At 42.3% G+C, this 111,641-nt stretch overlaps 1 protein-coding gene across 1 annotated transcript; it reads left to right on the forward strand.

Annotated features, from left to right (window-relative positions):
* The first annotated feature begins 49,662 nt into the window (after positions 1–49,662).
* On the forward strand, positions 49,663–109,708 carry TAB3 (TGF-beta activated kinase 1 (MAP3K7) binding protein 3). The gene is made up of 8 exons (XM_088454192.1): positions 49,663–50,042; positions 76,885–77,071; positions 87,223–88,630; positions 90,196–90,356; positions 92,341–92,434; positions 102,268–102,357; positions 104,289–104,396; positions 108,094–109,708. Exons 2-8 carry the CDS (start codon positions 76,970–76,972, stop codon positions 108,231–108,233), a joined length of 2,103 nt encoding a protein of 700 aa, XP_088310318.1. The 5' UTR covers positions 49,663–50,042; positions 76,885–76,969; the 3' UTR covers positions 108,234–109,708.
* Positions 109,709–111,641: the final 1,933 nt, after the last annotated feature.

Genomic DNA, 111,641 nt, shown 5'->3' on the forward strand with positions numbered 1-111,641 from the left:
GATACTATATTTTTAGAATCTTCAAGTAAGATAGTTAGTGCTAGTTCGAATACATTGTTGCATATCCCACGGCTGTATACACAATTAGCTCCTGGTTAGGAGTTATGAGATAGTGGGTGAATAATGCAGGTTCGTGGTGAGGGAATGAGTATAACATACAGAGAACATTACATTGGTTCCCAAGTGATAAGACAATTTAAAGGATGCCCTATACACACAAGTTATACATAACACTCTTTTAAACTGTTATCTTACGCCAGCACCTGGAGCTGATTTAATATAACAGCAGAGAGTGTCATAAGGTTGATGCATACATGGGATCTGTACATTCCTAGAAGCTCACCATGAGTAAGGATATTTGTCTCAAAACTAAAACATTAAGAGTGTGCATCTAAATATACATAGTATTGTTCAGTGACTATCAATCAAGGGATTTAGGTTTGCTGTGACAACACAAATTAACACAGTGGATCTAATTTGGAATAAACTCAATTTATTTAGTGAACCATACAAGGTGAAATATATACTGGAGAACTATATAATAAAGATTAACAACGGTGGAGGACAAAAGTTTTTTTTATTCACTTGCACATAATAAAGCAGGGCTTGACAATTTTTTTCTAAAATCTAGGAGCCAGGATGAAAGTGTAGGAGCCAGACCACAGTACCCCCAAAAAATTACAGGAGTGAGTGAGGAGCACAGCTCTGTGTGTTATGCAACTGTTATACAGACTATACTAGTCCACAAAATGGTCACAGTTGAATGGATATAGTAACATGGAGGCCCCCTCACTGCTCCACCCCTCACCCTCCAGTAATAACGGAACACTTCATATAAAACAATGGTGCCAGAAAGTACAACAGACCCCCCCCCCCCCCCCCTCGTGGTCACACCACTATCCCTCTGAAGCCACTCTGCAATCCCTGGCCATGCATAGACCCTATTACCGGGGGCCATAGATAGACGACAGTAGATAGCCGGGACATACAGGAGGATCAGCGTAGACTGAAACCGACAGCATGGGTCAGAGCAGGATGGGACAGACAGGAGGAGTCAGAGCAGGCCAAGACGGACACAGGCACAGCAGTCACCGCAGATGACACTCAGCACATGCACTTCTGTTCATGAAATGAACGCCGCAATACGATAGGCACGAATCTCTGCGGGGGCTGATAAGGATCTGCTTCCTCCCTCACTGCAAAATCTGATAGCCATTGCGACCTGGCCCCTGGGATTTGTCCAGAGCTGTCTTAGCAGTGTGGGCCCTGGGCAAAGCAATGCACTGGGGCCCCTACCCACCCATTCACGGAAAAAAATATATAATTCGGGAACAGATTCCCGCTGCGATTCACTTTGGGTTATTATTATTATTATTATCCTTTATTTATATGGCGCCACAAAGGTTCCGCAGCGCCTTACACAGTACATAAATGAGCACACAAGAAAAACAGTTAATAGTAATACAAAACAATGCAGGACAAGGACAAGGTTATAAACTCAGCTGCAAAACACAAGCAGCAGGACATGAGCAACCAGGTGTTAGGTGCTGTTGTGGGGAGTTAGGAGTAAATGATACTATAAGTAGGGGGAGGAGAAACACGTGAGGATGAGGGCCCTGCTCGTGAGAGCTTACATTCTAAAGGGGAAGGGCAGACAGACAGGGACGACACAGAGGGGTAGATAGTGAAGAAGGAGCATGGAGCAGTGGGTTAGGATATGTGCTGCGGAATGTGTGTGTATTAGATGACCTGATGTTATGTAAAAATTAAGTCATTCATACATCTATCTCTATGATAGAAAATAGATTGTTTGTGTTATTTACATGAGAGATGTACAAAGTAAAGTAGAAGCACTTTAATTTGTGTGTTACATTTTAGCATCTATATACAGCCTGACAAGAAATGCAGCTATTATGGGACTGTCCCGCCATCCTAATACAGTAGTGACTACTTTAGTTCCAGCTGCTGGGTGCTATGCCATGCTCCTGTGAGTGGGTGCATCTCATGCTAGACCCACTCACAAATGGGTGCAGCCATAAATGATGTGGTCCCACAGGATGTTGCAGTACCCGGGCCCAGAATTTCTCTTGGCAGCCCTGGAGGTGACAGACAGAACGAGGAGGGAATGGGGCTTAGTAGTGGGGTAACAAGACCATGGAGGGAGGTGGTTGAGAGTGGAGGTATAGGAGAGGTGGGGGAAAGAAGCAGAGGGTTGGAAGCAGACTGATGAGAGAAAAAAAAAAGGAAGAACAGCAAGTGGAGGAAACAGGAGGGGGAAGAGAGGGATGGATAAAGTAGAGGATTATGTGGACATAGAATATGGGGGTTGTGTGAAGTAAGGGTGTTCATGCTGTGGACAAGGTAATAATTGAGATGTAAACTGGAGTGGAGGCTGTGAGATATAGAGTCAGTGTGGATTAAAGTTGTTAAATGTTCAAAAATACATGGAAAGAACAGTGCTGCTAATGTATGAGCACAGCTCCAAAAGTGATATATAAAGGAGAGGTATGTGAGTAGTGGGTGTAGGAATTAGTTTTTAAACAAATGATTAAAGTGGATAGATGTGACACAATTGGAAAAAGCAATACAAAATGAATGAGGACAAAATTACAATGTACCCGAGCTGATCCAGTCTGAAGTGTTCTGATCAACAAAGATCAATCAACAAGAGCAGCACACAGACAGGGGAGCACTTGCAGTGTCCAAGCAGTGAGTGCAGTAAGTAGTTGCCTGGATATGCATACAACAGAAGATGTTGATTTTGTTCATTCACATAAGTATGTTGCTTCTTGTTGTTCAGAAATTGTTCTGGTTTTGAGTTTCATTTCCCTCAGTTTTCCTCCAGCGTAACTCCGACTTAGTTATCAAATTGTATTTACACTTATAATCAGAACACTTGGAATCTTAACACAGACTATGGCAGCCACCGGCTATGCAGCCTGTGGGAGCAGTAATATCTAAAGTTACAAACATGTGTCTCTGTGCTCACTGATTGGGACTCCACCCCGAAAGCTCTAACACTAAATTGGGATGCAATAAAGTCTAAGATAAACAATTTGTGAGAAGGGGGGAGGCCAACAAAGATTCACAATACATTCCTAACTTCCTTTAGATAAATTGCTCTTAGTATAGCAGTAGTTGTAATTTACCCAGTATAAATTTTCAAAACTGTGCTGAGGCAATCACTAAAACAGCATCTGATGGGAGCAGTAGTTGTAATTTACCTGTGGAATGCAGAGAAGTCACATCAGTCTTTGCATGGTGCGCATATGACAAATAAGATCTGCAGCGTAACTCCGACTTAGTTATCAAATTGTATTTACACTTATAATCAGAACACTTGGAATCTTAACACAGACTATGGCAGCCACCGGCTATGCAGCCTGTGGGAGCAGTAATATCTAAAGTTACAAACATGTGTCTCTGTGCTCACTGATTGGGACTCCACCCCGAAAGCTCTAACACTAAATTGGGATGCAATAAAGTCTAAGATAAACAATTTGTGAGAAGGGGGGAGGCCAACAAAGATTCACAATACATTCCTAACTTCCTTTAGATAAATTGCTCTTAGTATAGCAGTAGTTGTAATTTACCCAGTATAAATTTTCAAAACTGTGCTGAGGCAATCACTAAAACAGCATCTGATGGGAGCAGTAGTTGTAATTTACCTGTGGAATGCAGAGAAGAAGTCACATCAGTCTTTGCATGGTGCGCATATGACAAATAAGATCTGCAGCGTAACTCCGACTTAGTTATCAAATTGTATTTACACTTATAATCAGAACACTTGGAATCTTAACACAGACTATGGCAGCCACCGGCTATGCAGCCTGTGGGAGCAGTAATATCTAAAGTTACAAACATGTGTCTCTGTGCTCACTGATTGGGACTCCACCCCGAAAGCTCTAACACTAAATTGGGATGCAATAAAGTCTAAGATAAACAATTTGTGAGAAGGGGGGAGGCCAACAAAGATTCACAATACATTCCTAACTTCCTTTAGATAAATTGCTCTTAGTATAGCAGTAGTTGTAATTTACCCAGTATAAATTTTCAAAACTGTGCTGAGGCAATCACTAAAACAGCATCTGATGGGAGCAGTAGTTGTAATTTACCTGTGGAATGCAGAGAAGAAGTCACATCAGTCTTTGCATGGTGCGCATATGACAAATAAGATCTGCAGCGTAACTCCGACTTAGTTATCAAATTGTATTTACACTTATAATCAGAACACTTGGAATCTTAACACAGACTATGGCAGCCACCGGCTATGCAGCCTGTGGGAGCAGTAATATCTAAAGTTACAAACATGTGTCTCTGTGCTCACTGATTGGGACTCCACCCCGAAAGCTCTAACACTAAATTGGGATGCAATAAAGTCTAAGATAAACAATTTGTGAGAAGGGGGGAGGCCAACAAAGATTCACAATACATTCCTAACTTCCTTTAGATAAATTGCTCTTAGTATAGCAGTAGTTGTAATTTACCCAGTATAAATTTTCAAAACTGTGCTGAGGCAATCACTAAAACAGCATCTGATGGGAGCAGTAGTTGTAATTTACCTGTGGAATGCAGAGAAGAAGTCACATCAGTCTTTGCATGGTGCGCATATGACAAATAAGATCTGCAGCGTAACTCCGACTTAGTTATCAAATTGTATTTACACTTATAATCAGAACACTTGGAATCTTAACACAGACTATGGCAGCCACCGGCTATGCAGCCTGTGGGAGCAGTAATATCTAAAGTTACAAACATGTGTCTCTGTGCTCACTGATTGGGACTCCACCCCGAAAGCTCTAACACTAAATTGGGATGCAATAAAGTCTAAGATAAACAATTTGTGAGAAGGGGGGAGGCCAACAAAGATTCACAATACATTCCTAACTTCCTTTAGATAAATTGCTCTTAGTATAGCAGTAGTTGTAATTTACCCAGTATAAATTTTCAAAACTGTGCTGAGGCAATCACTAAAACAGCATCTGATGGGAGCAGTAGTTGTAATTTACCTGTGGAATGCAGAGAAGAAGTCACATCAGTCTTTGCATGGTGCGCATATGACAAATAAGATCTGCAGCGTAACTCCGACTTAGTTATCAAATTGTATTTACACTTATAATCAGAACACTTGGAATCTTAACACAGACTATGGCAGCCACCGGCTATGCAGCCTGTGGGAGCAGTAATATCTAAAGTTACAAACATGTGTCTCTGTGCTCACTGATTGGGACTCCACCCCGAAAGCTCTAACACTAAATTGGGATGCAATAAAGTCTAAGATAAACAATTTGTGAGAAGGGGGGAGGCCAACAAAGATTCACAATACATTCCTAACTTCCTTTAGATAAATTGCTCTTAGTATAGCAGTAGTTGTAATTTACCCAGTATAAATTTTCAAAACTGTGCTGAGGCAATCACTAAAACAGCATCTGATGGGAGCAGTAGTTGTAATTTACCTGTGGAATGCAGAGAAGAAGTCACATCAGTCTTTGCATGGTGCGCATATGACAAATAAGATCTGCAGCGTAACTCCGACTTAGTTATCAAATTGTATTTACACTTATAATCAGAACACTTGGAATCTTAACACAGACTATGGCAGCCACCGGCTATGCAGCCTGTGGGAGCAGTAATATCTAAAGTTACAAACATGTGTCTCTGTGCTCACTGATTGGGACTCCACCCCGAAAGCTCTAACACTAAATTGGGATGCAATAAAGTCTAAGATAAACAATTTGTGAGAAGGGGGGAGGCCAACAAAGATTCACAATACATTCCTAACTTCCTTTAGATAAATTGCTCTTAGTATAGCAGTAGTTGTAATTTACCCAGTATAAATTTTCAAAACTGTGCTGAGGCAATCACTAAAACAGCATCTGATGGGAGCAGTAGTTGTAATTTACCCAGTATAAATTTTCAAAACTGTGCTGAGGCAATCACTAAAACAGCATCTGATGGGAGCAGTAGTTGTAATTTACCCAGTATAAATTTTCAAAACTGTGCTGAGGCAATCACTAAAACAGCATCTGATGGGAGCAGTAGTTGTAATTTACCCAGTATAAATTTTCAAAACTGTGCTGAGGCAATCACTAAAACAGCATCTGATGGGAGCAGTAGTTGTAATTTACCCAGTATAAATTTTCAAAACTGTGCTGAGGCAATCACTAAAACAGCATCTGATGGGAGCAGTAGTTGTAATTTACCTGTGGAATGCAGAGAAGAAGTCACATCAGTCTTTGCATGGTGCGCATATGACAAATAAGATCTGCAGCGTAACTCCGACTTAGTTATCAAATTGTATTTACACTTATAATCAGAACACTTGGAATCTTAACACAGACTATGGCAGCCACCGGCTATGCAGCCTGTGGGAGCAGTAATATCTAAAGTTACAAACATGTGTCTCTGTGCTCACTGATTGGGACTCCACCCCGAAAGCTCTAACACTAAATTGGGATGCAATAAAGTCTAAGATAAACAATTTGTGAGAAGGGGGGAGGCCAACAAAGATTCACAATACATTCCTAACTTCCTTTAGATAAATTGCTCTTAGTATAGCAGTAGTTGTAATTTACCCAGTATAAATTTTCAAAACTGTGCTGAGGCAATCACTAAAACAGCATCTGATGGGAGCAGTAGTTGTAATTTACCCAGTATAAATTTTCAAAACTGTGCTGAGGCAATCACTAAAACAGCATCTGATGGGAGCAGTAGTTGTAATTTACCCAGTATAAATTTTCAAAACTGTGCTGAGGCAATCACTAAAACAGCATCTGATGGGAGCAGTAGTTGTAATTTACCCAGTATAAATTTTCAAAACTGTGCTGAGGCAATCACTAAAACAGCATCTGATGGGAGCAGTAGTTGTAATTTACCCAGTATAAATTTTCAAAACTGTGCTGAGGCAATCACTAAAACAGCATCTGATGGGAGCAGTAGTTGTAATTTACCCAGTATAAATTTTCAAAACTGTGCTGAGGCAATCACTAAAACAGCATCTGATGGGAGCAGTAGTTGTAATTTACCCAGTATAAATTTTCAAAACTGTGCTGAGGCAATCACTAAAACAGCATCTGATGGGAGCAGTAGTTGTAATTTACCCAGTATAAATTTTCAAAACTGTGCTGAGGCAATCACTAAAACAGCATCTGATGGGAGCAGTAGTTGTAATTTACCTGTGGAATGCAGAGAAGAAGTCACATCAGTCTTTGCATGGTGCGCATATGACAAATAAGATCTGCAGCGTAACTCCGACTTAGTTATCAAATTGTATTTACACTTATAATCAGAACACTTGGAATCTTAACACAGACTATGGCAGCCACCGGCTATGCAGCCTGTGGGAGCAGAATTGTGCCCTGTGATTCACAAATTTTTTTCTAATCACTGGATTAGTGCAGTGCACCTTCTTTTAAGAATAAAAGAAATGTTAACACTCAAACCAAAACTCCACATTGCTGCTAATATCTGTATGCAGGACAATGATGACTAAGCCAAACCAAAACAGCAAAATATATATATATATATATATATATATATATATATATATAGATAGATAGATAGATGTCAAAACCAAATATCTTTATCTTGTGCTAATGTTAATCACACAGAGCTGCACCTCTAGACAAAACCCCCTGTCAGCTAGGGTCAAATACAATATCACAATCACACTCTATTGTTTGTGAGATATATATACATAGATAGATCTATCTATCAGGACCGTCGCTAGGCTTTACTGCACCCATCGCCGTCCTCTGTGGCTGCCCCTTCCCTCTTCCACTCCCTCCCCCTGAGCTTACATTATCCAACTAGTGCCGGGAGGCAGGGTGGGCTTTTCGTGCGACCACTGGCTACAATAGCGCTCCGGGCGACGGCCCGGCTTGCCTGTGCCTGGAGCCGACACTGATATATATATATATATATATATATTATATACAAAAAAGATACAGGTAATATGAAAGGCGGCACTTACAGCACTTGTTTGATGCGACCGACCCCTATTAGACACACATCATGTGGTTATCAACGTTTCAGTTTAATAACTGGATAACAGGTATCCTGATGAAATTTATTAAACTGAAACGTTGATAACTGCATGATGTGTGTCCAGGATGTGTCCCATGAGTCTGAATGTACCACCTGTATAACAATTTCTAAACCTACAGATCCAGATTGTGAAGGGATTCTCAACTATCACTAAGGCATTCTCATTTATCACTGGAGTTATACAATTTTAAATAGTAAAGTGGGTTTGATTTCACACCACCCCATTATGGGAACCCCACCCATAAGTATGGCTGGCTATATACTCATGATGACTATGACTATTAGGACATTTTTTATAATGTAATGTATGTTACATTACATTATCAAAATTGTCCTAGTCATGACTCATGACAGGTTCAAAGTAAGCTGGTAGGTGGTTGCATTCCCATCCCCCTCCCCCATCATTCCATGCATATTAAGAGGAGTCTCCTGACCTGACACCTGAGTACTGATTCCTGAGAGGAAGCTGAGACCAGACCCCCGTATAAGTATACATGGCAAAGCAGTTATTTTTACCTAGTATGCAGCAGCGGCTAATATAAAAACAGAACCTGCCAGCAGAACCGGCCCTAACCAATTTGGTGCCCTAGGCAAGAATTTGGCTGGTGCCCCCTAGCAGATAATCCCACCACCAAGCTTAGTGTTTATACACGGATGCCAAAAATAACACTGTTGGTTTATGACCTATTTTTTATTGTGTTAAACTCACAAAATATACAACTACAGTATAAATATAAAGAAACCAAACTGCAATATAAATACTACTGACCCTGGCCTCGTTTAGCACCCCTAATCCAGCACAACATCCCTCATCCAGCACAGCATTCCCCCACCCTCCAACATGATTGCTTCCACCAGGTAGAAAATGCTTTGCTCCTGGACTTCTCACCGAATGTAAAGCTGGCCACACATCTAAAGATTATCTGTCCAACCAGCCAACTAGTTGATTGGTTGGAATGAAAATCTGGTAACGTATGGGAGTAAATGAGAATCAGCAATTTGCTCCTAAATGCCAGAAAACAGATGAAAATGTCGTCAGACAAGTTTGAACAAATTGTTTGGATCAAACATTTAACAAACAATAGTTTTTGTCCATTTTCCGGCATTTGGGAGCAAATTGCTGATTCTCATTTGCTGTCATACCTTACCAGACTTTCATTCCAACCAATCAACTAGTTGGCCAGCTTCAGATTGCAGTCACCTGTGTTGAACTAGGAAATAGATAAGACAGGTGTTTCACCACAGGTGTTTGCAATCATAAATTAGGGGGGAAGTCCAGCAGCAGAGCATTTTGGACCTGGTGGAAGAGGTCATGTTGGAGAGTCTGCATTCCTAGCCTCATCCAACTCCCTTATCCAGCACAGTACTTTACTGAAGACTCTTAAGAGTCAGGGTCAGGCAGCCGCCCCTGCTTGTTTATCTAGTCCCTGGACTTAATGGACGGAGGTGGAGCAGTAATGTGTGACCCACGAGCTCCGCAAAAGCCCATGGGAAGAGCGGCTACAGCTGGGCATGCATGGCAATGCTCCCCCGCCCATTTTACTTGTAGACATACTCAGGATGGATTAGCCCAAAGAGAAGTGAGCAGAAATCAATGTAGAACTTCTTACCATAACTACTCTTAATGTGCGCAGCGCAATGCACGTAATTGATTGGCCAATGTATCTGCTGCCCGTTGGGCAGTGGGTACCTGCGATATGTTGGTGAATGCCGACCATAGGGCTGGTGCAAGTGTCTGTGGTGACATCTGGAGACACCCCGGTGATGTTACTGTGTGCAGAGACGCTGATAGTGGGCATCTCAGTTACTAGCACAGCCAGGCACAGGCTACTGCACCAAGGGAAGGGCTGATTCTAGCATTTGCATATACTCACAGCTGCGACTCCGGCAACAAACACGAGTGGAGACGCAGCTGCTTCCATCTCTGAATCAGGCCCTAAGTAGCATATTATACCAAATATCTTAACCTGGAAGTCCTTGATTATGAAGGTATCAATGCCTAGATACACTATACACACATAAATCTGCTTTAAAGTACATAAACAGATTTTATTTTTATTTTTTTTACCATAATCTTTATCTTTTTAAATGGTCCTCCATCAGCTCAATCTGCTATTCCCCTTTCTCAGTCTTTGTGGGGTTTAAATGTAAAATGGCCTATGCGGGAATCAGTATGAGTTACCGACTAATCTCGACGCTGGAAGACCGGCACTCGAAGATCCAGACAGGCTAAGTAGTTTTACTATTTCTAACTTCCCCCCTAACCCTCCTTTAGGGGTGCCTTACCCTAACCTCCCCCCCCTACTGCCTAACACTAAACTCCCCCGTAAGTGCCTAAACCTAACCCCCCCTCCCCGCTCCCTAAACCTAACCCTCCCGGGGGTTGCCTGACCTTAACCTCCCCCTGGGGGTGCCTAACCCTAATTCCCCCCCAGGAGCCCCTACCCTAACCCTCCCCCCCCGCGGCTGTCCGCAACCGCCGCCCAGCTTTCCTTGGTTCAGTACGTTTAGACCAATTTTGACTGATCAAAATTATACCAATGTACAGTGTACACACTACCGAATAGTAAATTGTGTAGTTCTAAGCAATCCTTTTGATTCCAGATTGACTCATCTCCATAGGGGTCTCCATAGGGGACTGCTAATTAAGTAGCAGATATCGGCCGAGGAGTGTGCACACACTGCATTTTGTGAATGATACCAAAACGATGTTAATGACATAGTGTGTGCAGTACACGCTATATCAGGAGCCAATCCTAAGGATTTTGGACTGACCCAATATCTGTCAGGTTGGCCCAAAAATGTTATACAGGTTGAGTCTCCCATATCCAAAATGCTTGGGACCAGGGGTATTTTGGATATCGGAATATTCCGTATTTTGGAATATTTGCATAAAATAATGAAATATCTTGGGAATGGGACCTCAATACACACACAGAATGCATTTATGTGTTATATACACCTCATACACACAGCCTGAAGGTCATTTTATACTATATTTTTAATAATTTTGTGCATCAAAAAAGTTTGTGTACATACATGAAATTCATTTATGTTTCATATACACCTTGTACACACAGCCTGAAGGTTATTTATACTATATTTTTAATAATTTGTGCTTTAAACAATAGTTTGTGTACATTGAGCCATTAGAAAGCAAAGGTTTCACTTTCTCAGTCATGCTAAAAATATTCCGTATTTCGGAATATTTGGATATGGGAGACTCAACCTGTACTGTGAACCTAGCCATCCAATTGTTTACATTTTTTTTATAGCAAAATATGCATTCACTATTATGTTTGAATGAAATAAACCCTGACAAATACAGCAGCTATAGTTTTCCTTCTTGTGTATAAAAATGCATTCTAGCTAAAATATGCTCATAAAATCATACACTGTGTGCACAATAATAAAAATACTTGATTTATAAATAATTGAAGTGGAAATATTAGTAATTTAATCTAAACCCAAATTAGCCAGTTAATCTGGAGCACACTGTTTCATACATCACAAAGTTCCTTGAATGTCATTCTGTTACTACAGTTTCATAGATGCTTATATTTTAAAGTTGTCAAGATTGAATTTAATATTCACAAAATATATTCTTTTTATTTATACTGGAGCTTTGTGTAAGTATACATGATGAAAGTTTCCGTTTTAGCAAAAGGACAAATCTACATTTACATTTGTATATTTCATTGAAATTCTGCCTCATTAAGATGCCTTTGAAAGTTGAAATAGTTTGTTTGACATGCAAAAATTATTGAATTGCTGAAATAAAAAAAAAACGCTTTTCAAGTTAGAAGAAAAATAGCCCAATAAACATTTCAAAAGCCAAATGAAGATTTAAGTCTTTTCCTAAAAAAAAAATATTCAGCAAAAAAAAGGACCTATTTCAAACACATTCATTCAGGATGTTATTGTTAAACTGAGCACATATAATGGCTTTTAAAAATGTACAAAACAAGCTATTAACATATGTAAAATAAAGTGTGTTGGGAGCAAAGCACAAAAATAGTAAGTGGCATATATATCACAATCTGCATCTCAGATGCGGATGGGATATGATAAATTCGCAATGCGATATTTGAATACATCACAAAGATGTATCAAATATCGCATACAGGGGCATCTCAGTTTACAGCACTGAGCAGCTGACTGGCAGTCACAGAGCAGGAGCCCAGCAACCAGCTGACTAGAGTCACAGAGGAGCTCAACAGACCACCAATCATATCTCCCCGATTGCCACATCCAAAGCTGTTTCATTGCCTCCTCCATAGCTCTCTCATTGCCAGTTTCCTCCATAGTTCACTATACCCCAGCTCACACTGCTCACCTCGTGGCTTACACTGCTCCTCTCGAACTGCTCCTCTGCCACCTCACACTACTCACCACAGACTGCTCCCTTTGTGCATCACAATGCTCACCTTGTGCCTTCCTGTCACGATCCGGTACAAGGAATTCCTCTGTGGAGGATAGGGAGCCAGGGAGTCTATATGACTAGGAAACAGCTAGAGGAGTGACAGTACTAGTGTCCTCAATAAAGATCAAACCCAGGTGTTGGCTAGACCTAACCAGAGGTGTAGAGTCTAACCCACTCGGTGGTCTTCACCAGTGACTCCTCCTATTGGGATTTGGGTTTCGCCGCACCAAGTGAGCAGGTCCCGGCCCTCTGGATAGGTACCTGGGAGTGACGAGGAGACTAGGAAATTACACTAATACAATGAGTGGAATGATGCACTGGTATGCTCTATGAAACATTGCAGGTGACTCAGAGGCAGGATACACCAGGAAGTGACACAGGAGATCCAGGCACAGATTACTTTAGTTGATGAGAAATGGAAGGTCAGATACTGGATCCTTTGGGTAACTCTGAAGATTTGGATGCACACTCCCACTTACCTCAAAAGCAGCAGAGTATAATTAGGCCTTTTTCTGGCTGGCCTGGGATCTGCAGCAGCTTCTCCACTTTCTTTGATGATAGCAGCACAGCAACCCTCCTGTTCCCCTGACCACCCAGCCTCTGGACAGTATGGATTTATTTTCATGGGCCTGGAGCAGCAGCCAGTGCCAGCGAGAGTGGACATTGGGGGTAGTGGGCAATCCAAGAGGTGTGGCCACAGCCACTGCAAAAAACCCACTATGTGTGACACTGCAAAGCATGCTGTAATAGGGTGGGTGCCACATGCTGCAAGGAGGGCCATTTGTTCCCTTTGGCAGCGCTGCGCAAATGCCTCAGCAACTGACTCAGGGCCTGATTCTGACCCGGACGCAAGTGGCCGTTCGCTTGACCGCCGTACGAGTGGAAACATTTAAATTTAAGCGCTCGCTTGTATGTTCGCTCGTAGCTAACCTTCCGCCCCATATTCTCCCAACCCCTCCTCTAGCTAGCGCGCGTTCAAAATAGCGAGCGTCCGTCTCCTCTTTGGTTGCATTGAGCGCTTGCACAAGTCAATTCCGGAAGTGGCCCTGTCATTTTTCGATTGCCTGCTATTTCATTCTGCAAACATACTTGAATCGATTAATGGCAATCACTATATTAATTACCTTAATTGTTATTCACATGTTAGCAATCCTGGTTTTTTTTTTCAATGTCAATAAACTTTATTCTTGTTATTGTGTGTCATTTCTTCCGCAGAATACGTACGGTTTGACCAAGGGGATGGTTTTTCGAAATTAATAGTTTGTTAGAATGCTGCTATTGTTTTGCGTTTTATTTTTATAGGCAGATTTTAATACTTTCATTTTGATATTTAAATTAGCTTACGCATGTCACTGCATCAAGCCTATCATAACTCACATTATATTTGTGAGGGTGTAGGTCACATGACTCATACAATAACCAATAAAATTGTTCCTTTTAATTTACAAAGTACATTAGCCAATCAAATTTTTTCTAGGACCTTTATTAAAACTGTTTTGTTTAAAAAAAAATCATTGCCATCATGAGAGCCGCCGCTTTTTGTCGCCCTGAGCTACTGTTCCTCACGGAGGTGATGGACCAGAGAATTACTGAACATCCGCACCCCATCACCAACCTCCGCAAGCGGCTGGCCTACGTGGAGGTGCGCCGCCGCCTGCGTTCCCTCGGCTATCGCCGAGATATCGGGCAGCTGGAACGCAGGTGGTCGGATCTGAGGCGCAGATCCCCACGCCTGCTGGACCATTTGCGTCTCCAGATAGTGCAAAGTAAGTGTTTCTGTGTATGTTTTTTTTGTTTTGTTTTTTTATTCTCATACCTGCGTGTGCATGTTTACAGTATAGCCCTGTTTGTTTATTTTTCGACATACTTGCGTGTGCATGTTTACAGTATAGCCCTGTTTGTTTATTTTGGACATACTTGCGTGTACATGTTTACAGTATAGCCCTGTTTGTTTATTTTGGGACATACTTGCGTGTGCATGTTTACAGTATAGCCCTGTTTGTTTATTTTGGACATACTTGCATGTACATGTTTACAGTATAGCCCTGTTTGTTTATTTTGGACATACTTGCGTGTACATGTTTACAGTATAGCCCTGTTTGTTTATTTTTCGACATACTTGCGTGTGCATGTTTACAGTAGGGGTGAGCGATTTCTAAAATCCGAACCCCCCCGAGCCCCCCCGATCCGAGTCCGATCCGAGTCAGGCTCGACTTTTCCCGCCTGACTCGGATCTGAAATCGAGGCAAAACGTCATCATCCCGCCTTCCGAGTCTCGCGGGTTTTGGATCCTATATAAGGTACCCGCGTCGGCGCCATTTTCTCACTCGGCTGTGGACAGTGAAGAGGGAGGGTGGGAGTTAGGGCTGTGTAGTGTAGTGTAGTGTAGTGTAGTGCTGCTGTTGTCCACTACTTCAAAGTCCATAGGGGCTGGCTGTGTTGTGCTGTGCTGCTGTTGTTAATAGGGGCTGTGTCCACTACTTCAAAGTCCATAGGGGCTGGCTGGACTGTGTTGTGCAGTCAGTTCTCCATAGGGGCTGTGTCCACTCCAAAGTCCTGTGCAGTGTCCCAGTCCTAAAGGAGAGCTGTAGTGTTGTCCAGGGGGTGCTCTGTCCATCAGGGGCGCTCCCCCCAAGTGCTAAAAAAATAATATATTTTCTGTGTTTGTGAATTGTGTGCGCAGTAGCCGCACGTGCATCAACAAAGTAGTGCCAAGCGTGCGCCTGTGTCATAAGTAAAGGGCCGGCTGGCTTGACCGTTAAAGGGTGCTGTAACCCCCGAAAGTACACTCCAGTCCAAACCAAAAAAAAATTATTTTCTGTGTTTGTGAATTGTGTGCGCAGTAGCCGCACGTGCATCAACAAAGTAGTACCAAGCGTGCGCCTGTGTCATAAGTAAAGGGCCGGCTGGCTTGACCGTTAAGGGTGCTGTAACCCCCGAAAGTACACTCCAGTCCAAACCAAAAAAAAAATAATTTTCTGTGTTTGTGAATTGTGTGCGCAGTAGCCGCACGTGCATCAACAAAGTAGTGCCAAGCGTGCGCCTGTGTCATAAGTAAAGGGCCGGCTGGCTTGACCGTTAAGGGTGCTGTAACCCCCGAAAGTACACTCCAGTCCAAACCAAAAAAAAAATTATTTTCTGTGTTTGTGAATTGTGTGCGCAGTAGCCGCACGTGCATCAACAAAGTAGTGCCAAGCATGCACCTGTGTCATAAGTAAAGGGCCGGCTGGCTTGACCGTTAAGGGTGCTGTAACCCCCGAAAGTACACTCCAGTCCAAACCAAAAAAAAAATTATTTTCTGTGTTTGTGAATTGTGTGCGCAGTAGCCGCACGTGCATCAACAAAGTAGTGCCAAGCGTGCGCCTGTGTCATAAGTAAAGGGCCGGCTGGCTTGACCGTTAAGGGTGCTGTAACCCCCGAAAGTACACTCCAGTCCAAACCAAAAAAAAAATTATTTTCTGTGTTTGTGAATTGTGTGCGCAGTAGCCGCACGTGCATCAACAAAGTAGTGCCAAGCGTGCACCTGTGTCATAAGTAAAGGGCCGGCTGGCTTGACCGTTAAGGGTGCTGTAACCCCCGAAAGTACACTCCAGTCCAAACCAAAAAAAAAATTATTTTCTGTGTTTGTGAATTGTGTGCGCAGTAGCCGCACGTGCATCAACAAAGTAGTGCCAAGCGTGCACCTGTGTCATAAGTAAAGGGCCGGCTGGCTTGACCGTTAAGGGTGCTGTAACCCCCGAAAGTACACTCCAGTCCAAACCAAAAAAAAAATTATTTTCTGTGTTTGTGAATTGTGTGCGCAGTAGCCGCACGTGCATCAACAAAGTAGAGCCAAGCGTGCGCCTGTGTCATAAGTAAAGGGCCGGATGGCTTGACCGTTAAAGGGTGCTGTAACCCCCGAAAGTACACTCCAGTCCAAACCAAAAAAAAAATTATTTTCTGTGTTTGTGAATTGTGTGCGCAGTAGCCGCACGTGCATCAACAAAGTAGTGCCAAGCGTGCGCCTGTGTCATAAGTAAAGGGCCGGCTGGCTTGACCGTTAAGGGTGCTGTAACCCCCGAAAGTACACTCCAGTCCAAACCAAAAAAAAATTATTTTCTGTGTTTGTGAATTGTGTGCGCAGTAGCCGCACGTGCATCAACAAAGTAGTGCCAAGCGTGCGCCTGTGTCATAAGTAAAGGGCCGGCTGGCTTGACCGTTAAAGGGTGCTGTAACGCCCAAAGTACACTCCAGTCCAAACCAAAAAAAATATTATTTTCTGTGTTTGTGAATTGTGTGCGCAGTAGCCGCACGTGCATCAACAAAGTAGTGCCAAGCGTGCGCCTGTGTCATAAGTAAAGGGCCGGCTGGCTTGACCGTTAAAGGGTGCTGTAACCCCCGAAAGTACACTCCAGTCCAAACCAAAAAAAAATTATTTTCTGTGTTTGTGAATTGTGTGCGCAGTAGCCGCACGTGCATCAACAAAGTAGTGCCAAGCGTGCGCCTGTGTCATAAGTAAAGGGCCGGCTGGCTTGACCATTAAAGGGTGCTGTAACCCCGAAAGTACACTCCAGTCCAAACCAAAAAAAAATTATTTTCTGTGTTTGTGAATTGTGTGCGCAGTAGCCGCACGTGCATCAACAAAGTAGTGCCAAGCGTGCGCCTGTGTCATAAGTAAAGGGCCGGCTGACTTGACCGTTAAAGGGTGCTGTAACCCCCAAAGTACACTCCAGTCCAAACCAAAAAAAATATTATTTTCTGTGTTTGTGAATTGTGTGCGCAGTAGCCGCACGTGCATCAACAAAGTAGTGCCAAGCGTGCGCCTGTGTCATAAGTAAAGGGCCGGCTGGCTTGACCGTTAAAGGGTGCTGTAACCCCCAAAGTACACTCCAGTCCAAACCAAAAAAAATATTATTTTCTGTGTTTGTGGATTGTGTGCGCAGTAGCCGCACGTGCATCAACAAAGTAGTGCCAAGCGTGCGCCTGTGTCATAAGTAAAGGGCCGGCTGGCTTGACCGTTAAAGGGTGCTGTTACCCCCGAAAGTACACTCCAGTCCAAACCAAAAAAAAATTATTTTCTGTGTTTGTGAATTGTGTGCGCAGTAGCCGCACGTGCATCAACAAAGTAGTGCCAAGCGTGCGCCTGTGTCATAAGTAAAGGGCCGGCTGGCTTGACCGTTAAAGGGTGCTGTAACCCCCGAAAGTACACTCCAGTCCAAACCAAAAAAAAATTATTTTCTGTGTTTGTGAATTGTGTGCGCAGTAGCCGCACGTGCATCAACAAAGTAGTGCCAAGCGTGCGCCTGTGTCATAAGTAAAGGGCCGGCTGGCTTGACCGTTAAAGGGTGCTGTAACCCCCGAAAGTACACTCCAGTCCAAACCAAAAAAAAATTATTTTCTGTGTTTGTGAATTGTGTGCGCAGTAGCCGCACGTGCATCAACAAAGTAGTGCCAAGCGTGCGCCTGTGTCATAAGTAAAGGGCCGGCTGGCTTGACCATTAAAGGGTGCTGTAACCCCCGAAAGTACACTCCAGTCCAAACCAAAAAAAAATTATTTTCTGTGTTTGTGAATTGTGTGCGCAGTAGCCGCACGTGCATCAACAAAGTAGTGCCAAGAGTGCGCCTGTGTCATAAGTAAAGGGCCGGCTGGCTTGACCGTTAAAGGGTGCTGTAACCCACAAAGTACACTCCAGTCCAAACCAAAAAAAAAATTATTTTCTGTGTTTAGCCGCACGTATATATAAAATCGATATAACATAAATGGAGGACCAAACTTTCTCCGATAAAAATAAAATAGAGAAAGATCAAGAACCACTTCCTCCTAGTGCTGAAGCTGCTGCCACTAGTCATGACATAGACGATAACATGCCATCAACGTCGTCTGCCAAGGCCGATGCCCAATGTCATAGTAGAGGGCACATACAATCCCAAATGGCAAAGTTCAGGAAAATGACCTTGAAAAAGACATTTAAATCAGCTGAAGAGAAACGTAAACTTGCCAATATGCCATTTACGACACGGAGTGGCAAGGAACGGCTAAGGTCGATCCCTAGTATGTTCATGACTAGTGGTTCAGCTTCACATGACGATGGAAGCCCTCCTCCCACTAAAAAAATCAAAAGAGTTAAGCTGGCAAAAGCACAGCGAAGAACTGTGCTTTCTAAGAAGATATCACAAATCCCCAAGGAGAGTCCAAGTGTGGTGGTGGTTGCGATGCCTGACCTTCCCAGCACTGGACGTGAAGAGGTGGCTCTTTCCACCATTTGCACGCCCCCTGCAAGTGCTGAAAGGAGCACCCACAGTCCACTTGCTGATATGCAAATTGAAGATGTCACTGTTGAAGTACAACAGGATGAGGATACTGGTGTAGCTGGCGCTGAGGAGGAAGTTGGCGAGGAGGATTCTGATGGTGATGTGGTTTGTTTAAATCAGGCTCCGGGGGAGACAGTTGTTGTCCGTGGGATGAAAAAGCCCATCACGGTCATGCCTGGGCAGAAGACCAAACATTCCACCTCTTTGGTCTGGCAATATTTCTATCCAAATCCGGACAACAACTGTCTTGCCATATGTACCATATGTAAAGGTGAAATAAGTAGGGGTAGGGACGTCAACCACCTAGGAACATCCTCCCTTATACGGCACCTGCAGCGCGTTCATAAAAAGTTACTGTCAAGTTCAGAAACTTTGGCTAAGACCGTAAGCAGTCCAGGGACACCTAAATCCCGTTGTCCTGTTGTATCCAAGCGCCTGCAAACCACACCGTCAACTCCCTCCTCGTCAATTTCCTCCTTAGTCAGGATCGGAAGTAGTCCTGCAGGCCATGTCACTGGCATGACTGACTCTCCTATCCGGGATTCCTCTGGAGGATCCTGCATTGCTACGCCTACTGCTGCCGCTGCTGCTGTTGCTGCTGCTGGGAGTCGTTCATCATCCCAGAGAGGAAGTAGGAACACCACTACTTTTACTAAACAATTGACCCTCCAACAGTCCTTAGCGAGGAGGATGAAGTACGACAGCAGTCATCCTGAAGCAAAACGTATAACTGAGGCCTTGACTGCTATGTTGGTGTTAGACGTGCGTCCGGTATCCGCCATTAGTGCAGTGGGATTTAGACAATTGATGGAGGTAGTGTGTCCCCGGTTCCAAATCCCGTCTAGATTCCACTTCACTAGGCAGGCGATACCGAGACTGTACAGAAACGTCAGAAAAAGTGTCCTCAGTGTCCTGAAAAATGCCGTTGTACACAATGTCCACTTAACCACGGACATGTGGACAAGTGGAACAGGGCAGACTAAGGACTATATGACTGTGACAGCCCACTGGGTAGATGTATCACCTTACGCAGCAACAGCAGCAGCATCACCAGTAGCAGCATCTCAGAAACGCCAGCTCGTTACAAGGCAGGCTACGCTGTGTATCACCGGTTTCAGTAAGAGGCACACCGCCGACAACCTCTTAGAGAAACTGAGGGAAATCATCGCCCAGTGGCTTACCCCACTTAGACTCTCCTGGGGATTTGTGATATCTGACAACGCCACCAATATTGTGCGGGCATTACATCTGGGCAAATTCCAGCACGTCCCATGTTTTGCTCACACAATAAACTTGGTGGTGCAGAATTTTCTGAAAAGCGACAGGGGCGTGTAGGAGACGCTTTGGGTGGCCCGAAAAATTTCTGGCCACTTTCGCCATTCAGCGACTGCGTGCCGAAGACTGGAGCGCCAGCAAACACTCTTGAACCTGCCCCGCCATCACCTGAAGCAAGAGGTTGTGACGCGGTGGAACTCAACCCTCTATATGCTTCAGAGGATGGAGGAGCAGCAAAAGGCCATACAAGCCTATACATCCACCTATGACATAGGCAAAGGAGGGGGTATGCACCTGACTCAAGCGCAGTGGAGAATGATTTCCGTGTTGTGCAAGGTTCTCCAGCCCTTCGAACTTGCCACACGTGAAGTCAGTTCAGACACAGCCAGCTTGAGTCAGGTCATTCCCCTCATCAGGCTTTTGCAGAAGCAGCTGGAGAAAGTGAAGGAGGAGCTAAGACGGAGCGATTCCGCTCGGCATGTGGGACTTGTGGATGAAGCCCTTCATTCGCTTTGCCAGGATTCCAGGGTGGTCAATCTGTTGAAATCAGACCACTACATTTTGGCCACCGTGCTTGATCCTAGGTTTAAAGCCTATGTGGTGTCTCTCTTTCCGGCCGACACAAGCCTGCAGAGGTGCAAAGACCTGCTGGTGAACACACTGTCAGCTGAAGCGGAACGTGACACGTCAACGGCTCCTTCTTCATTTTCTCCCGCAACTGGGGCTGCCAGGAAAAAACTTAGGTATCCTAAGCAACCCGCTGGCGGTGATGCAGGGCAGGCAGGACCAAGTTTGGACATCTGGTCCGGACTGAAGGACCTGGCAACAATTTCTGACATGTCTACTGTCACTGCATATGATACTGTCACCATTGACAGAATGGTGGAGGATTACATCGGTGACAGCATCCAAGTAGGCATGTCAGACAGTCCATACCTGTACTGGCAGGAAAAAGAGGCAATTTGGAGGCCCCTGTACAAGCTGGCTCTATTTTACCTGAGTTGCCCCCCCTCCAGTGTGTACTCCGAAAGAGTGTTTAGTGCAGCCGGGAACCTTGTCAGCGAAAGGCGTAGGAGGTTGCTTCCACAGAATGTGGAGAAGATGATGTTCATCAAAATGAATTATCAGCTCTTCCAGGCAGACCAGCCTCCAGAAGGTACAGAGGGACCTGTGGTGGTGGATTCAAGTGGGGACGAGTTAATACTTTGTGAGGATGAGGATGTACACACTGAAGAGGGTGAGGAATCGGTGGATGAGGAGGATGAGGATGACATCTTGCCTCCGTAGAGCCAGTTTGTGCAGGGACACATTAATTGCCAGCTTGTTTTGTGGGGGCCCAAACGAACCAATCATTTCAGCCACAGTTGTGTGGCAGACCCTGGCGCTGAAATGATTGATTTGTTAAAGTGTGCATGTCCTGTTTATACAACATAAGGGTGGGTGGGAGGGCCCAAGGACAATTCCATCTTGCACTTCTTTTTTTTCTTTGCATTATGTACAGTTTGGGGCCTAGTTTTTCTAACTGCCATCCTGTCTGCCACTGCAGTGTCACTCCTAGATGGGTCACGTGTTTGTGCCGCCCACTCGTGTCGCTTAGCATAGTCATCCAGCTACCTCGGTGCAACCTTTTGGACATGAAAACACTATTGTGAGGTGTGAGGTGTTCAGAATAGACTGGAAATGAGTGGAAATTAAGGTTATTGAGGTTAATAATAGCATAGGAGCAGAGAAACCAACAAATTCTGTGATTTTAGCTGTTTTTATGCTTTTTAAAAAAAAAATACAGATCCAAAACACAAAACCCAGAACCCAAAACACGGAAGGGTGGTTTTGGCAAAACCAATCCAGATCCAAAACACGAAGAAAGATCCAGATCCAAAACCAAAACACAAATCACGAAAAGTGGCCGGTGCACACCCCTAGTTTACAGTATAGCCCTGTTTGTTTATTTTGGACATACTTGCGTGTACATGTTTACAGTATAGCCCTGTTTGTTTATTTTGGACATACCTGCGTGTGCATGTTTACAGTATAGCCCTGTTTGTTTATTTTGGACATACCTGCGTGTGTATGTTTACAGTATAGCCCTGTTTGTTTATTTTGGACATACCTGCGTGTGCATGTTTACAGTATAGCCCTGTTTGTTTATTTTGGACATACCTGCATGTGCATGTTTACAGTATAGCCCTGTTTTAAAAAAAAAATTTGATACAATCAAAATACTAAAAGGCAATTTGTAATTACAAATGTTTTTCTCCATCATTTAGGGGCAGAGCGGAGACTCACACGTCGCAGACGTGTGTTTCGTCCCCTATCCCCCACTCCCACCCAAACATCCTCTGCCCACTCTTCCCCAAATTCCCCCTCCACCCCAGACCTTGCCGCCCATCAGTCCCCTCCCTCTCCTCACATTAACATCCCTCCAACTTCCCCCTCCACTCAAACCCCCCCTCTCTCTTATCCTCACCCTCCACTTCATCCCACATGACCCCTCCTCCTTCCCTGAGCCACTGGCCCACCTCTGATGAGGAGGAATTCGGGCCTCCAAGCCGAGTCAGCAATGTGGCCGGTATGTTTACATTTTAAATTATGGTTTTTTTGTTATATTTGTTTTATTTTGGTTGATGTTGCCTTTTTGCCTGTGCAGTTCAAAATAGTAAAGTAGTTCCAATGTTTTTTAAATATATCTTTGTGAAACAATGTCAAGAATGTTTTCCCCTTACACATATGACACATGTCCAAACACTCACACTTTAGTCTTTCTTGTTTACGCTACCAACAAATGTCGTAGTTTGGCTTAGTTTTTATTTTTTTTATCTTTTAAGGATTTTTTTTCTTCTTTTTGGGCCCTTATTTGTTTTAAATCTTATCTTTTTGCATTCCTTTTGTTTTGTACATGTTTTGGTAACTGATGTATTTTTTTGGTATAATCTGAATTTTTGGTTGGTTGTTAAAATCTAAATGAAGGCGTCATTTTAGTAATCCGCACTTTTTTTAACCCACAGAAGACCAGAGGCGTAACGAGGCAATTTCTGCCAGATTACTGGATATACGGGGCCATATAATTGCCATGCTGGTGGCATTGGACCATCTTTTGGCGATCCTGCGCCACTAATTTTGTTATATGACAAAAAAAAAATACCCTAAAAATAAAGTTTATTTTGATTTATTTAAGTCTCATTCCTTGTCTGTAAATCTTAGATTGTTGAACCTTACATAAGTCTACTATTTGTCCCTGAGTTTTTAAGTAATGTACATTTGTTTGTAGAAAGCTCAAGTAAGTATGTAAGCTTGCACATTAAACACATAACAATACCAATAGGTTTGTAGAATTAACCTAAAAAATAGAATAATTTTTTTGGGGGGTAATGTAAAAATTACAGCTACCTGCTTAGGCCTAGAATGGAAAACATACTGATTCACCATAATACCTTTGGTAATGTAAAAATTACAGCTACCTGCTTAGGCCTAGAATGGAAAACATACTGATTCACCATAATACCTTTGGTGTTTGTTTTGAGCAACAAAGCAGGGTACTAAAGTTTACAAATTAAGAAATTACAGTATTAGGCATTAAGCAACTTTGCATTTTTTGAAACAGGTTACACTTTGTTGTAATTTACGATGGAAATGGTTTGGTAACATTAAAAAAAAATGTAATGCACACAAATAATAAACACCAAGTGAATTGACACAATAAATTCAAACATTGAAAACACACACAAAAGTCCAAACAACACCAAACCCCTCCCCCAAAAAAATCAGGAACTGTTTGAAGAAGTAGCATGCCAACATGAATCCACAAATGAGGAGAATAAATCATTGTTCCCGAAGTTATATCCAATGTGTCCACATAAAGTCATTTGTGTTGATCAGGTAGTATGCATGGATTTTTATGGTCATTTTAGGGAATAAAAAAATATTAAAAGTGTACATTAAAATATTACATGTCTACATTGTGTCAATTAAATAAATTTGTGGAAATAATTACCTAAAAAATCTTGCAACAACTTCATCGCGTATGGCCCCCCCATATACTGACCTCCGACCAACCTCGGGGGGGCCGTCCTCAGGCAAGGCATCCTCTGGCTGCATTGGGACACCACTCCTTATGGCGATGTTGTGAAATATCCCACACAGGACCACAATTTTCGAAACCATAGCCGGCAAATACATCAGGTCGCCACCAGAGCGGTGGAGGCATCTGAATCGGCCTTTTAAAAGGCCGATACAGCGCTCCACCACCTACCTGGTGGCTGTAAGTGCGGAATTATACTGACTTTGTGGCCCTGGTGTGGGAACCAAATAAGGAGTGAACAGCCAGGGCGTGCAAGGGTAACCACTGTCTCCTGTGAAAATATAAAAAACAACATCAGGACCATTGTGTACCAAGCTTTGCATTGGTTTCAACAGAAGGTGTCAACTTACCCAGAAGCCACGCATCACCAGCTTGTAGGTTGTTTAATTTGTGCCAAATCCCTGATTGCCGGATGACGAAGGAATCATGTGCACTGCCTGGGAATTTAGCATTCAGGGACAGGATCTGGAGGGAGGCATCACATACCACCATTACATTCATCGAGTGAAAGTGCTTTCGGTTCCTAAATATAGCCTCCAGCCTTGCTGGAGGCTGAAGTGGTATGTGAGTGCCATCCACAACCCCTATGATGTGTGGGAAGCCAGCAATTTGGTAAAAATTAGCCTTCACCACATTAAGGGAACCCATATCCAATGGCATTTTAATAAAATGATGGAGGTGTTTAAAAAGTGCATCCATCACTGCCCTCAGGATCCTTGAAAAGGAGGATTGGGATATTCTTGCCACTATTTCCACGGTGGTTTGAAAGGATCCTGAGACACAAAAATGTAACACCGACATTAATTGCGTAAGTGGTGGTATTCCAAAAAGGGTGACACGTGTTCTATATATCTGGGGCCTTGCACGCCTACAAGGCCTATGCCTGGGACGAAGTTGAGGTTGGTCGGGTTCTGGAACAATGGCCAATATAATACGATCAACATCAACCTGAAATGTTAAGCCAGGTAGTTATTGTTTTAGACAAATGTGTTAAGAAAAATATACTTATCTTTTCAAAGAAAACCAAAGAATCTTACAGGCCTGGGTCGTGTCATGTGAAAAGCAACCTACATTTCAAAAGTAGAAAATATTTTTAGGATTAATTTAATAAACTAGAAAATTTAGAGAAGGGAGCACATATTAGTTCGCAAAATAGTACGCTACATTTAGAGTTAAGACATGATTTTACACAGCAAAAACACACATTAGTTTGCAAAATAGTACGCTACATTTAGAGCTAAGACATGATTTTACACTGAAAAAAACACACATTAGTTCGCAAAATAGTACGCTACATTTAGAGTTAAGACATGATTTTACACTGAAAAAAACACACAGTTCGCAAAATAGTACGCTACATTTAGAGTTAAGACATGATTTTACACAGAAAAAACACACATTACTTAGCGAAACATATGCTAAGACCAACACATCGAATTTGTTAATTCATAAAACCAAAAACACTTACCAAAAACAGACAAATATCCCAAAGTTAGAAAAGGTCACTTGGTCACTGCCAAAATAACTGTAAAAAAAATGTAAACAATTTAATAATAAATTTTTAGGGGAATTTTTGAAATACTTACTCAAAAATATAAATAAAAATAGCAAAAAAAAAACGCAAAAATGCTAATGTAAACAAACAAAGTAATAAAAAAACCAAACTTCTCAAAAATACAAACTACTCCTTCAAGAAACCACAAACCACGAACAAACCACTACACCGAAAAACCTCCAACAATCCAAAAATGCCACCTCGATTGGAGTCACACCAAGCCATAAATAGGCTTTATTTTCCCGCTCAAATTAAGGACGGACAATAGGAGCGCACAAGGAATGATGCAGCCGAATAATGCTGACGCATGTATAAAAACGTCACTGAAGGCCAAAATCGGTCTGCTACATTGAGAAAAGACAATGAGTACAGAGCAGCAAAGTACTAGCCAAGAGGCGCCATGTAATTATTTTAAAAATTGTGAAAATGCTTATGTTTAACATTACATTTTGAAACATTTAACTTTTAAAATTTTTCAACCATTTAAAAAAAAGGTGTGGAGGATGCCATGGAAGAGGCTGCTGGGCCTAGTAGGCAAACTAGGGCCCAAAAAAAAAGACAGCCACAATTCACAAGGAAGGAGATGGAGGTTTTGGGGCAAATGTGCAACGACAACCTGGCACAGGCACCAGGGAATATGGGTGCAACCCAGAGATGGAAACTGTGGGACGACATAGCCAGTGCTGTCAATGAGGTTGGTGAGTTTGAACGTTCAACCCGGGAGGTCAAACGCCGGTACGTAAAAACTACATTTGAATAAAAAATGGTTACAGGTCCAAATACTGCAGTAATAATGCCAACTTTTTACCCAACAGATGGAGCGACTTCAAATATCGGCTTAAACAAAAAATGGCTGATAGGGCTAGGCATGCAGGGGGAACGTGTGGGGGTCCCACCCATGTCACTTGAGCTCACAGATTTGGAGGAGCTGGCCCAGGGGTGTGTGCAGGATGAGGAGGTGTTTGGCGTGTCGAACATGGATACCAACATGCCAGACTTTGCGGCTCCTCATGTTGCCCCAGGTAAATGTTGTAATGTTAACAACTCAGAAATGTGTTTTGTAAAATATCTCGTTTTGAATTTGAAACTGTTCTCTTTTTTCTCACAGAGACACAGGCGGATGGGTCTGCTCCAGAGGTGAGCTTTGGCCGCAGAATTTCTTCTGGCTCTGCAGGGGAGGAAGCAGTAGATCTGGCTGGGGACCCTGTGGCAGACAGTCCAGGGCTTCCCCCTCGCAGGTAATGGCCCTCCTCACTGATCTCAATGTTAAAAGGGATCAGCACACCGAGATTCTGCTGAGGATGGACGCCAATCTGCTACGGGTGGCGGACGCCCTGGAGCAAAATACTGCGGCCAACATGAGAATTGCAAATGCCCTGGCGGAAAATACTGGGGCAAACGTAAGAATTGCAAATGCCCTGGAGCAGCTCGTTCGCCAGCATATGTTGGAGCCGGCCTCCCTTCCTGCCGGAACATCAAGACCCTCCACCTCTGGCACAACAACAGCCATCCCTCCAAATGTGCCTAGCCCTATGCCTAGTCCAGAGGCAACAACATCTGCGTCTGGCCAGGCCAGCCGAAGGAGCTCCCGGGCCCGTTCCGGCTCCCTCCAAACCCCGGCCAAAGGCATAAAAGGCGATGACAGCACTGGCTAATTACCCCACAATCCATCTCTGTGTTTGCCCCATATTCCTTCATGACAATAACCTCCCTCTCCTTTCTTGTGAATTGTTTTTTGGGGATTTTTTTAAGTTCAAATGCCACTTATTTTGTGTGTGTGTGGGCCAAATAATTTTTACGTTTTTTTTTCTTATTAAAAATATGTTTATGGCAAAAACAAACAAAAAAAAAATGGACACAATCATTTAATAAAATTATGATAAAAATCTGCAAAATTCTATTGATGATTTATTCCAAAACGGGATAAAAGGTAATCCCTCAAACAAACTTAGAATCAATACAACGGAAATAGAAACATTTAATTTTGTAAAACAAAATAAGTGTTAAAAACAATTTATGAGTTTGAATTAACACTTAGCAAAAAACAAAAGGACGATTGGTTTCTTGTCCTCCAAAAAAATAAGCAAATAAAAAAACATGCGTACAATATTGTTTCCCTAAAAAAGAAACACAAATATTTTAATAGCCCCAAAATAAAAAATATTTGTTAGCTAATTGATTGTATGACCCAGAAATTAGCAGCTGAGTAGTTCACCTGCGTTCGGATTTTAGCTACTAAAAAAGGTCTATTTCCTAAACACCTTACAAGCAGATTTGCAATTAAAAGATGATTGTTTTTGTGGCCTCAATTGATAAATCACTACACCATCGATGAGCCCAGGGAAGTACGAAGAGACCATCGTCATTGTGGTAGACTATACCAGACCACAAGCTGAGCGAGCAGTCTTAATGGAAATTGGATGAGACAGTGACGTATCACTTGTTCCGTTCACATTTGGCGCTCGCATAAGATAATTTATGTACGCCCAAAAAACGCCTCGACACGCCTGCGTTTTTCCATCTCCACCCCCGTCACCACCCCAAAACGGACAATTCTGTCAATCACATTTGACATGTCACTTCCTGTTCGCTGTGTCTACGATCGACTGAAAAATGACCGTAATCAGACGTACGCACATGCGCTCTGTTACACCGATGCATGCGTGGTTGTACAACATCGACTGACTACGGATGAGCGGCCGCTTACGAGCGGCTCTGAATCAGGCCCTCAGATCAGCGTTGCAACGGGGGACAATGGCTCCTCCACTTTGTTGTTCTTCCTCCCTCACTGTCAGGCTCCTGGGACACACCCACTCCACCCTTACCTACATATAAATCACATGAACAGCAGGGCCACATCCACCTGCCTCACACATTGAATGCAGGGGCGTATCTATCCATTGGCCAGGATGGCACTCGCCAGGGGCACCAGCCAAAGGGGGGGGCGCCGTCCGGCAGTGCCACCAGCAGCCAATGGGTGGACTACCCCGCTAGTCCTCCAGGCCCCCTGTGTAGGGCAGACTGCAGTGAGAACGGTCTTCCCTACACAGTTCACAAACGCACAGCCGCCAGCGGCTATAGCAGCCAGCCAATGAGAGTCAGACAGACTCTCATTGGCTGCTGTGTCCACGGAGGGAGCCGGCTGGAGCTCCTTCCGACTCCCCCCCGCAGCAGGTGATGGGAGAGACGTCATGATGTCTCACCCATCCCATAGTGCAGAGCGAGAGCAGGCCCGGAGGAGTGGACAGCGGCGGTCGTCAGTGGGATCAGGTAAGTTGCTTTTTTTTTTCTGGCACAGCACAGTGGGGGAGTGTGGCTAATAGGGGGCACTGTATAGGGGGTGGCCACTACTGGGAGCACGTTATGGGAGGTGGACGCTACTGGGAGCACTGTATTGTGGGGGCACGTTATAGGGGGGAGGGACGCTACTGGGGGACACTGTATTGTGGAGGCTGCTACTGGGGGCAATGCATAGGGGGGACTACTACTGGGGGCAATGCATAGGGTGGACTACTACTGGGGGCACTGTGTATTGTGGAGTACTATGGGGGCACTGCATAGGGTGGACTACTACTGTGGGACACTTCCTGAAAATATGGGTGGAAGGGGGATGCCAGTCGATTACCTTGCCAAGGGCGCTCGAATCCCTAGATACACCCCTGATTGGATGTCTGAGGAAGCCACCCAGGGGACGTCAGCAGCACTTGATGATATCAGGTGTGTTTCCCAGCTGGCAGGAGGTGAGACAATGACAAGGGCCAATATAATTAGTACCCACTCGCCCCCTATTGGTGCAGCTGGCTGTATCTGCACCTGCTCCATTGTTAATCCAGCCCTGATCAGCCATCAGGTTCTTGTAATATGGTGATTTAGAATAAAAAATGCTTTTTCTCATTAGCTTTCTTAAACCACTAAAATTGCTCCTCAAAGTTTACCTCAGCTGCTCTACATACGGATGCTTATTGGCTAATATTAATTGATAGGAGTTGCAGGAGTTACTGGATGTAGCCCAATTGATTCATCTAAATTGAATAATTTTTCACCAGCAGGTCACAAAGAGCTTCTTCTGGAGTATATGCATCATCACCAGAGCCACTGCCATGTGGTGTCTCACAGGGTTCTGTACCATCTCCAATGCTTTTTGCGGTATACATGCTACCAATGGGTGAAACAATAAGATGTCATGGCTACCACTGCTATGCAGATGATACACAACTGTATTTGTCCTTTGCTCCAGGTACTGAGAACCCAATACCAACCCTAAATGGCTGTCAAGCTGAGCTCCATGAGTGGATGAGTGCCAGTTGGTTGTGACTGAACCCTGATAAAACAGAGGTACTTATGCTAGGTCACAGGACCAGGCTGCATCTTGACCAACCAACAGAACTTACACTTGGGGGTTCAGAACTACAGTAAGAAACATACATGCATTTATATCATCACGCCTAGACTACTGCAATGCCCTCCACTTTGGTCTCTCAGCAAAAGAATTGCACTGTTTGCAGATGGTACAAAATGCAGCTGCCAGGCTATTAACCAACCAGCGCCGTTCCAGTCACATAACATCCATTTTCTACTGGAGTACTACTTTTTGTCTGATGTTTGTCGGTCCTTGTATTTTTTACTTTCGTTGTTTATCTTATTGTGCGTGAGTGATGTGTGATTATGGGCCTGATTCATTACCGATCGCAACTGCGATTACGCACGCAATCGGCCGATTGGCTCATTCTGCGCATGCGTATGCATCGTAGTGCGCGACCCGACCACTGCGATCGGGACTACGATCAGTGACTACGCAGACCCATGATTGACAGGAAGTGCTATTTGTGAGAGGTGACGGGGGGTGGTCAGCGAAACGCAGGAGTGCCAGGGCCTTTGAACGCCGTTGCAAGGGCATGCATAAATTATCCACTGCAATGTACAGCCTGAGCATGCAATGAAATTAGCAATTTCTGAGTAAGGTCAGAGCTTGTGCAAGTGTGCGTGAGGCTGCGATGGTATTCGTTTGTACAGATGGTTTCGCAATCTTGCTAAACATTACGGATGTGTGTAAGGTAAAGTGGGCATCCTTATGTTATACTGCGACAATATAGTGATCGCAATGGATTAGTATACTATTGCAGTGAGACTATGGGCGTAATCGCTATTGCAAATCAGTAGTGAATTAGGCCCAATGTTTGCATTTTCTTCAAAATTAGAATTTTCTTCAAAACTAAAATTCTCCTTGTTTTCTGTTTTTTTTGTTGGGATGGAGAGTGGGAGGAGAGAGGATCAGGAGCATTTCAGGGGATTACAACAGGTAGAGGAAGCTGAATAGGGAGGGAGTCAGGAAATTGACCCTTCAGGGCACATTGTTTCAACAATATGGAAAAGGTTTCCTAATTTACAGCATTGTGCCAGCTTATGGCCACATTGAGGGCAGCATTGCTGGAAAAACATCTTTGACCTGCAAAAGGCAGTTTAAGGCTGCAGTATGTGCCGCGGATAATACTGCCCTCATAGAGAGGAGTGAGGTGAACAGCCACACGCAGCATATTCTATCAAGCATAAAACATTGTTCTTAATTGATTATATCTATCTGATACATGTAATGTACAGTATATTAATATGATATGACTAACCAGAGTCATAACTAGGGCTGTGCAATAGTGGCAATATATCTGAAAGGGGTACAGTTGTTTTGGGGGTGTACAATTTCCTTCTTGACCCATGCGCTAAAATTTCTAGTTACAACTGTGTTGAACACATGCTTAGACTTTACAACAGGGAGTATAAGAAAATAAATCCTGCACAAATAATATCTAAGTAGTCTCTTATCTACATTCACAGTTTCTTCTCTAACACAGCAGCTGAAGCCACCATCTATAGCCATTCCAGCAAGAGATGATGATGGAGACATAGCAAGTGATTTACCCTACAATTAAGAAAAATAATAATCAATAATGTTCTTGTAAAAGCACCAGAAAAATGAAGCAAGGCTATAGCATACTGCAGAATCTTATGACCTAGATTCTGGAGAGGAGATCATGGTGTCAAGTGCAGGGGCCAGGGCAAGGAATACAACAAGTATTTCCAATATCTGCTACCTTTAGGGGCATAGAGAAGCATCACAATGACTTGTCAGGGCACCTGAAACTGTTCATGAATAGTCAAAAGCTACATTCTATCCTAACCCTAGGGAATATGTGACCTCATTATGGGTGCGATTCAAATCAGCAGGAGTTGAATAGCGCCAGGAGGTTGGTCCCGGAGCTATTCAATTCAGCGCACTGTGAGGTTGACTAAATGATTTATTTTTGCACCCTCCTGAGCGTGCGAGGAGAAATCCGACTAAAGTGCAGACGCGAAGCTGTTTTCTGGCTTAGCGAAGCGCTAACAGACTTGCGGCTAGCACTTTAATAGGAGAATACTGGTTCTCGCGACTATACACCCTTGCATTGCAACATGATTTGTCCAGTTACAAAGTTACTTGCTATATCTTACTCTATTCCCAAGTCTGAAACAGGCCCAATGTGTGCTGATACCCCATGTATTAATGTGGGGTGGGTGATAAATGAGCACCCCTGTTATTATCGGCGCTGCCATCTACGAGATAGCACGTCGATCTGCCACTCAATGTATGAACAGTCACTGGCACTGACCGTTCCAACAGCTGCAGCTATTGATTTTGACAGTCATTGCCCTATTCACCACAGCAGGGACAGCACTGTCCTTGGCTGCGGCAGCTGCCGGGCCCCGGACTGCACGTGAGATCTCGCAATGCTTGCAAGATCTCACGCATGCCTAGTGGAGCTGGCTGGGAGGAGAGACACAGCGCATCAGCACTAGGCTAAAGCTATGTGGGCTCTTGCAGGGATCACTAGGGGGGGAGTTTTCCCTCCCTCACTCCAGCAGACGAGATGTTGTTACGTCTCCTTGGTAAAACATTAAAGAAGCACAGTGCTCACAGTTGTGTACCTTTTTTTCCACCTAGTCTGTAGAATTAGAGTTTCTAGCACACTTTTGGACACAGCTCTTCAGTATTAGAAAGCTATGTTAAGAGTAGAAGAGAAAGTGACTAGACTATAATTATTTGTACATTGGAAAACAATCAGACTACAATCATTACAAGTTATGGTATAATGAAATAGAAATAATAAAACTATTGATTGAATAAACAGTGTTAGGTGTAAATTCATTACATGCATTTGTAGCTATAATATATCCTGTATAGGCAATAGCTCACAGTTCCATAATTATATATTTTCAATTGACAGTGCTGGTAAAATCCTAGCGTGAACTCTGAGATTGAAGTCTTGAAATGAAAAAATATTAATTACTCAATTGACTGCCTCCACAATTATAATTACACATGGTCACAAAGGTCAGGTCTGCCAATGAATAATAGTTTCCAGAATTGATGCAAAACACAGCTCTACCATATCTCATTGTTAATCTCTCCTATTTGTGAAATATATGTATTTCAAAACTATTAATGCAGCCTATCTTCTTATAGCTATAACCCTAAAAATGACTAAATATACTGTAATAAACATTCAAAAATGTATTAAGCTATTGTGTATGTCTCCATTGCAGTGTTAATTAAAATCTATTCACAGAATATAAGTAATTTATAGAAATGTTTAATTAAACGATGACAGATGGAGCTTAATAGCAAAATGCCAACATCTCATATATCTAAATTATGTAATGGTATGCAACTGTCGGTTAGACAATCTGTATAACTGATTTTTCCTTGGGTGGCTGGAGAATATAAAACCTCAAATAGTCAAAATATATGGCCACTGTATAGTGCCGCTAGAGTCGATTTTATTAGATGCAATATAAAATGCTAAGACATTAATACAGTACATGCATTAATATCAAGGTGAAATTGAAAAGTACAGTGCACAGTAATTAGATAGGGGTTATTAAACAGTAACACCTGCTATTTGGGACAGTGCAGAGTCAACCAATGGCTGCTCCTCCTTGAATGTTACTTGCATCACAAGTCTTGTCTGCTCACTTTGCGTTTTTGTTCTAGCCAAGACTTATCAAATGTAAGTAAATATATACTTTTCTTACTATATTATTAATACTTGAATCCCTATACTAATAAACCCTTTTTAAACCAGGGCTTAGAGCCTGATGCATCACAATGGGTGGTGACACCTCCCGACCCCTTGCACGTGCCTTCAGTGTGCACGTTTTGTGGGAATGACCACATGTCACGCCCCCAACCTCATCATGCTGCTGGCTTACCCAGCGCTCTGGGAGCTGCTGGGAAATCCCCAGTCTCTCCCAGCACAGAGTGGATGACGCATGCATCCATCACCGCTGCAGCTCTTCTCTGTGACACCATTTGAGAGTGCTATTTTGGTGTCAATCCCTCGGATGGTGTCACCCCCCCAATGCGTAGAACAGTTGTAATAAGTAATATGCAACAGTGAGTACTCTTAACTCGCAATCCTACTCAGTTTCTATCCTTCATAAACTCTATAATATCAACAGGGAACTATACATTGCATATATTTTATGAGTGCAAATTACAGATTTGTCCTGCTACATCTTTGCTCCATATACCATGTAGCATGCCATGCTAGTAGCCCCATGCCATGGAGATGTATATCGTAGCATGCTGCAGTTAGGCGCAACATAACATACTGAAGTGCTGGAAAAGCCAAAGTGTGTAATACAAATTCTGTCCACCAGATGTCACTTTTTCTAAACTTCACTGCACATACGTAAAATAGCCAGCGCAACTGTCGTAGCGTCGTCTGCTGATTGGTTAATGGGACTGTGTTTTGTCATGAAAGATCAATGGACATCGATATTTTTTTTTTTTTTTTGAATCTTCACTATACGATTAAAAATAAATCACTTGGTGTGTGAGTTCTGTCATTTATACAAATACATACAGGTATCTGTGTTGACCAGAAGATTCACATCCAGCATTACATAAAGACCGAGCAATTGAAGTATTCTTATGCAAGTCTACTGAACTCAATACATTGCTCTCAACTTCCCACCACCTGGCATTTCTATGCTACTGTATGCTACCCAGCTGCATTTTAAACCGCTATGCAGTAGACATTGTATTGTACACATTGTGGGGCATCCTGCATCATGCCGTCCTGATGCTTACTCATTCCTGACAATATGGCGACTCGTTATAGGCCTTATTGCAGGGATGAGCTGCTGATCCTGGTACGTTGGCGGGACAGGGCGCTCTCCAACAATAGTGAGAAATGGTGGGTATATATGAATTCCCTCTGTTACATACTATATAAGTATGCCTGGCAACGGATGCTCCGCTCCCTTCAAGGGAGTTGGAGCGATATAGTCAGGAGAGAACCCTGGTGGCTTCAGAGTCTCAGGGCCCAAATTCGGCGTAGTACTGTACATTACTGTCATTATATAGCCAATCAGTATCTGACATAGGGGCATACTGTTTGCCTTAATGTACTGTAAATAATAGTGAAGTGTGATGACACAGATGCACGTACAGATCAGTGCGATCCATGCGGCAAGCACCTGTGACAAGAGACACAGCTGCAGGGACGGACCCTTGCATCTGTTAAAAAAAAAATATGAATGAAAGTTTTCAAAAAAATTAAAAATGGTGTGTGCCCCCCCCCCCCAAAAAAAAAAGAACAACCAGCATCGGGTTTTGGAGACCCAGTCCTGGTTGTGCTAAATTCATGGGACAAACAACGTTGGAGTCCCCTGTAAATAGCACAACCAACATTGGGCTATTCACAGCCAGTCCTGGTTGCCAAAATACAGGGGACACTGACTCTCTCTCTCTAGAGAGAGAGAGAGAGAAATATTTGGGTGTGAAGTATGAACCATTCATCCAGTGGCGGAACTCCCGGAGACAATGGAGTCATTTGCCGCCGGGCGTCAGTCCTGAAGGGGGCACCTGGCTCCATTATCCCCGGGAGCTGCATGGAGGAGGAGCGCCGTACTGCATAGGGGGACCATTACTGGGGAGCACTACATAGGCGGACCACTACTGGGGGCATTATATAAAAGGAACTGCATAAGGGGGGCAGTGGCAGCTGGGGCTGGCATAGGTGCTGGGGGGTGGTACATTTTAGTTGGGGGGGGCACCAACATTTATCTTGCCTCTGGGCACCTGGGATGAAGTTACGCCACTGCATTCATCTGTGACAAAACAGAGACGAGCAGTGAAGATTTTACTGCAGCAAGTCACAGAAAAAAGTATCGTGCTGTGTTAGTGACTAAGGAATCTATTCATGAAAAAAGTGAAAAGTGAATTGCTACTTTTCATCATATATTGCATCAGTTCGCTATCAGGAATTTAAAAAAAAAAAAACGACCATCGAAACACCATCAAATGATTTCCATTCGATGGTAACAAACATTGGACCACCACCATCAAATGGTAACAATACTAGCATCAGAAAAAAATATTGCTGGTTAGTAACTATTGGATTCCGATGTCCACCACTCTTCCACCGTGAAGTGCTCCCTCTCCTGCATGATGTTCCTACTCAGCCACACGTGAACAAGAGGCACCGGCGCATGGAAGTCAGAGCTGTTCTTGGACAGGGATACCACGGCGAGGAAGCTCAACAGAAAGCCCAGGAAATACAGGGTATGTTTGGCAGCTGGGGAGGGGCGCTCATGGAGGTTGTGGACCTGCTGCTGATAATGCTTATGGTAGCTGCAAAACAAATTTCTCATCCATGATCATCCTGCCCTTCCCAGCACATCCCAGTGGCCGGGCTCCAGCCAGCTGCAGGGGGGGTTGTGGTGACACTGGTTAGATGTAGGGGAAGAAGTGCAAAGCAGGGGGTTGTGATGAGATGCAGAGGCCTGTGGTGAGATGCAGGGGGCTGTGGTAAGAACCAGTGGCAGGAGTGAGAAGCAGGGGCCTGTGATAAGATGCAAAGAGCTGTGGTGAAATATAGAATGCTGTGGTAATATGCAGGGGCAGAAGTTAGAAGCAGGAGGCAATTGTGAGATACAGGGGGCTGTGGAGAGATGCAGGCGACTGTGGCGAGATGAAATTGCTCCCGTGCGAAGCCGGGGCGGGTCGCTAGTAAAATATTTTCCCCTACTAAAATAGAGGCTATTAAATGTTACTCAGATGACTGTGTTATTTATATGTTTCACGTATGTATTCATTTTTGGCCATATGTCTTTTTAATTGTATGATGAAATTCTTTTAAAATTGTAGAATAAATTTTGATCTGGTTAAGCGGCGCTTCCTATGGAAAGCCCCCTCCCTCCATATAGAGGATCAGCACTCCTTCTTATTGGAAGCAGCTGTATTACCAGTGTGTAATTATTACTAATCGGGACTAGCGCCCAGGTGTGTGCTTGTTTTTCTGTCGGCTAAGAGCAGTTGGGAGGAGCTCTAGTGCTATCAACTGATGGAAGGTTTTTATCTAGGATGAGATCCACATTTCTTTTCAAGTTCAAATCCTTTAGTGTGGGACCAGCCACTCTTGTGCTGGTTTTTACTCTTGTGAGACACCTTGTGCTGTTTGTCTCCCTGCATTATCTGTAACAAGTCCAGGCTATGAAAGATGACACTCACTTACCTTAAAACATACAATGCATATAACAATAAACAATATATCTATATGACAATAAAGAAAGGAAGGCATGCTAGTACACAAGGCTGCACAGGTCATAAAGCAAAACGGTCATGAGTGATAAATGATAAATAATAACATTCATTAGCATAAAAACATAACATAGTACAATATGAACATAGAATAATAAACAACCCGCAAATACCAATATTAACCAATCCTAGATGTAGATTTTTAAACTTATAAATATTATCAAGAAACAAATATTCAATAACTCTTGTGGACTTGTAATACTTTTAACAGAAACAGCTTTCTGAAGTCACATCCCTCCGAGAAATAATTGTGGACATAATAATACAGTACAGGGCAGCATAGGTGATTATATAGGTGCTAACAGTGAATAATAGATATAATTATAATGGATTATTAACTGTAGCTTTGATTTTAGTTAATTTAAGTGTTGTTGTTCATCATCTATCATGGAAAAACTCAGTAAAAAATACTGTCAACATGATTTCACATATAAAAAAAAGTCAGTTTGTTCATATGTATTTGGTGTAAACTTAGACATTTAAAAAAAATGTTAACTAAAATACAAATCAGTACACTCTTCCATACTTATCCCAGAGGCGGATTTAGACCTCATGTGGCCCTAAGCAAGACATTGATTTGGGGCTTGGGGCTGTATTCAATATGAGCTGAAAACGGATGACGTCATTTTCGCCTGTTTCAGTTATCCCCGTATTCAATTACAAAAACTTTTCGCCGGTACGAAAAGTCTTTGTTAAAAAACGGGGATAAGTTTTCTCCATGTATTATATGGTGAAAAAAAGAGCAGAATTGGGGTTTAGGGGTGCAGGCTTAAAAAAAAATAGCCTGCAGCCCTGGGAGGGTCCCCTAAAAGTAATCTGTGTAAAAAAAATCCTCAGGACACCCCAAAAAATCTACTAACATTTTGGGGGTGAACAAAAAAAAGAGGGGAACAAAGTTTTAAACTACCAAATTGATTCAGGGGGGGTTCCCATGTATGCGGCAGGTGTTTTCTAGAATGTGGGTAGCAGCGGCAGGTGCATTTTTTAAGACTTTAAAAAATGACTTTAGGGACTTAAAAATATGCTTGCACCCATTTTCATGTACCCCAAATTTGATGGGACAAGTTATTTTTTTCAAAAAAAGAAACTTAAGTACTATTCTTCATCCCTTCTTCTAAAGCCGCATTTATGCACCTGCCGTGGCTATTAAAAACCTAGACTACCTTCAGCAGCCCAAATTGGAGGTACCCATAGTGATCCCCCATGTCAGGACATCTTTAGGGGGGTCCCAGGATAATTTCCCGAAAATTCCCTGGACTTTTCCATTCTTACTTTTCCGCCGGGTCCCGTTTTCGCCGGATCCTAATTGAATACTGGGATAAAGCGGGCACGCACCCAATACTTTATCCCAGAAAAAACGCAGATGATGGCGAAAAGTCCGAACTCAGGCTTTTCGCCTCAAATTGAATACAGGCCTTGGTCTCTGTACATAGATGTCTCTCCATAATGTTTGTAAAGCAGTTATTATTTTTCTCCTATTACCAGGCTGCAAAAGGTTCATTACAGCACCTGTGAATCTTTATGTGAGACATTAAAGACAAACAAGCCCTTCCATAAAAGCCGGGTAATAGGAGAAAAGGAATAACCGTTTTACAAATGTGATGGAGAGATATCTCTGTTGTGTTCAAGTAAGGAAAATAAAGATAATCTATGAATTGTCTGGCTCACTTCTGAGTGAAAACACAAGTTTTATGGAAATTGCATTGTATTTACATGCAAATATCGAAGCGCTGGGCCTTGCAGAGCTGAGCTGGGGATAGCACTTACAGGGTTCAAGGTTATCTCACTACAACAGGCTTCATCCTCTGCCCTGTGCAGCCCTAGCTGGCTCTTAACCACACCATTCCCGCTCCCCTTTTTGTAACAATCCGGGCCAGGCACAGTCAGGAACAGTGAATGCTCCCCTCCATTTATACCAAGCAGGGCCAGGCTCAGTTACTGTATAACCCTCCCCCCCCCATTTGTAGAAATCAGGGCCAGGCTAAGACAGTGACAATTTGTGTCCACTTCCCTGTTTGTAGCAATCAGGTCCAGGCTCAGACAGTGTTTGCCCCCCACACCCCATTTGTTGCAATCCTCTGGGTCAAGCTCAGACAGCGTGTGACCCCAGCCCACCACCTCTGGTTGAGACCTACTTGGCGCAGGAAGAGCCACACATGCTTAAAATTCTGTTGAAGATGGTACTATACGCCACCTGCTTAAGTTTGTGACAGACCACCTGCCAGAAATGTATTGAAAAACAGGTAAATCACATGTCTGGAACACACTCCTCTGAGGATTTAAAACAATATTTGTCCTTCTTTATATCCTAAATGTGTCACATGGGAGAGCAGGACATAATGAGGGCTATACATCTACGGCCCCAATTCCCTGTCCTGTCGATCCGCGGATTGGTGGCCATCGAGGAAATCCGTCAGCGGATTGGGGAAATTCAATATATAAAAGATCATTTCCAGGTTAGGATCTGGGAATATATTGTTCAACATGTCGAATATCCCCGATTCCCCGACCCCGGCGTCGAAAGAATGGGTAATTGTGGAAATCAGTTGCAGATGCATGGGTCCCTTAACACAAAACTTCAGCTGTCTAACTGTAGTGGATTCAAGTTGTAATTTATTGGATGCCATTGATTATAAGATCAAACATAAAATTGACAGAGTGTTTAAAAGATTCTCTTTTCAAGATGATACTGATTTTAGTATGAAATGGAATGAAATTTTGGACAATTGTTCATTTGCTCTAATGAGACTGTTAATAGAGTATAGGGATTAAAAGTTAAAATAAACCATCAAGGAAATAGAAAGCACTAAAACCAGTATATAATTTCACAATGAACATCCTCTATTTAAAGAGAGATTCATTTACAGATCAGAGAGTAGCTAAATTTGAAAGAGGAATTATAGATAGGAAAAAATCACACATTTTTGAGAGTTCAAAGAGATTTTCCTAAAAATGAAGTGAGAAAATAAAAATAACATCAAAAAGACAGATAGAAGTCAACAGTCAAAAGATAGGTTTGTATCTTTTTAGATGACCACATATCCCTAGAGAGAAGAGTCCCAATATTTCTCATTTGGAAAAAAGATATCAGATAGAGACTGCTACTAGATCGAAACATCTGGAGAAATTCATTGATTCAGAGGTAGTTAGACCCAAAATACAAGCATTTAATAAGAATAAACATTTTTTTTTTTGGTCCAGTCGGGGGAGAGCACAATCATGTGACGACTCCAAAATGGAGGCCACAAAACAGATATGCTTCCCTACATGGAGAAACTCCAAAAAGAAGAAGCTCAGAAATAGAGGACTACGAGGAGGACGTTTGGTTTCAAAGGGGAAAAAATCCAAGAAACTTTTGAAATCCTAATCCCAGAGAGGTCTTCATAATATCTCATCTAAAAAATTAACACAGAGCCAAATTGATCTTCTTACTGAAGGCCTTAAATTTGCTCCTTCATCGAAGCCACATTTTTTGAGCTTTTTGTAGAATTAAATAGATTTGTTCGTAATATGCGCCGTAAAAGGTATTTTGCTACTAAAAAATGTAAACAGGCTCAAATTGAGGCGCATCCGATATTATTAGATACAGATGATATGGTAGCCTTGGATAATCTAGAGACGCTTTTACAAGAACAGGATTGTAATACTACAATTCCAATATATGATTCAAAGACTACTAAAGGAATATCTAAATTTACTAACAAATCAAAATTTTTTCCGATAGGATATGAGAGTTCTTGTATTGATGCTTTTTAAAAACAGACATTGATGAATTTAGAAGTTTATGTGAGAGAAACAAAATCTTTTTAAATATAAACATAATCTTCCTCCCAATGAAAGATTAGCAATGAAAGAGCTGACTTCAGATCCAACTATTATTGTTAAATTGGCGGACAAGGGAGGTGCACTGGCAGAATACTGTTGATTATTTACAGGAAGCAGAGAGACAATTGTCAGATAAGATGTTCTATATGGTTCTTTCATCTGATCCGACTACAGCTTATAAGAAGGAGCTTAGGGCTCTTCTAGATAGAGCTGCCAATGAGCGGTTCCCACCATTGAAGTCATCGCCTCTCTCAGCCAATGAGCGCACAGCATGAGATTTCCATAGTTAAAGCCTGTGGCTGAGCGGTCATTCGGGTAGTACTGTCCTTAGAGGACGATACTTAGTTTGCGGTTCCGGGTATTTATTTATTGTTTTGCCAAGACCGGCAATTGCCTACATGGAATGAAGAGGACATGATCCACGCATAGGAGCAGGTGAGTAGGGACTATTTTTTACAGGTACCCTATGGATTCTTCTGGAGAAGAGGATGCGATTGGCTACAGGGATACATAGGTGAGTATGTGAGATAGTGTGTGTGCATGTATGTTTTCATCAAGTTTTACTTTCTACGGTGTGTGTGCTCTGTGGTTTTTTAAATATTGCTTTTGCTGTGGAACAGCAGGTACCAGCGGGCCCATAATGCCTCGCATTCTGGTACTTGTGGGTATCCAAGTACCAGCATGCGGGGGAGGCTTGCTGGGACCTGTAGTACCACAGCAAGTACAATATTTGTAACTGTTTAAAATGCACCACACTACATTATCATAGACCCCGGCTATTAGCCTAGGCCTGGGGTGCCCTGGAGAGGGGCAACTCCCCAGGGATCCATGGCCTGGGCTGACTAGCGGTCAGGGGTAATGCTTTGGGTGAAAGGTTTCCTTTGGCTGTGGCATTACATCCCCGCTAGAAACAGTCTGGTGCTGGATATCGAAATTACAGGGACTCCCTCTGTTTTTGTCCCCTGTATTTCCAGAACCAGGACCAGATCAAAGCCCAGTGGTTGCGCTAAATACAGGGGACCCCTATTTCGTTTGTCCCCTGTATTTAGCACAATCAGTACTGGGTCACAAAAGGCCCGGGGCTGGATGGGTTTTGGGGGGAGGGGGGGGGTACAACTTTTTTTTTCACTTTGTATTCATTTTTTTTTATAACACAGAATCGTATATGGATCCGAACGACATATCGTTCAGGCATAAACACTGAACAATATGCTGCCGGATCGTGTACGAGATTGGCAGATCTTACCTGCTGTAAGCAAGATCTGAAGAGCATTTACGCGCATCGGCATTGTGGTCGTGAGTGGACACTCACAATTTGGACATATTTTGCACTATTTGTTGTTCCGATTAGTTGAAATCGGGCGAATCGTGTAAAATATCATCTAGTGTGTACGCACCTTAAGACTATGGGCCTGAGTCAGACTTGGGAATAGAGAGAAATATCTCTCTCAACTGATTATCTAGGTGAAACCATGCTGCACTGCAGGTGGGGCAGATTTAAAATGTGCAGGGAGATTTGGGAGGAGTGTGTCCAAACTGACATCTAAATTGTAGAGTAATAATAAAGCTGTACAGTATTTGTGGGCTATATGCAAAAGCAGCCAGTATGTACCCCACATGCAAATAAAATTTGGTATTTACACCCCTTGCATTGCAACATGGTTTGTTCAGGTTCACAGTTGAGAGAGATATCTCTCTCTATTCCCAAGTCTGAATCAGGCCCTATATCTGAACGTCTCTTCGATATAGAGGATGTTGTAAGTGTGGCCATACTCGCTATATTACTTGTAGCTTTATTGGCCATAAAGTGTAGAACTTTTCATCTAACCATACAGATACTGTTTTTTCTATCAAAACATATGTTAACTGCATGAGTACATATGTGGTATATCTATTACAGTGTACATGTAATTTGCAATATATTGGTCGTGCCACAAGATCTTTGAAAGCAAGATTCTTAGAACACCGTAGGAACATTCTTGGAAGGTACGATAAACATAGTGTATCACATCATTTTTCAGAGGTTCATTCTAGTAATCCAGCTGGTTTGCTGATCATAGGTATAGAACACATTTTACCTACTCCACATGGAGGAGATAGGTATCATAGGTTACGTTTACGTGAGGCTTTCTGGATGCATAGTCTTAGGACTCTGCATCCAGATGGCTTAAATGAAACTGTTGAACTGGATTTTATTTAAACTACTAATTAAACCCCCTTCCCCCTTCCCTTTTTGGGTATGTTTTGTCATTATGCTCTATACAAATTGTGTTGAGTTTTTTTATTAATTTAATTTAGTCTATGAATATTATCCTTATCGTTTTTAATAGTATTTATTGTTTAGGTCAGATTTTGTTAATATATTCATATTTAGAATTGTTTATATATTTTTGCCAATATTTTATATACTGTATATTCTTTAGATGAATATTATTAGATTAAATTTATTTTCTATTTGGTCTGCCTTTAAAGGTTTTGAGTTAAGCTTTTTTTTGGTATCCCGGGAGCTGCATTTGCTTCTAATTATGCTATGATTGCTACGAAATTCGGAGGGTTGACATATCCTTTTGAAAAAAAACATGTTTCTAACAGCTACCATATAGCACAGGCATCGGACACTGAGCCATTTGCAGTAGCCAACAGCATTGCTGGGACTTTGGCTTACTTCTCGCAGACAGCGTGGGTGTGTGTAACAGCTGCGGTGCAGCCAGCACTGCCGCTATTGTGAGCGGACGGGAAGGAGAGCTTCTCCCCCATAGGAGGTATATACCAGCTTGCCCCTTCCGCATCAGGCAGTGTTTCGCTGCAAGAGACACCGAGCAGTTCAGCCGCTTCCACAGCAAACCTAGGAGTTGGATTTACAATCCCGCTAACGGGTTGGCTCATAATGAGAACTTCTTTATACATTGCACTATTGCCAGCTAGTGTCTGAAAATAATTTTTTGCAACAATTTTAGGGGCCTATGTATCAAAGCTTGATGAGGGATAAAATTGGGAGAGAAAAAGTATTAACCAATAAACTCCTAACTGTAAATTGTCAAACACAGCCTATAAAATGTAAGTTAGAAGCTGATTGGTTGGTGATTTATAGCTCACAATTTTATCTCTCATCAAGCTTTGTTACAGAAGCCCGTTAATATTTAATATGCTGAGTAGTGTACCTACTGGAGAACTTTGAGACGATTCCCTACAAGAGTATTGGTTCTTCTAATTTAATACCACTTAATTACTTCATGTTCATTGTCGTTCAAGTTTTAAGGGATTTTTCATACTATCCCATTTTGCTAGTCACTCTGCCCTGACAGGCTGAGGTTAATTGCATCACTATCTCAATTGTTTCTATTTTATCTAATGGAATCAAAGTATCTGTTTTATGTTTGTTCCTAGAGTAACAAGTATGACTGCAGTCAGTTAGTTTTTATATGTAATAAAATGTATTTATGTTATATAATACAGCTCTTGGGATATTTATTTATTGGATGCCATTTCTAGCGCAGATGCTTTATTTTATATATTGCTTTTTCTTTGTTGAGGGTTATGCAGGATCCCTCATAAGTGTCAGCTGCTTTAAATGAACTAGGGGTTTTGTCTGTGCGCAAATGCATCTGTGTGGTTCTTTCTCCAGGTGGGGCGTAGACAAAGGCCTATTTCACACCTACAGGTTTTGCCCTGCTAGCCAAAAACCAGACAGAAGCTGGACATCTGTTTCAGGCACTCAGTGCCTTTCACATGGAACAGCTTTGAGCCTTTTTTTTTTATTTATCTACTGGGCATTTACAGCAGCAGCTGCTGTACAAGCCGGCCAGTGTGTGTGTAAAGAAACATTGTTTCCTATACTCCACTGGCTTGCAGGGACGGCACGGGCACGGCAGCCATCCTTCTCAGTGGATATTCCTGGCTGTAAAACGGCGACCGTGCCGTGCCCGTGCTGTGTGAAAGGACCCACCTGCTTCCATCTACAGGTTGAGTCTCCCATATCCAAAATGCTTGGGACCAGGGGTATTTTGGATATCGGAATATTCCGTATTTTGGAATATTTGCATAATATAAAGAAATATCTTGGGTATGGGACCCATATCTAAACACATAATGCATTTATGTGTTATATACACCTTATACACACAGCCTACAGGTCATTTTATACAATATTTTTAATAATTTTGAGCATCAAAAAAAGTTTGTGTACAAACATGAAATTCATTTATGTTTCATATACGCCTTATACACACAGCCTGAATGTTATTTTATACTGTATTTTAATGATTTTGTGCTTTAAAAAAAGTTTGTGTACATTGAACCATCAGAGAGCAAAGGTGTCACTATCTCAGTCATACTAAAAATATTCCGTAATTCGGAATATTCCGTATTTCGGAATATTTGGATATGGGAGACTCAACCTGTACCACTAAATTTCACACCGGCCAAAAAACGCCCTGATTTTTGCTGACCGATGAAAACCGGCAGGTGTGAAATAGCCCTAACACTTTGGTAACTTTACACGTTGCTGTTTTAATGATTACTGGAAAAAAATATCTCTCAATTCAGCACCTACAGGGAAATGGCATGAGAGCAGGAAAGATAGGCATTGAGGAGAAACAGAGGACTCCATGGCCTACAACAATCCAAAGGTCGGGTACACTGAAGAACGTCAATAACAAGGAGAAAATCTACACACTGGTGGGAAGCACACAAAGATTTAAAAAACAGGGTCAGTTCACTGGGTGAATACAGTGTCTGAGGGATGTCCAGCACCATATTTGATGCCAGCAGCAAGAGTACAAAGAGTCTTTCCCTGTACCTAAGCACTGTTAGCATGTAGAAGTCAGGCAAAACAATGTTGAAATGCACCAGTTAACACGCTTATCCAAGCCTCCACAACCCAGTCCACAATCCAAATGCTAAAATGTAGATGACATTTATCTAGTAACAGATGTTTATAGTGCTAACCTTTTGGCCATGGATATATCACATTTATGCAGAATGCTAAACCCCTAAGTCCATGTATGGCAATATTTTATCCTCCCCCACCTTCTCTCTGGGGACAGGAAGTTCCGACTAGCGCAAAGCAACTTTCCAGGTGAAAAACATGGAAAGGATTGACATACACACTCTCTTACTGTACATCAACATTGGTTGGTTCCTATTATTCCAGGAAGAAAGTGGGTAGACCCAGTGACATCTGCACAGGGGACACCTCGCAAACGAGGAAAAAGTTTAATTTGCTATACTTATATTCATTTTAGCACAAGAGGGCTGTTATTCCTTTTAGCATATCCCTGATACAGATCAGATCTATTCAACATGCAGTTGTCGTGGAACCAGAAGTCTCAGACAAAAAGTCAGCCTGATCTATATATAGGTTTTGTGGCTGATTAAAACCAGGTGAACTGAAGGCTTGACGTCAGCCAGCCACAAAACCTGTATAATGCATGAGTATCCTGGTTTAAAGGGATATTATGGTAAGCCTATATATACATAACTAACTACCAAGCAACAAATTTGCTTGTGAAAAAAAGTGTTATAAATATCATTTGTTTGACTGGCTGATTCTTGCAAAAGCGTCAACCAGAACTTGCACCCATCCTCTGCTTTCCATTTTACTTCGCGAAATCCATTCGCCATCCCAAAGCAGTTATTCATGGGTTCTGAGCTGAGAGGAGAATCCGGCGTCCAAACGAAGCATCCTGAGAGGCAAATGTATCGAAGGTATAGAACCTACGAAAGGTGTTAACAGAAGACCACGTGGCCGCCTCACAAAGCTGTTCAGCTGAGGCGCCACGGCGAGCTGCACACGAGGGACCCACAGAGCAAGTGGATTGAGCAGTGACAGTAGCCTGTACAGCAGGGATGGGGAACCTCAGGCCCGGGGGCCGTATAAGACCCGCGGAGTCATTTGGTCTGGCCCTCTGAGCTTTTCTTTGCTAGCCTCATCTGGCTAGCAGGTTACATAGAATGGCACCCTGCAGCCAGAATCTATTCAGCAGTGCTGCCAGGAGCATCCTTAGGACGCTTCAGACGGTCACACTGCTGCCCTTACAGCTCCCTGGAGCATCCTCAAGATGCTCCAGGCATTGCTGTAATCACAGGCGATTGTGACCCCACCCCCGTTTGACATCACATGAAGGGGGCGTGGCCGGCATCGGGCCCGCAAATAATGTTCTATATATCAAAATGGCCCTCGGCAGAAAAAAGGTTCCCCACCCCTGCTGTACAGGAAGACCTGCCTGCGTGTAAGCCTGTGAGATAGTCATGTGAAGCCATTTAGTCAATGTCTGTTTATTGGCTGGCCAACCCTTCTTGTGAAATCCATAGAGCACAAATAGGGAGTCTGTTTTCCTCAGAGAACTGGTACGGTCCACGTAGATCCTGAGAGCACAGACCACATCCAAGGAGGCCTCACCTACCGAGAGGCCTGGTGACTGGAAGGCCGGGATTACGATTTTTTCATTAATATGGTAACAAGTAACCACTATGGGAAGGAAACCAGGGCGAGTCCAAAGAACAGCCCTTTCCTGATGGAAGATTGGAAATTGTGAGCGACATGAGAGTGCCCCTAAATCCGATACCCTTCGGGCGGTCGCCATAGCCAGAAGAAAAGAGTCTTTGCTGTGAGCGGCTTGAAGACAGGGACCCTGAGACAAAAGGTCCAGCTGGTGAGGTAGCAGGGGCGAGTGTGTCTATGGAAAACATTTAAGCCTGCATCACATAATTTGCATGAGAGCAGTATGGGTGCAGCTGCTTGCTTGCTGCTCTTGCCTTTGCTAGACATAGCTGCAGAGTAGTATAGCCCACAATATGGCACTGAGTAATACGCAACCACTAGGTATGTGATATACAAGTAGGAATGCAATATACTGATCCTGTCTTATGCTTGGGTAAGCTGCAGGAGCACACAGCACAAAATATGGCACAGTGCAGTAACTAACTGTATGTGACAACCATCACAAAATACAAGAAATGTGAGGTACAGAAAATCCTGAATACACTTGTATGTTAGGGCAAAGATGAGAAAAAAGGGAAAGATATATGCTGACAGTACAGAGAGAATATAGACAGACAGCGCTAGCATAAGTCACATACAGTGCAGAAATACATATAACTGCAAAATGGCGCTACAATCAACTACTCAGTCCTTAACCACTTAACTGACATTCTTTTTCCAAAAACCGCTCCAAAATTGTTGGTTTCTTTTATGATTGAATTAGGTCAAGAACATCATTTTAAACTTATCCATCACTATTTTATTTGAAAAAAATATTTTTTTAAAAACACAGTATACCATAAAAATAGCACTTTTTATGTTATACTGTAGTGATGGCCATTGACAGCTGTACCATCGATGGTTCAACCATCGTTAGAAGCCATCAATTCTTTAGCGATTGGTCGAGGTCTGTGTAGACCACAACTGCCGATTTTTCCTAAACATCGATTGAGTGTTACCATCGATGGTGCAACATTGATAGCCACCAGCAATGGCAAACCACTTGTTTTCAGTCAGACCATCGATGGTTGGCTGCCATCCCTATTCAGAGGCTCTGTGATATCTATCGATATATATATATATCTATATAGATATATATATATATATATATATATATATATATATGTATACAGATATATATATCGAACATGTGTGTATATATATATATATATTACACACACACATATATATATATATGCACACACGTATATATATATATATATATATATACACACACATATACATACACGTATATATGTATATGTATATATATATATATATATACACATACACACACATATACACGAAACTGAAGTGTCTCTGGCTCGGGGGCGGGGTATAGGGGGAAGGTTCGTTGCATCCTGGGAGCAAAGCTTTAACTGTTCGGTGCCTGGTCCTCAACACCATCAACTACACCCCCACCCCCCCAAAGTCTCGTTGTGGAGCCCTATGGACTCTGAAGAAGAAATATAGAGTTTAGGAAAAATTGGTCATGCTCTGAAGATTTGAAAAAAAAACTCCCGCCGCTCAAAAAATTAAAAACCCTGCACCTAATTGAACAGGTGCAGGATTTTTACTATTCCCGAACCTAATTTAATATCCCCCATACTGGCAGGTAATCCTGTCAATATGTGAAAAAAACGATTATCTACAAAGATAAGTTCATTTTTTTAATATGTGCTGCTGCAATACCAATGCCATACTACTGTATGGCGATGGTGATATTTTTACACTTATATATAAAAGTGATTTTCTCTAGGATAAGTACTTTATTCAATGATGTGAATCTATACAAGTGTCACATTGCGCAGGATCTAGAGCATTTGACACTTAACACAATTCATCTCCCCCTCGGTCCTCAATGCACACTTGCAGCAATAAGGATATCCCTGTTGAAGCACAGGTAGTTAAAACAAAATGAGGTACTAATTAAATCATCTGTGCTCAAGCATGAATATACTTACAACCTGGCCTGTTACTGCACCCTGGCGGCCGGGATAGTGCACTGCAAGAACACACAAATACAGTACTGCTGTCAGTGGTGAGATGAACGGGATGTCAGAGAATGACAATTCTCGCGATACCGGGTGTGTTTCTCACTCACACCCAGCCGCGTCATGACATCACGGGACCGGATCCAGGAAGTGAGCCGGGTGTGTGTGCATCGGATCCGCAGCCCATTCCCACAGCAGCTTCTGCCATCACTTGACCCCGCCGTACAGAGCCCCGTCCCGGTGACGTCACACGGAGCCCAGATCGGATTCTCAGCATTAGTGCTGCTGTGTAGCCGGTGTAAGCTGCGCTCCAGCCGCCCCCTCCCTGGCATGGGGAAGTGACAGCCCGCTAGACGCTGTTACTCGGATACCACCGACCACTTGGACTTTGACATGGCAGATCAGTGAGCGCAGCGGCCGGGCTTATTCTCCGCAGGTATATCCCTGATAGCCGGCTCTGGCTGCAGCTGCACAGTGTGACAGGCCAGGGAGGAGGAATAACCCGGGGGAGGGGACAGATATGGGAGACAGACACACACCAGGGACAGAGAGATAAAGTGCTGTGTGAGGAGGGGGTAGCAGTGCGACGCCATGTGTCTGGCAGACAGGTTGTAGCTATGCCATTGTCTGTGCTTTCTCTTGCTCTCCCACATAATACACGTATACAGTATTTACATACTTGATGTATAGACTTTCTGGTAATCGGGACGTTAAAAGCCCTAAATGATTCCCGTAACAGACTTATATTGTCCCTTATGTTCTCTCACTCTAACCTTAGTGCCCCAAATATAAAGAAAACTGTAGAGTACTGTGTGTGTGACTATCGAAGGGGTCTATTTACTAAGCAGTGTTAGGAGACAGAGTGACAGGTGATAAGGTGCCAGCCAATATGCTCCTAACTGTCAGTTTTCAAACACAGCCTGTGAGATGACAGTTAGGAGCTGATTGGCTGGCATCTTATCACTTTCTTATCACTTTTCACTCTGTCTCCTAACACTGCTTAGTAAATACACCCCATATATATCTATACCACTATCAATCATTGTTACTTGGCAGTCATAAGTAAGTGCTCCCTCTTAATGATGAAACAAAGATAAACGTGATTTGATGGAATGTTGTGAAACTCAGACCTAAAAAGCTGGAGTAAATATCTCCATCAGTATATGTACTACCCTTACATGTGTATCCTCTTTAATGTTATCTCCACAATACACAATTTTGTCACTCAGATACATGGAAAAAATAAGTGTTATTTTTTTTTGGCTACCTGGCTAGAAACAAGGAGCATGTTCTCAGGTTATCTGATATGAGGAGTTTGTAGAATAAATGACTGTTATGTGCAGATAGCCTCCTAAATTGTAATCTGCATATAACAAGATTTGTGTTTTTTTTTCATGTAAAGCTTTCTTTAGGTGTTTTCTTATTATATTTATTCCTACTATTTGTCCATTGTGCACCTGTTAAAGATTGTTCTTTTACTAAAACATCTACAACAATCTAGTTCAGAACATGGGGTACACTAACATTTTACCTTGGATATATATAATAGTGATGTGATAATTTGACATTATAATGCATAAGGAAGCTGATAACTGATTAGTACAGTATACATATCATATTACAACACATCAAAACTTCTTTACATAAATTCTCTAACAAAAGAGATGAAAATTAAACATGCTTTTCACATTCTGCAAGTTTGCCAATACAGCGTGTGTTTATTAATGGACTTTTCATGTACTCCAGTTTTAGGGACCTATGTATCAAGCTGTTTTATACATAAAATTATGCAGAAACTGCAGTTTATGAATCATTTTTTGTATTGTAGCTATGCACTAATGGCACAATGTTGGAGATTTCATAGAAATCTCTGGCAAAGTGCTAATTAGCACTTCAGATCTCAGGACCTCATTCAGAGTCGGTCGTTGCAGCCGCTCGGTCGTAAGGTAAAAGGGGCCGGATATTCAAATGAAGCGTTCGCAAGTTGCGTCGTTAAGATGGGATCGTTAGCTGAACGAGCGAGGGGAGGATGCGGCCGTAAGACTAAAAATACGCCCCCTTCTTGTTCGCAATACATGTCATCTCCGGGCATATAAGGATTAATCAAGACCATCGGGAACCATCGGAGCTGGTCATAGAGCTTACGGTTGACCATACCCTCTCTTAAGCACTACGAACAAGTCAGTGTAAAAACCTCCCATGTCACATGTGCCATGACACTACTTAGTTAATTATGCACTCCCATAAAACGCCGTTTGCATAGTCAGGTACGCCTGCGTTCGGATCTCCACTCCCCCGTTCACAAGGACCTTCCCCTGTTACCACCCACAAACGCCTCATCCTGTCACTCAAACTAACGACCTGGCTGTGTTCAAGGAGAGAGCAATTTCTGATCGGAATAGCTAGTTTGCGCACGCGCATTGCAAATTTTACGCATGCGCAGTTTAGCGAACATCAGTGGCGTACGACCGAGTGGCCGCAACGACCGACTCTGAATGAGGTCCTCAGTCCCTATTATTATCAGTGGGGACTACGATATGATCCCTATGTACTAAACACCAAAAAGCAAAGCTTTTCGGAGTTTAGCCCCAGTAGTTTACACAATCTCTAATATGGGTAGCTCACGTTAACTCATGAAACGTAGATTGGACTGCATTCTAAGATTTTAGAATACAGTGGAGGGAATCAAGCACTATTGACACTTATTTTATCTATTTTTAATGTACTTTACATTTATTACGTTTGAAAACATAAATAAAACCAGAGGTGAACGTGCCCTTGGTTTTCTTTGTGCTGTCACTTTTAAGTTTTTGATTCCAACTTTAAATACTATTATACATATGTTGAAGCATTGACGTTTATTTATTGTCTGTTATATGGCGTGTGTTCAGTTTATGTGCTTTTCTTTTATTTTCACATTGCCTTGCTGGAATATGCTAACATTAAACATAGGCCCCTATTTAACAACGAAGAATAACCCCTTTACCGCTCGCTAAAGGGGTTATGCCACCCTTTCTGGAGTTAACAAATGGCTGTAATCTAAGATTACCGCTGTTTGTCAAGCATCGCTCTCGCCAGCTTTTAGGTGGCGAGAGCGATGTGCTCCCCATTGCCGGCAAAGCCTTCCAGGCGCTGCCGGGTCCCCGTGTCATGCACAGATGGACCGCCGCGCATTCGCATTACACCAAGCCCTGTCGCTGGCAGCATTAGGCTGCCAGCAGTCCAGCGGAGGTCCTCGCCGAGGAGGAAGACTTTGCGCGACTTCACCGGAGGGGTAAGTATTTGGTAAATACAAATGAATATTTTGTTAGTATCGCAGTGATGCTAAACGAAAAATTCCACCGGCATTTGCCTTCGTTGGTAAATGGGGGACATAGTTTGGTTGGCATTGTAAAACCATGTAACACTAGAGTACATGACGGAATGACATATATTACATTTTCAGTGGATATGCATTATATGTATACATCCACCTTAGGTTATGGCAGGAAAATATGTCTTGACATCTTTATAAATAGTCAACTACTATTACTGTAATATAGGGATTTATTTGCATGTTTATATACAAATGCTGTTTACATTATTTTATTGATAATGAATTGCTATGCTGACTATATATACGGTATAAATGTGTTTAATTATTACTTCTTGATAAAAATAAGCTAGCTGTACGCTATATATTGAGTAGCAGGGTATTTAATCTAAGCTCTGGTGTGCCATCATTTTATTTTAGTTCTTACTGTTTGAGAGCTTGTCCAACAAAATGCTGTGTAATATTTGTTTGAACAAATGCTTGTAAGCAAGGTTCATTGCCCATAGTTATGACTGGCAACTTGCTTGCATTAGATGCTGTGACATACTGATGAATTGCTGTTATTTCGAGTAGGTATAAATGTGTGCTTCTTGGTATTTTAGGTTCTTGGTGTCTTTTGCAGTTGTTGGCTGGTATTCTGAGAAAGCGGTGAACCCAGTAAAGGCCATTGTTATTTGCTGTTCTTGCATGATTTATTCTAGACATTTAAAGGCTGGGGTCAATTTCACCCAACTGTGCAAATGCAGATTTATTAGTCTGACTCATTTCTAATTATATTGCTCCCCTTCAAATTGAGACAGAGAGGCCACACAAATTACAGTGCAATTGATGTGTAGGCCAAATGCTTAGAACTCACTTTTAGCATATTTTGTCTATTTATTATATATCCTGTTTAGAATAAATGACTAGATCATCAGTCAGCCATTCAAATGATGCTGACTGTGCAGCAACACCATAGTCTACAGCGTGACCCCTTTAACCTGGTACAGAGTTCTCCTAATGTACTATTGCAGTTACCTGGCTGAATTAATAATGGTGCAACAATGTTGTTTTTACAAAAAACATCTGTTAATTCAGCCCAAGTAACTGCAATAGTAAGTACTATAGCAGAGCATTTTGTACAATGTGGAAGGGGCCATGTTGTAGGATCACGCTTATAACGCTAAATAAACTGTTGCAACATTTCTGTCTGTCCTTGTGTAATTTGCATCATGATATATTAAATGATATCACAAATAGAAAGTTCTGTAGCAGAGCATTTTGTACGGGTTGGGTATGGGACGCTGGCTGGCAGAATCCCGACACCGGCATCACGATAGGGCTATCATACCGACACTTGTTGTTCTGTATGCTAACCCTCCCTCTTTGGTGCCTAAACTTCCCCCCACCTCGGTACTTACCTTCGGCATCCCGGCGGTCAGGATGCTGGCCTCGTTATTGTGAGAGGCGTCAGGAGTCCGGCGCCAGCGATATCAGCGCCGGCATCACGGCTGCCGGGATACTGCCTGTATCCCATTTTGTACAAGCTGAAAAGGGCCATATTGAACGATCTCGCTTTTAACACTAAATAAACTTTTGCAGTACTTCTGTCTGTCCTAGTGTATTTTTACATATCATGATATCTTAAATTATATCATGAATACTAAGTTCCAGCGATATTGTCTGTGCAGAAACACAAGAGGCTATGCAGACAACTTTGTAATATTTGTCATTTTTATTTTCTGACTGACCTAATGAATTTTATTTGTTTCCGCAGTCACTTCAGTTTTTCCAGGGGAAAATCGTCATTGTGTGCAGAGTTTCATATTAAGTGCATGCAACGCTTAAACTGTGTACACTCTATACAATGTATTATATCATGTATATCGTTCCGATGCGGATTGGAACGATATATCATACACATCGTACAGTGTGTACGCCCGATCCGTCCTTCCCGGCCATCGTTCATTGCATCGTCCCATCTTCTGTCCTGCACAGCAGATGGGATGAAGCAATGAACATCTAGGGAAAATAACATGCAGCATGGAACGATACATTGTGCCATCGTACGGCGGATCTGCAGTGTGGACGTCGCGCGTGATGTGTAATTACATCAGTCGCCGCATCACTGAGACGCACCATCGTATGGTGTGTACCCAGCTTTGCTGAAATCACATTAGAGGAGCTCTTCATGCAACTTTGTTGGTTGCATCAGGAAATTGTATGAAAGTCACCTGGATACAGTGTGTTTGACACAGAGTAAAGTTGTCAGGACAACATCATGTCTAAGATATGTTAGTGTTAATGTATGTAAATAGTAATACACCCATATGAAACATTTGTGCTAAGCAAAACGTTTAATATTTTTGCTTGCAATTGTTGGAATGATATGTATAAGTAACTGCAGGTTTATAGCATTTGTGGGCTGCGTAAGGCAGTGGTTTATGTGTATGGAAATATCACAGTTACAGGCTGTATGCAGCACTGAATGCCATCGAGCTATAAAGGTACAAGTCAGAGAGGTGCTTGGAAGTTTTTAGAAACTATCAGAAATAATTGTCATTTTTTTTTTATTGAATAAAGTTTATCTATTTAAGGGACATATGTATCAAACTGCAGTTTCTGCATATTTTTATGTATCGATCCTATGTACTAATAGCACAATGCAGGACATTTCACAGAAATTTCCAGCAAAATGTTAATTGGCACTGCAGATCGCAGTCCCCATTATTATCAGTGGGAACTACGATCTGACCCCTATGTACTAAACTCCAAAAAGCAAAGCCTTTCGGAGTTTAGCACCGGTAGTTTACATCATCTTCAGATTGTGTAAACTACTATTTGTCTATGGGGTCTCCAGGGGAAGGAGAGAGATCTTTCGATCTCTCCCCCGCAGCCCCTGGCCGGCCCTGAAGGCTGATGCTGTGAGCATGCGTAGTGTCAGCATCCCCTGGGGAAGTCTTTCAGTTCTGTGAACGACTTCCCCCTAAATGCCAGGGATATAACTCGCGGCGAGCAGTGGTTACCGCAACCACTCTCCCCCAGCGAGTTCCTGGTAGTTTTATTAAAAATGAAAATATCTCCGGCGAGTTCGATCGTTAATCGCGGCAGTACCACGAATATTAATACATAGACCCCCTAAATGTTTCCACACTTTATCATTTCAGTTTCATATGTTTCTTTTTACATAGCTATTTATTGTTGATCTACACTTTAAAAACAGAATTTGTATGTATCAATTGATAAAAACATTTACAAATGTTAACTTTTCTGCTGTCCTCTGAGAGAAAAAATCATTGTTTAGTAAAGTTTTCGGTGCAGAATAATATAGTTAGAGCTCTCATGTCTCATTTGCCCTATAACTACAACTTGGCAGTCAGCCAGCTATCACTGGTTCTCGAGTTTTCATAGCAGTTACCCTAAATCTGGGTACACACCTTATGATTGTGCGACCCAGCGATGCTGTGGGCGATGTAACCAAACATTATGTGATTTGTCGCCGTACAACTGTGTGGTGCATTGTTACATGCTACATGTAAGTACAATGCGTCTTTCGTTTAATCGTCCCATTGGACCTTCGGATATGACAAATTGGATGTACACAGAATATGATGTGCATGATATATCGTTCCAGTCCGCATTGGGAACGGTATATTGTATGGTGTGTACCCAGCTTTAGGCTCCATACCCATTGGCATCAACTTTGTGCACTATACTGGGGTGTGGTATAACAGTTACATTGTGAATGGCTAAAAGTCGACATTTGCAATGTCAACATTCTCTATATCAACACTGACATAATGTTGATCTTGTGAGAATGTCCACCATATTATCTAAGCCAGTGTTTTCCAAACTTATTTCTCAGGGAGCACTAACAGTGCATGTTTTCCAGGTCTCCTCACAGAATCACAAGTAAAATAATCAGTTCCAACTGTAGTTCTTTTAAAATGTATCAGCCAGTAATGTATACACCTGTGCACCATCTAAGCCTATCCCTAGCTGCTATGTTCATAATGGAAAAATGTATAATGTTGACAATTTTAATGTTGATCTGCAGAACCATTCAACATTAGATTGTTGTTATTCTGAATACAGACGAAATAACTGCATATCCAGACTAGACAATGTATTTAATAATTGTCCAATGCATAGGAATGGGCCTCAAAATGGAGTATGTTGACTCTGTAGGCAATACTATTTGGGAGCATTGCAATTTTACAAACTGTTTAAAGCATTGAGCTCCTACAATTTCACTGGCATCTGAAGAATTAATTGCAGACCCTGAAAACCTCCTGTATATTCTTAGCCTTAGTTTCCGTGGTGACCAAAAGGGCCCCTGAGGCCCCCAGCTGTCACATTCTGTTCACTTTATTTATTTATTTATTTATTTATTTCTTCCTGTATCGTTTTACTTTATTGCACTGTAGATAGGTTACAATAAGTCAACTTTGAATCTGATTTTAATTGCTATTAACCCTCCTCCTCTATAATTTGGTGGGGGTGGACCAGGCAAAAAGTGGGGACCATGGGGGAGGTCCGGAGGAGTGGGGGCGGGCCCACCTGTCATAAGTGCCTCAGGCCCCCTGAAGGCTTACTTCGGCTCTGATAAACAGCGAACTATTTGCTTTTCTTTAATTCTACCCAGAGATACTAAATCTACATTGTGTGAATATCAAGAGAATGAGTGGTTTAGATATTTCATTTTCTCTGCTGAGGTAAAATGGAAATGTTTCCTAGACACCAATAAAGGTGTTTGCTTGATATTACTATGAAATAAACTCTCTGACTTAAGAGTATCCTCATGTTATATAAGATAAAGAGCCGTGCAATAAATGAACTCCTTTCAGGAAAAAAACACTTTATTGGTATATTTCTTTTACCATTTATAACAAATACCTCTACATGACATAGTCAGGTGCATAAATATTGGGACATTGACAGAATTTTCATATTTTGGCCTCTATTCACCACTACAGTGGCTTTGAAATGAAACAAACAAGATGTGCTTTAACTGCAGACTTTCAGATTTAATTTGAGGGTAATTACATCCAGATCAGGTGAACGGTGTAGGAACTACAATGGTTTCTATATGTGCCTCCCACTTTTTAAGGGGTCAAAAGTAATGGGACTATCAACTCAAAAGTAATTTCATGGACAGGTGTGGGCTATTCCCTTGTTGTTTCATTATCATTAAGCAGGTAAAAGGTCTGGAGTTGATTCTAGGTGTGACATTTGCATTTGGAATCAGTTGCTATCGACTCTCAATATGAGATCCAAAGAGCTGTCACTATCAGTGAAGCAAGCCATCATTAGGCTGAAAAATCAAAACAAACCCATCAGAGAGATAGCAAAAACATTAGATGTGGCCAAATCAACTGTTTGGAACATTCTTAAAAAGAAAGAACACACCGGAGAGCTCAGCAACACCAAAGACCCGGAAGACCACGGAAAACAACTGTGGTGGATGACAGAAGAATTATTTCCCTGGTGAAGAAAAACCCCTTCACAACAGTTGGCCAAATCAAGAACACTCTCCAGGAGGTAGATGTATATGTGTCAAAGTCAACAATCAAGAGAAGACTTCACAAGAGTGAATATAGAGGGTTCACCACAAGATGTAAACCATTGGTGAGCCTCAAAAACAGGAAGACCAGATTAGAGTTTGCCAAACAACATCTAAAAAAGCCATTACAGTTCTGGAACAACATCCTATGGACAGATGAGACAAAGATCAACTTGTACCAGAGTGATGGAAAGAGAAGAGAAGGAAAGGAACTGCTCATGATCCAAAACATACCATCTCATCAGTGAAGCATGGTGGTGGTAGTGTCATGGCGTGGGCATGTATGGCTGCCAATGGAACTGGTTCCCTTGTATTTATTGATGATGTGACTGCTGACAAAAGCCGCAGAATGAATTCTGAAGTGTTTCGGGCAATATGATATGCTCATATTCAGTCAAATGCTTCAGAACTCATTGGACAGCTTTTCACAGTGCAGATGGACAATGACCCGAAGCATACTGCAAAGGCAACCAAAGAGTTTTTTAAGGCTAAAAAGTGGAATGTTATGTAATCCCCTGACCTGAATCTGATTGAGCATGCATTTGACTTGATGAAGACAAAACTGAAGGGAAAATGCCCCAAGAACAAGCAGGAACTGAAGACATTTGCAGTAGAGGCCTGGCAGAGCATCACCAGGGATGAAACCCAGCGTCTGGTGATGTCTATGCGTTCCAGACTTCAGGCTGTAATTGCCTGCAAAGGATTTGCAACAAAGTATTAAAAAGTGAAAGTTAGATTTAGGATTGTTTAGTTTGTCCCATTACTTTTGGCCCCTTAAAAAGTGGGAGGCACATATAGAAACCGTTGTAATTCCTACACCGTTCACCTGATTTGGATGTAATTACCCTCAAATTAAATCTGAAAGTCTGCAGTTAAAGCACATCTTGTTTGTTTCATTTCAAAGCCATTGTGGTGGTGAATAGAGGCCAAAATATGAAAAATCTGTCAATGTCCCAATATTTCTGCACCTGACTGTATATCGTAATTAGAGAAGAGATTTTTTTTGTCAGCATTTGTTAACATTGTATGAGGCTTATTTAGAGGTGGACACACACATCCTCCATGAATATGTCACGTCATGCCGCTACAGGCACTCTGCATGCCGAATATAGGTGCCACAAGGCAGCAACGGTGCCCCCCTAGGCAGCGTCACTCCTTGCCCTACCCCCCTAATAATGGCCATGGGCACACGCACGCACGCACACACGCGCGCGCTTAGAAGGTTTTTCTTTAATATTGCACATTGTTAAAAAAACAAAACCAGTAGCATGTGTTCCAGATAGAACGAGTGTTGTATACTTATACCCCATGTTACTAGTAAATGCAAAATTCTAATTGCCCTCTCTGTACACAATATAATAATTGCATGAGCATGCCCTTCATTACTTCAGGTGTCAGCAGGCGCAAGTAAGCCAAAAGCTAAAGGCTTCATACAGACGTACTGTGTGCATACACCTTTTAGCTTTGCATGCACCGTACTAAAATGCTTGTCTTGTACAAAGAAAAAAAAAAAAATATATATATATATATATATATATATATATATATATATATATATATATTTTAAATGCACACCTGGATTTTTATTTATCTGTATATACTGTAGTTACAGTTTTGTATAAAACTCCTCCCTAATTGATCCAACATCACACAAGCCATAAATGTAACATAATGTACCAGAGTGATGTTGCAGCCTATTTATTTGTTTGGTTTATCTTGCAAGATATAATATAAATACATATATTTTCTTTTAAATGTTTAATAACCCTGAGCATAGGCTACCCATCCAATGTATCTATTCTATTAATGAATGGCACCTGCCTTATTGCTAACTTTGTTAATCAGCAATGAGCAATTCCTCCGGTAACCGAATCACCTTTCTACAGTGATAAACTGTATTCCTTATACGGGATGCGGTTAACATCCCGACAACCGGGATGCCCTCTGCCGGAATCCCAGGGGTAATTAGAATTATGGTGCATACACACGGTCAATTTTCTTATCAGATATGAACGATAACAATTGTAAAAATGGTTCATATCTTTGACATGTAGGGCATGCATCGATGAACGGCGTTCCCGCATGATCTCGGACATACTGTGTCTGCAGTGAGATTTTGATAATTTCATTCATTTTAATACTGTCAGAAATCGTTCATCTGACCGTGTGTATGCACCATTAGGCTGTGGCAGGGGGGAGGTTAGGATTAGGCTCCAGGCAGGGGGGGTTAGGTTCAGGCACCACCAGGTTAGGCACGAAGGGGTGAGGGTTAGGTTTAGGCACTTACCGGGAGGGTTAGGGTGCGAGTTAGGGAGGGTTAGTATAAGGCTGCAGGAAAGAAGAGTTAGGGGGTAAATAGGACAGGGGAACATTACTTCCAGTACCCCTGACGGGAATTGAACCATCGGGATGCCGCTGTCATGAGACATGTTACTATGTGTGTGTACACAAAATTGATACATTCAGCTTCCAGAATTATCTCGATTTCCACAATTTTATTGTACGATGGGGACATACAGGGGATACATCTACATACATTTGGTAAAAATATGACAGTTTGAGTAAGTTGGGCGCACTTTTATTAATAAAGTAACGGAATCACCATGCTGTGGTAATGGAATCACCAAGTGGGTAATGAGCATGATATGCATTAGTAATTAAAATGTACTGATTCAAATGCTATCAACATGGCTCAATACTTGGGATACCTGTGATTAAAAGTTGACATAAACATAGGAGGAACAAACAGATTCAGACGCATAGACGTGCAAATCAAAAATCTCAGCTACAAATCATACTTGCCTACTTTTGGTTTCTCTTCTCCAGGAGAAACCTGGAGAGAAGACGTAGCTGTCCACTTTAGTGGGCATGGCAGACTCGCGTCATTAGGCTCCACCCCCACCGCTAAGGAAGTACATTCATGAAATGTAGCCTTTACTGATCCTCTGGTACAGGAGGACTAAAAAAAATGTCTCCTGTTATCGATATTAGTGTGTTGCAACAACTTTAACTTCTGAACTATTAAATACTGTATGCCTCTTTACAAATTGAAATATGTAGGTAGAGTTAAATTGCTATGCTATATATTCACTAGAAATACACAATATGGACACAATTATTTGGCCACACCTGTTAATTATTGAATTGAGGGGTTTCAATGAAACCTATTGCCACAGGTGTATAAAATAAAGCACCTAGCCATGCAGTCTCCATTTGCAAACATTTGTGATACAGATGGGTCGTTCTGAAGAGCTCAGTGACTTCAAGCGTGGTACTGTGACAGGATGCCACCTTTGCAATAAGACAATTCGTGACATTTCATCCCTCCTGGATATTCCACAGTCAACTGTAAGTGATATTATTAGAAAGTGAAAGCGTTTAGGAACAACAGCAACTCAGCCACGAAACGGTAGACCACGTAAAATCACACAGCGGGGTCAACGACTGCTAAGGCACATGGTGCATAAGTCACCAACGCTCTGCTGCCTCCATAGCTGAAGAGTTCCAAACCTCCTCTGGCATTAATGTAAGCACAATAGCTGTGCGGCAGGAGCTTGCAGCTGCATGCAAGCCTCACATCACCAAGTCCAATGCCAAGCGTTGGATGGAGTGGTATAAAGCACACTGACACTGGGCTGTGAAGCAGTGGAAACATGTTCTGTGAAGTGACGAATCACGCTTCTCTGTTTGGCAGTCAGATGGGCGAGTCTGGGTTTGAATGCCAGGAGAACGTTACCTGCCTGACTGCATTGTGCCAACTGTGAAGGAAGGATAATTGTATGGGGCTGTTTTTCAGTGAAAGTATGCTGAAGCATTAAGATTGCCCAAAACATTTTGGACAATGCTATGCTTCCAATTTTGTGGCAACAGTCTGGGGAAGGCACTTTTCTGTTCCAACATAACTGTGCCCCAGTGCTCAAAGCAGAGCCCTGACCTCAACCCCCATCGAGCACCTTTTGGGATGAACTGGAACGGAGATTGCGAGCCAGGCCTTCTTGTCCAACATCGATGCCAGACCTCTACAGAATGATTGGGCACAAATTACATTATATATATATATATATATATATATATATATATATATATATATATGACCAGTCTTGATGGTTGGCAGAGGGTTAGAGTTTGGAGAGCCTGGGCTCAACCCAATACAGCCAGAGTACTGAAGAATGATTTATACTATTCTGGCGGTCACAGGATGCAAATAGATGTTTTTTGCTCAAATTATATGTTTTTTACAAAGGCAGTTGCTCCACAGCATACAAAATGATACAGAATTACATTATCTGGCCGAATTAGGGCTCCAGAGGCAAAGTGACCAAATCCCCAGACAGCAGCCTCCTTACTACCAAGCTGGCGCCTTTTAGGGCTCCAGTGAAACAATTAGCTGGCTGGGATGGTCAGCTCCTCCCTGCACCTCCTAAAGTCACCCCAGTCTGTCAATTTTTCTCAAAATATGTTGCAGCAGCTACTCTACTGAGCAGACCCATTGCAGAGTGATTGACAGGAAGTACTGTTTGTGGGTGGGGACTGGAAGGAGGAGTCAGCAAAACGCAGGCGTGCCAGTGCGTTTGAACGCTGTTATAGGGGCATGCCTTAAATTAGCCACTGCGATGCCTTACACAGCTTGAGGACTGAAGTTAGCAATTTCTGAGTAAGGTCTGACCTTGTGCTAGTGTGCGTGAGGCTGCGTTGGTACTCTAATGTACCGATAGTTTTGTAGTCTTGCTAAACATTACGGATGTGTGTAAGGTAAAGTGGGCGTCCTTATGTTATGCTGCGGGGGCATAGCGATTGCAATGGATTAGCATACTATCGCAGTTGTAATCGCTATTGCAGTTACGATCGGTAGTGAATCAGGGCCAGAGTGTGTGTTCTTTCTACCAGGATGAGACAATATAAAGGTATTTCACTATTCAGGGTATATTGAAGTGTGGGTTTTTAGAAGTGGAGATGTTGCCCATAGCAACCAATCAGTTTCTAGCTATTCTAGAAGGTGCTACATAAATGTTAAATAGATTCTGGTTGCTGTGGGCAACATCTCCACTTCTAAAAACCCGTACTAGTAAATATACCCCTAAAAGTCCAGACAGCCTCCGAATAATGTGCCAGGCTCTCAGTGGAAAAGTTTCAGATGTTCTTTGAAACTTCCAGCTTTAGGAACAGAACTTTTACCATTGCTTTTCAACACGATAAGGACCTAAATCACCTTGATAAAGATCCTAATTGGGTTGAAATGTGTCAGACAAATTCATCCTCAGATGTTCGCTTTTTTTTCCACAGCCATAGCAGTTCATGTCAAGTTGGCGCGCTGGTGGTATCTGAGTACTCGCAGGGACAGGACAAAGCTGTTGCTGGCCAAAAGCACTTGGGTTGATGGACACGTGTTTTGAGTAGCAACGAGCATGAGACTGGTGTCCGCCTGTTAGTACAGCCCTTTGGGGTTGATAGCTGTTTCGGCGCTTTAGCCCTTGTGGCCAAATTGCCACATAATTGTCTGCAGGTCTAGCACCCACTCCTTCACCTCTGAGACACACCTGCAGTAGAACTGCTTTTGGCACATCAGGTTGAATAGTTCATCTCAGCTGGTGGCACTTTCACACATGTCAACACTTATGGTGCGTACACGCGGTAGGATCAGTCAGCAATAACGATATTGCTGTCTGAACGTCCTACACCTTCCCGATGTGCTGGATGATCGTTATCGTTCCTATGTAACCTGGTCGATATCCACCAGGTTGGCCTGCATGCACGGGCGATGGTAGATAACGTTATCGTTCATATCGTGCATTTTTATCGTACCATGTGTACGCACCATTAAACTGGCCATACATCAGACCAACTTTCCTCCCACCGTTCAACTAAAAAGGTGATTCCACACATCTAACCAACGTTTCATAAGACCAGCAAACTGACTGCCCACTTCTGCTTGTTTTGGAAAAAAATAAATATATATATATAATGTTTTAAAGTTAACTTAGGGCCTGATTCAGACCCACTCGCGAGCAGCTGTCCGCTCGCAAGTGGGTCGATTTTCTGCACTGAGCATGCGCACAACGGAGGGAGCTCCGTCCTGCGCATGCGCGACGAGCGAAGGAAAGTCCTTCACTCGTGTCTGATCAAAGGGGGCGTGCTGTCGATGTTGATTGACAGCACGCCCCCTTTGGTGGGCGTGCCGGGGGCGTGCCTCCCTGACGGGGGCGTTCCTTAGGGAACGCCTACCGTCAGAAGCCGGCCCACTGACATCACTAGTGATGTCAGTGGGAGTGATTTTGGCTCTGATAGAGCCAAAATCACTCCGGGCCTTGCGGTTGAAAACCTCAACCGCAGGCTCCGGCTCGCAGTTTCGATGGTCGCGATGGTCAAGACCATCGCGGCCATCAAACTGCACGCTCGTATAGGCTGTGGGTGGTGACCCACAGCTATACGAGCGTCCAGGAGGACGCTCCATAGTTATGGAGGACGGCCCTCATTCAGAGCGTGCGCTCTGCTCAGAGCGTACGGCTCTGAATGAGGGCCTTAATTTCTATAAAAGCAGGCGGAAACTTTTATTTTGCACTTGCTTTTAAATTAAGTGATCATGAATAGACCCCTAAAAGACATTGTTTTTTTTTCAACTTCATATCTTTGGATACATTGTATTTTATCCTTGTTCACAAAAACAATATCCACGGACATTGACAGTATTGTGTCTTCAAGCTGTCGGGATACTGGTGCCGGGATCCCGACTTGTCGGGATTTCAGCTTCTGCATCCCGCACGCCGGGATGCCGACTACATCCCATTGAGAGTGTTTAAAATTTAGTATAGATCCTTTATTAGTAAAATGTACAGTTATAAATACAATCTCAAAAAATACAATACGATCAGATCCTCTTGAGGAAATGAGACTATGGCCCTCATTCAGAGCCGTACGCTCTGAGCAGAGCGCACGCTCTGCATGAGGGCCGGGCTCCATTTTCATGGAGCGTCCTCCTGGACGCTCGTATAGCTGTGGGTCACCACCCACAGGCTATACGAGCGTGCATTTTGATGGCCGCGATGGTCGTGACCATCGCGACCATCGAAATTGCGAGCCGGAGCCTGCGGTTGAGGTTTTCAACCGCAAGCTCCGGAGTGATTTTGGCTCTATCAGAGCCAAAATCACTCCCACTGACATCACTAGTGATGTCAGTGGGCCGGCTTCTGACGGGAGGCGTTCCCGTGGGAACGCCCCCGTCAGGGAGGCACGCCCCCGGCACGCCCACCAAAGGGGGCGTGCTGTCAATCAACATTGACAGCACGCCCCCTTTGATCGGACACAACGAGCGAAGGAAAGTCCTTCGCTCGTCGTGTCTGGCGCATGCGCACGACGGAGCTCCCTCCGTCGTGCGCATGCTCAGTGCAGACCATCGACCCACTTGCGAGCGGACAGCCGCTTGCGAGTGGGTCTGAATCAGGCCCTATATGTCTGATATTGTATATAACTTATATATAGCGTCCCAAAATAGGATAAGAGTTGTAAATATTCTGGATGTACTAAGCAGTTATATCCAATTTTAGCTGTCTTTCAAATGAAGGTATATTGCAGGATTAGCTTTCAATCCATAACACCATGTGGAGGTACCAGCATAATAAGTTACTCCACGACATGAAGTGTCAGATGATTACGCTGTTATACAGTCCCCGAATTCAGCCTACAGCGCAGCACCCAGTTCAACCTCCCCCTTTCTCCAGCACTCATCAGTGAACAACTGATCTCCATACCCCCAGCCAGGATGCAATGCTGGTCTGAGGTCACACACTGTAGTGCAGGGGAGGGCCCGCGCAGATGTGGATTCCGGCTTGCAGGTGACTGATGAAAATTGGCTGCGTCCTCAAGGGGATGAGTCACACAATCATCCCTCTGAAGAAACTGCCGTTAAGGAGGACGAAGAAATGTATTTAGGGTCCAGTGTGCAAGCCTTCAATGCCTGGAACAGAGGTGAACAGACCTGTTCCAATATTCCTCAGGTGGATCTGATCGTATTATATTTATTGAGATTGCATTTAACTGTATATTGTACCATACTTGCCAACTCTCCCTCATTGACAGGGAGACTCCCTGAAATAGCAGCAATCTCCCTGAACAGTCTGCCAATCTTCCTGATTGCATTTTACCTCCATTCTGTTATATAAAAAAGAGATTATATATATATATATATATATATATATATATATATACATACATTCAATTGTAATCATGCATTGGTTATAAGGCACAATGGGGCAGATGTATGAAGCTCTGGGAAGTGATAAAGTGGAGAGTGATAAACGACCAACCAATCAGCTCCCAACTGTCCTTTTTCAAACACAGCCTGTAACATGACAGGAGCTGAGTGGCTGGTAATCATTTATCACTCTCCACTTTATCACTTCCCAGAGCTTCATACATTTGCCCCAATGGTCCCTATGGCTACATGCATTTTCTGAAAAGTATTAGTGTGTTTTCATCAACAAATAGATCTTACTAACTGCTTTGGGGCTCATTTACATTTGGATGTAAGTAAATTTTATGACACTACTCACAGCGGTACATCCACTTTACCATGTGCTCATAGGTGCTGCTTTCACAATCTCCCTGAAATGCTTTTTCAAAAGTAGCAATAGGTAAGTATGCTTTTACTATTAAAGGAACTACAGCATATTCATTTTTAAACCGTCTCAATTATTATTATTTTTTTTTAAAGATCGTAAATACTTTTAATTCTATGCTTACATAAAGTGCCTGCTTGGGTAAGTGATGCAGATACCTGTCAGTAGTCATAACAATTGCAGGTACTTGAGAGCTGATGCAAATACATTGACAGCTGCCAGCTCTAGCTAGCCGCTGCTGATGGCTGATTCACCACTGGAGCTTTGTTCATTACCTGTGCCTATATTATATGATTTTGTCTGCATACAGTGTTTTGTTTTGTTTGCTTCTTTGAGTTGTTCACAAGAGGGAAGATTATACCTGCTATATAATTTTTGCTCAACTGCAAACTTATAGCAAATGTGTTTTGTTCTATGAAACAAATGTTAATATTTTTGTTTGGTTTATAAGTTGGTTGGATGTAAATGTTTCTGGGTATAAGTACGTGTAATGTAAACCTTTCTCGTATGTTACTGGAGCAGTGCTAGAGGCATCTTTAGTGGCCCTGAATATGGTTGCTATTTTTGTGCAGATTGTTAGAGCTTACGTATGCAACGGAGATTGCAACCCTGCTGCCTGTAGCTGTGCTGCAGAGCTGGCCATAGTGTCCTTTTGACGTTCCTGGTAGAGATGTTCGGTTCTCCAGAAATCCGAATCCACCCGAATTTCGTAAATCCGAGTCGCGGTTCTAATCTCTTGAGGAGATCCGGGTAGATCCGGGTCGCGGTTCTTATCTTTTTGCGGTTCGTAATTCGGATTTTAAATCCGAATGCAGGGTTTTGGATTGCATAAATTACAGGATTTTAGCTGTTTCTAAAACTTTTTATCCATTTATTATTTAAAAAATCCAGAACCAAAACACTTGAGGGTGGTTTGGAAAACCAAATCCAGATCCCAATTCTTAAAGGAGATACAGATCCAAAACACACCTAGTTCCTTGCTTGTAGCCTATACAGCCGCCCGGGGTGTCCTAAGAACACTCCGGCAGTGCTGTACATGCTGGTGGCCCGGCCCCTTCGGTGTGACATCATGACAAATTTTTGAGGGCAGCACTGGATGTAAAATCTCCCTGCTGAGAGCTACTGGGTTACATAGTTTTGTAAAGTTCTGCAAGTTTTGCAATGTCTCTTATTTGGCCACTGCTGGTGTAAATACATTTAATCTGTAGAAGATAACTTATTTAGATACAGGCAAGAAAACATTTTGACAGTTGCTGTTACATACAGATATACAGAAAATTAGTTATTCCATAATATTTTCTATCAAACTACACATAACCAACCAATATGGATTGTGTTATTTTAACTGTGGCACAGTTACATAGAGTTAAGGCTAAGGAAAATATTGTGTCTCTGTAAGAGTCATTATGCATTGCCAATTTCATGGATATTATTTTCAAAATGTGCCTTAAAGAGAACCGTTGTATCAAAAACTTCAAGAAGCATATTTTGAAGTCGCTGCTAATTTTTCTTTATTAGGTCTAGCAAAAATAATAGTTTCTACATTTCTAATATTCTTATATTACCAAGTCTTTTAGTCTTGAGCCTTTTTTTTTCTTTTATTTATTAAATCCATAGTTTGTTGCATAATTACTTTTGCACTTTAATTGATTTTAATATTGTAATAAAATGTTACATCAATCTAAGTAATCTGATGACTTGCATGGTGTTGATGAATATGCCTTCCATTTTACTACAGTAGATTTTTTATTACTAATTAATATACATTTGCCTTTTATGAAGTAGTTGGACAGTAGTAAAATAGTGGAATTGGAGTTGACGGTTTTGACTTCACACCAGTATTAAACTATTGTTGTTTTTTTCCTGTTCAGACATGCATGCTAGCTATGATATTGTTTTAGGGTCCATGTGTCTTTATTTGATTTGTTAATATCAAATTTAGTGTTGCAAACTAGCAATTCACATATTTAGTGGTTGTATATATACACCTTTTGCTAAAGGTTACATAATTAATTTTCAATGAAAAGAGCACTATAGAATTAGCTAGGCAGAGTGCCATACAACAGAGTCCTCCAATATGGAAAAAGTGATGTGCCCTTAGAACTATGTGACCTGTTACAGTGGTGTTGAAGTTCTATGTACCTTGTAACAAAGGGAGTTTCACCACTTGCCATTGGTGTCTGGTCTTGCCGAGATTCATGTGATGAGTCTGACTGCCTTTGCATCAGAGTCCCCAAGCTAAGACATTTACCACAGAGGCATTCCAGTGGTTTAAAACATCTAGTCTGTTCTAACCATACTTGCCAACTCTCCCTGATTGTCAGGGAGACTTCCTGATATAGTAGATTTCCCTGAGGAGTCTAGCAATCTCTCTGATTACACCTTACCCCCATTATGTAGCTGTTATATTTAAAAAAGCAGAGCTATAGATACATTCAAAATGGAATCATTAGAATAATTTCCCTGCGTTGGTTATAAGGCACAATGATCCCCATGGTTGCATGCATTTTCTGAAAAGTATCAGTGTCCACAAGTAGATCTTACTAACTGCTTTTGGGCTCGTTTACATCTGAATTTTATGACACGCCCCTCAGATGCAGCAGTACACGTCCACTTTACTGCCGCGCTCATAGTCGTTGCTTTCACAATCTCTCTAAAATACTTTTTCAAAAGTAGGCAAGTGTGGTTATAACTGCAAAGTCCGAGCAGGGTAGTGTGACCTGGAAGTTCCTAGTCCCAATTTAAGGGGTCAATCCTATTAGATGCGAGTTGCGATTTTCACTTCGAATTCACATAGCGAATTAATTTAGCAATCCAATTAGCAACTCTAACTGATCAGTCAAACTGAATCAACAACTTTCACTCGCACCTCCCTGAGGGTGAGAGATGGAAAGGAAAATCTTTATTTTAAGTTTAAAATGTCAGGGCACTGTGCTGAACCTCTTGGACACCCTGCCCCCCCCCCCCCCCCCCCCAATGACCAATTAGGCATTTGGAGGTTCACTCTAAAAATTACATGTAATTTTTTGGGGTAAAAAAAGTCTTTAAATTACCCCAAAATCAACTTTTTTGTTAGTTTGGGAACCCAAAGTTAATTACAATATTTTTTAGGTTGAAAAATAATTGTTTATATTTTTCAATGGGCCCTCAAAGTACCCCAAAATCACCCTTTTTCCTAATTTTTTTTTTTTTGCATTTTTCATTTAATTAATTTGAGATTAAACGAAAAAAGTTTTTTTTTTTTTTTTTTTTTTCATTTTCTTGCATTTAAAAAAAACAACAAAAAAAACACAAATCAGCCATTTGACGCCATTCAAAACCTACAGTAACTTCCTAATTGCCACAAACAGCCGTCTATATGATCCTGCTAACGAAATTATCCATTTTGGGGGGTCCAGGATGGTCTCCCCACATTTTCATGCATTTCTCACAAATCTCATTTGGCAGTCAATTCGCACCCCTCCGCTGCGAGTAGTGCGAAAAGGCATTTTTAATTGGATTGGAGAATTCTCGGTAGTGCGCTTCGCGGCGAAGTGTGCGAGTTTTAAACAAACTCGCAATTCGCACCGAATAGGATTGAGCCCTTAGAGATGTTATTGAATAGACTAGAAGAGAACAGGGAGAATTTTTCAGCAGAAGCAGCCATGACGGGGCAGTACTAGTTAGGTTCTGTTCAGCTCGCCGCTTAGAGAGAACTTGAAAAGCCCCCCTAAAAATAACCATAGTGTCATAGTCCTGCACAGTTTTCTGCATCAAGTAGGAACAACTAATTGCATTCAGAAACAAGTTTACGAATTGTAGTGCCTGGAATTACCTCCCCTTCCCCCACCCCCTTATTTTCTCTTTACCCCCACATCTTTCTCTCACTGCTCACACTTCTCAATGGCCACTCATTCCCACACCCCTGCATTCTGTTTTTTTGCACCAGAGTCGCCTTCTACCCCCAGTCGCTACAGGCCATTGTGTGCAGTCACTGACACTGGTGGTGTGAGCATCCTCTCTCCCTTCTTCCATAACTTCTGTATTTTTTTTTATAATCTTTATCAGTACTTTATTTTTTTTATATAACTGTTGTCCCTGGTGCTGCCTTTTTTTTTTTCTCCCCCTCTTTCTATCTCTTTTGTCTGCGCTTCACCCCCCACTTTTTTTCCTCCTCTCCCTCCCCCTCTTATTTCATCTCCCATCCGTCTCCTAGTAGTCCTCATCCGGATTTGGAGAAACCCTCCATTTCTCACTTTCACTGTAGCATGTACCTATGCCCCATAAAAGCCCTTGTAATGCAGTTGTTCCACTATAACCTGGCATCGATCATGAAAATTAATCTTCAACCACTTTCATCCACCCATAACATTGAGTCAAGGAAGGATGTCTAGTTCTTTTAGTGCTGCCCCCAGGAGCACTCACCTGGCACAGGCTGACCTGCAAATGGGCAGTGCCCAACTCATACTCTGACCTCTCCATGTACCAAAGCACCTGTTAGAAACAACTCTCCATTTTGTGTTTGAGAGAGTTTTTTTCTTAAACACACTCCTAAAATCATAATAAAGGGCCAAGTTCCTAGTGCTGTTGAATTTCGTTATCAGTTGTTAGTACATGCCCCTAACCACCAAAAAATACGATTTGCTCTGGACAAATGCAATTTATGTATTCTACTCCCTGTCTGCACGCTTTTGCTATTGGCCTATATTTGAATGCATCCATCCCACCAGACTCAAGCAGAATAGCGCAAATCGTCAGCTCTGTGCATGGCCAGAAAAGTGAATTCATGCAAGATACACTACCCCAACTGGCAAGCCCAAAATGACAGGTCACTTGCGGACGCTATGAACACTAGTTAGTGATTGCTCTGTGAGAGGTGGTAGTGAACAACAATATTGACAATCGAGCTGTCTGCAAAGCTTCGGAAAACCCAGCAGATGCAAGATGTGAAAGAACAGTTAGGGTCTGCATGCAGAATGCTGAGGACAGAGAAGTGCCCAGTCAGTTGGCCTCAAATGGGTACATTGTACAGTGCTGGAAGGCTAAAGCTGCCCATCCACTAGGCGATTAAACCTAGCGATTGAGCGATAATGACCGTCGTTATCGTTCAATCGCTTGGAAATTGTCCGCAAATCGTGCAGTAAAATGCCCTAAACGACCAGCGATGCGCGATCCCGCCGGTCGTTTGCGTCGTCCTGTTTTGCCTGTCAATTAGTCATTATTGGACATCATTATCGTTCCATCGTTCATGCAACGGTCGACGTTTTCAAAGCCGGAACGACCAACATATATAGATTTAAATAAATATTTCAGCCCACCTTTATTAACAACTGCTTTGAAAATTGTTGGTCTATGGTCTTTGGACGTTTTGTGCAATCGTTCATGCACATGAACGATAACTAAATTTGTGAAGATCTTTTGATCTTTCATCTTTCAGGGACAAATCTGCTAGTGGATGGGCAGCATTACAGTTGTGCTGAACTACCAGAAGGATTATGGCCAAAGGCCAAAGGCAGATTTGGGCAGTAGAGAAAGGTGAGGACTGGCTGTGTGTATTAGATCGGCCAGCTGGTGAGCGATGGTGTGCACATCGTAGATGCATTGGGTGCCCAGGGATCAGAATCACTGGGACGTGCTGGACATAGTTAGGGTCTTCTGATGCTGTGCTGCATCTGGTTAGTATAGAGCATATAGTAGCAGCAATAGAGGTTCATTGGTGTCCTCCAAGGATATTCTGTTTGGAGATGGTCACTGGAGACACTATTTATGTTGGGCTGCATAGGTCACAACTCGGTGGTGCAGGATTGGAAAGAGCAATGGCATATTAGGGAGGCCAAGATAATTAAGGACCTCAATTTACAGAGTACACGCTTTCAGGGGGACTCCGATGTTTACATTGAGCTGGTTTGCGATACAAAAATGTGTTGGCAAACCTCCAGATGACTTCACAGAATTTTGTTACTTTTTATTATTGATGTCCTTTGAAAACACTCATTTGATCCATAGTTCTGCTCTGCTAGATATGATAAGCATTTCTGAATAAAGCATTCTAAAAGTTGCATTCAAAATAAGTCTCTGAGCACACTTTATTAAAATAAATTCTAAGAATACAATTTGATCTGTCATGCCTTGAGATCACTTTGTCCCTTTAAGCCTTCTCTTTCCTCGGCCCTGCATCTTATATTTCAGCAGGCTTTTTACAGTATAATGGAATGTGTCTCCTCTCTGACTAGGAAACCTCAAACAAGTAACACATTCCTTTATCTACAAATAGACTACGGCACCATTTCAGCCAGGGAAATATATAGAGAAGAAGTTAGTGATAAACAGATATTCATACCAGACATATTTCAGATTACTAGACTTACACGGTCGTTCATTTCTGTGAAATTGAAGTAATTAATTGCACTTTAGTGGTATTAGTCTCATATATTATATAAGATAATGGCCCTGTACATATAGTTTCTGGCTTTCACTTTGCATCATTGTTGACATTGCCAGGACACTTGGTAAAATACAATAAAATTGTAACTGGAGCGTTCGTTTACACTAAGCTGTAGGAAGTTTTGATGAATGTGCTTCTGAAGTTATTTTAAAAGTAAGGACAAGTAACTAAGTTTGTTTTTAACCAGCGTGTGTTTTTAACTAGCCCTTATTTTTCCATATCAAGGGGCAGAATCAATTAGCTGTGCAGTTCCGCTGCACACCTTTCTGATTATTACTGTAGTCAAAACCTTGCTTATTTTTGATCAAGCCTCTATGGGGCGCAAGCAAATTAAGCAAGGTTTTCCTACCTTACGGGTAGTCTAATTAAACTTCCCCTAAATTTATATAGTTACTGTACTAAAATGGGTATAGGTTGGAGAGAAGTGATACATCCCACCAGGATATGTGATTTTGCAATGTTGCTGCTCAGTTTTAAATACAAAATGTAAAGCAATTAATAAACCAACCTATTTTTATTATTCTTTATTACCAGTTATTTATATAGCGCACACATATTCCTCAGCGCTTAACAGAGAATATTTGGCCATTCACATCAGTCCCTGCCCCAGTGGAGCTTACAATGTAAGTTCCCTATAACATACACGCGCACACACACTAGAGTTATTTTTTGTTGGGAGTCCATTAACCTACCACTATATTTTTGGAGTGTGGGAGGAAACCAGAGTACCCGGAGGAAACCCACGCAAACACAGGGAGAATATACAAACTCAACACAGTTAGGGCCGTGGTGGGAATCGAACCCATGAATTCCGTGCTGTAAGGCATTAATGCTAACCATTACACCGTCTGTTTTTATAAAGCTTACCAAGGATACATTTTGAAAAAAACTTGGGCAATTGTAAAAAGTTGGAAATTGCCTTAACTGACATACAATTGTTTGTAATTTGAGCTTTTTGACTTTAAGAAGTGGTCTAGCAATTGCTTCCTTTAGTGGTTCTGGAAAAATGCCTGTCTGCAAAGAGCATTGAACTATTTTTGCATTTACAGGGCCAATCATGTCCATACACCCTATGGGGAAGCTTGATTGAGGCAGGGTCGCAACATTCGGATAATTTGAGCAATGTCTTTTGCATCCATTATGTTAAAGCTGTTCCATGAAGACAGGTGGGTTACCTTGGCAGGCTTGGTAGTTTGCCACTCCTTTGATGGCACTGTGGGGATTCCAGCCCGAATGGAGGATACTTTATCTGCAAAGAATTTTGCAAACTTATTGCATCTTAACTGGGAGAAGGTTTCATCAAGCTCCAGGCATGCTGGTTTGTAAAGCATCTCCACTGTACGGAAAAGCTGAGCTGGCCTGTTCGCTGCCTTGATCTCATTTGAAAGTTACTTTTCTTATGGGTGATTGTTGATTGATATTCTCCAATAGGTTTGATTAGTTTTAACTTATCCTCTACCAGGTTTGTCTTCCTCCATCATCTTTCAAGTTTACAACCCCTTTTCTCGAGTTCACCAACACTATTGTCAAACCAAGGGGCTTCACGGTGTGGTATGCGGGGTCGTATATGCACAATGGCGATATCCATTGCAGCTGTCACATCCCTGTTATAGTAATGGACTAGGGAACAAAGATCTTCACAGGCCCCCATTCCCGCAGAGAGGTCCAGGTTTGCTGCAAGAGCCTGGGGAGTCGTACCCCTTCTTGGACGATACCTTGTCAACTCCATGGGTAAAGATCTATTTCGAGGGGTTGCGACTGAGAAGCAAATTGAGTGGTGGTCTGACCATGTGACTGGGTTTATATTTAGGTCAGATACTTCTAATCTAATCTGGAAGACAAGATCAAGAGTGTGACCACTTATATGTGTATCAGAAGGAATGACTTGTGTGAGGTCCAGAACATTAATTGTGCACAGGAGGTCTAGGCCAAGGTGTGAGAGCTCATCAACCCATGCATTGAAATCTCCAAGGATCAGCCATCTTTGATGTTCCAGAACAGGTCCAGCAACAATATCTGCAAATTCTTGTAGAAATATCTTTCTATCTCCAGGGGGGCCGTAAATGAGAAGTACTCCGAATCCTAATTCTGTAGAACTCCGAGCAGCACTCAAATCAGCGAGTATTTTACATTGGGTGGACCCAAAGTTCAATGCTTTTTTTTTTTTTTTTTTTTAAGCATATGGCCACTCCCCCTCCCCTACGGAGAAGTCTTGGGTTGTGAATGAGTAATTTGTTGGAACTGCAATTTCAAAGATAGGTGCTGCATTTTCGTCTCTGTAATTCAGGAAAGATCTGAAGATTCAATAAGGTCAGCAATTGTAGCAGTCTTGGTTCTTATAGATCTGGCATTACAAAGGATGGACCTGATTGGGCCTGTAGTTTTATTATATTGAGTGTGGGGGCTCTGGAGATGTCAGTCACAGAGCGAGAACTTACAGATCTGTTCTTCCAAGCACAGGGCCGTTTGTTAATTACCACTTCTATTCGTCTCCTATATGAAACTAGTGAGCTGTAAGATTTTTGGCTTGGCTTCCCACGACTGCCCCGTTGACTTTTTCTGAAAATGCCAAGGGATTAAAGCTATTGACCCTGTCCTGGGTCAATAGGGACTGCTGCTCGTGGTGGGCAAAGTGAAAGCATAAAGCTGGAGCATGTGCAAAAACTCCATAGACAAAAAACAGCAAACTTTTTACCATCTTAGAGCAGGTGAAAGTTGTGCAAAATCCCTATTTTTGTTTGAAAATGTGGGGACTTGGTTCAGAACCCCTTGGACACTCCTCCTAATGATAAATTAGGCAAAATACATTTTTAATTACCTTAATTTTAGGGTGAAAAAAAAAAGTGTTGGAAAATGGGTTTAAAGTAGTGGGTCTGGTATTTTGGGGGGCTGTACCAGGTGAATTTTTACCATTTTTTATTTTTTTTTACTTAAAAATATACTTGCAGCCTATCTGTTATACCACACCCATTATAAGCATCTTGGTTACATCTCTACATGCTGCTTAATGAGTGTATAGCAGCAATAGGGCATTTGCACTAGGCTAGGTGGCCGAAGGCCCATCATGGGTGTGTAGGCAGAATTGCAGGCTATTCATAGGTGAGGTATAGGACTGGCAATAATGTGTACTTCACAAGCTGATGGACGGAGTTCAAATTCTTGCACCTCTGAATAAGGCCCTGTGTGCTTTTTGTTTTGTTTTTTGTTTTTTTTTCTTCCCTGTCCCTCTTAGATTGATAGTTTCTTTGGGCTTTATTGCTAGCTGTAGACTTAAAGAGCCAAAGTATATATAAAATGTACCTTTATGGAAAATGTATTCATGAGCTGATCAGCTTTTGAAAAGGGTAGAATTGTGACTAATGATGAATATTTGTTTGATTTACACAGAAAATGCCAGAAGGGTCCAAAGACCACAACCACTGGTGGGCAATTTGAGTCCCATCATATTTCATCTTAATCCAGCATCAGTCCTATGATGGCACATAGTCAGCAGTTTGACATCCAGGTATTAAATGATCTTCAGCAACGCTACCCTGAGATTCCATTGGAAGTGGTATCTCAGTGCATGATGCAGGTATGTCTTAGTGTAAAGCATGTAGTCACAGAGCTTATGTATTTTGTGTAATATGAGTTGCCTACCTTTGGACATACTCTACTACTATGGGATGCCCTACAGTGTGTCTCTTTGTTAATGCTCCCCTGTCAGGTTACTGGCACACACTGCCGGTGTTGACAACTGCACTGGAGAGAGTTGTCCGCCCTGGTGGTGTGACTGTGTGGAAGAATGAAACTGTTGATTGATATGTACAGTATATAGCCACATTCACTGCCCCCTCCTCGCTGTATAAATTGCCAGGTTGGTTTGAGTCTGCGCTCTCCTCTTTTTTTTCACAGGTTTGTGCTACTATTGAGTCTTTTATTTTAGAAATATGGCCTTAATTCAGTGATACTAAAATTGGTGTTCATTCTAGCACCCTGCTCCTGTTAAAACCTGTGCAGTTCCTCTTTCTACTTCAGGGTCCATAGGGGGTCCACAGGGTTGACCTTGGGGTATAGGTTGGGAACCAAATCCGGGCACCACGCAGTTAAAGCTTTTAGCTCCCAGGATGCACTTGGGTCCACTCTCCCTATAACCCCACCCCCAAGCCAGAGGCACCTCAGTTTAAGTTGGTGCCCGGCCGGAATCGGGTCACCGTTTAGTGCAGTGGGGAGCTGATTAGCAGCCCCTAAGCTTTATTTTTTCTAAAGGACAAAGTTTTTTATTTTTACTTTGGATTCTTCAGAGCGGCAGCGTCAGACTGTCCATAGGACGTCTAAGCTGCCGCTCCGTCACCCCGCTGGCGCTGAGACGCCAGTACAGATCTGGGGATCTCAGCGGGACCCCAGAGTCTGTACTAGCCGGACTCTGCGGGCGCCCAGGACTGCTGCCGGATCCACGGGGAGCAGGTAAGGCGCGGATCACCGCTTGCGGTGATCCGCGCATTTGAAATGCAGTCCTGTGCCTCCGGTCTCTGGGGACAGACCGGAGGCGTCGGCAGTGGCGGCGGGCCTCCCATACCCCGTGTGTCCACTAGACCACCAGGGACTTAGTGTTCGGTGCAGGGAGCCGGCGTCCCGGGGGTTAATAGCCGGCCAGGGGAGACAGCCTTCCCTGTTACAGCGGCTCCTCCCCTCAGCTCAGTGCGCCTTTCAGTATCCATAGTCTGGCGTCGCTGAGCTGCTTCCTCCGCGGGCCACGCTTCTTCTGAGGTCTCCAGCGGCCATTTTCTCTGTGGTGCAGCAGAGATCTCCGGAGATGGCAGTGAGCCCAGTCCCCCTGCGTACCTCACCATCAGGTCAGTGTACACAGCGCTGTAGCCATCCCAGACACTGAATCTGGGTAAGTTGCATGCAGTGTAATAGTGCAGTATATTATATGACATGTTTATGTATATATGTGTATATCTGCATTGTATGTGACTTATGCTAGTGCTGACTGTCTGTACTTTATTCTCTCACCTGTCAGTGTATATCTATCCCTTTCCTTATCTGCCCTAATACAGCTGTACTTGGGGTGGTTCTGAGACTCACATTTATATACTTGTTAATATTTGTGAGGTTTGTCACATACTGTTGCGTGCTGCACGTTGCCATATTTTGAGTGGAACTGTGTGTTGCATACACTGAAAATGGGTCCCTGCAGCTAATTTTTAGTATCAGTCAGGACCAGTATAGCGTTGCTTGATATTCCCGCCAAGCTTGGTCAGATATGTCTGACCAGGAGATAGAGCGTTATACTGCACCCATTTTTACTATCCTGCAAGCCATGTGCTGCAGGTGTTAGTGCGGAGGATTTAACTCTTAAAGGGTTCTGTATGTGCCGGCCCCTTTCACGACCCCCTTGGGCAGTTTGTTTTCTCGGGATCCTCTCAATTGCGGATCGCCGGGTGGGCCCCATTGTTGTACCTCACTTGGGGTTACTCCACCATACTGCCCTTTTTCATCTCAGGGTATCTCGCAGTTTCTTGCACATCCCCTGTGACACAGACTACCGCTCCCTACAGGGGTTTTTCGAGTATATGAATTCCCCCTGGTGTCACAATAGTCTGTCATGCCCCTTGCAGGGATTCCCACGGCCACCCTGGGTGGATGTCGTTTTTCTATGAAACGCAAATTGGCGTGGTTGACGCCCTGTGGTTACTTCCCACTTGGCTCTGCCGTGAACTGGATACTGTTTTGGGCTCTTTCCCTCTTACGGGGGGAAGCCTATCTCAAGTATTATTATCCCTGTTTTAGGGCTGGTAGCAGGTCCATTCTGGTTAGAGTGAATGTTGACCTGCACCTGTATCATACACCCTCAGTATTACGTGCCTTCTGGTTCCCTGTTGCTGACTAGCGGGTGGAACGCATGGCGGGACTCTGGCTGTTGCCAGATATGAGGTATTACAACAGTGTTTGGTCTCCTGTCCCAAATTCCCTGAGGGTCATCATGAGCCCCTCCTGGGGTGGATGGGCATGTTACTCGTCTGATTACAGACGTTACTACGCATCCCATTCCTGTGTGGTCGGATTCTTCTGATCCGTAGGTGGTAACTCTGCCTGAAATCAGTATACTCGCTTTCAGGGGTTGTTACCCATCCTACCATGGCTATAGCATGGTTGGTTAATACTATTGCATACTGAGCTGATGCATTTGTAATGTTTTTTCCCCTCCAACACGTCTGGGGTTCAAATGTATTTGGTCGCTCACGTAATATATGCAGTTGTCATAGGTGGACATGCCTATATTGGATACCAGCTCCTAACTTTCAGAGTTCCGGCTGCGACGGTATCCTCCGTAATACCCTATGGCTGCGCTCTGGGAATGCAGAGGTGCAGATACCATCTATAGGGTATATCTTGTTGGGTCCTGACCTTGACAGTGGCAGTACAAATTTCCCGCCTTCAGCTATGCTCACTATAGGGCCTCAGACTATTAAGTCTTTTTGTCCTCTGGGTCAGCCTAAAGGTCTGTTTCTTCATAGACTGTCGGCCTTTACAAGGGCCGACATATCCAGTTCCGAGCAGGCCTGGACTGCCAGCCGATCCTGCTTCTGAACCTACGGATATATCGTCAGCCTGACGAGACAGGCCTACCACTGGGAGATTGGCGATTTTCTCAGTTTGCCCGGTACTAGTGTCTAGTTGCCGCGGCTACGTGGGTAGGAGGGTACGCACTCTCTTTGCTCAGGCGGCCTATTTCCATGTGATGGTACTCAGGCCCTTATTCGGAACAGGGCCTTACAAATCCAGAAAGCTATACAGTTGTTGCGGTAAGCGGAGCTAATTGGGCCATCCCCACTTTCTCAGCGAGGGACTGGTTGTTCTGCTTTCTTTCTGGTGCGGTGGCTGAATGGTCCTCTTTGGCCTATTCTCTGTCTCATTTCCCTGAACCAGTTCCTAAAGCTACCTGGGCTCAGGTGGCAATCCCTATGCTCCATCATACTATGTTTGGAACCTGGGGACTTTATGGTATCACTGGATATACAGGACGCGTGCCTACGGGTACTTACAGAGACCTTACCTCAGCATGGACTGAGGTTTGCTGTATCACAGCACTTACGATTTTTCGGGCTCTGCCTGTTGGGACTGCTCTCAGCCCCACAGGGGTTTACCAGCGTTTTGGATTTTCTGACAGTTCTTCTGTTCAGTATATCCCAATGCTCATGTACCTGGATGGCCTCCTGCTCTTAGCAGGATCACCGGGGTACTTTACAGCCGGGTCAGGTTGACTGTGGCTTCTTCAGGGTGCAGACGTTTAATCAATGGGGAAAAAGTCCTCCCTGCATCCCTTTCTGGGTATTCTTCACCTAGGAGCCCTGCTGGATTCTCAGAATCTGAGAATTCTTCTGGCGTAAGACGGCATCTCCACTCTTCCATTAGGAGTACATGGATGTCTGCGCAGTCGACATATGTCTTTACACTCTGGGATGCATGGTCCACTATTCAGTGTCTGCCTTTGGAAGGGTGGAATGGGCTTAGTTCCATTCCAGGCCTTTCCATAATTGGCTTATCTCCAGATGGAACAAGTTTTTTCTGTCTGATCACTGTTCAAACGATGATGCTCTCCCCGGAGGCAAGTCGGTCCCTTTTCGGGTGACTATGGCCATCTCGTCCAGGGTATTCTTTGCTAAGGACAGTGTCTGGTTCGCATCCATTTCAGTGCAGTTGGATGTCTGTCGATTCCACCCTGTCAGTTAACTTGTTGGAACTTTAGCCTGTCTTGGGCCTTCACTCTGGCATAGCCCTTGTTTCCCGGTGAACCTGAAAAAGTTCAGTCCGACAGGGTCAGAACAGTGGCTTCCTTTTTAGCAATACTGTTCGTTGGGTGGCAATGTCAGGTATGTCATACATTCGGACATTGTCTGAGGGTCTCCTCCCGACCATCTCGACAGTGTTCACTTCAGGTGCTCTCCATTGGGAAGCGGGAGTCCTCAGCCATCACGACGTGCATCCAGGGGACTAGTCTCTTCCCCAAGAGAGGTTTCATCTCCTGGTGAGCAGGGGGGGGGGTCCTCCTGAGGTGACCCTCATGGCCTTCTGACTCTATCACACTATGGTGTTACAGTCCAACTCTGGGGATTCTGAAGCAACCTTCAGTGACTCTTTGTCGGTGAAGTGGTTCTTCCAATTTGCGTACCTGTGTTCTCTGGTCTCCATTTTTCCTCGAGGGAAGTGTTTCAATCGAGACGGAGATGCTTTCCTGCTGGTGGCTCCTGATTGCCCCAGATGTCAGGGGTACTTGGTTTTTCGGAGTCTCTCCATCGATACTCCATTCCTGATGCTTCACTGCCAAGACCTGTTGTCTCAGGGTCCTGGGGTTTGCCTTGGACCTGGGTAGTTTGTCTTTGACTGCGTCCCTACAGTGGTCTTACGGCTTCCCTGGCTTTGTCATCGTTGGAATGATTAGAGCACATGGATCAGCTTTTGCTGGGACCTACCACAAACTGTGGCAGCCATAATTCTTATGGTATTATACCTGTCGATATGATCCTCTGGGGTCCAGGATTTCCAGATATTCTGGCATTCCTTCCGGCTGGCTTGGGTTTCACCCTCGGCCTGGCCTTCCTGACAGTGCGGATCTCTACACTGTCAGTATGATTAAGATATGGAATTGCTCCGCTCTGATATCCAGTTCATCCTTTGGAGTGTTTTCTGGATTATGCCTCCATTTGTCCTCCCTAGGGACTCCTTGGGAGTTAGTAGTGGTTCTTCGTTAACTCCGGGGAAAGTTAATGGAACCGCTGGTTGTGATAGCCATTACATGGTCTATTGCTTTGGCTTTCTCTCTTTCTCTCAGGGAGTTTATATCACCCAGGTGAGTGTCGGAATTGGGAGCGTTCTCATGTGGCTCCCTCTTCTGGAGGGCATCTTGTCAGGGTGTGAGTTGCTCTCACCCTGTGTTTCTTCTTAGTGATTTTTAGGTTCCATATTATTCTGGAACTTATGGTGAGGCCATTCAGTCCCCAGTCCTCTCGGCTGGTGTGGCCTCATTGACTGTGGTCCGGCCTCTGTGGATTTATGTGATCCGTTCAGGTTCCTGACGGAAATCGGACTCCGTGGTCTGAAATTTCTGGTTTTAACAGGAAAGGATGGCCGGCCTATGGCCAAATGTTGGCTGGACGGCCTCATATGTCTTCTTCAGGGGCCTACCCATGGGTAGGCCTTTCTGTTGTTGATGCTTGTTTTTTCTCGGGCCATGTAACCCTCGTGGGTGGCTCGCTGTGGCGCCTTGGCTGTTTTGCCTTGCTAGATGGCCACGTGGTCTTCTGTCCACACCTTTTTAAGGTTCTAGGCATTGGTTTCCTTTTGCCACTCCGGATGCTTCCTTTTTGGCGGCGGATTCTCCTCTCAGCACAGGAGCGTCCCCTCCCTTGGTTGAACTGCTTTGGGACATCCCCAAGGTCAACCCTGTGGACCCCCTATGGACCCTGAAGTAGAAAACAAGAGAGATGGTAAGAACTTACCTTTGTTATCTCTGTTTCTACGAAGTCCATAGGGTCCACAGGGCGCCCGCCCTGACGCACCTGGCTTCGAATGGGCTGTGTGGCTGGTCACCGGTTTTCCGTCTCCCATTTCTGTGAGTATGGTTATCGAGTGTTCCAGTTTTCTCTCTCTTTTTCTCTCCTCCTCCGGCCTTTGGCTACTTACAAACTGAGGTGCCTCTGGCTTGGGGGTGGGGTTATAGGGAGAGTGGACCCAAGTGCATCCTGGGAGCTAAAAGCTTTAACTGCGTGGTGCCCGGATTTGGTTCCCAACCTATACCCCAAGGTCAACCCTGTGGACCCTATGGACTTCATAGAAACAGAGATAACAAAGGTAAGTTCTTACCATATCTCTTGTTTTCCTGTATAGGGTGTCGATCTGTTCTGATGCTTCTAGCACACAAACTGCTGAATTACAGCAGTTTGTTGCAACAGCTGAGCGTGCTAGAAGCACCAGAGCAGAGCGAGACACCCCAGACAGGATAGAGGATCTGCATGGGTTGTGACAGGTGCAGGGTGCTAGAATGAAGACTACTAGGATGATTATTATTGCACCAAATTTATAATTTATAATTAAGTATGTATGCAATGCTCTGTTTCACCTCACAGCAGCATGTTAGGCGTGAGGTAACTTTCTAACTAAATAGGTAGACTGCTTGTCAGACTTTCTCTGCTGAAATGCGTTGTGTTAATTCATACACGGAGGCACAGCAACACAAATAGTGCAATGGGATGGTAATACCTTTTACCAGAGCTGCAGTAGAATTTCCGGTTACCTCTTACCTCATGGTTCATATTCGAACACCCAGTTTTGGATTAATTGGCCATTTAACATATATTTGTATTTATTTTATTTCTTTATGGATTATTAATAGATTTATTATTATCATTGTGTGCCATAACATGTGCATATATACAAGCCTTGCTCACTTACATAATATAGGATATGAGGATGGAGCTAGGGGCACGAGGTCCCTAAACTCCACCCATATGACACATTATACATAGGCTAGCTTCCCACAGCATTTTCATAGTTTATTGCTTTGCTACTATAAAGTCCAACATTAAAAGTGATATATGTAACCAAATAATTGTATTAATAAGGTCTACATAAACCTACTCATTTGCCTAATTTGCAGACTTAGGAAAGCATCATGTAAGAAGGTGACACTGGGGGATGCAATCGGGAAACCGGCTGACGTGATCCCGACAGCCGGCTTCCCGACTGCTTTATCCCGGCGTGGGTTAAATGACAGGCGTCTATATCTAGACGCCTGTCATTTTCCCAACGCTGGGCGCTCCGAGCGGACAGCCGCGGGGGAGGAGGGTTAGGTTTAGCGCACCCGGGGGGGACTTAGGGTTAGGCACCCCCCCGGAAGGGTTAGTGTTAGGCACCCCCCCCCCCGGGAGGGTTAGGGTTAGGAACCCCCCCCGGGAGGGTTAGGGAAAGGCAGCGGGGAAGGGGGGGGTTAGGCACTTACAGGGGGGATTAGGGTTAGGCAGCGGGGAAGGGGGGGGGTTAGGCACTTACAGGGGGGATTAGGGTTAGGCAGCGGGGAAGGGGTGGGGGGTTAGGCACTTACAGGGGGGATTAGGGTTAGGCACTTACAGGGGGGAGGTTAGGGTTAGGCACCCCTAAGGAGGGTTAGGGGGGTTAGGTTAGTTATTACTTACTGAGGACGATCAGGATTTCCAGCGCGGTTGGGCTGCCGCTGCCGGGAATCGAACCGCCGGCCATGCACCCGGCGGTATTTCATACCGGTTCCACAACTGGTATATGCAGAACAAACCCTATATATTATTTCAGATATTGTAGGGGAGTAAGAGCTGTTTGCTTACACTCCCTTACAATTCTGATGTTGTTTACAACATGGTGCTGGCGTATTTCTGTGATGATTACCCCATAACGTTTATTGCTAATTAGAATCAATGATTAGGCTGCCCCAATAATGTGTGCTGCTGCCAGGACTGGCCTTTCTATCAGTCACTGTGTGCACTGTGCCTATGGCAGGGCTGCCATCAGAAATTATGGGGCCCAGGACTGACAAAATAGACAGGGCCCCCACAGGGTAGGGGGGGAGGGCATGGCACAGGTGGGTGGAGCTACACCAGGGGTTGGTACACCAATTTGTTTAAAAAGCCAGTAAAAAAATGCTTTAAAGCAATGTTGATTTCTGATTTTATAATATAAAGGCTTCCTGGATTAGTGGGGGAAACACAGTGTAGAGAAGGCTGGCAGGCTGGACGGGAAGGCTGGCAGGACTAGGAGGGAGACAGGGAAGGTTAGCTGGACTAAGAAGGAAAGCACTGGGCAGGGAAGAATGGCTGAAAAGGGGGGGGGACAGGAAAGGGACGGCTGGCTGGACTGGGGGGGAGCACAGGGCTAGTGTACCTGTGGAATTTCTTCAACTTGCTGCGCCAGCACAGCCAGCCAACCAGCATCAGTGCCGAGAGAGCCTGGGTGGCTCTGACAGCAGTGTTACATTGGTGACGGCATTTCAACTATGGTACCTGCTGCGAGCCAATCACAGCTCGCTGACCGGCAGCCAATCAGGAGCAGCCGCTTCTAATAGGCTGCCATCCCGCGAGCTCTGGCCAGTTCGCGGCTGGCACCATAATGGACATGCCGCCCGCGGCCCTGTATTTATCAATTTAATTATAGGTGGGTGCCACCGGCGGTCCCCCCTTGATGGTGGCCCTGGCCTATGAGCTTCGAGGCCTCCAACTAATGGTGGTGTTTTATAATTCATATTATCCATGTTCATGACGAACTCCCCCAGCCCCAAACTATTCCATATCCTCTGCATTACAGGGAGCTTTTCACGCTCTTCTATTTCTACCAGGGCAAATAGAATGAGACCCGCAAGATAAGTTTTTCCCGACACCAACACATCTTCTTAACCATAGGTGTGCTTTCATTTCTTATGCCCCTACCTATATAAATAATATTACTTCATTCCACTAACCTGTATATGTAACACATGAAAGGGCAGTTCATATCGTTCACAATATCGTTCCATGTGTATGCAGCTTTACATGCAAGTAGGGATTACATGAAAAGGGGGAACTGTCTTGCTTTAGTGACCTCTCATGGTTATTGATAAAGAAGATAACTTAAAGTCACTAAGGGGCCTAGATCAGGACTAATAAACATGTGGGTTGAGACTTCACAAAGTTTCCAAAATTAATTTTGCCAAAGTTAAGAAGCATGTTCGACACTTGTGCGATTCCACGTGTCACATGTCTTGTTTTGAATGTTTTCCAACTAACCATTAATTTTCCTCTTAACATTTCATATGAACCCTACAGTGGGAACAAATAAGATGTGGGCGGTAGAGATACAAAAAAAAAACATTTTTCTTCATCTGGTCATAAAAGTTGGTGCTATTGAAGGCTACTCATAATGTGACTGGAATTGGTATTGCAATCACATTAGCGCTTTCCTAGAATACCAGAACTCTCTGTGTTGCTTTATGTAATAAATCCTGCAGTACCTTTGTACATTACCAAGTGGTTTTTAATTGCTGAGTTTCTTCTTAGACCATACTTGCCTACTTTTGAAAAAGCATTTCAGGGAGATTGTGAAAGCAGCACCTATGAGCGCAGCGGTAAAGTGGGCGTGTACTGCTACATCTGAGAGGCGTGTCATAAAATTGATTTACATCCACATGTAAATGAGCCCCAAAGCAATTAGTAAGATCTATTTGTTGAAAATACATGTAGCCATATGGATCATTGTGCCTTATAACCAATGCAGGGAAATTATTCTAATGATCCCATTTGAATGTATATATCTCTATTTTTTATTTTATACAAGTGTCATAATGTGGGTAAGGGGAAATGAGGGAGATTGGTAGACTTTTCAGGGAGACAGGGAGATTGCTGCTATTTCAGGGAGTCTCCCTGACAATGAGGAAGAGTTGGCAAGTATGTCTTAGACGGATCAAGACAAATGTACGTTGTACTGTATACTTATACCTTGCAGCAAATCCTGACCTAGAGTTGCCTTCTAAGAAAAACTTATTAAATTCACGATTATCAATTATTTGTCAATATCTGCTTTGAAATAAATCCATTACGTTTGCATAATGCTAACCCAGATTGCACTTGCAATGCATGTCTTTCAGAATTGCCTCCCTCTGATCAACAGAGTAAAAAATCCTAATCCAGGCTCTATATTAGGTATTTCTAATTTTGTTTTTTGTTTTTTTTTCAATTGAAGAACAACAGCAACATTGAGGCTTGCTGCAGAGCTCTGACACAAGAAAGCTGCAAGTACCTTTATATGGAGGGTCACAACCCAGAGGACAATAGATCAAACAGCAATCTTTTGCACATTAACCTTGGTATCAATCCAGGCACCAATTTCCATGGAGGAGATGGAACACAGGTGAATGGACGTCCTCTAGTTCATAGCTCAAGTGATGGGCACATTGATCCACAGCGCACTTCTGGCAAGCTTATATGTGTGGTTCAAGAGCCCCATTCTGCCCCAGCAGTTGTGGCGCAGAATTACAATCCATTTTTCTTGAATGACCAGAGTCGAAACTCGCCAACTCCACCCCCAATGCCCCTTCAACAGCACGGTGTTAATACATCAGCTATGCAAGCTTCTTTGCCAACATATATGCACATACCTCGCTATACTACAAATCCTATAACTGTAACTGTGTCACAAAATATACCTTCTGCTCACAATGTGCCAAGAGCTTTGCAGATTCTTCCTCAAGTTCAAGGCAATCCCTATGGGACTCCAAATTCTATTTACATAAGACAGTCATCACAAAATTCTCCAGGCAGGCAGACTCCTCAGAACACGCCTTGGTCACAGTCTTCTCCAGTTCCTCTCAATAACTATAGCCCTTGTCCTCTTCCTGTATATCCTCAAACTTACCAAACTCCGCCATATTCTCCAAAGCAGTCTCAGCTTCCACAGTCTGCTTTTCGTTCCCCTCCTACATCTCAGTGTACGTCTCCTTATAGCTCACCACAGCATCAAATACAACCTAATCAACTAAGCCACCAGACCTCACATGTTTTTATGCAACCTAATCCCTCAACAGCTTCACCTCATTCTTATCCGCAAGCTCCACCTCCTTATCCAAAGCCAAGTGGCCATTCTGTATCCTATCTTCCTTATGGACCTAGCATGAGCAAGGCTTCTATGAACAAGATTGAAATTACAGTGGAATCACCACAAAGACCAGGAACTGCTATGAATAGAAGTCCTTCACCAATAAATAATCAATCTTCCCAACGGAGTCCACATTCTGCATATTCCTCAAATGCACGGTCAGGTTCTCCTTCGAGGGTGATACCTGGCCAGCCAAAGACTCCATATGGTGGTAACCCATTATATATAACTTACACACAACCACCAGCCACCACTGGTGCTCCATCCCCATCTCCCCATTTATTGATGTCCCCACCTAACCCAACTGTTTTTAAAATTACTGTTGCCCGGGCCCCCACTGAAAACCTTTTAAATATTGTGGACCAGGAGCAGCATCCTGGAGCTCCAGAACCCATACAACCTATTTCATTAATGCCAATAACAGGTGTGGAAAAGGGAATTCACAAATTCCATCGAAGTTCCAGTTCTGGCTCGGATGATTACGCATACACCCAAGGTACTATTTATTTTTTGCTTTTTAAGAAAGTTGATCTGAATTTATAAAATTTGTATAGCTGTAAAACATTGTTTGTAATTTGCTCTTTTGTGGCACTTGAATGTAGTGGGGAAAAAAATATCATGTTTTTGCATTCAGTAGCTTTTTAAACTATCCAGCCAGATGTACATAAATTAGTATGACCGTTTTTTTGTTTTCTGTAATGATTCACCTGATTTATGAAACCTTGTGTTAACACCATTAGAATTGTGCTTGTATTGCAAATATTTTTAAATTTTAAAAGCTTTCAAATTCTAAAATGGAAGACAATTTAAGAATGTAAATTATATTGATATGAGACGGCAATATCTGCTAAAGAAATGGGCTTCACGTTTCTATGATACTGTGAAAATGTTTCCTATGAGTCAGAAGTATGTACTCTGCTTAATCCGTAATCCGTATGGGATTATGTTTGTAATGCAAGTATGCACATACTGAAAATAAATATGATTTACAATATGTAAGAAAGGGGTAGCTTCATTGGCTTTAAAAGGTATGTATTATTGTCCAGACTCTTTCACATTAGCTTGTTCTTGATTGCCTGTTGTAATGTTTGTAGGAAAATGCTTTGGATTTAAGATTGCATTGACATGGATGTGCATAGTGAAGAAGTGAGAGTGCATTTCAAACTAGAGCTTCAGAGATGCAAAAATAGGTTTAATCAGATTGTCAGAGGGAGGCAGACATTTGTTAGGCATTACTGGTAGCATTTCTTAAACTGGTAGCAGCATTTCTGGCTGACAGTTTGTTTGCGTATTGATTTTAAAACACATTTCATTCTATTCTTTTTGAGTATAAATTGTTTCTGTGAGTATACTGCTTTGTTGGGACTTAGTCCGTGGCTAAAAGATCTTCATGAGCAGCGATACTGGAAGTGACACCTAATGCTATTGTACAATGCTGAAAGGAGATGACTACATGTACCAGTTCAAACTATATGTTATCTCATGTTCAAATAGATACAGTACAAAGATTACATTTAATTTTACACAGTTTAAATATTTTGCTATTCTCCCTTCTTTAACGCGAGCCTCACTGTAGACAAAATAATTTTTGCTTTTGCATATTGCCTTGTGTTACAGTAGACCAATAAACGATGATATTGAATTATTAATTGAGCAGAAGAACAAAAAAAAAAACATTAGTTGCTAGTATAGGGATAATGAAATGATGGTAAATAACATATCGTAAACTAATTGTTTTGGGTATAATCTCCAAAATGTAAGTTTTTTTTTTTTGTTGTTGTTTTTTTTAATGAGAGACTGTATGAAATCTGAAAATACAACTTTTCTAATATAACGGATGAAAAATAAAGAATCTTTTTGTGCTCATGTACAGCCGATTTCTCACTTATTTTTGTAGTACTTATCGTCCTGTATCTTGACCATGCGCTTTCCTTTCATTGTTTGTCAGAAGGTAAAAGTAGTAGCTTATATAAAGCTTTGTGAATGAAGAACGCCATTCCTTTATGATTGCAATGGCTTGTAGACTACAGTGCCAACTTTGAACCAATACATTATTTCTAGCCTTATTATTGCACCAACGTGCAAGAATGGAAAGACTTGCAAAAGAACTTAAATTTGAAAAAGAGGGACTGGAGAAGCTGAAAGCAGAAGTGAATGGAATGGAGCATGATCTGATGCAAAGACGCCTCAGAAGAGTGAACTGTACAACATCGATCCCAACTGTAAGTTGCCTACTAGGTCTCTTGCACTATTTCCATCTATGGAGGCAATACAATTCTCGGCGATGTGCAGCTGCGTACATCAAAGATAATTATGTTACCCTGACATTGCACATCTTCCTGCGTACTACTATGGGGGTACAAAGGAAAGTGTGTGATGGATGTTGGTTGGCCTGACATTCTTCACGGCCATCACCGCTAATTGAATTACCCCTCCTACAGTATATCTGAATTACACTGAAGTAAGCATAAAATTCCCTCACTGTTGCCCAATATTTGTTTTGCCTTGCCTATAACTAAAGGCAAGTCTAGCATTGTAGTAAACTCCTAAATATTCATTCAAATAAAGTGCTAATTCATTTCTATCTGTAGTATGTCTATATGTTGTGCAAGTTTCTTTGGTATGAATATAAAATTTGTTGGACACCCATATATGTACCGTTCTAACTCACACCCCACAGAGGTGCACAGGAGAATTTGCAATGCTGGGGCTACTGTAATTGGTCGATTCGTGTGTGGCCAGGCATTGCCTTGCCCCTAAGGGTTCATATCTCCTTTGTGTTGTGGATGTATTTTTGTGTTGAAATAAAGTGTTTACAGTCACTGGCACATACAAGGAATTCAAATGGATTCTCATGGAGAAGCCTACCATCTTCTATAAAAAGGCAAGGAACTTTAAATACACACTTACAAGCAGCTACATTCTATTACAAATGATTGTGTGCAAAAAAATAATTACTTCGTAATACTGTACATGGGCAAAAATAGCAATTAATCCAGAATGTAATTTCCATAGTAACAGGAAGAGACTTTAGTATTAATGGCTCCCTAAACTGCAACAGAGAGGGAATTGAATATATGCTAGTATGCTCTTGTGGCTTCCATTATATAGGGAAAATAGAAAGACATTTAAAAACTGTTCAAATTCATAATGATTCAGCTAGAAAGGAATTAGGAAGGTAGGAATTGAATAGAACTCATCTCTAAAGCTGAAGTCAAATGGATTTATAGCATGAAAACCGGCCATCAACCTAGATCTTTTACTAATGCAGAATTGCACTTTTAAAATAACTATTTATTTTTTTAATAAATTAATTTAGTATTAATTTGGTATAAGGAGTCCAATCCCTTCTTCTACCTAACAAAGCACTTAACAAGTTTGCTTGTCAAAGTCCATCCATGAATGAAACACGTTGGGTAGATACAATTTTGACAACTGTGGGCTTCGGTACTGTTAGGTCTTCTTGGATTCCACTGACCATGGTGTATTTCACAGCAGCAGTAATCCCGAGAGGGAGCTGGAAGCAGTAACTTATACAGAACTGCACAAACTTGTGACTGACAGGGCAAGAAAAGTATTCTGGCCCCCAAAGGAATGTAAATGTTTTATCAGCATGCAACTACATCTCCAAAGGAGCTATAAGTACCTAACCTGTTTGCATCTGCAAACATCTGTACGTGTGTGTCTCTCCAATACATTTTATTTAATAGCCAGCAATTTTGCACAACACATACACATCTGGTAGACTTTTTAGCACTGTATGTTTGTGCAAATAATTATAGGTTTACAACCCCCTTTGTCTGCAGCACCTATCACTCCTCACACTACCTGTCAGGAGCGCAGATCATATATTTCTAGCCGTGTAATGTTGTGGGTTTTTTCCTCTTTAAGATAGTTTTGTTCTATATATCGGTTACTCTCTCTCACTAGCTAGAGATGGGCAGAACATGCATTTAGGAATAAAATGGATTGGGACGTTGTGTGTGCAGCACAGTAACTGAGCATGTTCCGGCAGTAGTTAGTTAGTTGCTTGTGCTGCACATTGTTCCTTATATCTCTAAGGTTTCTGAAACTAGGCTATTTCATATTTGTTGTATGGAAGTTGATCAGAATCCTTTTACATTAAGTAACTACACATGATTTATTTGTAGTGGTTCTGTAATTAACTTTTTTGCTGCATTTTTTCATTTTTATCTGTCTTCTCAGCCAGAAGAGATGACCAGATTGAGGAGCCTAAATAGGCAGCTCCAAATAAATATAGATTGTACACTGAAAGAAGTTGACCTGCTTCAGTCAAGAGGTAGAAATTGAAGTTCTTACATGGCATTGATCATATAACGGCAATTAATAACACTGAAAAATACAGTTCAGAGTAATTGATGAGAGCAAGAGAAACATTTTAATAACAAAGTTGCACGTTCTGTATCTTTATTTATGTTTACTAATTTAAAATCATTTGTCTTTTCTATCAAACTATAGGTTATTACTGGTTTAAATGGGTGGGTATGTGTGTACATACTGTATGAGTATATATAATATAATATGACATTCTTGCAAATTGCTCTATACACATGGAAGAAAATCAGCGGAGACTGCATGTCATGAATTGGTAACATTTATATCCTAGGGTGAATTTGTGTTGGCATATAAATTTGGTAAGTATGACCACATAAATATACTTATACCAGTTGGGGGTTGCTACGTGGGCTAATTTGACATGTGTCCATGTGAGTACAGATCTTTGATTTGTGTCTTTATTTCTCATTGCAGTTTCCGGTTTCTCTTCAGGGTATAATGATTGGGAACGTGGTTAGGGAGCAGTAGTGTGGCAATGTCAGGTTGAAAGTGTCAGTTGCTTCCAGTGTGTATGTGACCAGAGAATGCTGAAACTGTGTAAAATAAGGGCATGGCAGACAAATTACTTTTATTTCTACACCAAGACATAGATACTTCAGTCTTGGCATTTATTCAATTCATAAAAACTCCATTTTGGTCTATATTGGATCGATGTAATTAGGTGCGATGGGGCAAAGTGCCCTCAGCTCACCCTGATCTCTCTCCAGACTTGCAGCTATTTGTACGTTGTGATCAAAAATCTGTGTGTGCAGGGCTGCTATAAGTGCCGCACATGCGTGCACTTACTCTCAGGGTAAGCCTAATTGAATCATTCGCTATGAGTGAAGCCAAGCAATACACCTTGGGACTATTGATGACCGCATTGTGATCCTAAAATGAACAAAACACTCAATACTGATCCTTCTTAAATCAATAGGATCATTATTGAGCTTGCTGGCAAATGCAGTCAGCTCATGTGTGCAGTCTTTACTGCCAAGCTAACAGGGCAGAGTTAAACCAAAATGATCCTCCATAATATTGCACTTTGGCTCTAATGGATAAATATTGTAGAAGAGAAGCATTCAGTTCTACTACTTTGACATCAGTTGACTATATAATTAATAGGTCAGGTATACCAGTGTATTAATGAAAGCTTAATCCAGAGCGAGATTCTAATGTTACATCAGGGAGCTTCAGGTCCAGACGAAATTTCTTATGTCAATTCTGGGCACTGCATCTTTTCTGTATCTCAGTCCTCAGATGAAGGACATTTAGGGTTTATATAGATTAGACTAGACTAGGGTTTAGTTTCTCCGAAAATGCATCTCTGTCCAATGTACATACTACTCTATTGGGGGAATTCAATATGGGAGCGAAAACTCAGTTTTTGCGATGTTTTCGCACCTATGACGTCATTAACGCAGGTTTTGCTTTTACACTGTATTCAATTTCAAAGACTTTTCGCAGGTTCGAAAAGTCTTTGAAAAAAAACGGGGATAACTTTTCACCATTGAATAGGTGGTGAAAAAACGTGCAGAATTGGAGTTTAGGGGTGCAGGCTTAAAAAAAATAGCCTGCACCCTTCAGAATGACCCCTGGAAACGATCTGTGTCAAAAAAAAAATCGGGACACCCCAAAAAAAAGCACTTTGAATTTGGGGGCCAAAAAAAAAAAAATGTTGGAACAAAGTTAAAAAATAGCGAACTTGACTCTGGGGGGTTCCCCAAGTATGCCCCAGGTGTTTTTTTCATTGCAGCTCCTTGCGCAAGTGGGTTTTTCACTATTTTTTCAAGTCTCTTTAGCAACTTTAAAATATGCTCACCCCCATTTTCAAGTACCCCAAATTTGCTGGGCATATTTATTTTTCCCCCAAAAAAAATTCTAAATGCTCTTCTGCACCACTTTCTTCAAAGTCGCATTTATGCACTTGCCGCGGCTATTAGAAACCCCGATTTCCTTCAGGAGTTAAAAATGGGGGTACCCATAGTGATCCCCCATGTCTAGACGACATTAGGGGGGGTCCCTAGAATATTTTCTGAAAATTCCCGTTTTTGTTAACCTGTAAAAAAAAATGTGTAAAAATGTAGAAAAAAAAATGACACAAGGTCCCCCCCCAAAAGCCAAACCAGCCCCAGGCTTGCCAGCCAGCGGTGGTTTCTAAAAATACGGGGAACAAAATGTGTAGGGTTCCACCGTATTTTAGAAACCAACACCAGGCTGAAGGGACTAGTGCTGGTTTTAAATATAGGGGGCAAAAACGACTTGGGGTACCCCCTATATTTAAGACCAGCACCAGACCCAACCGACCGGGGTGTAATGCCACAGCCCGGAGACCCAGTCACCGGCGCTCCAGGTCCAAAGCATTACATCCCAAGTAGGTCAGCGCAAGCCGGTGATCTCGGGGAGTCGGGGACCCCCCCAAAAAAGGGTCCCCCCTCTCCCGAGCACCACAGGCTTACGCTGAAGCCTGGGGCTCTTCCCCATACCCCTTGCTTGGTGGGTATGGGGGTAATAGGGGGGCCAAATAATGTAACACTACCTTACAGTGGAACTATAAGTGCCAGCATGCCTGCCATTTTGCACTTGTGGAACTACAAGTGCCAGCAGACATGCGGCACCTGTAATTTCACTGTAAAATAAATAGTTAAAAAAAGACAAAACACACACACACCGTGCCCAGTATAAGTTTATTACATACACCTACCCATTCACACATACTTACCTATACCAGAAGTTTCTGTCCCCTTCTCCAGTAGAAATCCTTAAAACTTGGCCCTGTAAGGAAGGTTTCATACTCGCCTACATCCAGCGCTGGTCTCCGCAGTAATCCATGGGATTTAAAAAAAACCCCAAAAAAAGCATTTGGCCGATCCACGCAACACAGCTATCTGTATCCCGAATGGCAGCTACCGGCACTTCACGGGGCAGTGCAGTTCCGTCAGCGAATCAGCGGCCGCGCTCACTGTAGAGCGCCCGCTGATTGGCTCCGGCAACTGACAGTTCCCACGTGGGCTGACTCACCCACGTGGGAACTGTCAGTTGCCGGAGCCAATCAGCGGGCGCTCTACAGTGAGCGCTGCCGCTGATTGGCTGACGGGGTACATTGTGCAAAGAGGACATTGCTCATCGCCATGTTTGCCAGCTGGGGAGGGGTGTGGCAGGTGCCACAGCCCCGGAAATTACTACTGATATTGCTTATGCTAGCTGCAAAACAAATCTCTCATTCATGTTCCTCCTGCGTTTCCCAGCACATGTCAGTGGCCGGGCCCCAACCAGTTGTAGGGAAGCAGCCGTGGGGTTGTGGTGATACTGGTGAGATGCAGGGATTGGGGTGACATGACATAGGTTGTTATGAAATGCAGAGGACTGTGGCAAGTTGAAAAAGCTCCCGTGCAAAGCCAGGGCAAGTTGCTAGTTTTAATATAAATATTAATCAATGTAAACGATATTTATCTTAATTGACGTTAGTGTCCAGTGGTGGATTTTACCTAGGGGCTGCCGGGCTGCAGCCCCCAAGCAAAATCCGCTACTTCAGTGAGCCAGTTGCAGTTCGTGACTGCACTGGCTTCAATGTGACTGGAGGTGGCTTCCCATTGGAAGTGCCACCTGCCAGTCACGCACAGGACAGGCAGTCCCAGGGAAAGATCCCTCCTCCCACTGGGACTTCCAAGTTCGGGCTGCGATTAGCAGAGAGTGGCTTCCAGTGGAAGCTGCTGCTCTGCCTTTCAGGCAGCCCTACAGGGCTTCTCGGGGCTGCAACCAATGCAGTCCCCAGAAGTTGGTGTTATGCGCTGCACCACCGCCGCTCATGCACCGGACCCGACTTCTGCTCCCTTGCTGGCCAGACCAGTAGCAGCGGCAGCCCGCCTCAGGTAAGAGGGCAGGAGCCGCTGCTGGTTAGTCTTTCAAAATGATATGGCTGCTTAACCTTCGCTTTGAACAAATGAATCTCAGCCATTTTGGACATCAAATAGGACTGTGAGACTGTCACTTGGCACTGGATTGCAGCTTGTGTAGCCAACTTAGGGCCGTATTCAATTAGAAGCGAAAAGCTGTTTTCCATGGAAAAGTATCGCTGATCAGGGCTTTTCGTGTGGTCGGAACTTATCTCCAAATTCAATTCCAGACGGTTTTCGCCTACGCGGAAAGTCAGTACAATGTAATAGGCGAAAAAAAAAGATTGCCTAAGAATAGCGAGAGAAAAGAAGTGCAACATTTTTATTTTGGGGTGCAAACGTGGGGAAACTATTCAGAACCCTTGGGACAGTCCCCTAAAGGACAACTGTCAAAAAAATCCAGGGGAAAAAAATGTAAAACCCCCCCCCCAAAAAAGTACATTCTTTTTGGGGGCGAAAAAGTAAAAAGTATGGGGACAAGCATAAAAACTACCGAATAGCCTTCTTAGGGGTCTGCAAGGATGGGTCAGATGTTTTTGGAATTGCAGGGGCATGCAACAAGTCCGTTTTTCACGTTTTTTTAAACTTCACTTTTGAGATTTTAAAAGATGCTAGCACCCATTTTCAAGTACCCTAAATTTGACTGGACTACTTATTTTCACCAAAAAATCGTGTTAATGCTATTCTTCACCACTTTTACAATGACGCTAATAAAAAGGAATTTAAACAACTGCAGTACCCCAAATAGTTTTATTAGGGCTTGTGGAACACTTCTACATTGATCCCCAATTTTAGTGCATCTTTTTGGGGGTTCAGACTGATTTCCCCTATTCTAACAGTACTTTTCGCCTGTTTTACATTTGCCACTTTCCATTTTCGCCTGGTTAGTAATTGAATAGGGTGAACAGTGGGGACGCGCATGATAAGTTTTTGCATCCAAAACACGCGATGTAGGCAAAAAGTTGGGTAGGCGTAACTTTTTCGCGGAGGCGAAACTAATTGAATACGGCCCTCATTTGTGGTTCGCGGTGACAATTTTTTTTTATTATTATTCAAAACAGGACTTGTTGGGGATACTTAAGGATTGGAGTTGAGAACCCCTGATCTAGTGAGAAAAGAGCCCATCTGAAATAAGAAATGAAAGTGTGGTTCAGAGTGAGGACTAAGGGCCTGATTCAGAGGCGCTCGCTCTAAATCAGGGCGGATTTAAATAAAACAAAATCCGCCTCCATGCTGCTCGCATTGCGAGCGGCCTGGCGATGGTCGCGATTATCGTGACCATTGGGCTAGCGACGAGACCCTTGTGGTAGGGTCTCGGTTCCCGCAAGCCCCAGTGAACTTTCTGCTCTAATAGAGCAGGAAGTTCACTACTGACATCACGAATGATGTCAGTAGGGCCGCCCACAAATGGCAGGTAATCCTTCGGGAACGCCTCCATTTATCCAGCCACCCCATCCTCCCCGCCGACAAAATGTGGCGAGCTGTCGATCAACATCGACAGCCGCCCCGTTTTGTAGCGAGCCCCGGAGCGAGTGGTTCTCGCTCGCTCCGGGGCTCGCGCATGCGCACTGTCTGACCATCGACCCGCATGCGAGCGATATGCGCTCGTGAGCAGGTCTGAATCAGGCCCTAAGACCATTGTGAGGGTGTACTGGTGTGAGTGGCATAGGAGGGAACATGACAACATTTCAATATATGATTTAATTAAGGTCCATCTGGGTCCAAACATTACTTTCGGTGTATGGGTGAATTGTTGCATTCATAAGCAGATCTTTTCTAATGTTAGCCTTTCTTCTTGTTCTTTTCCTTGTGTCCATGCTGACCTGATTAATAGCCACGTTTTAGAACATGTATTTTAATTGTGTGATGTACTGATATCTAATACAATTGGAATAAATGTTAGACACTTCTTACTTATAATATATATGGTGCACAAGAGCATGAATGTATAGAAGAAATGAATGTCCCTCATCAAATACAAGACTCATGTTCATAAGTGTTTAGGACAACAATGTACAATCTCATTAGGCAAAATCTATTAAAGCACAATCAAATCTATAAATGCGGATCAATCAATGATAGATGTAAGATTAAAGCTAACATAAGGGATTATCACATCGTACATGTTACTTTTGTTACTGTGGATTACTTTTACATTAACATTGATTAAATATATAAACCTTTTATTTATTTGATATTCATGGAGTGGACACAAATTTGAAACACCTGGGTAAGTGCTACCACTCTGGTGTGGGTTATATATAATTTAAGCAAACCGCATCAGTACGGCCCTGGTTGTCTATATAATTATAGCTGCAATAGGAGACCTCATTCACTCAAGGAGAGGTGATTGTGTGCACGCATTTGGCAGGTTCAGTGACCAAGACGATGAAATTGCTAAAGTTTTATATGTAACCGTATCTAAGAGAGTGAACAAATGATGGTATGGCGTACTGTCATTGATTGTTTATCAGTTAGGCTGCATTTACTGGAGCACTTATAAACCTATATGGATATCTAAAATAATGTTGGAATGGAACTTGGAGGGGGCAAACATCATCAACAAAGCTCAACCGTGGGAGTAAACGCATACTCAAGGATGCTTACACTGATCAACACTCATTTTATTGCCAGTCATATTACACCGGTCTTGGGGTAACTTTGTGGTGCCAATTCCAAATTTGACATGTGTTTTTTCTCCGTGTATCTATTAAAACCAAATAGACCACTGTCCACTGACTGCTGTTTGAGTGGCCGATCACTTCTATATGGAGGGGAAATATTCTAGAATGATCGCAGAGTGAACACCTAGAATATTCGTGTCTCACTTTCTAGAATGTTCCAGTATATTCCCATATGCGCTTGTTATGGCTAAGTTCCCTATTACTCAAGGGTATCCATTATCTCAAGAACTAGAGCCAATTCTAAAAATAAAAACTACTTTCATTTTTTTTTAAACTAAATTTGGAAGTGCAGAACAATTCAGACAAATGTGGCCTGTAGTGTGAGCAGAAAACAATATCGAGGCCGACACTTAACTCGGATTTTTGCTTGCATCTCAGGAAGGTGCGAGCAGAAATCCTGTAGTCTAACTTAACAGCACAATTAATTCAATAGCCCTGGGAATTCCTTCCCGGCGCTATTCAACATCGCGCTGAACTGAATAGCCCCCATGGATAAGCCTGATGTTATCCATACTTTAAGGTCTTCTGTCACCAGTTCTGAGCCAAGTAAAGCGTTTATAGGATATTCTAGAACAAAGCCATAACAATCAATCACTTTAGTGACTTTCTTGTGGAAGAATGCTGCTGAATTCATCCTACACAATTCTGGACAATGAAAGATTTAATGTCATTGAACATACAGGCAGTAATGGCCCAACACTCTAATAAGTGACTTTTTTTTTATTGGTGTTATCATTTGTTGTCCACTACCTGTATATTCACATTTATTTATATCTATTTCATATGCATGTTTTTGTTACTATTTTTGGAATATTGTGGCAGATGCATTAAGATCTGGAAAGTGATAAAGGGGAGAGTTATAAAGTACCAACCAATCAGCTGCTAACTGTCACTTTTCAAACAGGGCCGTATTCAATTAGCGGCGAAAATGGCAGTTTTTTTTTTAAACCGACAAAATTTTCGACGAATGGATGAAAACGGCAACAGGCAAAAAAAAAACTGGAGAAAAGTTTTCTCCAGGCCAGACCAGGAGAAAAAAAATGCAAAATCCCCATTTTGGCTAAAAATGTAGGGATTTCTTTCAGAACCCTTTGGATACCCCCCTAATGATAAATTACCAGAAAAAAAAATGTAAGTTGCATACTTTGGCGAAAAACGACCGCATACACTTTGGGCGAAACAAAAAAATTGTTGATAGAAAGGTATTTTTTTTCCAGGAAATGACTGTTCCACGTAAATTGGGGGTACGTTAAAAACGGTGCAAGTATATTTTCATGTGATAAAAACGCAATTTAAAAAAACGTAAAAAAACCCCTCCTGCTGCGACAGCGTGCGATGTTTAAAACACTTGACGCATCCATCCCGCCCCCTGAAAAATCAGACCCAATACTTTAAAACCATTTTCAACAATTTTTTTTTTTTTGCCCAAAATTTGTGCGGTTGTTTTTTTCACCAAAGTATGCAACTTTACGAAAAAAAATTCGGTAATTTATCATTAGTGGGGATGTCCAATGAGCTCTGAAAGAAATCCCCACATTTTTAGCCAAAATTATGGATTTTGCATTTATTTTTCTCCTGGTCTGGGATGGAAAAACTTTTCTCTAGTTTTTTTTTTGCCTGTTGCCGTTTTCACCTGTTTTTTGGCGAAATTTGTCATTTTTTTGGGGCAAAAAACTGTAGTTTTCGCCGCTAATTGAATATGGCCCACAGCCTGTAACATGGAAGTTAGGAGCTGAGTGGATGGTAATCTTTCACTCTCCACTTTATCACTTTCCAGAACCTAATACATCTGCTCCTATAATCTCTTTAAATACTTATCCATGTAAATACTTAATAGGTCACCCTCACAAATGTTTAGTAAATGTAATATAGGCATTTTTTTTTTTTGTTCATTTTATCTTTTAGTAAATCTTAAATTTTCCAAACTGAACATGAATTTACAAGAAATGTGTGCTTTTTCAAGTTTAACTTTTTTGTACAGGAAATCCCTTGAAAAATCTATTTGTGTTATGGTAATTGGCCCACTTGCCTCTAGTCCTTTGCCTAGGTGATTAACACCTAAACGTGATGCTGGATCTTAAACATGCATAAAATTGAATCTATTGCTGAGGTTTGTCATTGCTGCACAACATCTCCTATGAGTAAGGTTTCATTTAGAATTACAAAATGTAGCTTAGAAGGAAGTGTCACCAATATGTACAAATGCCAATGTGTTCTTAGAGAAATGTGCTAAAGTAGGATTGTAATTATGCTTTGTAAAATGTAATAGACATTTGTTAATTATGATTTCATAAGACAAGTGCATAATTTTTATAATTTTATATACTCAAGGCGCACATCCATTACACAATTAAAATGAACAATATAACAAAATAGTTCATTAATCGTTCGCAAATCGTTCATTAAAATGTCCAGCGATGCGTGCTCCCACTGGTCGTAGACATCTATCATCGAGCAAACAAACATGCTGGACAACCTGACGATAACGTCAGGTTGAGCATGTTTTAGGGGATGATTGATGTGCCTGCACTGAACGACTGCTCGTTCAGTGCAGGCTCATCACAGACTGACAAACGACTGCACAACTACAATGTCGTAATCGTGCAGTTGTTTTGAGGTCTGCTAGTGGATGTGCCCCTTTACTCTGCCCTTTCAATTTGCGTTATTGTGTTAAGTTGTGTTGCGTAGATCATTTTTAATGGCATGCACCACGTTAAATAATACATTTGAAGGTGCATTTAAAAGTCTAGCAAACACTTATTTAAATGAAGGTTTGCATTGTATGTCTTTTTAATATCACTCTACCCCACAATTATTGGAGTTCTGTAGTGTTAGACCACTCCCCTCCAGCACTCCTGACACTAGCTAATGATGGCTTAAATTTAGTGAGGGAAAATAGCATTTCCTCAGCGTGACTACTCGACCTCAACACCTGCACAATGTGGGAAAGGGAATGTATGATTTAAATTTGTTTTTTTCTTTTTTGCCATTTATTTTTATTTTAATGCCTAGATTTTCTTTTTCTGTAGCCCACCCTCTACTGGCAACCACATCAATTCAATTGACTAAATGAGAATTAAGATCACAGATCATTGTAATTGCTTAACATTTCAACAACTTATTTACATTTTTGTTTTTGATAGAGCACAGTGCACAGACTTCTGAATGTACATTTCCTCCTCTTGCTTGAAGTATTGATGCCGAATTTGTTTTTATAGGTATGGGGAAGCTTGATGTGAAAGCAATGAGCAACTTCTATGATAACATAGCTTCTGGTCCTGCTGTACCTCCCAACACATGTAAAAAAGGTAACTCTAACATTGCCTCACTGGGTGACGTTGGCGCAGCTATACTGTGGAGAAAAATAAAATGGGGCAAGCTTAGTAGAACTTTGGCCTAAGTGCAGAATTTGAAGCTAAGTGCACTATGCTGCACTGAAAATGGTGCACATGCAATTTTTTTATTGCGTGCAGTGTAAATGCTACATCTCTTTATACTTCATTTTAGAGTTAGTCTAGGTCTTGCACCTCTCAGAAAACTAATCTACATTTTCCCTTCTGAAGCACAAGGTGTAGGTATTGTACCTAGTAGCTGTATATGCTCCTAAATTGGCCTCTTAAATACAGTGAAATGATAAGAAGTACAGATATTTGCCTAGTGTGGGGGTATGAAATGCCAGCCTGCCCTCTCTGGTGATAATGATCTCCAAGACCAAATATATTTACTTATAAATAATATATGTAATTGTGTATAGTATATAAATGTATGTATAGAATACTTTAACTTTATAACAGAACACAATGCCACCCATGTATCACTTAAGCATTTTGCAACTACATACAATGCTCACTGGTAAACAACTAGTTGGTCAACTGTTCATCCTACAGCAAGATAATGACCAAAAGAATGCTTCCTTCCATGTCAGAACTAGAGATGAGTGGGTTCCGATTTCCACGCAAAGTTCGTATTTTTCCCGCAAAAAAATGGGACTTAGAAAGAGGCAAAATGTCTTCTTTCATGGACAATCCTCATTCCTAGCCAAAAGTCCAGGAAAGATGATGATTGTCCATGAAAAATTAAGTTTTGCGTCTTTCTGAGTCCCGTTTTTTGGCGGGAAAAATCCGAAATTGGTGTGGAAATCCGAACTAATCCAAACCCGCTCATCTCTAGTCAGATCTACCTATGAGAACAAGACCAAGACTGTAGGTTTCAAATCATGAAATGGCCAGTACAGTCTCCAGACTTAAACGCCATCAAACTCCATCATTGTAGAAAGAATGCCAAACAAATGTATTCTATTATTTAATTTTTATCTCTAGTTGTTTGTTTAATGCTTTACATGAGTACATTGAAACCGCAAACTGCACACATAAAAACTGGAAAAATATTTGACTAGTAGTGTCTATATAGAAAATATTTTAAAGTATAGGTGTACATAAATCTAAACTTTATGTTTAAAAAGTACCCTACAGTACCATACAAACAAGTTCTTCTCGTTGATTAACTCTAACATGCATTTTAGTGGACTCTGTACTCTAGGGAAGATACTTCTTCAATTAAACACAACTAGTCAATAAGCCATTGACCAAACCTGGTCTATTCTTTGGTATCATTGAAATATCTTTTAAGCTTTATGGAGGATCTGAGAGGTTATGTAATATTTCCATGACTCATGGGCCACATAGCAATCCCACAGTATGTGCTTGTTCCCAGGGGTTGGGTACGGGAAGCCGGCACTTTTGATCGCAGCTGTCACCTGTCGGTCCGTATCCTAACCCTACACCTCCCTCCCCGGTGCCTGAACCTAACCTCCCCCACCACGCACCCTAAACCCGATGCTCCCCTCTTACTGCGTAACCCTCCCCCCTAACCCCAGTACTTACCTTCGGGATCCTGGCGTATTCTGACTCTGAATGCCGGAATCCCCATGGTCTGGATTATGACCGCATCCCGTTCCCAGGCCTGAACAACATCTGAAACACAGAGGAGAAGATTGGTATCAAAATATAGAAATTTCTCTTATTCTACAATTGTACTCCCCCTTTTTTTTTTTTTTTTTATTTGCCAAAAACATGGTATTCTTGTTTCTATGCAATTTTTCTATGTATGGATGAGTACAATGTTTGCTTTGGGATTCCATTGTTTTATAAATATATCAGATATTCAGGTATTTATTTTGGGGAAAAAAAAAAAAGTTTTGTTATGTAAGCTATAATTTTGTTCTGTTATGTTTGGTCAGAGTCCTCCGATCCTTCATCGGGAGAAAGAAAAGCCAGAAGAATAAGTGTGACCTCAAAAGTAAAAGCAGAGCCTCCTGAAATCCCGAACCCTGGTGCCGGAGATGTTGGTAGGTATTAATGTACTCATTCCTACAAAACTTTTTAATAAACAGTTGTTCTCCTGATTTAACACTTATAGGTCAGCCAGAGCGTTTTAAACACCTATTTGTGGCTTTAACTATTAGATGAGGTACTAGTTGTACTCAGTCCAAGCACAAATAACCTCCTCTTCCTGTTCTACAGAGGATCTTGCAGAATTCCACATTTTGGGTGGAATTTTTTAACAAGTACGCTTACCCCTTGTACATGTTTAACAGGACTGTTGGGGTCCCAGCCTCTGTGCTGCTGTTGCATGTTGAAATAACTGAAAAAACTTTGCTCCCACAGAGGAGTACCAGTTTGGATTAGGTCTCAGCAGAATTGTATGTCGTCTCCGCCCTTGTCATAATGGCATTTTAGGCTGCTAGTCTCTAGAACATTGACATTTGGGTTATTTTTTTTTTCTATAAACTTTTCACTTTAAGGTGGAAGTATTCTAGGGCCAAGGTGAAGTGTGTAGAAGAAGGCTCTTAGGTCCAGAATTTAACTTTTTACTTTTTTTCCCCATATAATATTTGCAATGGATATTATTTTTATATATATTTTTGAACAGTGGGAAGTTGTGCATTTGTAGAACATAAGTAGTGTTTATTCTAGCACCCTGCACCTGTCACAACCCGTGCAGTTCCTCTCTTCCTGCCTGGGGTATCGCTCTCTGCTAGAAGCACCAGAGCTGAGAGCAACACCCCAGACAGGAAAGAAGATGTGCAAGGGTTGTGACAGGTGCAGGGTGCTAGAATGAACACTAATAAGGATAACTGTAATCTAAACTCTTCGGTCAGATCACACCTGGTGGTAAACTGCGCTTGTCTAAAGCCGGGTACACATTACATGATGTGTGTACCCAGCTGACCCATGATGCATTGGACGACATATTGTGCGGTCATTTGACACTGCACGATATGTCATTCACCAGTAGCATTTTGTTGCTCATCAAATGTCGGACCACGTAGGGTCGTCCATAGTGGGTACACATTTGCTGATGTGAACAATATGTCAGCCCGATTTGCTGGATCATATTGTCTAATGCGTACCCACCTTTAGTGGAAAGTTCAGTTAACAAAGGGTCATGGTGACTTTTTTTTTTTTTTAGATGAAACACATTTCTGAAAAAAGTTTCTTTTAAGGTATATCAACACTTCCAATATTGTTATCTTTTGTATATGATCTAGTACAATATTATATAGTGTATGAACAATTTATAATATACTAGTAATATGGACCCAACATATGCCAGGTGACCTTAGCCCGTCCCCTATACTTACCCTTTTTGCTGGTAAAATGGTCATCCTCTCCTATCGATTGCAGCATGTGTGTCGCTCTCACAGATGGAGATGGGACAGACCACCAGTCAGTTTATACAGATTACTATAAAGTAGAGATGAGCAGTTTTGGATCTGAAAACGAGCATCTTATTGGCTATCCGGCTCTCGTGTTTTGGCTAGCCGATGAGATAAATCTGAACTTACGCTAATTTGACAAAGAACTGAACCGCTCATTTCTACTATAAAGTATTAATAATATAACTAAATCATGTAATTTGTACAGAGCTACACAGTAAATAGACATTTAAACAATTAACACACAGCGATTTAAGCTGGCCACACACATAGAGATATTTTACGCGATTTAGCCAATTTCGACGAATCGTGACGACAAATCGTGTAAAATATGCCAAAATCGTAAGTCCCCACTCACGATCGCGATGCGCGTCCCCGTTGGTCGCACATCGCATCGTCATATCTGCCGTGCTATAGGGCAGATCTGACAATCTAGGAAAGAAATGCCCTATGAAAGTCTGGATGCAGGAGACATCGTATGTAGATTGGACACCAAATCGTGTGCAGAGCTGCCGGGGAGAGTTTCAAGGGAAATCGTACACATCGGCTGATCGTGAGAACATCACTATATGTGTAGGCTCACTTAGGCAGACAACCTTATGTATGAATGCATATATAGCCTTGTGAGTTACAGTTTCTAATAATTTCACTCTTTTACGTATCTTACATGTCTGCATTAATTTAGTCGTCTTTTGGTGCAACATTTTCACCCTTAGGGACTGATTCCATTGCGAGTGGCTTTATGAGATTACTAGTTGGCAGCTTGTCAAAATGAAAAGTCTTGTTTGACCCAGCTGAAAGGGGTCACTTCTGCTTGGCAGCTCGGGAGGCTGCTAATAGAAATGTCCGCGCCGGCAGCTGTACACGCCCAAACGGAGCACCTATTGAACTGCGCTGCCCCCTTTTATGGTATTGTCCACCTAATAGACCTGTCCTCTGTATAGTGTTGTCCCTTGTTTAGTATTGCCTCCCTGTATAGTGCTTTCCCCTGTATCGTGCTGTCCACCTTTATAGACCTGTCAATGCACACCCGAATGGAGCAACAATTGAATTGCTCTGTCGGGCACCATCATTTTCCTCCTCCCCTCTCAGATGCGATGTGCCACCGTTCTGAGCAGTCTCTGACATTGCTGGTAATTGAAGTGGCCCCTTAGGGTTGTGTCACAAGCTAGCACTTTTCCAGCTTACGAAATGCTCATGCCTCATTTTATGTTGGAGTTTTATACATTAGCCTTTAATGATCAGTTGAGACTAGTGTTACATATTTGGGGTTACCTCAACATCTAATGTAAATAGGGTGGAGTTATAGCCGGAAGCAGAGGGATTTCCTCAAGAGAATGTGGAGCAGATGTATTCAGCTCTGGAAAGTGATGAGAGCTGATTGGTTGTTATTTTAGCATTCTCCACTAACTGTCATTTTTCAAACACAGCCTGTAACATGACAGTTAGGAGCTGAGTGTCTGGTGGTTTATTACTGTCCAGTTTATCACTTTCCAGAGCTTAATACATCTGCCCTTGTGTGTATTACTAACTGCAATGCAATTTAGCTCTTACTTGGTCGTTATTCTTAGGGGTCATTCACACTGTTGTGTTATAAATAGCATTTAACACTTGTTCACTAAAGTATATTCAAATAGAACAAATAAGAGTGCATTTTGCCATTCACATCATTGTGCTCTTAAAATTTTAACCCTGCATTTAAAATGTTCTAATACAGTGCACACTTTTTCTCATGTATTAAAGCAATGCCAGCACAATAGATTTTATTGGTAAAGGCTCACCACATGAAAATGCACATCTAAGGCTTAATTCTATGTTGTGTTCTTATCCATTTTGCCAGCACATTGTGTAATTGAGCTATGAGAAGTAACGGTTTACTTTATATGACTTGTGCAGGGACTTACAAACCACTCTTTACCATACAGTTTGACACTTTCATGCATACATATATGTGGTTTATGCATAATGTATCAGTTTGTGGATTTTCTGAGATCCCAGTGTGCGGCAGTGTCAGACAGCCACAAGCGGTTTTCAGCAAAGTACTAATTTGTAATACAAACTACATTGCAAAACCATGTGTTGAGCAAACACAGTATTATGTTGTGGTTTTCAAATGACTAACGGAATACACAGATTATGGCATGATTAAATATCTTGCCACTTCCACATTATTGTTAATCCAGCTGAGTGTCAGGACAGGAGAGGTAGCTATAGCTCTCAATAGGCCAAAATCAGTTACTGCGGTTTCTATGATATGCTTAGCCATCGGGGAATGTGATAAATTAGGTAGGCTACTTTGATCAAAATGTATTTGTTTTTTCCCCAGCTCAACGGCACAGATCCGGCCAGAGACCAGCAAGAGATGAAGATTTTGAAGGGTCTCCATGGAACTGCAATAGCTGTACTTTTCTCAATCACCCAGCACTAAACCGCTGTGAGCAGTGTGAGATGCCTCGGTTCACTTGAGTTCACTGCCAGCTGCTTTACTTTGCTTGAAGTTTTTATACAGATACTATCTAGCATGCGAGAGAAAGTAAGGGACCTTACTCAACTCAGATGTAGCCGCAAGCTGAGCCTAACTTCATTGCTGCAGTTGGAAATGTGTTGGTCACTCGTGAGACTAATCAATGACAGGACAGCCCTGTTGGTGATCTTGAAAACCCCTCTCTGCAAATTTGTGCCTGAATGATGGAGGTTTCAAAATGCTGGTCATTTGGTTTCTTCTCCAGAAGACAGAATGCTGTGGAGGGGCACAAGGGTCACAGTTTTGCAGACCAATTATTTGGATTAATGAAGTGGAAGACAGTTGACATGAACAAAAATAAAATATTTCTGCTTCCCAGAAGTGTCCTACTGAATGAAGACTTTTTGGTGGGGAGCAGGTGTTGTTGTATAAAACTATCTTATGAAGCATATTCAGAGAGAAGTAATTGCTGCTTTCTTCAGGGTAATTAAGTCCATATGAAATGAAAAATGCTGTTATAATATGTTGCTGGTGAAATATTGAGGTTGTAGCCTTACCTTTTTAGATCACATTATCTGATGTGATAATGCAGTCCTTTTTTGTTTGTGTTGTGTCCAGCAAGCTCTATCATTAAACTACTGTTTATGGTCACACCTTTAATATATAACAAGCTGAAGATGGATATATTAGTGCATGTATTCAGTCCGTATTCCTATTGAAGTGATTCCCAAAAGCTGATAGGCACATTAAATGTGACCCTCTTGTATGATTACCTAGTAAGGTTTCACGGCTCCTATGCCAAAATACTGATTTACTTTGGTGCGCTCCTTATTAGAGATGTATACAGTAATATATATATTTATCGCCAGTTAGGAGTAAAAACAATATAGTCCACCATTCTTCTGTGTATAGGACAGCATTATTTATCTGTTTGCTTAATTGTGATATTTCACAAATAAGTGGACTTTTGCAGCCCTGTGTGTGAATGTGTGTGTATGTGTGCCTGTGCGCGCACATTGTGTTTTTCTCCTTTGTTTTTTGTACCCACTTCTCAGTTAGTCCTCTCTCTCTCTCTACCCTGCTGTCCAGCTTCCCAAGTTAAGACAAAATGCTTGATGTTTACAGCACAGAAGGTACTTTGTGCCCTCAATGGACCCACTTGACTTTAATTAAAATAAAACGCCAGAGTCAAAATAGCTGTATTATTTGCACATTGTTATCAAGTCTGCTAAAAGTGAAGGCAGATTTAAAATGCTGTGCACTGCATATTTTTTAAGGTAATATTTATAATGTGTTTTTCTTTTTTTTTTTTTTTGTTAGAACAAAATACATGACAAATTTGAGAAGAATATATGGTTGAAAAAAAAAATAATTCTGGTACTTTAATGCATCTAAATTCCTGTATTGTAAAGGTGATTGGTTTGCATCCTGCAAGTGGCTGAAAAAAAATAAAGCACCCAATTGTTTTGTGAAAACACCACACCTGAGTTTTAACAACTGTATAATTTTGTTGTGTGTTAAGAACACTATATGCTTTTGAGAAGCTATAAGTTTGACCAATCCCATAGAGGTTGCATCCGTCCAATGTGTTCTGACATCTAAAAGTGATGCCGTATAAGAACTATACATTTTTTTCTGACCCTTACCAGTGGTCCTGAAAGGACATTTGCAGAGGAGCATCACAACACATTATGAAATGCGCACGAGAGTGGTCACTCCAGTAGCTAACAAATCTGCCACTGTGCTCACTGATATCAAAATCTCTACAAAGAGAGGCACTTGTTTTGGTCCAGAGGGCTACACGCGGCAGCCCATTGACTTTATGTATTTTTGCTTACATGGAAAAACAGCATATTGTGATTGATTTCTGTGCACAAATGAGTAATATTCTGAAAACCCTAAAGGACATTTTGGAAATCTTGGGGGCAACATTTTGGCCAGTGTAGAAAAGGACTCTATCCCATAACAACCAATAAGACACATTCTTCAGTTCTTATATTCTAGAAATCAAACCATTAGAATCTTATTGAGGCTTCCATTTTCCCGTGCAGCAATTTTTAATAATATTGCTCTTTGTGTGCCGTAGATGACAAACATTTGTGATTCTAAAGGCATCATTTAGTGTTCTCTCTCTGTTTTTCAAACACAGCCTGTAACATGACACTTTAGGAGCTGAGTGGCTGGTCATTTATCACTCTCCAATTTATGACTTTCCAGAGCTTAATACATCTGCCCTTGTGTGTGTTACTAACTACAATTAAGCTTTCACTCGGTCGTTATTCTTAGGGGTTATTCACACTGTTGTGTTGTAAATAGCTTTTAATGCTTGTTCACTAAAGTATATTCAAATAGAACAAATAAGAGCGCATTTTGCCATTCACATCATTGTGCTCTTAAAATTTTAACCCTGCATTTAAAATGTTCTAATACAGTGCACACTTTTTCTCATGTATTAAAGCAATGCCAGCACAATAGATTTTATTGGTAAAAGCTCACCACATGAAAATGCACATCTAAGGCTTAATTCTATGTTGTGTTCTTATCCATTTTGCCAGCACATTGTGTAAATGAGCTATGAGAATTAAGTATGTCTACTTTATTTTTGAGGATTCGTAAGAATGCACTGCACTTACAGTGCCTATTCTACAATAATACTCTGGTGACGCAAAAGGATCAGCGACCATTGAAAAGCTCTTTATGACACACATGGTTTTGGGTTTCTAATTTGGGGTCAGAGCATAGAACTGTCCCAGCTAGGATCAGTATGCTGAAACTAAGATGGTTTCCACTCAAAGTGGAATTTCCCGGAAATAAAAAGTATACGCCTTGTTGTGGCAGGTTGGTCAAAGATTCCCTCCCATGTCTTTACACTCATCGTAAACTGCAATAGGCAAAGGCCCTGCAGGTTTAGAAGTTGCCAATAAGGATGGAGCACTTGAAGGGATGCCATCGACAAATAGGTGACATAAGATAAGAAGTCAGTGGAATATATTTGTGATACCTCATTGTGACAAAGTATCAGAAGAGCTATCAGAGATAGTGGGCATTCTAGCACCCTACACATAATCAATGGAATATTTTCATTGTGATGGTCAACGTTTTAGACGTGATGTATCACTATTACTACTTTAGCTGTAGCGATACGCCGTGTATTAAATTTTGCACTTCAAAATAAAAATATGCCCTCATTGATTACATGCAGGGTGCTAGAATGAATGTTATGGGCTATTTAGAAATAGAGATGTTGCCAATAGCAACCAATCAGATTCTACTTAACATTTATCTAGCACCTTCTAGAAAATAGCTAGAATCTGATTGGTTCCTATTGGCAACATATCCTCTTCTATAAACCCGCACCTTAGTAAATATACCCCTAAGAGAGATGGAACCATGAGGGGTGACTGACATCT

The sequence above is a fragment of the Taudactylus pleione genome, unplaced genomic scaffold (genome assembly GCF_031769625.1).
Source record: "Taudactylus pleione unplaced genomic scaffold, aTauple2 ptg000609l, whole genome shotgun sequence".
NCBI classification, from domain to species: Eukaryota; Metazoa; Chordata; class Amphibia; order Anura; family Myobatrachidae; genus Taudactylus; species Taudactylus pleione.

Bases quoted from the DNA above. Each gene is read 5' to 3' on its own strand.
- TAB3 (XM_088454192.1), top strand. From the start codon at position 76,970: ATGATGGCACATAGTCAGCAGTTTGACATCCAGGTATTAAATGATCTT. The intron at 77,072-87,222 runs GTATGTCTTAGT...TTTCAATTGAAG, and splicing joins TATCTCAGTGCATGATGCAG to AACAACAGCAACATTGAGGC. The intron at 104,397-108,093 runs GTAGGTATTAAT...TTTTTTCCCCAG, and splicing joins CCCTGGTGCCGGAGATGTTG to CTCAACGGCACAGATCCGGC.